Source organism: Argiope bruennichi, chromosome X1, assembly GCF_947563725.1.
Source record: "Argiope bruennichi chromosome X1, qqArgBrue1.1, whole genome shotgun sequence".
NCBI classification, from domain to species: Eukaryota; Metazoa; Arthropoda; class Arachnida; order Araneae; family Araneidae; genus Argiope; species Argiope bruennichi.
Window position 1 is genome coordinate 91,284,387 of NC_079162.1, and position 125,774 is coordinate 91,410,160.

Here is a 125,774-nt window from a genome sequence, read left to right on the forward strand (position 1 = left end):
TAGATATTTATAATTATCAGGCTTTATACAACTTTAGATACAACTGCTTTAGATTAGTTAAGTTGATTAAAAACTCCTACAATCTCTTTTTAAGTATTTGCATTGCAAGAAATTGGAATAATTGTTACTTTAAAAGTGGTTTCAGCATTAATGCAGTGTTTATTTATTATTACTGAAGCAGCTTTCAGCCTTCAAGCACTGTTTATTTATTATTATTGAAGCAGTGTTCAGCATTAAAGCAGTGTTTAAACAATGCAGAATTGAGATGATTCAACACTGAATCAGATTAATGGATTGCATGATACTTAGATAATTTCAAGATTAATAAGTGTTAAATAAAGTGGAATTAGTAAATATACATCCCATCACTTTTACTAGGAATTTAATTGAGGAGAAAAAAAGTATACGATATTTTTCATACTGAAAGCTATTTTTAAAAAATTAACGTTCACTAACGATAATACATTTTCACTTTACAAGCATTGACAAATTATTTATCTAATTAGAAATAAAATTTATTTGAAATAAAATAAAAAATAATGCCTACAAAACCCAAATTCATTTGCAATATTAATAATTGCTTCAACATTCCACATTCATGCTATTCAGTGTGGTCAGCATTTCTGCCGTTCAAATTTCGGTGACATTCCCAGGTTTTTTAAGAAATTTCGCTGACATTCCCAGGTTTTTTAAGAAATTTCCTTGATATTTGTCAAATGTTTCTAATATCTTCAGAATGATGTCGCTTTATTTTTTCTAATTAATTATTGTACAATATGTTCTTAACTGTATTTAATTTTCAGAAAAGAAATCCTGTCATTTTCACTTATTGAATTTCAGATAATCTTCAATTATGTAAAATCCTTTCCTTTTTCGTCAATAAATTAACCAACAATAGAAGATACATTTCATCTAGACAGACTTTTAGCCAACCAGTCACATCTCAGAACCGTTTGTCAAATTTACTCACGAAAAATGCATTACAAAAATATATGTACATTGACGGAGTGCTTTTAAGAATTATATGATTTGTTTCCTTCCAGTGGGATCTCCCCTATTCACACTATTTACCAACATGCCAATCGGAACTGAACTATAATTTTACTAACAGAAAAAAAGTCATTTACAAATTCAAAATGAAATCTCTGCATCAAAATAAGAAAAATTCTTCAATGAAATCAAAATTGCATTGACATTTAAAATACCAACCACAATAAAAAAAAAAAAAATGTTTGCATGCTGGCTAAGTGCTTAAAACTTAGTCCTTATCATTTTTGCTCTTCATTGCATAAAAAGAAAAATGTTTTAGACGTATCAATTTCAAAAAATATAATATGAATGAACTTTTACAAATTTTTGTGGTCAGCAGTTTCATATAACCGTATCAGAAAAATGCCCCCTTCTATTTTTAAAAAAATCATTTGAAAAAATTTCAAGAGGCATGTGAATGTATAATATATCAAACAAATTAATTTCTCGCGTCTAATATTATTTTTAAATTTCAGAGCATTTTGTTGAATGTATGGGGAATTTTGAAATAAAATAAAATAATAGGAAATGTTAAAAGAAAATATTAGCAATAATGTCCATTTCATGCTGTCCTTATCATAGATTCATACAAAGAATTTTATAATCCGTGTTCACACCTAAATGATAGCAATTTATGGATATAATAGCAATAAACTCCATCATTCAACAAAAAGATCTCCAAGAAAAGGGGGGAAATTATTATTGTAAAATATTTATTTAATAAAAATAAACTGATTTGGAATCATAATAAGGGTTCAATATTTTAGGAAAAATTTTGAAAATTAATACCCAAAATTCATATTTTTGCTCTCGTAACACATGGTACGACAGATTTGACGTGCGAAGGAAAAAAAAGGCCTTGAAGGGGGGGGGGTTAGAATAGCTCCATATATTTCTTTTTAAATTAAAAGTGCCCATTAAAACTTAAAATCATAACAGTAAAAGGGGTTAGCCTTTTTTTAGGCTGCTCTCTCCCATAACATGCAAAACCATTTTCGCTAATTAAGGCGATAACTAGCAGTTGAGAAAAAAAAATCATCGGCGAAATATATATTTATACATATATGCAATAAATTACACATGGTGATTAATCTTTCTTTTATATAGTCTATTTTTGACTAGTATTTTTTTATTTTCATTAGTTGCCAAAGATGCTTCATTCTACTTATGACAAAAGTACAAGCAAATTATCATGTTCGAAAAAAATTACTGATTTACAAAAGAAAAAATTTCAGTTTCATAATAAATATCTCTGACTTTTCACTGATTTTTCCCATACTCCCGGAATTCCTTGACGATTCCCGATCGGCATGTTAACCTATCATTATGAAATTCGGTTTTAATTTCAAAAAATTAAATTCCTCCCATTCAGCATTTCATATCATGAAACAGTCGTAATAACTTAAACTATTATAGATACGTACATGAAAGTAGCAGAAAAATATTTTAATTCTGATAGAGACTAATATATTAATAATAGAGCTCAACATGCCGATTTTTTTTATGTACTTCAGGGCCAATCTTTCTAGAAATAAATTCGAGAAAGTATGTGATATTTATAAAAAATTATATATTTATGTTTGACATATAATTGTACTCAAACTGATTAACTCTGAAAATAACAGAAATACGGGAAGAATTGAAGAGTATTATTATAAACTGATGTTTAGGCAATGTAAATCAAAACGGATTCGTTATGCATAATACAAAGTCAAATACATGCATAGGGTGACTTAATATAATTACAGTCTCGTCAGAAACACTAATTAGCAATAAAAATTATAATTTGTCCAAACTTTTTAACTAGCTTTCACCACTATTCAAGGATAATATTATTATTAATAATAATAAAATCTGTTGTAGAAAGCTACGTCTATCACTTTTAGGTGATTTTAATACTTGCAGTAAAACAAAGAGCAATTCTTCTAAACGTAAATGTTTAAAAGTAGAAAAATAATTTAAAAATCATTAAAACATTCAAAATTACAGGATAGGAAGTGAAAACAAAATGGTTAAATATATTGGTTAAAAATCATCTCTTACTGCAACTTTCATCTCACCATTATATTCAAGCAAACATAGTTAAAAGGAACATGTGCAAAAGTGTAGAATGCTACGGATATTATTAATTTAATTCTACAATAGGAAAAAATGTTCCTAATTGTTAGTTTACTCATGTAAGACAATTTAGATAAAAACTCAAACACACACACAAAAGAGCTTTTAATAGTAATTTTAACCAAAAAATACAAAATGTATATGAATGTTTTTGTTTAATTGAAGAATATATATCCATAAACCAATTCAACAATAAATTGCATGCAGACATTCTAGCACTAACCAATTACAATTTCATAAAATTTTAATTCATTGGTTTTTGTAAAAATGTCCAACATATACATATATTATTTCCAAAATTAATTGCAGTAACTCAGAAAATATCTAGTAAAAATTTTTCGTAAAAAAAATAACGAAAATTCAGAAAATTGTACGAATAATTATTTAAGTCTCAAATATATATAAACAGGTCTATATAGGATATTTCTTAACACATAAAAAAGTTTAGTAAAGTGTAAATCAGTTAACAGTGATGGTTTTTGTAAAAATGATTATCATATGGATAAACAAGTTCAGCAATGAATTTTGGAATTACAAACATTAAATAGTAAAAATTACTCATAAATAATAAACCAAAAAGAATAAAATTGTATATGAATACTTCTTTATATCTGAAGAATACAAAAAAATGCGCATTAAAGACAACTTGTAAAATGCATATCAGGTAACATTGATAATTTTCTTAAAAATAACTATCAGATTTACACTAGTTTAACAACAAACTGGAAAACATGGCAGTTTTTAAATATCACATTTCTAAGTATAAAAATACCAGGTCGTACATACAAATGTTTGTTTTTCGTAAAATATTAATAAAAAAACTTAATATTGTATATGAATACTTCAGTATAGTTGAGCAATATAAATAAAAGGTCCATAAGTGATAGTTCGTAAAATGTAATTCAAATTATATCGACAGTTTTCTTAAAAATGACGATAATATCCATAGACTAGTTTAAATAGGAACTGCAATACAAGGCAGATTGTAAATATCACAAGCATCAATTTTTTTAATGTATAAAAATAGCAGATTGCATAAACAGATGCCGTGCATTTTCACGTTTTCAAAGTATATAACTACATTGCCACAAGATCTAATTACTTCCACTGGTTTTTAAATTTAGATTGTTCATAAAATTATGCTTAATAAAAGTGTAAATAAAAATATAATGTAAATTTTAAAATGACTCATTGTGATTCAATGTTTTTAATGAAATTGAAACACCTATAGCATATTATTATAACCTATTTGAGGAATATTAAAATTTCTTGTTTTCGAAACTCTATATTTGTGAAAAGCATTACATTAAAATGCCAGGAAACACATTTAATTATAATGCAAACACATACAGTTTAAAATGAAGAATAAAAATGAATTCAAAATATTGAAATGAAAATTCATAAACATTTTCATCATAACGGAAAGAATTAGAATTAATGTCATATCAGAATTCATGTGCATACAAAAAAAAAATCATTTTTTTACTAAGTAAGGAAGAGTAAAGAATCCCCAAATCACTGGTCATGTGCATACAAAAAAAAATCATTTTTTTACTAAATAAGGAAGAGTAAAGAATCCCCAAATCACTGGTCAGTTATAAAAGCTCAAATTTCTTAATCATAAAGGCTTCAACATTTCCATTTTTTCCTTCTATTTGAAAAACTTTTCAGCCCATGCTTCCAGGCGATCAAGTTTTACACCCAAAACTCTAAAAAGAAATAAAGAAAGTGTCACATATTATATAAAGAGTATTTTTAATCAAATAATATAGATACATTTGAATAAGTATCGCGTAATCGAGGCTGATGTTTCATAATTTGAAACTTAAATATTCTTACTATATGAATCGCAATTAAAGAAATACAGATTAAATTCAAAATTTGATAATTTCATAAAATCTATCATTTTGAATGTTCATCAATAATGAAAGCTATTAAATGTATAAAGCCCACACACATGCATATTGCTAGGGGAGAGAGTTCCTCTTTTGATCAATTATACCTTTAAACACTTCAATCTGGGCAGGCAACTGGAAAGAAAAGTTGAAAGTTGGTGTGCTTAGTTCAAAGATCATTCACGAAGTACCTAATTTAGCTTGTTGTTGTTTAAAGAAATATTTACTGTGGTGAATAAATCTATTTATCTAATTTCAACTCTAAGAACTAAGTAATACAAGCATTACGTTTTGTCTGATAGACTTTTTTTAACACTTGTGTATGCATACTATAAACTGGACTTATAATTTCGCGCAAACTCTGAGTTTTTTATTATTTTGCAAAATTGAGCTACAGAATATTAAATGTGAAACTGTACCAAGTTTTTTCTTTGATATTTAGTTCCTTCGCAGTGCAATATTGCTTATTTAGAGGAAACGAAGATTATTAGGGTTTCAAATTGACACGGCGATTGCCTATGATTTTTTTGACTCGTTCTGGTATTTCATACCTTATATCTATTTAAAAGACACGCTAGTACAAGGAAACAAAGGTTACGACACATCATGAAAAGGTACAACAATCTCTCATGAAGGAAACAACACTTTCAATTAGACTTCAATAAAGAGATTGTACCAGTCGTCTTTTCTAATTAAACTTAATACACTGATAACTGCAGTAAGAACTTCCTGTAATAGCATTCCTTCTGTGTTTTCAATTTGGAGGATGTTTTATCCATATATCAAGAAGTATTCAGTCATTATAGATTCGTCAATTCGGAAACAAAGTCCTGTGAGTCCAAACTAGAGACATCTTCAATTATATCCATTGACATTTCTCGAGATTTAAACAAAAAGAACCCGAAAACTTAAAACAAAAACTATCAGAATCCCCTTAATAAAAATCTTCCAGTTGAGAGATTTATCAAATGATTTGCTTTAAAAGTTGCAGATAGCTTATATTATCTAGTTCCTGAAAAAGGAAAAAACTGCATTCTTATCCATTCTTTAAATACTGGGGTTCAACTGATAAATAACATAAAATTTCCATTTTTTTTTTTTTTTTTTCACATTGGGAAGCACTAAAAAACTATAAAATATTTCTAAATACATACATAAAAAATTCTCTTGTTCAGGAACTGTAGAACTGCCTGTATTCTACAGGCTTCTATCCGATTCACTTGCTTCCGCGTCAAACAACCCAAAGGCTCGGTTATCAAGGCGATCAATTCGTACGTAACAGGTTTGAGTCCGTCCTCGGTGTGTCTCTTTTCCATTTTTTCCAGTTCAATTATTTTTAAATTATTCAAATTTAATTAACAACTTACATATACTTTTAATTATTATGTTTTTCGTTTTTAATTGAAAAATTTATATTTATTCAGTTAATATTTGAACGATAAATTTTTAAATAGAAAAGTAATTACAAATGTAAATGGATTTTTTTTAAAAAATCACAATTATTTCAATTATATTAATAATTTAGAGATTGTTCTTTTAATATGTTACTCATTTTTATGCAAATATAAAAGAAAAACAATAAAATGATTTTTTAAAAAATATAACAAAATTGTTTAATAATATGAATTAATGCAATGTAATGTTAATGAACATGTGCATAAAGTTTTAATTAATATGTCACTCATTTTTTACGCAAAAAAAATATTTATTCATCTAGTGCTTGATGATAATTTTGGAATACTTAAGTATAATTTCATTTTTAAAGAATAATAATAATAAACACAACTTAAATGGTGATAATTATAAAATATAATTGCTCGCCAATTTAAATTATTTTTAACCAATAACTTACATCCATAATTAGTTTTCATTTAACAATTAAATAATAATTCAAGCATAAAGAGAGAAAACACTTACTTTTGCATAAAACTATGAAAAACATATTAATTAAATCTATCTATAAGTTGTTGACTGAATTTGTATAATTCTGAAAAATTAGGAGAGAAATGAAAAAGAGGCATGTACGATCTCTGACCTTTCGCTTACGTAATGGTAGTCTTGCCCAACTATGCCTCTGATTTGGTAAAGGGAGAAATGGGAAGAAATTACTAGTATACAAGCTATGCAAAAAGTTCGAAGGTATTTTCAGGAAATTTTTAGGCTATTGCGCTTTATATTTTAGGGATTGAACATTCTATAGGTATACTAAATCTGACACCGAACTCAATTCTCCAACTCGTGCATTCCCTTTGTAAAGCGACAGTGGCAAATTTTAGTAATTCAGAAAAAAATATAGAGAAAATAAAAAGAAATAAAGAAAATAAAAGCTATAATAAGATGGACGAGTTTAAAAAAGCTATTAATGTCACGAAATGAGCCTCAATTTTCCAATTCAATTTTTAAACGTTTCTCTTAATCTCTTACTCAGCAAAAAAAATTAAATTTTTCAAAACAAATCTGAAAATAATTTTAATTCTTAAAATATATAAAATTATATTACTTTCTGCAAGAAAATAAGATTCCTTGAGTGTTAAGGCGTGAAATACGAAGAAATAAACGAACTGAAAGGGAAGACACCGTCTGACAGCCACTTGGACTTCCTAGGAAAATGCAGTCTAACCAGACACCTTCTCAGATGCTGAAACAGATAGAAGTCACAGAAAGATAAAACAAGACCATAGCTGAGATAGAGAAATACCTGCCAACGGAAATTTTGCGGCAGTAGCCGCATATGTAGTTGTGCTGAAAGGCAAGTGTTGTAGGCAAACACAAATCATCTTTATTGCTGGGCAATGTGTCTATGGATGTCATGCGGCGGATTCCATCTACACCAAAATACATAAAGTAGACTAACGGTATGACAGGTACTGCGCATTTCCGACGGTTCTGATATTGAGACTTAATTGACTGAGAATTGTAACTATTTTGAAAATTTTCTCAAGTAAACTCACCAGAACAATTAATTTCTAGAAGAGCCAAATATAGTCAGTATCAAATCTTGCAAAAAAAGATTTTTTTTAAAAACATTTTTTGAACTTTTGATAATTAAATCACTTACTCATGCCCTTCATAGTCGGGTGGAGGTTCGATTGGAAATTCAATATCACTGGAACCTTTACCTAAGAACCTAAAAATAGAAAAGTTAATTTTAAAACTTTCTATATCAGATTAAGAAACACTCAAGCACAGCAAAATAATTTTTATCTGAATGAAATGTTAGAATATAAATTTCAATCAATAAAAATAGGCATGTCTTGGCTATAGGTCTCATATTTATTTACAATAAATTTTTTTCAAAACATACTCTGCTTTCCCAAAATTAAGTCAAAACATAAAATGCTAATTTCTGTACACATAACTAAATTGTAAATGGAAGAAAAGTGCTCACATAATTATAAGTTTCAGGAAATACGTGTTGCTGTTTAGTTTATGAACATGAAAGCATTTTAAACGATGTAACAGGCTTGTAAATCACACAAGAAGATAAGAAATAAAGAGGAGCCATGTATAAGAATGATAATTTTCAAGTATTATGAAGAAGATTTACGTTTATTTTTTGTAGTAAATAATATGAATCAAAAAATACAAGTAGAATTTAACTCCCACAACAAAGTTTTTTGTTGTTCTCTCTCTCAGTCATCACCAAAAGCTCATCAAACAAATAATAAAGATTCTAAATACTTCAAACATTTACCCTTTTTTTTAATACTAACATAGCAAATAAGTAGAATAACACCTCCTTGAGTAAATACAAATTATTCAAACTTTTTTTCATAATTGAGATAAATATGAGATGTCTTTCTGGAAATCTGATTCTTATAATTTAAACTTTCCAACTCACTGCATAAACAACACAAACAATTCTAGGATGTGAATTGATTAGCATTAATAGAAAGAGACTAAAAACACAGGATCACTTTAAAAATAAGATTCTAGATCCAGGGGCACCGGTTCAAGCCAGGTGCCCGGTATTGATGACGTATTTCTTTTTCCTATTAATTTTTTTTAGAATGGTGCCTGACGATATTGCAGTAATTTGCATTCGCATTACTCAATGCAATGTAAACAAATTATTATACTATTGAAAATAAAGTTTATGCTCTTTTTCAATTGGTAAAATTAACCCTCTCGATGCCAGCCGGGCGGTTTAAGAATTTACCTTATGACATCCAAGTGGGTCGGTTTGGGGCGGCTGCTAGCAGTTTTAGGGGAGATGGGTATTAAAAGCTGCTACTCTACTAAACATTCCAGGTGGTCCCCGTTATCTTCGACAATCGCGGCTTTTTCACAATAGTTTCCCCTGTGCCTTAGGGCGGTAGGGGTTGAGGAGGATTCAATAAATAGGTTGTTTGCGTACATTTTGTTATTTTGAAAGAGTTTTAGTTTCTATTTTCATGCGTTGTTAGCTCAAAATTGGAAAGATTTTTATGGCCATTTTTTTACCACTGAAGTGCTCTGTTAATGATGAATGATATATAAGGATACATACAAGGTGTTTATTTTTCGGATAAGCATCAGAATAAGCATCATTTATTCAGTATCAAGACTATTGTAATGATATAAAGACAAACTATTGCATTGTCACTGCAGCCTATTCACATCGCAGTTTTCTCACAAAATGTGTAGCGACTCTTGTTACTGTAGACGGAAGTCGTTTTACACTCCAAGCGTCTTATTCTGTCATCAAAGGACTATGGAATTTCTGAGGCCAAGTACAAACTTCCGCTTTCAAAATAACAATAAAAGAAAAGAAAAGAATGGGTGTATTCTTTATTGCCCCCTTCATAGAGTGAGATAAGTTATTTAAATACTGAGTTCCTTTTTCAAATGCCACTCTGAAAATTTCTCTTCAATTGTGAATTTCTACTCTTTATTTTAGGTGCTGGGAATCGGGTTTTCGGATTATCAGAGTAATTTTTGTATTGAAACGCTTCTTATTTTTTCATTGTGAGTAAAAGAAATCGTGAACACATTGAAGAAGAAATTAAAGCAATTTTACTTGCTTCTGATGAAAGTGACTGTGATCTATCAGCGAAGATGATGGTTTGCCAAAAAATGATGCTTTAGCTTAGCTCCCGTTTATTCTAAACAAAGAAGCAGGAGATGAAATTAATGAGGATGAAATAAACGAGAGAGATGGAGATGAGGAGTCAAAAAATGATATATAATTTACTTATTATCAAAAATTTGCAAATGATTCCCTCATGCGTAAATTTGTGGAAATTTAATATGAAACTTTCTTTCAAAATTTTATCATGACTTAATAATAAAGAAAATTTCACATAACATTTTAAAAGCAGATTTTCAGCATGACAGTTTATACTAAAACCGTAATATTTATGATGAATGTAATAATAAATGTGCTAAATCTTCTTGTTTAGTTAATGAAGAATGTAATAGTGATGAATGTTTTAGTAAAATGTTCAGGCTGAAAACTGAAGGAATGTATTTTCAAAATATATTCCGCTGAGTAATTTTTTCCCCGAATTTTATTTCATAAATTTTTGTATTTCAGTATTAAATAAAGTTTAAAAAATATGTTATCTCATCTATCGAATTGTTTCGTTAGATGAGATATATAAAGTTTGACGTAATATATTCCTTTGGTTAGACAAAAATTTTAAAAGTTATATTTTAAAAGATTATTAAAAAAGTGTGGCAAAATAAAGATATTTTTGAAATGTATATTTACTCCACATTCTTTTTCGATTATTCAATGTAAAAGCAAGAATGCATAAGGTTTTGGAAACAAAATGCGAAAACTTCTTTAAAAATTTAATTAAAGTTCTAAAACTTTTCTCTTAGTATCACTATCGAAAATGCAAAATAATATTTTACATTTAAAATTTCAGTGAAGATAACCGTTTATACTAAAAAAAAAAAAAAAAAAAAAAAAAAAAGAATGCTAAAGGTAATTAAAAAAACAAAAATCTTAGTTAAGTGTTGAAAGAGCGTATTATTTTCGAAACGTCTTTCAAAAAGTGCAGTAACATTTTCTTTTATCCAACGAATGTTTTTATTTTGGTATTAAATGAAGATTTAAAACATTATCTTGTCTATCAATGAATTGCATTGACATCTATACTATGTAAACAAATGTACTAATTGCATTGATATATGCACAATGTATGTTCTACATTACTATGTAAAGAAAAAAAAAAAACATGCTAATATATGACATATTATTTATTTTGGCAAAAAAAGAAATGTAAAAGCCTAATGAAAATAAGATGAAAAGATGTTTTGAAATTGCTAGTAAAGCCAGTTTTTACTTAAATGGTTTGGAAGCCTAACATAAAACTTGCAAAAACCCCCTATTTTCTCAATTATAAAATAAATTTCATATTTTTTGTAAAAAAAAAAAAAAAAATACCCCACAAACACGAGAGCGAAATGCTCCACACTAAAAAATATAAATAAAACTCTTAAGCTGATGGAAAATGATTCTCGTCGTCGAAAACCGCACGGCAATTATTCAAGGCAGAGCGTCGACAGATTTATTGCCCCGGAGTGCGACGGATAATTGCCCCTCAGCTTGGAAGAGTCCATGTCTTCCAGAGACAAGAAAGTCTGGATGTTAAAGGGAGTGCCGCTTGAAAAGTGCTTGGATGTTAAAGAGTTAATACCTTTCATATTTGGGGAATTAAATTCCGTTATTGCATTTCATCACCTAACAGTTTATATTTTTGCCGTTTTCTGTCCAAAAGTTATCATATTTTTAATGAAAATTTTGTATTCAAATGTTCATTATAAATCCAACACAGCAGACGACAAGTTTTGCCCAAACGGTCCTACGGTATAACTGGTGAGTTCTCAGTTGATCTCCTTCCAATTGATCGATACACTGTTGTGACAGAGTATTATTTTTTTACAACTGTTGAGTAATTATTACAATCCCCCTGAATTAACATTAATTCTGTGTTAAACATACCGCGGGACGTCTTAGAAAAAAATGCGCGAATTAGGAGTAAAAATAATTGTGGAAATGTAGATAAAGCGAAAACGTCTTTTTGATGAATTTTAGCCTTTAAAAGAAAAGGATAGACTGCTAAAGAGAGCAAAGAAGAGATGGATTAAAATATCACTGCATTTCTCGATAGTCTTGATAGCTTTGAAAGGAGGAGTGGTGATATTAAACATTTTCGAACATCTAAGGATGGATTAAACAGTTCAAATGATGTTGAACGGTACGCAAATAAGAAGTAAAATTCTATTTAAATATTTCTATATAAAAAAAAGGCATAATGTTTCAATTTTCGTCAGAAATTCCGGTAGAATTCCAATTTTCCGGCTGATCTTTTAACACGAAAAAATATTTCTATCCCTTCCTTTCCATATTAAATATTTCAAACTTCTAAATTATTGTTATATCATTCATGATACAACTGCTGATGGTTCAGAGATAAAATTATATGTATGCCTATATGTGTGGTAAATTAACTCCACGAGAGAGCACTCCGCATCAACTGTCCATATTCATGTAATATATATTCCTTCTCCATCATTGCATTCTCACTTGTAAAAATCATCATAATCACCTTTGTTAATCAAGAAATAAAACGACTAAACTAATCCAAGTGGACTGATGCATTAAAACCAATCACACTTACAACGATGGGGGTCCGGAGCCAGTGAACAGCAAATTCCAAAAGGTAATACTGGGGTATTTCCGTTTTACATTTATTCTGCCTGTCTTATTTCGGAAAATGAGTATTTTAAACAATTTAAATAAGTGTGATTTAATAATAATTGTGAATAGTGAAAATGTGACAAAAAATTCTAAAATTATGGAACTTAAAAAATTAATAGAAAATTCTGATGTATTCAAAATGGATCAAGAATTTGTCCGTGGCGTAGTCAAATCGATCGTTGAGGATCGGACGACTATAGCAATTAATGAACAATCTAAGTTGGATAGAAAAATAAATGAAATTGGCCCGACTCGAGAAGGAGACTGAGCTAGAAAAATTGGAAATACAATCATTGCCTGGTGAGCGAACAAACACGCTTTTCTGTTTTGAAAATGTAATAAAAATAATTAGAAGACTAACAATTTCGGTTCCTAAGAATGCCGAGGCATTGCATTTGTTTTTACTTTCTTAGAGAGAGCATAAATTATGCTACAAAAGGAATGCCAGTTCCCAAAGGCTTACAAGCCGAGATATTAATTAATTTACTAGAGATTAAAGCTAACAACGTTTTAACGTATGTAACTGAGGAAGAATTGTCGGATTATGAATCAAATGAATCACATGTATATATTGCATTGCAATTAACTACATCAATTGAATATTACTGTCAAGTAACAGAAATGAAAAAAGATTTTAAAAAATTATAAGATCTAATTTTTACGGATAAATTGCATGAAACATTGGATTTCAGAACGAAAGAACACCTAGATATCTGCGAAGAAAATACACGGCTTTCGCCAACTCAGTTAGGTCGCAAATGTGATTTATTTTATTCATCTAGTGGTAAATCATTATATGAAGTAAGTAATTCTAAAGTACATAATAATGAAACGAAAGCATCAGGGTGTGAAAAGAAAGCGATGAAAAGTGAGTCATTTTGTCAAAACAAAAATCCAAATGTTCAAAGAGAAAGGATTCATTATGTATGCAAGAGAAAGGAGGAAAGCTTTGATTTCACTCGTTTATATATATATATATATATATATATATATATATATATACACACACACACACACTATATTAGTGTGGAATGAAAAAAACAATTTTTGATTTTTAACTTGTAATAGCGTGGAAAAGTTGCCTTTTGGTATAGATAAGATAAATAAAAATCATAAAAAAATATTGGAGTACATCTTGAAGTGCAGCAAGGACGTTAAAGTTTCATAAAAACACACTTTTTGAAATTTTTTAAGGATGTTTGCGTGCCTCGATAATGAAATAAAAAGCTTTCATCAGGCATTGTCATATGAATAAAAGTATAAAAACAATTTTATTACTGCACTGGCACGGAATTGAGTCGTCGCCAGAGCAGTTGTTATTGAGTTAAGGCGGAGATTTGTCTGCGTCCGATGACAAGATCAACCGGATTTATCAAATAGACAAGAAGCGACAAAACTGTCAAGTTCCTGTGCGGTTTAATATTAAGTTAAAACTTTATACAGAAGACATCTGAAGCAGAATGAAATAGTATAGGGCACTCGTTTATCGACTTTCCCCGGCTTCCTTGAGACATGCAAGCAGTGGAAAGAGTTGTGAGACTGGTGGCCGAATTGGCTCAAAATGTCTGTTGTTCAATCACAAGAGAAAGACACATAAGAGCAAAAACTGACTCATTTGTGAATTTGCTAAAGTTTAATTAAAAAAAAACTGTTTAATGTAGCAGTGAAGTAGAAACAAACATTTTGCAGCTGCAATATTTGAAGTCATCAAGGATACAGAAGTAAGAAACGCAAAATAGGACATAAATTTTTTTTATTATTTTATTTTGTAATTAATAATTTTCTCCAATTGTAATGATTACATATATATATTTAAAATCATCTTTTGTAACATTATACGAACGAAAAATTCATAAAAATATTTTATCAAAATTTATAACTTTTCAAACTTTTTACAAACTTTAAGCTCTTTTAGGTACCTGTTGTATTGCAATTGTAATATTGTTGTATTGCAATTGTAATATTGTTGTATTGCAACCAAAATTTTTTAAAAAATTCATTTTGAACCTAAAAGCTAATTTTTTACCACTATTGCCAAAACTAAAGTCGAAGAAAAATTTTAAAAGAACCTTTTACATAAATTCCATTTTTTCAATTTTTTTACAAATTTCAAGTTATTTGAGACACGTCAAAATAATACAATATTTCAACCAAATTTTTAAATATTGTTTTTCAACCTAAAAAGCAATTTTTCCGCATTATTACCAAAGTAAAATTAAGAAATATTTTCAAATAACCTTTTTAAAAATTCCCATTTTTTCAATTTTTTTTTTACAAATTTCAAGTTTTTTGCGACTCTTCAAGATAATGAAATATTGCAAAAATAATAATAAAAATTTGTTATTGAAATTCAAGGTAACTTTTCCGCATTATTACCAAACTAAAATCTAAAAAAGAAACCTTTTAAGGTCATTTTCGTTCCACCCTAATATATATGGCCACATAACTGCTAAAGTTTGTTTAACTGTAGATATATATATTAGAGATTTATGCACAGTTTTTTTTTTTTATTTCTGACATTTTAGCATATCAGTTTTATTCTCGTGAAAATGTTACAGCTTACTTTATTGATCGTGCATATTTAAAAATTCATAAAATGTTATTACATTTTTATTATTGACCCAATTAATTCATAACTCCTTTAAACAAGAAATTTTCTTTCAGAGAATGTAGAAATATGTGGGAAATATGAACAGTTACCAAGATATGATCGAAAGTTCATCAAAATTATTTATTTAACATTTTTGCCTATTTTTTAAAATTAATATAATTCTTGAAAATTTCGTTAGACTTCTCTAAAACTATATTTGGAGGTTAGTCTTATAAGCCAGAATAGATTCACCAAAAGAAAATAAATAAATTGAAAAATTTCGATGTAAGTTAATTAACACTCCTAATTGCCTCGGATACGAAGTTTGACGGTTTGAATGAACCTGTTCCCTCGCTTCATTTCAATCAAAATTGCGACGATATGCTGATAAATAAAATGGCGACGAAAGTGTCTTGTTGTTGACGGCCGTACCTGCGTTACTAAATTCATTAAATGGACACCTTTAGGCATGAAACACAAACATAAGAAGAAAAAAAAATTAAATCCACATTATATGTTATAAACAGCTTATATAGGCATGTGTGTATTTGAACAATATGAAATATCTGCATGCAAATTCTATTATACAATGAATTCTTTTTGAGGTCAATGTATGAAATAAGTATGAATTTTGATTGTGAAGAAATAAATCTGGCCAACGAATTTCAATAACATTCCTGATTTCAATCCTCTTTTGTTTTTTTGTTTTTTTTTTTGGAAATTGTGAATGAAGAATATATACAGAAGCAATCGGTTTTGTAAAATTATGCTGCTTTACTCGCAATGCAATTAGATAAGACAAGAAACTGTACAGCAAAGAGAATTAAAATTTCCAAGCGAAAGATATTCATCAGCAAATATTGTTGCCAATGATAATAAATGCTATAGACAAACTGTCAGTATAAAAATTGTTTTCCACTGAGACATTTCACAGTTTAAACTCCGAGCATAGTGGTTCAAAATGTTCTGCACTGCGCTGTAACTTATTTTAAAAGTAGTGCACAAAAAATCAACAAAGTAATCTCATGTGTGAAAACTTTTAAACAGTATAAGATGTATCCATATTCTCTGAAGACTTGTACAAAAGCTATCGTTGGCAGATGTACAAAAAAAAAAAAAAAAAAAAAAAAAAAAAAAAAAAAACTTTGAATTTTGCAGCTTTATCTTAAACAAGCAAGGTAAAAATCCAAAATACGTTTAAAAAAATTACATTAACTTGTTTTGAAAATTCTCATAATATACGACTAAATACATATAAAGTGCTGTTTGTCAATGTTTGGTACAGGATATGATGGAATACATCTATGAACCTTCTTCTTCGATGATAATTTTTCTACTAAAAAAAAGGCATATTTTATCCTGCCCGTCATCTGATTTTCTAAACAAATCTGTGTGATAAGAGATTCACCAAAAGGCATGGTTGCAGCATGAGGGAACACTAACACACAAAAGAAATGGAAATTATACAATTGGAACCAATTCTGTTAGAAAAAATATTTTTTTCTTGGATATCGAGTTCTCTGAGAAAAATCCCCGCAATCGCTTGATTGCAAAAATTGTATATAAAATATATTTAAATTTCTAAAAGATAAAGTTTACGTAAGAGAAACTACAGGTTGAGGTGACATTAAACAAGATTGAATAATCATAGCATGAAAAGCTTTTACACCAATAGCATAGCAGAAAAAGTCAGAAGAATTTATTGCGAAGTTTCATCTCTATTTTTCATCCGAAAAAAAAAATATTTCGAGCAAACACTAAGGTAAAGATATTTTTTTAATGAAATTTTTCAGATGGATAAGTATAACCAGATTTTAAATGAAATTTAATGAATAAACACAATTTTTTTTTCTATTATTTTTTAAAGAACAAACTATTTCATGTTTATAAATACTTTTTAACAAATATAAAAATTGCAATGACGCTCATAACAAATTTGGCACAACTACTTCACTTTTTCCAAAGATGATAGGTACTCCTTTAAATGAATGAATTTAAATACGAATCACATTTATTTTAAGCAAATATTTTATAAGTCAAACTTCAATGAAAACAGCATACATAATAACTCTTTCTCTTACCTAAAAAATCTTGGAACGAGAAGTCTATGCATATGTCTCACGGTTTAGAAATTAGTTATTACCAAAGATAAAAGTTAACACCTTATATATGCATAAATAAAGTCACAAATACAGTTTAAAAACGTTAGTATTAGGCTTACAAAACATGTTTCCATAAATTAAAGTTAACTAAATTGTAATATAATATCACAATTAATCAAATAAACTTAGATGATTATTAAATAAAGATTTCAGCTTTGTGAAATTTAAATAATTATATTAATATCGTTAAAAACTAAAAGCAAGCACACATAAACTTCACTTACTCCCAGCCTTTTTTATCACCCTCTAACCACTTTTTAGTCATATAGTCTTCTTTCTCCTGTCTTCTCTTAGCCTCCATTTGCTCAGCTACCGACAAACTAAAATTATACGGGGAAAAAATAATGTCAACGTTATTAAAGAACATTCAACATACACACAAATATTTTTTTATTGTAACAATGAAAACCAAGCTTTGGTACAGCCAAGTCTAGGAAAGATGAATTCAAAAAAGTCAATAAAACAAAAGATTATGCAGAATACACTCACAACCTTAAAATTCATTTGATAGGGTATGAAGTCAAAGAAGGATGCGTATCTTCTGATAACCATAATATTGAAAGCATAAAAAAATTACAACCTCCGAAATATGTTCAAGGATTTCTTGGTTCTGTAAATATTTATAATAAGTTCATTGATTCGAAAAAATAAGAGCTTTTATATAATCTTTTGAAAAATGATACATCGTGACAGTGGACAGAAGAATGTCAAATAAAAAAAAAGCTTTTGAAATATTAAAAAAATAATTTGATAACTATAAACCTTAGTTACAACTATATAACCCTTTTGTGTGTGTGTGTGTGTGATGCATCTCAGATGGTTATAATAGCTGTTCTAAAACAGGCTGACTTTTCTAGTAAATTAAATCCTGTATCTTATCATTCAAGAACTTTACACCCTCATGAAAAAATTATTGTATAACTGAATTGGAATATTTAGCAACAGTGGATGTTCTTGATACATTTTATTATTATTTACATAGGAAAAAATCCATAATTCCTACTGATCATGCTGCTCTTGTTCGGCTTAAAAATGTTAAAAATTTAACGGGAAGATAATTTCGTTCGTCTTTAAAATTATTCATGTATGTTTATGAAGTTAAATATCTAAAGAGACCATCTAATGTTGAAGCTGATATGTTATCCAGGCATCCTTCTGCTCAATATCTTCAGCATTCTGTGCATTTACTGGAACTGGATGAGATAAAACATTATAAAATTTAGACAGCTTGGATAATACTAAATTTAAAAATGTCAATGATGTACTTCTAATTAAAAAGAAAAATTTGTTTAAAAAAATGTACCTTTTTCTCTTAGGAAAAATTGTTTTACAAAATGTTCATGAACAATTTAGGCATCCAAGCATTCAAAAATTGATAAATCTAATTACTCCTTAAAAATATTGGCCCCATATTACTAAGGAAATTGCAATTTTGTGATGTTTTTTAACTACATAACAAGGAAAAGGAAAAAAGATTTGGCCTTTTACAGGTTGTACCTGCCATAGATCTTCCTTTAGAATGACTTTCTTTCGAAACAGTTGATTGATTTAATTTTTACAAATCAACTAAAAAATTTCTTCTTATAGTGATTGATCATGCAACTAGATAGTTCTAGGCTATTCCTTCCAAAACTGAAAATTCTGAAATATTAATATATTAAACAGTTTTTCCAAATTCAGGTACCTTCCATAATATTTACTTATAGAAATGACGTTTTACCTCATCTAAATTTAAGCATTACCTCAGAAATTACACTGTAAAGTATCTGTTAACCTCTTCACATCATCCACAAACTAATGGGAAATTTAAAAGAGTTAATCAGTTCGTAGGAACTAAATTAAAGTGTAAGGTCAATTCTTCTTCAACTAAAATTCCTTGGACTAAACTTTCAGAACAAGTAATCAATAAATCTAATTTAACATTACCTTCTGTAACAAAATTTCCTACCGGATATTTGTTATTCGGCTCTTTACCTTATTCTCCTCCCTGAACTCAAAATCAATTCTATCCTCCAGTAGAAAAGTCTAGAAAATTAGCCAAAGATAATACTATAAAATATTTTTATAAAAATAAAATAAGATATGATGCTAAATTCATAGATGCTCCATTCAAACCTGGTGACATTGTTATGTTCAAGGAATTTAACTATCCAAATAAAAGAAAATTTTCTCCAGTATTATCAGGTCCATATGAAATAGTAACTAAACTTTCAGATGTAAATTATGAAATAACGAAACCAAATACATTAACAAACAAAGCAAATGATATTGTCCATGTGTCAAAATTAAGAAACTTTTCCCCCTGAAAAATTAAAATTAAGTCATGAATAATAATTGAAATTAATATTTTTTTTAAAAAAATCCGTCTATTTGCACTCCACCCACTTTTTTTTTTCTCTCTTTTTTCTTTTTCACATAAACCCCAACTTACATTTTCCCATTGTCTACTCTCGTAAGAGTTAATTTTTTCTTTTTCTTCATGATGATGATGTTGTAATAATTGCCATCACAATAGGTATTCAAACGTAGCAGTCTTTTTGAGACATAAATATAGGGTCAACCTCCCAATTAATTTCTATCTCTTTCTATTTTTATCCCGGATATATGGTTCTCCTGTGAAAGTAAATATTCCTGAATGGGAGTAGAAATAGAATAAGAATTACATTCCCCTTCTTCATGTCGTTGTTGTGGAGGTTGATGATGGCTCCACATTTGAAATTTGTTAAATGAACTAAATAATGCGTTGTAACTAATTAAAATTAACTAAGAAATTGCGGTGTAGCTATAAGTGATGAAACTTTGCTTCTATAAAATGCGGTTTATTTCTGTGAGAAGAAATATGGAGTCACCCCGCTACCAACGGTAAGCATCGCGTTCCGAGTTCTAAAGAGTTCTGGCGGGTCGTGACCCGCGCAGTTACAAAAAAGGAGCAACCCTAGAATGTTAGCTTACCAACTTGGCCCATTGGTAGCAAAATACAGAACAGTCGTAATTTTTGATAGGATGGAAGAACAGCTAAAAAAAATAAAAGTTAAAAAAATCAAAAGAGCCTTCTCTATACGGCAAGGAAACTGCTCAAAAATATGTGCTTCCATTATATACATACATGCCTGCACGCACTCACACACACATATATATAGTGTCAATAAAAAGTATAATACATACATGCATGCATGCATGAACACCCAACCATATATAGTGTCAATAAAAAGTATATTCTCTGTACAAATGAAGAAAATTAAATTTGTAGATGAGTTAAAAAACATAGAGGAATACCCTGCAAATTATAAAACATGTTAGAAAACAAACATGAAGATAAAGTCAAAAGCTAAAATAAGTTTAACCACTTAGTGTATAATATAAATGGTAGATAGTGTTAGCAGTGCTGAAAAAAAAGATCTAATTATTTGATTATATAAGGATGAAAAAGAAACTGTAAATGGTTTCTTATTAAAAATATGTAAAATAATGATACCAGTTGCCAATTGTAGTAATGAAACTTCCCTTCCTAAAAGAAATTGTATGATTTTGAGAGGAACTTTTCACACCGATTATAATTTTCTTGATATATGAAATCAAGAGTATTGCCACTAAAAAACGATAAAACAACACAATGTTACAACTTTCAATGGCAGATTTAGAGAATACGGTGCCATGATATATTTCTGGTCTCACAATATTTAACAGCCGATTTCCTCATATTGTTTAATAAACTACGGTTAATATCACATAAATTTTGAGAATATGGAAAATCTAGATTAATTTAAAATACTGTTTGTATTAAAAATACATTAATGAAGTAATGATAATTAGGTGCAAGACACTTATTTAAATAAAAAAGTAATGAAAGAATTTTTTCAAAATTTCTTTTATAATTTTTAATAACCACAAACAACATAATTTGACTGTAATTAAAATGATTCCTTACGTTCTAGATGTATGTTTTGTGAAACCGATGAAATCTAAAGACTTAACTTGAAAGGAATAATATTGTTTTTTTGTTTAATAATAACTTAAGAAAAAAACCTGGTAGAAGGTTCAGAAGACTGGCAAGTATCCTTCTTTCTACCGCCTTCAGCAAATTTAGATTTCTGGGAAAAAAAGAAAAAAAAAACATTAATAAGGATATTTCCAGTCCTATGTATTTACTTACACAAGATAGATACTTCACAATTACATTTCAGTTCTATGTAAGTAGGCATGATACTTAAAAAATGTTTAATTAATTACAGAAATATAAAAATTCAGCTTTTTTTATGACTTTATAAGTTATTACAATGACTGCAAATATATTAATTGTTCTTAAAAAATTAAAGGTAAGGTAAATTATAAGCAAAATAAATGCACATTGGAAAGAGGGAGTGAGGTCTCATTTTAAGATAATACAGCTGAAAGGAGTGATTAGTTCCCATAGGTTGTTAATGCATCATTCAAGCAAATTACATAAAAAGAAGTATTAATTAACAAAGATTTAAAAAATGCATTACATTTCTCTTTATATGATGCATAAAGGCACAACTTATTTTCAGATAAAGATAATATTAATTTTAAATTAATTTTCAGATTATTTTTCATGTACAAATATATGCATAAGAAATTCACTCCCAAAATGGAAGATGCTGTTTTTTTTTTTTTTTTTTTTTTTAATATTTTCTTTTGCCAAAATTTGAAACAACAAAAAGAATGAAAACAACTTATTTCATTTTGTTATAGGATACCAACATCATTTAGTTTAAAAAAAAACCAAATATATTCTTCTTAAAAAATATTATTACTTACAATTATAAAAATATTACAGACTTTAAAAGAAATAATTAATAATTCGAGAACATTTTTAAAAAATATAAACACCAATTTCAATAATACTACAATGATCTCATATTTACATTAATATTTATATAGGCAGAAAAAATTTCAAGATTATACCAATTTATGAAGAGAAAAGACTGACTTTTGGAAAAAAAAAACATATCTCAAAATTATCAAGATGTTTGGAATCTAATTTAAATGCAATTGTTCTGTAAGCAATAATCCATGTTACATTAGACAGAAACATAGATTAGAGTTGCAACTCCACACCACCATTCTCATGGTCAAATATAAACATTTTTTGATTCTCATATGAAGCTATAGATGAGTAAAATCTGCTGCAATTAAGTGTTTATTAATGGAATTGTACATAAAATGTTACATTTACATATTCTAACAAACCATTTCACATGATCTGAAATTTCAGCTTTAATGTCAAAATAAACATTTCAGAAAAATTTAAAAGCATTCAGCAAAACCTGATAGATTTTAGTTATTAAATAATTATAAAATTCATCTACCCTCAATTTCCTAATTCGAAATTCTTTGAAACTTTGTTGTCAATACTGGAAAAGCCAATTAAAAAATATAAATATTAAAGTATAAAATTTTTTCATAAGGGAAAAAGGGACTTCAGAGAAGCATTAGCAAATCATACCACACCAATTGAAAAATTTTCTGGAAGGATGTATTACACAATATAGTACAGATACATATTTCTTGCCATTTAACTAAATTATACAATGCACATCCTGATTTTTGTGATAAGATATGATTACAAAATTATTTTATTTAGAGTATTCTGCATTCTTCATTTCTTTCACATAATGAAATGCTGTTTTAATAAAGATATTATTATTTCTGTAAATGCAAAGCTTAAAAAAGAAATCAACATTATTTGTTCAGATTTTAAAAAGTAAAGGGTAAGAATACTGTACACATAATTTTAGGGCCATTATAGTATATTCTAAAATTTCATTTCTTAAAAGGAAAACAATATTACTCAGAAATATGAAATGCAAAATAATTAATTAAACTTTCTGAAGAAAGTTGATTTAGCCTGAAAATAAAATAATTCATATAAAAATAATAGCACATTTTAACCTTTCTGCTGTGAAAGCTTTAAAATATATTTTTGACATCTATTTAAATATTAAATATTTCTCATGTTTTACAAAAGAGAAAAGAGGAAAAAATTATTCATCAAAGGAACAGCCTATGACACCCTAAAAGTAAATGATACCTCATCAAATCAAATAATAATATAAATTCCAACTTCAAAATCAAATAACAGCATATATATCAAACCTTAATAGATAATGTATTTTGAGTATACAATAATACTAAATTTTAGATGTAAACTACTTTTTGTAAATTAATTTAACTTTAAAAAAAAATTGTTCTGAAATAAGCAATAATTTTTTTTCTCACTAAAGATAACATTTTACATTAATTATTTTGATTTCTGTCAGAAAATTCAAAAATTCATCAGAAATAGAATAATATCAGCTGTTTTGATAAAAAATAACTTTGTTGAAAAGATATAAATATATTTTTTAATTACCTTCGAAGACGAAGCAACAACATTTGGTTGTACTTCTGTCAAATCACTCTTTTCGATTTCCTCTGAATCAGTTTGGGGGATCCTTATTGGTGAAGCAGAGAAATTCTCATTTGACAAGTTCATCTGAAATGAATATAAAAATTATATTGTTACACATAGTATATAAAGTGAAAAGTTTCATTTTTGCACTCTAATTCAGACTTAAAGAACATTACTTTCGAAAATGAAGCAGCTATATTTGGTTGTCTCTTCGGCAAATCAGTTTTTTGGATACATTTTGGTATAGCACCCCTTTTCTCATTTTCCCGCCTTACCTGAAATAAGTATTGAAATTATTTTACTATACACAAAATAGTATAAGCATAGTATATTAAGATTAAGATTTTATTAATGGAATTGTACATAAAACGTTACATTTATATATAGTAACAACCATTTCACATGAAAAGAAATTTCAGATATAATTTCAAAACAGCCATTTCAGTAAAAATCTCAAAGCATGCAGAAAAACTCGATAGATTGTAATAATTGAATCATTGCAAAGTTCATTTACTCTCAAGTTCTTAATACCAAAGACTTTGAAACATTGTTGTCAAAATTGGAAAAGCCAATTAAAAAATATCATTAACAAAATCCTACCATGAGAATTGGAAATTTCCAGAAGGATGTGTCACACAATATAAAATAGATGTATATTTCTTGCCTCTTAACTAATTTATACAATGAACACCCTTATTTTTCTGATAAGAGAAAATGCAAAAATTATAATATTTAGACTATTCTACATTTTTCATTTCCTTCATCTATTGAAATGTTTTTTAATAAAAAAATTATTATTTCTGTAAATGTTAACTTTGAAAAAGCATCAGTATTATTTGTTCATAATTTAAAAAATAAAAGTTTAGATTACTGCACACTTAATTTCAATTCACACTTAACTATCATAGTATATTCTAAAATTTCTTTTGCAAAAATTAAGACAGTATCTTAAAGAAATATGAAATGTTAAAATTGACGAAACTTTCTGAAGAAAGTTGAATTAGCCTGAATATAGTATTGCAACGATTTTAATATACATAGCATAGGTGAAATGTATCATTATTATAGATTAACAAAAATTTCAAAATTTAAACTTTCCCATTGAATTAAATTATAATATTAGATTTTTTAATAAGTAAATTATTATTTCTGTGAATGTAAAGCTGTAAAAGACATGAACATTAATTGTTCATAATTTTAAAAGCAAAGGGTTAGACTACTGCACACTCAATTTCAGGCCAATTATAGTATATTAAAATTTCTCTTGGTATAAGTAAGACAGTAAATATGAAATTCAAAAAATTAACCAAACTTTCTGAAGAAAGTAGCAATAGCCTGAAATTAAAATATTTCATAAAAAATATTGGCACATTTTAACCTTTCTACTGTTAATGTAATAAAATAAATTTTTGACATTTAATTTAATATTAAATATTTCTCATGTTTTATAAAAGAGAATAGAGTATAAAATTATTTATCAAAGGAACTGCCTATCACACTCTAAAAGTAAATGATCCTTCATTCAAAAAATAATTTAAATTCCAACTACAAAAACAAATAACTGCATCTGTATAAAACCTTAAAAGATAATGCAATTTAAACATACAATAATATGTAAATTTTAGATGTAAACTACTTTGTATACATTAATTTGACTTTTTTAATAAAAAAATATTGTTCTGAAATGTGCACTAATTTTTTTCTCACTAAAGATAACTTTTTACATGAATTATTTTAATTTCATTCAAATTCAAATTTTAAAATTCAAAGTTTCTTCAGAAATGAAATATTATCAGCCATTTCGATAAAATATAACTTCCTTGAAAATTTAAAAAAATATTTTTTAACTACCTTTGAAGACGAAGCAACCACATTTGGTTGCATTTCGGTCATATCACTCTTTTGGATTGCCTCTGAATCAGATTTGGGGACCCTTATTGGTGAAGCAAGCAAATTCTCATTTGAGATCTGTAATTAATATAAAAATTATATTTTTACAATAATAGATAAGTGAAATTTTAAATTTTTACAGTCTAATTCAGACTTGAAGTGCATTACCTTCGAAAATGAACCGGACATATTTGGTTGCCCCTTCGGCAAATCAGTTTTTTTTATATTCTTTGGTATAGCACCTTTTTGCTCATTTTCCCTGCTTATCTGAAATAAGTATTGAAGTGATTTTACTATATATAGCACAGGTGAAATGCACCATTATTATAGATTAACTCAAATTTAAAAATTTAAATTTTCCCATTGAACTAGTTTATAATATTAGCATTCTTTATTAAGAAAAAGTAGCATTGAAGTAAAAATTATTAAAAATATATTTTAATGATCTTGAAGATGAAATATCAATATCTGATTGTCCTTTGGATATATCAGTTTCTTGGATTTTTTTTTCAGTGTAGCATCCCTTTGTATGGTAACCTTGTTCATATGAAATGAGTATTGAAATGATATGGACACATAATGTTTTAAGTGAAATGTTTTATTTTTACAGAAGAATTCTAATTTCTCCCCTTGAACTCTTCTGTTTAACCAAATTATACAATTTGTTTTTTTGTGTGTGTATAAGAAAAAGAAAAAAAGAAAGAAAGAAAGAATATAGTAAAATTTATTAATATAAATTTCAAATACCTTAAAAGTGCAAAATACCCATTTTGATTGCCTTTGGATAAATCAGTGTTTTGGATCTCTTTCGATATAGCATTGTTTTGCTCATTTCCCATGCTTTTCTCCAATGAATATTAAAAAGATATCATAATTTATAATATTTTGTAAATTTTTTTATTTTCACAAATAAGCTTAAATTTAAAAAAGTGTTTTTTTCTGTTGGACCAATTATAATATTATTTTTCTTTATAAAAGAAGGGAAACATAGTTGCAATAAATACTAAATTTTTTTTAAATTACCTTAGAAAAGGAAACACTTGATTGCCCTTTCGATACTAGTTTCTGGACTGGTTTCGAAACAGATGGTGAAGTCGTTTTTGACAAGGCATCCAATTTTTTGCTTTCCATATTTATCTAAGATGAATACTTAAATTAATGATTACACTTCAATATTGTAATTTAATTGAACATATTATATTCAGGCAAAAATGATCATGATACATTTAATATTCTTATAAAGTGAAAAAACATTCCTTAACAGTATGAAATCTTACAGAAGAAACACAATTTTTCTTTTTCACTTAATTTTCCTGAATTGAAGATTGAGCAAAAACTTTAGCTGTTAATGAACATCTCAATTTTTTAAAAAGATTTTTGTATATTTTTTAAGCATTCTATTTTAAAGTTCATATATTTAAAATTTCGAAATCACTAACTTTTGCTTTTATGATAGCTGCAAAAAAAAAAAAAAAAAAAAAAAAAATCATTGCCAAAATGATAAAGCAGAAGTGAAATTTTCAAAAGCAAAAATGAGCCAGAGTGATATTAATAATGCATCGAAACAGTTTTTTTTTTTCGAGCAATGTGAAAGTACAATTCATTTTTTAGACATAAAATTAAATCTTCTTCACTTATTTATTGCAATTTTTGGCATATCTGTCAACTGTTTTCCAATTAATTTTGATTTAAAGATTAATCAAATTGATTACATTGATGTTGATTATGATATATGTGTAAAATTTTCATAAGCAAAATGCTTATGATAATGCTCATTGCTCATTTACTATAATAATGGGTTTATAAAAAATATAAAATTAGTTGTGAAGTTGCTCTTTTTTTCCATTTTTATAGAGCAATCAAAAGACAAGTGTTTTGAAAATTGGCACAATTTTAAGAAAGAACTGCACAATGGGAAGAATTATAAAAAAATCACCAGGACTCCCAGATGTAAACTAAGAATATAGATCCACTTTATATAGAGCTTTGAAACCTAGAGCTATTAAAATATTTACAATAACTCATTTAACAATGATTGGGGGAATATTTTATGAATGGAATGGTGGAAAATTAACACTCTGTTTGTTGGACTCCATACATTGTTATTAGATGATATTGTAAAGGGTTTGTTATTGAATACAAGCTATATGGGGATGATACAAGTATTTTACAATCTAAAGAACTGGAAATAGAAATGATAAAATGAATCAATGTTCCAATAATTGTGAAATCAGGTAAGCAAATACAACGCAAAACAAAATTATCAAAAAAGATATTAAAAGCTAAAATTAAATAAAAATTCAATAAAACTGATGTCATGGGTATTTCCACATCAAACGTGCAGAATTTAAGGTGTTAATATATATGTATATAATTTTTAATTCACTCTTAAAATTGTTATTTGCATTTTCTGGGAAAACTGTAAATTTCAATTCTCAGGATTATGGAAAATCTCATTTATTAAAAGTTTTCAAAGTTATTGAAATAGAATGTTGCCATACTGTTCTGTATTCCCTAGGTATGTTCTAAACTACAAATATAACTTGCATATTTAAAATTATTTATTTCAGAAAATTTTTAATTGAAAAATGATATACATATATAAATTCATTTATGTTTTGCATAAAACTTTCGATGTATCCAATTAACATTAAAAGTTACTGCAAATATTCTCTTCATAACACAGATAAATCAGTAAAAATATACTATTGAAGAAAAAGTGAGATACATTCATTAAGGTTTTTACATGAAGAATGGGCATAAACATCAATTTTTACTTAATTTTGCTCTAATATGGCTAAAATTTATAGCATTTTAGATCAGATAATTAAACTGTATGCCAAAATCATTCCTTTTGATTTTTAGACAGTTTTTTCAAAATATAAAACAACTATATAGGAGGTAACCAAATGGAATATTATCATTTATGCAGCTAAATAAAAATTAATAACACAGCTTACATTGCTAATTTTTCTCTGTCTTTATTAAATTAAATAACAAATTAATGTAAAAGGGTTTTTATATCTGAATGTTTTTATGGATATTTAAACTCGGAAAAGTTATATAAAAACACTTTAATTGAGATCTGTTTCTGATTCCAAAATGACATCCCAAGTATAGAAATTTAAATGGTTACACTTTAAACTATCAAACAAGAATGCTAAGACTTGTAATTTGGAAATAAATAAATCAATAAATAAAATAGAAAAACACACATGAAGCATTTAAAATTTTACAAGCTTTGAATAGTAACCCTCTTATAATTGAATAAATGCCAACAAAGGTCTCTCCCATATAACTGTAGATATGCATTAAGTAAATTGTACTTTTTTTTTTTTTTTTTTTTTAACCAAATGAAAAATTATATACTAAATTTTGCGATAATTCCTTCCTTTAAAAAAAATCGTGATATAGAGCAAATTGCATCAGTTGTATAATCCAATATCCAATCTGAATGAAATTAGAAATCATTTTATTAAATCTCTGATCAGTTAACAACTTCAGATTATACCTTGCCTTTTGTTTACATTGTATGGGAAAGACATCTCTTAATTACTAATTTTGATCGTCCTGGCAAAGCAATCTTAATATAAAGAAGAAAAAAAATATCCCGAATTACTGAAGAGAAGGAAACAAAAAATTCTTATTAGTCAATTTTTAAATAATATGCATAGGAATATGAACTTTCTTATTAGAAGTGAATACAATGTTGTTCGTTTTGAAAACATAATTCATTACGAAACAAATCATAAACAAGTAATACTTTAACGGTAAATTAGATTAAAAAAGCGGAAATAAAAATAAGGGGCAATCAATAATATTACTAACTGAATACATGAAATAGCAATACCCGCAGTTACCTAATGACTCCTCACATTTCTTACAATTCGACGATTAAAGTCGCTTGTTAAGTTCGTACAATTTTGCCTCTAATTTTTTTGTAAATTAAGAATTCAAATAATAAGTCTGAAAAATAAACGAAAGAAATTTGAAATTATATCTATATATTTCATACCTTTCAAATCGAGAAAAATACTATTCTCTGTTGTCGAAATATAATCGTTTAAAGAAACGAACAAGATTGAGACAGACTACAATTAAGGTATCGTTGCCAAAAATTGAATTTTTTCTTTGGCGATTACTTGCCTATTGTGGTGAGCCTATTAAAATTAGAAGCGAACATTTGGCGAACTTTTCCGAATTCATCCTGGGAATTCGAAATCTTTCAATTTCGGTACAAGGACGAAAGTCCGATCTGACATCCTGATCCGAAACTCGAAAGGAAATTTTGCAAGAGGTTGTTTTTAGCAGAATGGCAACGAAGTTTTTAGCAAAGTATTGCAAATTATATGTGAAATACTCTTTTATAGAATTCAAAATTTGAGTTTCGAAATGAAAAGCGTTAAAATTACCATATTGAAACACGTTTGTCTTAGTGTTTTTATTATTTCATAAATTTTAATAACAAAACAACGATAAAATATTTTTTAAGCAAAATATAAAAATTAGAAAATATATTCAAATATTGATTTTCCTAGCTTTAGCAGCTACAAACACTCGTATCAATTTCTTTATATTTATTTTATCCAAAATTTCGCTCTCTATGGATATAATTGACAAGCCCGATAATCTCTCCACCGCCATGGTAGATCGCATGTTGTTTTTTTTATAATTTCTAATAATTTTAAGTTTTAAAAAACTTTTTTTCCAGTAGCCACCGAAACTGGCAGGGTTCATAAAATCGGTAAAGCTATTGCAATATTTGGGAATGTATCGGTAAGATTGTTTTCTTAAATATAATTTAAAGCATCAATAGGTGACATATTCTCTTTGGTAAAACATCGCAAAGATTTTATTTCTTCAATGAAGTTTAATCCACCAATGCGCTTTTCATTAACATTTTTAGTATCATATTTAATTTTTTTTCTAATTCTTTACAATGTTTTAAAATTTCATTGTCACAATAGTTTTTTTAAATTAGGTATATAGTGTACTAACTTGAAGTAATTGTAATGTTCTTTAAATTGATTGAATCTTTCAGTAATTGAAGAAATAGTAGTGTCTAATATTATATTGTAAAATTCAACCTTAAATTTTTGTCTTGCATTGTTGATTGGCTCGTCGGTTTGTTCATCTTGAAATATTTTTTAAAAACCTGTTTCGACTTTGCGGAAAATCAGTATCCACCTCCAAATCATCAGCAACGATACTTGCAATGGCAATTCCATGTTCATACACTTCATCTGATATACGATTATTTAGTTCTGATATAAGATTTTATAAATTGTCTTCACGATGTTTTAAAATGTCTTTACAATGTTGTAAATCACATTTAGAATTTTGCATTCTTTTAGTTACCACATTTACTAAATTTAAAATATCGTGCCAGATGTTAAAGGAAATGAATTTAAACGAGGAAACCTTCTAAATCAAATTTTTTGCTTGAATTCTTTACTCCATGTCTATTGTTTGATCTTCTTGAATATTTATTAACGCTCTCAAAATTTCCTTCAAATCGTTTTTCAACGGCCTTAAAGCTTGAATTGTATTTCCCCATCTGTTGTTGGAGAGTGGCTGTAAAGTTAGATTTTCAAGATACTGTTGCAAAATAGACCAACGTTTAACGGATGAAGAAAAGTAGTTGTAAAGCTCCTGCACTACTCTGAAGAAATTAACTGTTTCGAAGGAAATTTCAGCTGCATCTTTTAGCCAACTTCTCTCTCTGCAAATGTAGAGAATGGGCAGAGCAGGGGATATAGAGTGCGATTTGAATTATTTTCAATAATTTTTTGTTGCAATGCTTTGTGCTTTCCTCTCATATTATCACCATTATCGTAAGATTAACCTCGTAAATTTGATAAATTTAGTTCTAATGATTTTAAATGTCCATTTATGAATTCAAACAGACCCTGTCCAGTAATGTAGTCAACAGATTGAAATCCTCAAAAATGTTCTTCAATTTGGGCTTTATTGGTTTCCCCGTTCTTATAAATAAATCTAATTACAACAGTCAAGTGTTCGGTAAGAATGACATCAGATGTAGAGACGAGAATTAATGAGTAATATTTTGACTATTTTATCATATGTAATGAATGCTTTTTAATTCCTTCTGAAAAAATGCTTATAGTTTCAATTTGAATTTGATCCCCTAAGCAATGAGCAATGTTCTTCGTTTTGAGATGTTTGAATTTTGAGGAGATGTTCAGCGATTATTGGATCAAATTTTGATATGATATCAATCAACTTCAAAATATTTCCATTATCACTATGATACAACTCTTTCGAAGAACTTCTAAATGCAAGGTATTGCCGGGCTAAATATTGAAAAAGATAAATAAGCCGTTCAATAACTGATTGCCAGTAAACCTTTTCTGCATCATAAAGTGTTTGTTGAGCTGCATCAATGGTACATAAACTACGCAAAGACATTTTGAGTTCACTCCATTTTTGATTATGTTTAAGGTGAGATTCACTGCTTTCATGTGTTTGAATATATTAAATAATTTCTAAATACTTTTTCTCCATTCGGTAATGTTTTATAATAGAATAATTCTGAAAACTTTCTGCCAGAATTATCTCTCGGAAAATGTTTGGTTATGAAGCGGGGAGAGCCATTTTTAATTAAATAATTTCTAATTTTTATAGAAATTGTATTCGGCCAGGTAGCTGGAACGGTTAATTCAAAGTCAAAATCTTAGTCTTGAGATATTACGTTATTACGAGGCGAATTTTCTACGTCAACATTTAAATTTTCTATGGGTACAATCGTGGCTTCTTCTTGATCACATTCGGATGAATTTACATTTTGAAATAAATTTTCATTATGAAATTCCAAACCAGTTGTTGGTGTTGATGGTCCTGTTCAATTGCTTGTCCGGCTAATCCTATTGTGTTTCTGAGATATTTATTTAGAGATCCCGCCAGTTTGTGGTTAGGTTCCTCTCGTTGCAATTTCCTTTTTCTATTTTGTGCTCCAGACTTTTTTTTTTTTTTTTTGAGAATATGTTTCTAAAAATATATTTATTGCACTAAATAAAAAAAATGTAATTTTCATTCAATATACAAAATGCATCATATGAATTTCTCTCAATATACTATTTGAAAGTCGGAAGCCCATTTATGTCATTTGCTACTAAATAAAGATTCAGATAAAAAAAACTGATTTGACTGAAAATTTATAAACATTTTTTTGTCATTTTTTTTGGAGGAAAATTTATTTCTGAGAATTTAGTGTGGATTTTTTTCTTCTTTCTGTTGATTAAAAATATTTAATTAAATTAAACCAATATTAATACAAATTACTAAAAAGCATTTGTTGTAAAAAGCTATGTATTAAAATATTGAAAACATCTCAGGTACATAATAATTATAAACTTTTAATGAATAAGAGCTATAATCATTAGTAAGTCTTATCCATTATTCGGAAATTGTAATTCTATATCAGAAATTGATAAATCAAATTCTGCTCAATTAAGGGTAAGATTTATCTGGGTTTTATAGAAATAAATAAAAAGTTGCTTTTTGAATTATTTTGTTAATTTTAAAGATAAAAGTTTTTTTTAATGAATTTTTTTCTTTTTATGAATCGTTACTGCTATGAAAATAATACCAATTGTTCAATTACCTCTAAATAATAATCCTATTTCTTAGAGTTATTATAAATAAAAAACGATTTCAAAACAATTAATCACAGTACCTTGTTTGTGAAGCAATTCACAGAATGTACGCACTTTATGAGCAGCGTCTACGTATATGATTAAAAATAGGGGTATTACCACAACCCCTGATGTATCGGGGGTTGTGGTATTACCTGTTAATTCAAGGACACAGACGGATGGTGGCGCCGCCACCATCATTCCAAAAGAAAAAAGGCAAACTAAACAACAACGTTGAGCCGCAACAGCTTCACAGCACATAAAAAATAAATATATGCCGATACAAAACATTCCCAATCCCTGTTGTTACATGTTACAAATTATTAGATTTTAAAATTGCAAGCGTATAATTAACAATTTTTATATAAGTAACATTTAATTAAAAAACTATAAGTGCTATACATTTTGGCGCCCCCTTGTCTCAGGCGCCCTTGTGCGGTGAACACTCTTGCCACCCTCACACGGCGGCCCTGCACTTTTACAAGAAAAAAAATAGTTTGATCACAAAACTTTACAGTAAATACTGAGCGAAACAAAAAAGAATTATCAATAATGTTTTTTATTTATATTGTTTTATTTACTTTTCGTAAATTGTAAAATTGTAGTGCTACAAAAAAAAAAAAAAAAAAAAAAAACTTTGAAATATCAACTAGAGGGGAAATAATATGAAAGGACCGTCTGAGAGCCAAGGGTAGTGATCTGCTCCTACCTATTTCATGAAAATATAATACATAGTAGTGCTCGGGTAAACGGATGGCAGAACCTCGGAGATGACGGCATTGTTCGCAAACGGAAGTGACTTTAACATAATGAACTAACATACCGCGTTTTGTACCATCGTATAAGAAATGTGTATGAATTTTGAAAGTTTTCCTTTATACCAATTAATTCCAAATTTTATTAGACATATCTTCGATTGTGTACACAAGACTGCTGTATTTGAAATGTTATTTTTTCATGACACTGATTTTTTTTAAAATTTTGAGATTTACATACAATTGCACATACAAACCCCAATATGTCATAAACTGAACGATTTTGAATTATAATTATTTTTTATATATACGATTCATTAAACTTCATGTACCTAGCACTTTTCATTTTTCAACTACCATGTTCACATAGTCGCAGTTATTTAAATAAATATTAAATAAAAAAATTAATTTACCATTATTATTAATAATACGATTTTCATAATATAATTCTACTACATTTGTGAATCTTATTATTGAAAATATAATATTATTTCAAAATTTCTCAAAAATAATATTTTGTTCTTCCTCTACTTTAAAATAAGGAAATTTTAGATATTACTTTTATATGTTTAAGTTTTTGGAAGAACAAATGTGAAATTTCTGTTTTGTATTTTTGGTTTTTGAGCAGCCCTTCTCTGAATATCTTATTTGCTGAAGTTCTCTAATCTCTATTTTTCTATAAATTTTTAATTTTTATAAATTATAGTGCATAAGAAGCAGAATTTTACTGCATGGAGAGATTAAACTTTAGAACCTTAATTGCGGAACACTTTTATCAACGATGGTCAACGTCCAGGAAGTGAACGAAAACGTATGATGAACACTTTCAATAGCCGTAAGGTTATCGAAAAGCGAGTTCAATGAAGTTCGAGGGTTTCCATGAGAAAGATCACTTGCGAACTGGGGAAAAGGGAACCATCAGTGCAACGACTGGCAAAAGCCGCTGGATTTAAGCCGTCCAAGTTTCAAAAAGTTGAGCTCCTCACTGAAGAAAAAAAACTTTGCGGCTCCAGACATCTAAAACGTTTGAAACGGGCCGCAAGTCAGCGCTGAGAGAGATTCCTTTTCACTAATGAGAAGCTTTTTTTACCGTCCAAAAGCTTGTAATTCTTAGGACTGTAGGATCTACGCTTCAAGCACTTCAGAAATTATTACACATCGCAAAAATCAAAAGTTGATGATTGTCTGGGGCGGAATTTGCGCAAGCAGCAAAACATCTCTGGTGTTGTGGATGAGGGCGTTAAAATAAATCAAAAAGTGTACCAGTGAGAGATTCTAGAAGCTGTTGTATTTCCGTGGGCCAAAACGCACTTCGGCAAATAACGTGGTTGTTTCAACAAGACTGCACCAGCTCTCAAGGCTAAAAAGACAGAAGACTGGTGCAAGGCACATTTTCTGGACGCGATATCATCTGGAGAGTGGGCACAGTACTCGTCGAATCTCAATCCCATGATTATAGTGGAAGGTCCATTTTGAAGTTTAGAACTTGCTCTAAACGAAATGAAAGTTTGGATTCTCTAAAGAAATGGCTTCTGCGTGAATGGGATAAATTAAAGGTGGAAGACTTGGGGCCCATTGCTGAAAATTTCAATAAACGTTTGATCCTTTGTATTACTGAAAACGGCAGTAGACACTTTGAATTATTAAGCTCGCTTTTATTTCATCTCGGGAGGCATAATTTATGTACTAGAGGCACGGTCAAATACCCTCACAGCGCTGCACAAGAGCAAAAGACAGCGAAAAACCACAAGAGAGAGAAAATAATTTTTCCTGGTGATTATATACTATGAGATTCTGATAGGGCTTTCTTTACATGTTTCGGTTAAAGATAAGGGAAATAGTATCTTTTAAAAAAATTCTCATAGCATGACATTAATTTTATCCCTTCACCCAAAGTGTGGAAACTTACAGATTTCAGCAGTTATCAGAGCTCGTGTAGCATTAATTAAATAAAAAAGGGTGGAATTGGATCAGGAAATAAGACACCATTTCTGAATGAATATGGGTTAGATTCAGATTAAAATTTGGAAATTAATTAGAATTTAATTTAGATTTAATAATATCATTGTAATCCCCCCCCCGAATACAGAAGGCCATTTGACACACAACTCTACCTTATACAGTGGTGTTCAAGTAAGACATTAATATTTAAAAGCATATTAAATGTGACACCTAAATTTCATTTACCTTTACATTAATATAAAAATTCATTTAAATAAGGAAATTAGAATAAACATACAACATATTTGTGAAAACTTTATTTAAAAATAAATAATCAACAATACTAAAATAATAATAATAATATAGTGTGTAATGTATAGATATATATTAATTCGGAGGTTGACCCTATACTAACGTCTCAATGAGACAGCTGCGTTTGAATATATGTTGTGATGGCACCTATCACAGCATCATCATAAAGAAGAAAAAGAAAAAACTAAATCTTACGAGAGGAGACAATGGTCCAACCTAAGTTGGGGATTTATGTCAAAAAAAGGAGGAAATAAAAGAATTTAAAAAAAAATTAAATTTAAATTATTGTTTATGAATTAATTTTTCTGTTCGACAATAGGCTCTTAATTTTGACACACAAGCAATATCAGTAGTTTTGATCGTCTATGCTTTTGGTTAATTATTTCATAATTTGCATCTGAGAGTTTAGCTGCTATTTCATATGGACCTGAAAATGCAGGACATAATTTTCTTCTATTTGGATAATTAAATTCCTCGTATATTACAATGGCACCAGATTTGAACAAAGAATCTATGAATCTAGCACCATATCTTATTTTATTTTTATCATGATATTTTATGGTTATATCTTTGGGTAATTTTCTAGCTTCTTCTACTGGAGGTTAGAATTGATTTTGAGTTAAGGGAGGAGAATAAGGAAAAGTACCAAATGACAAATATGCAGGAGGAAATTTTGAAGTAGAATGGGATGTTAAATTATATTCATTGATTACTTTTTCTGCAAGTCTAGTCCAAGGAATTTCAGTTGAAGAAGAATTGATCTTATACTTTAATTTACTTACTATTAACTGATTAACATGTAATAACGAAGGAAGACCTTATAACTCTCGTCAACTCAAGGAAGCAGAGATGTGAAGCTGTAATTAAAAATAAAGTCTGGCCTACAAAGTACTGATAAATCACTGCAGTCAACAGCATTTAATGTATCTCAATAATTATTGCCGTTGAACTTAAGTTTTGCAAATATTTAAATTTTATTTTTCTATTAAAATCAGTATTAAATTCTCTTTAAAGTGATATACAAGAAAGACTTTATATTTTGTGAAACGAAAAAATTTTCGTAAACATACAAAGTTCTTTGAAGAACTATATTTTTCATTGGACCATATTTCTTTAAAAAGTTAACTGATAAAGGAATCTAAGCGTGTTCCGTAACACGATTGTATGTACCATGACGGAAGAGCATATCACGGTGTACCGGCTCCGTGATATGCTGAAGGATTCTGTAATCCTATAACTTCAAGAGAATGGATGCCTGCAGTGCATCATTTTAATGTAGGATGGCGAGCCTTCTGTTATTGATCGCCACATCAAACGATTGCTATGACAGAATTTCGCAGATGCATGGGTGATAAGTCTTCATTTTCCAGCATCATGGTTTCTACGTTCTCCGGATATCAGCCCCTGATAGCTTTGATTGTTGGGTTTCCTGAACGACATTATCTGCATTCAAAGGCCAGCATCTGTGCTAGATCTGATAGACAAAATTCGGTGACTTGTTCTACTCATTCCGGAAGGCATACTTTGATCAGTTGATGCTTATGATTCAGCGATTATTGTTCATTGTTAAGCACGAAGAGAGGATAATTGGACAGTTTCAATGCAAAGTTTTGATATTATTTAACATTTATAAAGCATATTAAATGACTTTCTGTAGAATACTGCAACACCTAAGGCTGACGTTTTGAAAAAAAATTATTATAAATGTCAAGTGTATTATCTGAAATTCAAATTTTATTTCATTCGGACAAATAGAACACATTCTAGAGCTCTCTCAAGTGAGAAACATTTCTTCCTAATCATGTATATCCTGAAAGGAATAAGCATTGAGGTTCTCCCATGTATAAGAAATGTATGGGAAGAGGAATAAAAATAGTTTAAAAATAAACGAAAGACTTCTTAAGTTGAAATGTAATAATGCGGTTTTTCTTTAACTATTAGATATTTATAATTATCAGGCTTTATACAACTTTAGATACAACTGCTTTAGATTAGTTAAGTTGATTGAAAACTCCTACAATCTCTTTTTAAGTATTTGCATTGCAAGAAATTGGAATAAATGTTACTTTAAAAGTGGTTTCAGCATTAATGCAGTGTTTATTTATTATTACTGAAGCAGCGTTCAGCCTTCAATCACTGTTTATTTATTATTATTGAAGCAGTGTTCAGCATTAAAGCAGTGTGCAAACAATGCAGAATTGAGATGATTCAACACTGAATGATATTAATGGATTGCATGATACTTAGATTATTTCAAGATTTATAAGTGTTAAATAAAGTGGAATTAGTAAATATACAGGTCATCACTTTTACTAGGAATTTAATTGAGGAGAAAAATAGTATACGATATTTTTCAAACTGAAAGCTATTTTTAAAAAATGAACGTTCACTAATGATAATACATTTTCACTTTACAAGCATTGAGAAATTATTTATCTAATTAGAAATAAAATTTATTTGAAATAAAATAAAAAAAATGCCTACAAAACCCAAATTAATTTGCAATATTAATAATTGCTTCAACATTCCACATTCATGCCATTCAGTGTGGTCAGCATTTCTGCCGTTCAAATTTCGCTGACATTCCCAGGTTTTTTAAGAAATTTTGCTGACATTCCCAGGTTTTTTAAGAAATTTCCCTGACATTTGTCAAATGTTTCTAATATCTTCAGAATGATGTCGCTTTATTTTTTCTAATTAATTATTGCACAATATGTTCTTAACTGTATTTAATTTTCAGAAAAGAAATCCTGTCATTTTCACTTATTGAATTTCAGATAAGCTTCAATTATGTAAAATCCTTTCCTTTTTCGTCAATAAAATAACCAACAATAGAAGATACATTCCATCTAGACAGACTTTTAGCCAACCAGTCACATCTCAGAACCGTTTGTCAAATTTACTCACGAAAAATCAGTACAAAAATATATGTACATTGACGGAGTGCTTTTAAGAATGATATGATTTGTTTCCTTCCAGTGGGATCTCCCCTATTCATCAACATGAAAATCGGAACTGAACTATAATTTTACTAACAGAAAAAAAGTCATTTACAAATTCAAAATGAAATTTCTGCATCAAAATAAGAAAAATTCTTCAATGAAATCAAAATTGCATTGACATTTAAAATACAAACACAATAAAAAAAAATTGTTTGCACGCTGGCTAAGTGCTTAAAACTTAGTCCTTATCAATTTTGTTCTTCACTACATAAAAAGAAAAATATTTTAGACGTATAAATTTCAAAAAATATAATATGAATGAACTTTTACAAATTTTTGTGGTAAGCCGTTTCATATAACCGTATAAAAAAAACGCTCCCTTCTATTTTTAAAGAATCTTTTGAAAAAATTTCAAGAGGCATGTGAATGTATAATATATCAAACAAATTAATTTCTCGTCGCTAATATTATTTTTAAATTATAGAGCATTTTGTTGAATGTATGGGGAATTTTGGAATAAAATAAAATAATAGGAAATGTTAAAAGAAAATATTAGCAATAACGTCCATTCCATGCTGTCCTTATCATAGATTCATACAAAGAATTTAATAATCCGTGTTCACACCTAAATGATAGCAATTTATGGATATAATAGCAATAAACTCCATAATTCAACAAAAAGATCTCCAAGAAAAGGGGGAAAATTATTATTGCAAAATATTTCTTTAATAAAAATAAACTGATTTGGAATCATAATAAGTGTTCAATATTTTAGGAACAATTTTGAAAATTAATACCCAAAATTCAATTCATATTTTTGCTCTCGTAACACATGGTACGACAGATTTGACGTGCGAAGGGAAAAAAAGGCCTTGAAGGGGGGGGGGGGTTAGAATAGCTCCATATATTTCTTTTTAAATTAAAGGAGCCCATTAAAACATAAAATCATAACAGTAAAGGCTGCTCTCTCCCATAACATGCAAAACCATTTTCGCTAATTAAGGCGATAACTAGCAGTTGAGAAAAAAAAATCATCGGCGAAATATATATTTATACATATATGCAATAAATTACACATGGTGATTAATCTTTCTTTTATATAGTCTATTTTCAACTAGTATTTTTTTATTTTCATTAGTTGCCAACGATGTTTCATTCAATTTATGACAAAAGTACAAGCAAATTATCATGTTCGAAAAAAATTACTGATTTACAAAAGAAAAAATTTCAGTTTCATAATAAATATCCCTGACTTTTCACTGATTTTTCCCATACTCCCGGAATTCCTTGACGATTCCCGATCGGCATGTTAACCTATCATTATGAAATTCGGTTTTAATTTCAAAAAATTAAATTCCCCCCATTTAACATTTCATATCATGAAACAGTCGTAATAACTTAAAGAATTATAGATACATATATGAAAGTAGCAGGAAAATATTTAAATTCTGATAAAGCCTAATATATCAATAATAGAGCTCAACATGCCAATTTTTTTATGTACTTCTGGACCAATCTTTCTGCGAGAAAGTTTGTGATATATGTATAAAATTATATATATATGTCTGACATATGCTTGCATTCAAACTGATTAACTATGAAAATAATAGAAATGCGGGAAAAATTGATTATTATAAACTGATGTTCAGGCAATGTAAATCAAAACGGAATCGTTATGCATAATACAAACTCAAAAACATGCATATGGTGACTTAATATAATTACAGTCTCGTCAGAAACACTAAATTAGCAATAAAAAATATGATTTCTTCAAACTTTTTAACTAGCTTTCACCACAATTCAAGGATAATATTATTATTAATAATAATAAAGGTTGTTGAAGAAAGCTACTTCTATCACTTTTAGGTGATTTTAATCCTTGCAGTAAAACAAAGAGCAATTCTTCTAAACCTAAATGTAAATGTTTAAAAGTAGAAAAATAATTTAAAATCTTTAAAACATTCAAAATTACAGGAAAGGAAGTGAAAACAAAATGGTTAAATATATTGGTTAAAAATCATCTCTTACTGCAACTTTCATCTCACCATTATATTCAAGCAAACATAGTTAAAAGGAACATGTGCAAAAGTGTAGAATGCTACGGATATTATTAATTTAATTCTACAATAGGAAAAAATGTTCCTAATTGTTAGTTTACTCATGTAAGACAATTTAGATAAAAACTCAAACACACACACAAAAGAGCTTTTAATAGTAATTTTAGCCAAAAAATACAAAATGTATATGAATGTTTCTGTTTAATTGAAGAATATATATCCATAAACCAATTCAACAATAAATTGCATGCAGACATTCTAGCACTAACCAATTACAATTTTCATAAAATTTTAATTCATTGGTTTTTGTAAAAATGTCCAACATATACATATATTATTTCCAAAATTAATTGCAGTAACTCAGAAAATATCTAGTAAAAATTTTTCGTAAAAAAAATAACGAAAATTCAGAAAATTGTACGAATAATTATTTAAGTCTCAAATATTTATAAACAAGTCTATATAAGATATTTCTTAACACATAAAAAAGTTTAGTAAAGTGTAAATCAGGTAACATTGATAGTTTTTGTAAAAATGACTATCATATGGATAAACAAGTTCAGCAATGAATTTTGGAATTACAAACCTTAAATAGTAAAAATTACTCATAAAATATAAACCAAAAAGAATAAAATTGTATATGGATACTTCTTTATATCTGAAGAATACAAAAAAATGCACATTAAAGACAACTTGTAAAATGCATATTAGGTAACATTGATAGTTTTCTTAAAAATAACTATCAGATTTACACTAGTTTAACAACAAACCGGAAAACATGGCAGTTTTTAAATATCACATTTCTAAGTATAAAAATACCAGGTCGTACATACAAATGTTTGTTTTTCGTAAAATATTAATAAAAAAACTTAATATTGTATATGAATACTTCAGTAGAGTTGAGCAATATAAATAAAAGGTCCATAAGAGATAGTTCGTAAAATGTAATTCAAATTATATCGACAGTTTTCTTAAAAATGACGATAATATCCATAGACTAGTTTAAATAGGAACTGCAATACAAGGCAGATTGTAAATATCACAAGCATCAATTTTTTTAATGTATAAAAATAGCAGATTGCATAAACAGATGCCGTGCATTTTCACGTTTTCAAAGTATATAACTACATTGCCACAAGATCTAATTACTTCCACTGGTTTTTAAATTTAGATTGTTCATAAAATTATGCTTAATAAAAGTGTAAATAAAAATATAATGTAAATTTTAAAATGACTCATTGTGATTCAATGTTTTTATTGAATTTGAAACACCTATAGCATATTATTATAACCTATTTGAGGAATATTAAAATTTCTCGTTTTAGAAATTTTATATTTGTGAAATGCATTACATTAAAATGACAGGAAACACATTTAATTATAATGCAAACTCATAGAGTTTAAAAATGAAGAATAAAAATGAATTCAAAATATTGAAATGAAAATTCCTAAACATTTTCATCATAACGGAAAGAATTAGAATTAATGTCATATCAGAATTCATGTGGATACAAAAAAAAATCATTTTTTTACTAAATAAGGAAGAGTAAAGAATCCCCAAATCACTGGTCAGTTATCACTGACCATGTACATACAAAAAAAAATCATTTTTTTACTAAATAAGGAAGAGTAAAGAATTCCCAAATCACTGGTCAGTTATAAAAGCTCAGATTTCTTAGTCATAAAGGTTTCTACATTTCCATTTTTTCCTTCTATTTGAAAAACTTTTCAGCCCATGCTTCGAGGCGATCAGGTTTTACACCCAAAACTCTAAAAAGAAATAAAGAAAGTGTCCATATTATATAAAGAGTATTTTTAATCAAATAATATAGATACATTTGAATAAGTATTGCGTAATCGAGGCTGATGTTTCATAATTTGAAACTTAAATATTCTTACTATATGAATAACAATTAAAGAAATACAGATTAAATTCAAAATTTGATAATTTCATAAAATCTATCATTTTGAATGTTCATCAATAATGAAAGCTATTAAATGTATAAAGCCCACACACATGCATATTGCTAGGAGAGAGAGTTCCTCTTTTGATCAATTATACCTTTAAACACTTCAATCTGGGCAGGCAACTGGAAAGAAAAGTTGAAAGTTGGTGTGCTTAGTTCAAAGATCATTCAGGAAGTACCTAATTTAGCTTGTTGTTGTTTAAAGAAATATTTACTGTGGTGAATAAATCTATTTATCTGATTTCAACTCTAAGAACTAAGTAATACAAGCATTACGTTTTCTCTGATAGACTTTTTTTAACACTTGTGTATGCTTACTATAAACTGGACTTATAATTTCGCGCAAACTCTGAGTTTTTTATTATTTTGCAAAATTTAGCTACAGAATTTCAAATGTGAAACTGTACCAAGTTTTTTCTTTGATATTTAATTCCTTCGCAGAGCAATATTGCTTATTTAGAGGAAACGAAGGTTATTAGGGTTTCAATTTGACACGGTGATTGCCTATGATTTTTTTGACTCGTTCTGGTATTTCATACCTTATATCTATTTAAATGACACGCTAGTACAAGAAAACAGATGTTACGACACATCATGAAAAGGTACAACAATCTCTCATGAAGGAAACAACACTTTCAATTAGACTTCAATAAAGAGATTGTACCAGTCGTCATTTCTAATTTAACTTAATACACTGATAACTGCAGTAAGAACTTCCTGTAATAGTATTCCTTCTGTGTTTTCAATTTGGAGGATGTTTTATCCATATATCACGAAGTATTTAGTCATTATAGATTCGTCAATTCGGAAAGTCCTGTGAGTCCAAACTAGAGACATCTTCAATTATATCCATTGACATTTCTCGAGATTTAAACAAAAAGAACCCGAAAACTTAAAACAAAAACTATCAGAATCCCCTTAATAATAAATCTAGCAGGCTTTAAAATCAAATGGTATCCCCCTCCTCTAAATGAAAATAAAAACATAAAAAGGGTATTTTGCTGTATTAACAAAAAACGTTTTGGAAAAGGTCTCTCAGAAATTTTAGTTTTTAATATAACGATCGATTTTTTAAAACAAAATCATTAAATAATAAAGAAGAAAGGAGTAAAGAGAAAAAAGAATAAAGAATACCTTTATAAAGAACGTGCTTACGTTCTGGATGAAGTTTTTGAAAAACGTTCGAAACTACTTATATTTTCGAATATTTGCATACAAAAGATGGAAAAAACATCTATAAAATCAACATATACAAATTAAGAGGCAAATGTTTTTCAAAAAAGGAAAAAACAACTGTTTTTTTTTTGCTAAAAAAAGATACAAAAAAAATCTTCCAGTTGAGAGATTTATCAAATGATTTTCTTTAAAAGTTGCAGATAGCTTATATTATCTAGTTCCTGAAAAAGGAAAAAACCGCATTCTTATCCATTCTTTAAATACTGGGGTTCAACTGATAAATAACATAACATTTCCAATTTTTTTTTCACATTGGGAAACACTAAAAAACTATAAAATATTTCTAAATACATACATAACTAATTCTCTAGTTCAGGAACTGTAGAACTGCCTGTATTCTACAGGCTTACATCCTATTCACTTGCTTCCGCGTCAAACAATCCAAAGGCTCGGTTATCAAGGCGATCAATTCGTATGTGACAGGTTTGAGTCCGTCCTCGGTGTGTCTCTTTTTCATTTTTTTTCAATTCAATTTTTTTTAAAATTATTCAAATATAATTAACAGCTTACATATAGTTTTAATTAATATGTTTTTCGTTTGTAATTAAAAAATTTATATTTATTCTGCTAATATTTGAACTATAAATTTTTAAATAGAAAAGTAATTACAAATATAAATGGATTTTTAAAAAAAAATCATAATTATTTCAATTATATTAATAATTTAGAGATAGTTCTTTTAATATGTTACTCATTTTTATGCAAATATAAAAGAAAAATAATTAAACGCTTTTTTAAAAAATATTACAAAATTATTTTAATAATATGAATTAATGCAATGTAATGTTAATGAACATGTGCATAAAATTTTAATTAATGTCACTCATTTTTTACGCAAAAAAAAATATTCATTCATCTAATGCTTGATGATAATTTCGTAATACTTAAGTATAATTTCATTTTTAAAGAATAATAATAATAAACCTAACTTAAATGGTGATAATTATAAAATATAATTGCTCGCCAATTTAAATTATTTATAACCAATAACTTACATCCATAATTAGTTTTCATTTAACAATTAAATAATAATTCAAGCATAAAGAGAGAAAACACTTACTTTTGTATAAAACTATGAAAAACATATTAATTAAATCTATCTATAAGTTGTTGACTGAATTTCTATAATTCTGAAAAATTAGGAGAGAAATGAAAAAGAGGCATGTACGATCTCTGACCTATTGCTTACGTAATGGCAGCCTTGACAACTATGCCTCTGATTTGGTAAAGGGAGAAATGGGAAGAAATTACTAGTAAACAAGCTATGCAAAATGTTCGAAGGTATTTTCAGGAAATTGGTATGCTATTGCGCTTTATATTTTAGTGATTGAACATTCTATAGGTATAATACCGGTATACTAAATCTCACATCGAACTCAATTCTCCAACTCGTGCATTCCCCTTGTAAAGCGACAGTGGCAAATTTTAGTATTTCAGAACACAATATAGAGAAAATAAAAAGAAATAAAGAAAATAAAAGCTATAATAAAATGGACGAGTTTAAAAATGTTATTAATGTCACGAAATGCGCCTCAGTTTTCCAATTAAATTTTCAAACGTTTCTCTTAATCTCTTACGCAGTAAAAAAAAATTAAATTTTTCAAAACAAATCTGAAAATAATTTTAATTCCTAAAATATATAAAATTATATTACTTTCTGCAAGAAAATAAGATTCCTTGAGATCATAACGAGATAGAAAATATAATTGCTAAGAAACATTAATAAAATCATATAAAGCAACCTTTTAGTTATCATTCTACATAAGATCCAATGGAACTGAAAAACGTGTTAAGGCGTGAGATACGAAGAAATAAGCGAACTGAAAAGGAAGCCACCGTCTGACAGCCACTTGGACTTCCTGGGAAAATGCAGTCTAACCAGACACCTTCTCATATGCTGAAACAGATAGAAGTCACAGAAAGCTAAAACAAGACCATAGCTGAGATAGAGAAATACCTGCCAACGGAAATTTTGCGGCAGTAGCCGCATATGTAGTTGTGCTGGAAGGCAAGTGTTGTAGGCAAACACAATATCAGGATGAATAATCTTTATTGCTAGACGATGTGTCAACGGATGTCATGCGGCGGAATCCATCGACACCGAAATACTTAAAGTAGACTAACGATATGACAGGTACTGCGCATTGCCGATGATTCTGATATTGAGAGGTAATTGACTGAGAATTGTAACTATTTTGAAAATTTTGTCAAGTAAACTCACCAGAACAATTAATTTCTGGAATAGCCAAATATTGTCAGTATCAAATCTTGCTAAAAAAGATTATTTTTTAAAAAATTATTTGAACTTTCGATAATTAAATCACTTACTCAAGCCCTTCATAATCGGGTGGAGGTTCGATTGGAAATTCAATATCACTGGAACCTTTACCTAAGAACCTAAAAATAGCAAAGTTAATTTTAAAACTTTCTATATCAAATTAAGAAAAACCCAAGCACAGCAAAATAATTTTTATCTAAATGAAATGTTAGAATATAAATTTCAATCAATAAAAATAGGCATGTTTTGGCTATAGGTCTCATATTTATTTACAATAATTTTTTTTCAAAACCTACTCTACTTTCCCAAAATTAAGTCAAAAGATGAAATGCTAATTTCTGTACACATAACTAAATTGTAAATGGAAGAAAAGTGCTTACATAATTATAAGCTTTATTAAATACGTGTTGCTGTTTAGTTTATGAACATGAAAGCATTTTGAACGATGTAAGAGGATTGTAAATCACACAAGAAGATAAGAAATAAAGAGGAGTAATGTATAAGAATGATAATTTGTAAGTATTATGAATAAGATTTACGTTTATTTTTTATAGCAAATAATATGAATAAAAAAATACAAGTAGAATTTAACTCCAGCAACAAAGTTTGTTGTTGTTCTCTCTCTCAGTCATCACCAAAAGCTCATCAAACAAATAATAAAGATTCTAAATACTTCAAACATTTACCCTTTTTTTAATACTAACATAGCAAATAAGTAGAATAACACCTCGAAGACAAAATACAAATTATTCAAACTTTTTTCATAATTGAGATAAATATGAGATGTCTTTCTGTAAATTGGCTTCTTATAATTTAAACTTTCCAACTTATTGCATAAACAACACGAACAATTCTAGGATGTGAATTGATTAGCATTAATAGAAATAGAGTAAAAACCCAGGATCACTTTAAAAGTAAGATTCTAGATCCAGGGGCACCGGATCACGCCAGGTGCTCGGTATTGATGACGAATTTCTTTTTCCTATTAATTTGTTTTAGAATGGTGCCTAACGATATTGCAGTGATTCGCATTCAATTACTCAATGCAATGTAAATAAATTATTATACTATTGAAAATAAAGTTTATGCCCTTTTTCAATAGGTAAAATTAATACCTTTCATATTTGGGGAATTAAATTCCGTTATTGCATTTCATCACCTAACAGTTTATATTTTTGCCGTTTTCTGTCCAAAAGTTATCATATTTCTAATGAAAATTTTGTATTCAAATGTTCATTATAAATCCAACACAGCAGACGACAAGTTTTGCCCGAACGGTTCTACTGGTGAGTTCTCAGTTGATCCCCTTCCAAGTGATCGATATACTGTTGTGACAGCGCATTATTTTTTACACGTGTTGAGTAATTATTAGAATCCCCCTGAATTAACATTAATTCTGTGTTAAACATACCGCGTGACGTTTTAGAGAAACCTGCGAATTAGGAGTAAAAATAATTGTGGAAATGTAGATAAAGCAAAAATTTCTTTTTGATAAATTTTAGCCTTTAAAAGAAAAGGATAGACTGCTAAAGAGAGCAAAGAAGAGATGGATCAAAATGTCACTGCGTTTCTTGATTGTCTTGATAGCTTTGAAAGGAGGAGTGGTGATGTTAAACATTTTCCAACATCTAAGGATGGATTAAACAGTTCAAATGATGTTGAATGGTACGCAAATAAGAAGTAAAATTCTATATAAATATTTCTATCTCTTCTCTCTATTCTATATAAAAGAAAAAGGCATAATGTTTCAATTTTCGTCAGAAATGCCGGTAGAATTCCAATTTTCCGGCTGATCTTTTAACACGAAAAAATATTTCGATCCCTTCCTTTCCATATAAAATATTTCAAACTTCTGGATTATTGTTATATCATTCATGATACAACTGCTAATGGTTCAGAGATAAAATTATATGTATGTGTATATGTGTGGTAAATTAACTCCACGAGAGGGCGTTCTGCATTAACTGTCCATATTCATGTAATATATATTCCTTCTCCATCATTACATTCTCACTTGTAAAAATCATCATAATCACCTTTGTTAATCAAGAAATAGAACGACTAAGCTAATCCAAGTGGACTGATGCATTAAAACCAATCACACTCATAGAGATGGGGGTTTGGAGCCAGTAAACAGCAAATTTCAAAAGGTGATATTGGGATACTTCCGTTTTACATTTATTCTGCCTGTCTTATTTCGGAAAATGAGTATTTAAAACGATTTCAATAAGTGTGATTTAATAATAATTGTGAATAGTGAAACTGTGACAAAAAATGCTAAAATTAGGGACTATTAATATAATTATGGAAAATTAATAGAAAATTCTGATGTATTCAAAATGGATAAAGAATTTGTCCGTGGCGTAGTCAAATCGATCTGTGAGGATCGGACGACTAAGGCAATTAATGTACAATCTAAGTTAGATTGAAAAAAAATGAAATTGGCCCGACTCGAGAAGAAGATTGAGCTAGAAAAATTGGAAAAACAATCAGTGCCTGGTGAGCGAACAAACGTGGTTTTCTGTTTTGAAAATATAATAAAAAGAATTAGAAGACTAACAATTTCTGTTCCTGAGAATGCCGAGGCATTGCATTTGTTTTTACTTTCTTAGATAAAGCATAAATTATGCTCCAAAAGGAATTCCAGTTCCCAAAAGGCATACAAGCCGAGATATTAATTAATTTACTAGAGATTAAACCTAACAATGTTTTAACGTATGCAACTGAGGAAGAATTGTCGGATTATGAATCAAATGACTCACATGTATAGATTGCATCGCAATTAACTACATCATTTGAATATTACTGTCAAGTAAGAGAAATGAAAAAAAAAAGATTTTAAAAAATTATAAGATGTAATTGTTACGGATAAATTGCATCAAACATTGGATTTCAGAACGAAAGAACAAATAGATATCCGCGAAGGAAAAATATGGCTTTCGCCAACTCAGTTAGGTCGCAAATGTGATTTATTTTATTTATCTCGTGGTAAATCATTATATGAAGTAAGTAATTCTAAAGTACATAATAATGAAACGAAAGCATCAGGGTGTGAAAAGAAAGCGATGAAAAGTGAGTCATTTTGTCAAAACAAAAATCCAAATGTTCAAAGAGAAAGGATTCATTATGTATGCAAGAGAAAAGGGGAAAGCTTTGATTTCACTCGTATATATATATATACACTATATTAGGGTGGAATGAAAAAATTAATTTTTGATTTTTAACTTGTAATAACGTGGAAAAGTTTCCTTTTGGCATAGATGAGATAAATAATAATTATAAAAAAATTTTGGAGTACATCTTGAAATGCAGCAAAGACGTTAAAGTTTCATAAAAACACACTTTTTGAAACTTTTTAAGGATTTCTGCGTGCCTCGATTATGAAATAAAAAGCTTTCATTAGGCATTGCCATATGAATAAAAGTATAAAAACAATTTTATTACTGCACTGACACGGAATTGAGTCGTCGCCAGAGCAGTTGTTATAGAGTTAAGGCGGAGATTTGTCTGCGTCCGATGACAAGATCAAACAGATTCATCAAATAGACAAGAAGCGACAAAACTGCCAAATTCCTGTGCGGTTTAATATTAAGTTAAAACTTTATACAGAAGACATCTGAAGCTGAATCAAATAGTATAGGGTACTCGGTTATCGACTTTCCCCGGCTTCCTTGAGACATGCAAGCAGTGGAAAGAGTTGTGAGATTGGTGGCCGAATCGGGTCAAAATGTCTGTGGTTCAATCTCAAGAGAAAGACACATAAGAGCAAAAACTGACTCACGTGTGAATTTGCTAAAATTTAATTTAAAAAAAAACTGTTTAATGTAGCAGTGAAGTAGAAACAAGCATTTTGCAGTTGTAATATTTGAAGTCATAAAGGATACAGAAGTAAGAAATCCAAAATTGGACATAATTTTTTTTATTATTATTATATATTGTAATTAATAATTTTCTCCAATTGTAATGATTACATATATATATTTAAAATCATCTTTTGTAACATTATACGAACGAAAAATTCATAAAAATATTTTATCAAAGTTTATAATTTTTCAAACTTTTTACGAACTTTAAGCACTTTTAGGTACCTCGAAATATTGTTGTATTGCAACCAGAATTTTTAAAAAAAATTCTTTTTGAACCTAAAAGCAAATTTTTCACCACTATTGCCAAAACTAAAGTCTAAGAAAAATTTTTAAAGACCCTTTTGAATAAATTCAATTCTTTTACAAATTTCAAGCTTTTTGAGGCACCTCAAAATAATACAATATTTCAACCAAATTTTTAAATATTATTTTTCAACCTAAAAAGCAATTTTTCCGCATTATTACCAAAGTAAAATTAAGAAAAATTTTCAAAGGCCCTTTTTAAAAATTTCTATTTTTTCAATTTTTTTTACAAATTTCAAGCTCTTTGCGGCGCTTCAAGATAATGAAATATTCCAATAATAATAATAATTTGTTACTGAAATTAAAGGCAACTTTTCCGCATTATTACCAAACTAAAACCTAAAAAAGAAAAATTTTAATTCCATTTTCGTTCCACCCTAATATACATTTAGCCACATAACTGCTAAAGTTTATTTAACTGTATATATATATTAGAGATTTATAAACCGTTTTTTCTTTATTTCTGTCTAACATATAAGTTACATTCTGTTTCTGTTAACATATAAGTTTTATTCTCGTGAAAATGTTACAGCTTACTTTATTTCTCATGTATATTTAAAAATTCATAAAATATTATTACATTTTTATTATTGAAGCAATTAATTCATGACTCATTTAAACAGGAAATTTTCTTTCAGAGAATGAAGAAATATTTGGGAAATATGAAAAGTTACCAAGATATCATCGAAAGTTCATCAGAATTATTTATTTTACGTTTTTGCCTATTTTTTTTAAATTAATATAATTCTTAAAAATTTCATTAGAGTTCTCTAAAACTATATTTGGAGGTTAGTCTTATAAGACAGAATCGATTCACCAAAAGAAAATAAATCAATTGAAAATTTCGATGTAAGTTAATTAACAGTGCTAATTGCCTCGGATACGAAGTTTGACGATTTGAATGAAACTGTTCCCTCGACTCATTTCTATCAAAATTGCGACGGTATGCTAATAAATAAAATGGCGACGAAAGTGTCTTTGTTGACGACCGTACCTGCATTAATAAATTCATTAAATGGACACATTTAGGCATGAAACACAAACATAAGAAGAAAGAAAAAATTAAATCCACAGTATAAGTTATAAACAGCTTATATATGCTTGTGTGTGTTTGAACAATATCAAATAGCTGCATGCAAATTCTATTATACAATGAATTCTTTTTGAGGTCAATGTATGAAATAAGTATGAATTTTGATTGTGAAGAAATAAATCAGGCCAACGAATTTCAATAACAGTCCTGATTTCAATCCTTTTTCTTTTTCTTTTTTTTTTTTTCTTTTTGGAAATGGACAATATATGCAGAATATATATATTGTGAATGGACAATATATACAGAAGCAATCTGTTTTGTGAAATTATGCTGCTTTACTCGCAATGCAATTAAATTAGACAAGAAACTGTACAACAAAAAGAATTAAAAATTCCAAGCGAAGGATATTCATCAGCAAATATTGTTGCCAATGATAATAAATGCTATAGACAAACTGTCAGTATAAAAATTGTTTTCCACTAAGACATTTCACAGTTTAAACTCTGAGCATAGTGGTTCAAAATGTTCTGTACTGCGCTCTGTCTTATTTTAAAAGTAGTGGACAAGAAATCAACAAAGTAATCTCATGTATGGAAACTTTTAAACAATATGAGACGTATCCATATTCTCTGAATACTTGTACAAAAGCTATTGTTGGCAGATGTAAAAAAAAGAAATAAAAACACTTTGAACTCTGCAGCTTTATCTTAAACAAGCAAGGTAAAAATCCAAAATACGTTTAAAAAAATTACATTAACTTGTTTTGAAAATTCTCATAATATACGACTAAATACATATAAAGTGCTGTTTGTCAATGTTTAGTACAGGATATGGAGGAATACATCTATGGATCTTCTTCTTCGATGATAATTTAATTTCTACTAAAAAAAAAGGCATATTTTATCTTGCCCGTCATCTGATTTTCTAAACAAATCTGTGTGATAAGAGACTCACCAAAAGGCATGCTTGCAGCATAAGGGAACACTAACGCACAAAACCAATGGAAATTATACAATTGGAACCAATTCTGTTAGAAAAACTATTCTTTTCTTGGATATGGAGTTCTATGAGAAAAATCCCCGCAATCGCTTGATTGCAAAAATTTTATATAAAATAAATTTAAATTTCTTAAAGATAAAGTTTACGTAAGAGAAAATTTAGGTTGAGGCGACTTTAAACAGGATTGAATATTCATAGCATGAAAAGCTTTTACACCAATAGCATAGCAGGAAAAGCCGGAAGAAATTATTGCGAAGTTTCATCTCTATTTTTCATCCGAAAAAAAAAAAAAATATTTCAAGCAAACACTACGGTAAAGATATTTTTTTAATTAAATTTTTCAGATGGATAAGTATAACCAGATTTTAAATGAAATTTAATGAATAAACACAATTTTTTTTTTCAATTATTTTTTAAAGAACAAACTATTCCATGTTTATAAATACTTTTTAACAAATATAAAAATTGCAATGACGCTTATTACAAATTTGGCACAACTGCTTCACTTTTTCAAAAGATGATAGGTACTACTTTAAATGAATGAATTTCAATACAAATCATATTTATTTTAAGCAAATATTTTATAAGCCAAACTTCGATAAAAACAGCATACATAATAATTCTTTCTCTTACCTAAAAAATTTTGGAACGAGAAGTCTATGCATATGTCTCACGGCATAGAAATTAGTTATTACCAAAGATAAAAGTTAACGCCTTATATATGCATAAATAAAGTCACAAATACAGTTTAAAAACGTTAGTATTCGGCTTACAAAAGATGTTTCCATAAATTAAAGTTAACTTAATTGTAATATCATTTCACAATTAATCAAATAAACTTAGATGATTATTAAATAAAGATTTCAGCTTTGTGAAATTTAAATAATTATATTAATATCGTTAAAAACTAAAAGCAAGCACGCATAAACTTCACTTACTCCCAGCCTTTTTTATCACCCTCTAACCACTTTTTAGTCATATATTCTTCTTTCTCCTGTCTTTTCTTAGCCTCCATTTGCTCAGCTACCGCCAAACTACAATTATACGGGAAAAAAATAATGTCAACCAGTTATTAAGGAACATGCAACATACACACAAATATTTTTTTATTGTAACAATGAAAACCAAGTTTTATTACAGCCAAGTCTAGGAAAGATAAATTCAAATAAGTCAATAAAACAAAAGATTATGCAAAATACACTCACAAACTTAAAATTCATTTGTTAGGGTATGAAGTCAAAGAAGGATGCGTATCTACTGATAGTCATAATATTAAAAGCATAAAAAAATTACAACCTCCGAAAAATGTTCAAGGATTCCTTGGTTCTGTAAATATTTATAATAAGTTCATTGATTCGAAAAAATAAGAGAACTTTTATATAATCTTCTGAAAAATGATACACCGTGACAGTGGACAGAAGAATGTGAAAAAAAAGCTTTTGAAATATTAAAAAATAAATTGATAAATATCATGCTTAGTTACAGCTATATAACCATAATTTACCTCGTCATGTTTTTTTTTTTTTTTGTGATGCATCTCAGATAGCCATTATAGCTGTTCTAAAACAGGCTGACTTTTCTAGTAAATTAAATCCTGTATCTTATCATTCAAGAACTTTACACCCTTATGAAAAAATTATTGTATAACTGAATTGGAATATTTAGCAACAGTGGATGCTCTTGATACATTTTATTATTATTTACATAGGAGAAAATCCATAATTCCTACTGATCATGCTGCTCTTGTTTGGCTTAAAAATGTAAAAACTTTAATGGGAAGATTATTTCGTTGGTCTTTAAAACTAAGCATATGTGATTATGAAGTTAAATATTTAAAGGGAACAGATAATGTTGAAGCTGATATGTTATCCAGGCATCCTTCTGCTCAATATCTCCAGCATTCTGTGCATTTACTGGAACTGGATGAGATAAAACATTATAAAATTTAGACAACTTGGATAATACTAAATTTAAAAATGTCAATGATGTACTTCTAATTAAAAAGAAAAATTTGTTTAAAATAAATGTACCTTTTTCTCTAAGGAGAAATGTTTTACAAAATGTTCATGAAAAATTTAGGCATCCAAGCATTCAAAAATTGATAAAACTAATTACTTCTTAATAATATTGGCCTCATATTACTCAGGAAATTGCAATTTTGTGATGTTTTTTAACTAAATAACAAGGAAAAGGAAAAAATATTTGGGTTTTTATAGGTTGTACCCGCCACAGATCGTCAGTAAGAATGTCTTTCTTTCGAAACAGTTGATTGATTTAATTTTTACAAATCAACTAAAAAATTTCTTCATATAGTGATTGATCATGCAACTAGATATTTTTAGGCTATTCCTTCCAAAACTGAAAATTCTGAAACTTATATTAATATATTAAACAGGTTTCCCAAATTCAGGTACCTTCAAAATTATTAACTTATAGAAATGACGTTTTACCTCATCTAAATTCAAGCATTTCCTCAGAAATTACACTGTCACGTATCTGTTAACGTATTCACATCATCCACAAACTAATGGGAAATTTAAAAGAGTTAATCAGTTCGTAGGACCTAAATTAACGTGTAAGGTCAATTCTTCTTCAACTAAAATTCCTTGGACTGGACTTTCAGAACAAGTAATCAATGAATATAATTTAACATTCCCTTCTGTAACAAAATTTCCTACTGGATATTTGTTATTCGGCACTTTACCTTATTCTCCTCCCTGAACTCAAAATCACTTCTATCCTCCAGTAGAAAAGTCTAGAAAATTAGTCAAAATAATACCATAAAATATTATTATAAAAATAAAATAAGATATGATGCTAGATTCATAGATGCTCCATTCAAACCTGGTGACATTGTAATGTTCAAGGAATTTAACTATCTAAATAAAAGAAAATTTTCTCCAGTATTTTCAGGTCCATATGAAATAGTAACTAAACTTTCAGATGTAAATTAAGAAATAACTAAACCAAATGCAGTAACGAACAAAGCAACTAATATTGTCCATGAGTCAAAATTAAGAAACTATTACCCCCAGAAAAATTAAAATTAAGTCATGAATAATAATTGAAATTAATATTTTTTTTAAAAAAATCCGTCTATTTCCACTCCACCCACTTTTTTTTTTTTTTTTTTTTTTCCTTCCTTTTTCACATAAACCCCAACTTACATTGGCCCATTTTCTACTCTCGTAAGAGTTAGTTTTTTCTTTTTCTTCATGATGATGATGTTGTAATAATTGCCATCACAATAGGTATTCAAACGTAGCAGTCTTTTTGAGACAAGAATACAGGGTCATTAATTTCTATCTCTTTCTATTTTTATCCCGGATATATGGTTCTCCTGTGAAAGTAAATATTCCTGAATGGGAGTAGAAAGAGAATAAGAATTACATTCCCCTTCTTCATGTCGTTGTTGTGGAGGTCGATGATGGCTCCACAATTAAAACTGGGAAATGAACTAAATAATGCGGAGTAACTAATTAAAATTAACTAAGAAATTGCGGTGTAGCTATAAGTGATGAAACGTTCTTCTATAAAATGCGGTTTATTTCTGTGAGAAGAAATATGGAGTCACCCCGCTACCAACGGTAAGCATCGCGTTCCGAGTTCTAAAGAGTTCTGGCGGGTCATGACCCGCGCAGTTACAAAAAAGGAGCAACCCTAGAATGGGCTCTGGCTAACTTGGTGCGTTGGTAGCAAAGTATTGAACAGTCGTAATTTTTTAATGGATTGAAGAACAGCGAAGTTTAAAAAATCAAAAGAGCCTTCTCTATACGGCCACGAAACTGCTCAAAAATATGTGTTTCCATTATATACATACATGCATGCACGCACGCACGAACACACACACATATATAGTGTCAATAAAAAGTATATTCTGTGTACAAATCAAGAAAATTAAAGCTGTAGATGAGTTAAAAAACATAGAGGAATACCCTGCAAATTATAAAACATGTTAGAAAACAAAAATGAATATCAAGTCAAAAGCTAAAATAAGTTTAAACACTTAGTGTATCATACAAATGGTAGATATTGCTAGCAGTGCTGAAAATAAACTTCTAATTATGTGAATAAATAAATATGAAAAAGAAACTGTAAATGGTTTCTTATTAAAAATATATAAAATAATGATACCAGTTGCCAATTGTAGTAATGAAACTTCGCTTCCTAAAAGAAATTATATGATTTTGAGAGGAACTTTTCACACCGATTATATTTTCTTGGTAAATATGAAATCAACAGTACTGACGCTATAAAACGATGAAACAACACATTGTTACAACTTTCAATGGAAGATTTTGAAAATAAGGTGCCATAGGCGATGGTATATTTCTGGCCTCAAAATATTTAACAGCCGATTTCCTCATATTGTTTAATAAACTACGGTTAATATCACATAAATTTTGAGAAGATGGAAAATCTAGATTAATTTAAAATACTGTTTGTATTAAAAATACATTAATGAAGTAATGATAATTGAGGTACAAGACACTTATTTAAATAAATAAGTAATGAAAGAATTTTTTCAAAATTTCTTTTATAATTTTAAATAATCTCAAAGAACATAATTTGACTGTAATTAAAATAATTCCTTTCGTTTTAGATGTTTGTTTTGTGCAACCGATGAAATCTAAAGACTTAACTTGAAAGGAATAATATTTTTTTTTGTTTAATAATAACTTAAGAAAAAAACCTGGTAGAAGGTTCAGAAGACTGGCAAGTATCCTTCTTTCTACCGCCTTCAGCAAATTTAGATTTCTGGGAAAAAAAAGAAGAAAAAAAAACACTAATAAGGATATTTCCAGTCCTATGTATTTACTTACACAAGATAGATACTTCACAATTACATTTCAGTTCTATGTAAGTAGGCATGATACTTAAAAAATGTTTAATTAATTACAGAAATATAAAAATTCAGCTTTTTTTATGACTTTATAAGTTATAACAATGACTGCAAATATATTAATTGTTCTTAAAAAATTAAAGGTAAGGTATATGATAAGAAAATAAATGCACACCGGAATGAGGGAGTGAGGTCTCATTTTAAGATAACACAGCTGAAAGGAGTGATTAGTTTCCATAGGTTATTAATGCATCATTCAAGATAATTACATAAAAAGAAGTATTAATAAACAAAGACTTAAAAAAAGCATTACATTTCTCTTTATATGATGCATAAATGCACAACTTATTTTCATATACAGATAATAGTAATTTTAAATTAATTTTCAGATTTTTTTCATGTACAAATATATTTATATGCATAAGAAATTCACTCCCAGAAAGGAAAATGCTGTTTTGTTAAATTTTCCCTTTTGCCAAAATTTGAAACAACAAAAAGAAAGAAAACAACTTATTTCATTTTTTATAGGACACTAACATCAATTAGTTCAAAAGAACCAGACATTTTCTTCTTATAAAATATTATTACTTACAATTATAAAAATATTACAGACTTTGAAAGAAATAATTATTGATCTGAGAACATTTTTTAAAAATATAAAAACAAATTTAAATAATACTCCAATGATATCAATGTACATTAATATTTATATAGGCAGAAAAAAATTTCAAAATTACACCAATTTATGAAGAGAAAAGACTGAATTTAAAAAAAAAAACATATTTCAAAATTATCAAGATGTGTGAAATCTAATGTAAATGCAATTGTTCTGTTAGCAATGATCCATGTTACATTAGACAGAAACATAGTTTAGAGTTGCAACTCCACACCACCATTCTCACGGTCAAATATAAACATTTTTTGTTTCTCATATGAAGCTACAGGTGAGTAAAAAGTTACTGTAATTAAATTTTTATTCATGGAATTGCACATAAAATGTTACATTTATATATACTAACAAACCATTTCACATGATCTGAAATTGCAGCGTTAATGTCAAAATAACCATTTCAGTCAAAATCTCAAAGCATGCAACAAAACCTGATAGATATTAGTTATTAAAAAAATTATAGAATTCATCTACCCTCAATTAACTAATACGAAATTCTTTGAAATCTTGTTGTCAATACTGGAAAAAGCAATTAAAAAATATAGATATTAAAATATAAAATTCTTTCATAAAGGAAAAAGGGACTTCAGAGAAGCATTTCCAAATCATACTGCACCAATTGAAAAATTTTCTGGAAGGATGTATTACACATTATAGAACAGATACATATTTCTTGCCGTTTACTAAATTATACAATGCACATCCTGTTTTTTGTGATAAGAAAAGATGTAAAAATTATTTTATTTAGAGTATTCTGCATTCTTCATTTCCTTCATCTGAAATGCTGTTTTAATAAATATATTATTATTTCTGTAAATGTAAAGTTTAAAAAAAGAAGTCAACATTATTTGTTCAGAATTTAAAAAGTAAAGGGTTAGAATACTGCACACACAATTTTAAGACCATTATTAGTATATTCTAAAATTTCATTTAATAAAAGTGACACAATATCACTCAGAAATATGAAATGTAAAAAATTAATCAAACATTCCGATGAAAGTTTAATTAGCCAGAAATTAAAATAATTCCTATAAAAATATCAGCATATTTAACCTTTCTGCTCTTAATGCTTTAAAATTCTTAATTTATTTAAATATTAAATATTTCTCATGTTTTACAAAAGAGGAAAAAATTATTCATCAAAAGAAATGCCTATGACACCCTAAAAGTAAATGATACTTCATCAAATAATAATATAAATTCCAACTACGAAAACAAATAACGACATACACATCAAACCTTAATAGGTAATGCATTTTGAATATACAAAAATATTAAATTTTAGATGTAAACTGCTTTTTATAAATTAATTTGACTTTTTTTTAAAATATTGTTCTGAAATAAGCAATAATTTTTTTCTTACTAAAGATAACATTTTACATTAGGTATTTTGATTTCAGTCAGAAAATTCAAATTTTTAAAATTCAAAATTTCGTCAGAAATGAAATAATATCAGCTATTTTGATAAAAAATAACTTTGCAGAAAAATTTTAAAAATATTTTTTTAATTACCTTCGAAGACGAAGTAATCACATTTGGTTGTACTTCGGTCAAATCACTCTTTTCGATTGCCTCTGAATCAGTTTTGGGGATTCTTATTGGTAAAGCAGGCAAATTCTCATTTGACAAGTTCATCTCAATGAATATAAAAATTATATTGTTACACATAATATATAAAGTGAAAAGTTTCATTTTTACAGTCTAATTCAGACTTAAAGTACATTACCTTGGAAAATGAAGCAGCTATATTTGGTTGTCTCTTCGGCAAATCAGTTTTTTGGATACATTTTGGTATAGCACCCCTTTTCTCATTTTCCCAGCTTACCTGAAATAAGTGATTTTACAATACACAAGATAGTATAAGCATAGTATATTAAGATTAAGATTTTATTAAATTAAGATTCTATTAATGGAATTGTACATAAAACACTACAGTTATATATACTAACAACCATTTCACATGAAAAGAAATTTCAGATATAATGTCAAACTAACCATTTCAGTAAAAATCTCAAAGCATGCAACAAAACACGATAGATTTTAGTAATTGAATAATTGCATTTACCTTTAAGTTCCTAATACCAAAGACTTTGAAACTTTGTTGTCAAAATTGGAAAAGACAATTAAAAAATAGGATATAGCAAAATCATAGCATGTGAATTGAAACTTTCCCAGAAGGATGTGTCACACAATATAAAATAGATATATAATTCTTGACTTTTAATAATTTCATAATTTAAAAAAATAAATGGTTAGATTACTGCACATTTAATTTCAATTCACAATTAACTATTATAGTATATTCTAAAATTTCTTTTGCAAAAATTAAGACAGTATCTTAAAGAAATATGAAATGCAAAAAATTGACCAAAACTTCAGAAGAAAGTTGAATTAGCCTGAATGTAGTATTGAAATGATTTTATTATACATAGCATAGGTGACATGTATCATTATTATAGATTAACAAAAATTTCAAAATTTAAACTTTCCCATTGAACTAAATTATAACATTAACTTTTATAATAAGTAAATTATTATTTCTGTGAATGTAAAACTGCAAAAGACATGAATATTATTTGTTCATAATTTAAAAAGCAAAGGGTTAGACTACTGCACACTCAATTTCAGGACAATTATAGTATATTAAAATTTCGCTTGGTATAAGTAAGACATTAAATATGAAATTCAAAAAATATACAAACTTTCAGAAGTAAGTAGAATTAGGATGAAATTAAAATATTTCATAAAAAATATTGGCACATTTTATCCTTTCTGCTGTAAATGTTATAAAATGAATTTTTGACATTTACTTAAATATTAAATATTTCTCATGTTTTACAAAAAAGAATAGAGGATAAAATTATTCATCAAAGAAACTGCCTGTGACACTCTAAAAGTAAATGGTCCTTCATTCAAAAATTAATTTAAATTGCAACTACAAAAACAAATAACTGCATATATATAAAACCTTAAAAGATAATGCATTTTAAACATACAATAATATGTAAATTTTAGATGTAAACTACTTTATATGAATTAATTTGAATTTTTTTTCTAAAAATATTGTTCTAAAAACGTGAACTAATTTTTTTCTCACTGAAGATAAAATTTTACACGAATTGTTTTAATTATACTCAAATTCAAATTTTAAAATTCAAAGTTTTTTTAGAAATGAAATATTATCAGCCATTTTGATAAAAAAATAACTTTGCCCAAAATTAAAAAAAAATTTTTTAACTACTTTTGAAGACGTAGCAACCACATTTGGTTGTATTTTGGTTAAATCACTCTTTTGGATTGCCTTTGAATCAGTTTTGGGTACCCTTATTGGTGAAGCAAGCAAATTTTCATTTGACAAGTTCATCTGAAATTAATATAAAAATTATATTGTTACACATAACAGATAAAGTGAAATTTTCAATTTTTACAGACTAATTCACACTTGAAGCACATTACCTTAGAAAACGAAGCAGCTCTATTTGGTTGTTCCTTCAGCAAATCAGTTTTTCGGATACTTTTTGGTATAGCACCCATTTTCTCCTTTTTACGGCTTATCTGAAATAAGTATTGAAATAATTTTACTATATATAGCATAAGTGAAATGTATCATTATTACAGATTAACTCAAATTTCAAAATTTAAACTTTCCTAATGAACTAAATTATAATGTTAACTTTTTTATTTGTTCATAATTTAAAAAGAAAAGGGTTAGACAACTGCTCACTCACTTTCAAGACAATTAAAGTATATTAAAATTTCTTTTGCTATAAGTAAGACAGTATTACTCAGAAGTATGAAATGCAAAAAATTAAACAAACTTTCTAAAGAAAGTAGAATGAGCCTCAAATTAAAATATTTCATAAAAAAATATTGGCACATTTTAACATTTCTGCTATTAATGTTATAAAATAAATTTTAGACATTTACTTAAATATTAAATATTTCTCATGTTTTATAAAACAGAATAGAGGATAAAATTATTCATCAAAGGAACTGGCTATGTCACTCTAAAAGTAAATGATCCTTCATTCAAAAAAAATTTAAATTCCAACTACAAAAACAAATAACTGCATATATATAAAACCTTAAAAGAAAATGCATTTTAAACACTAATAATATGTAAATTTTAGATATAACTACTTTATACAAATTAATTTCAATTTTTTTTGAAAAAAAATATTATTTTATTATTATTTTAAAATTTAAAGTTTCTTCAGAAATGAAATATTATCAGCTATTTTAATAAAAAATAACTTCTTTGAAAATTTTTAAAAATATTTTTTAATATTGAAGACGAAGCAACCACATTTAGTTGAATTTCGGCTAAATCACTCTTTCGAATTGCCTCTGAATCAGTTTTGGGGACCTTTATTGGTGAAGCAGGCAAATTCTCATTTCACAAGTTCATCTTGACATGAATATAAAATATATATTTTTACACATAATAGAAAAAGTGAAATGTTCAATTTTTACAATCTAATTCAGACTTGAAGCATATTACCTTTGAAAATGAAGCAGACATATTTGGTTGCCCCTTCGGCAAATCAGTTTTTTGAATATTCTTTGGTATAGCACCTATTTGCTCATTTTCCCTGTTTATCTGAAAAAAAGTATTGAAGTGATTTTACTATACTTAGCAGAGGTGAAAAATATCATTATTATAGATTAACTCAAATTTAAAAATTTAAATATTCCCATTGAACTAAATTATAATATTAGCATTCTTTATAAAGAAAAAGTAGCATTGAAGTAAAAATTATTAAAATATATTTTAATAATCTTAGAGGATGAAATATCCATATCTGATTGTCCTTTGGATAAATTGGCTTTTTGGATTTTTTTCAGTGTAGAATCCCTTTGAGCGGGTTCCTTGCTCATATGAAATGAGTATTGAAATTATGTGGCAACACTTAATGTTTGAAGTGAAATGTTTCCTCTTTACAGAAGAATTCAAATTTCTCACCTTGAACTATCCTGTTTAACCAAATTATACTATTTGTTTTTTTGTGTATGTATAAAAAAAAAGAAATAATGTATTAAAATATATTAAGATAAATTTCAAATACCTTAAAATTGGAAAATATACATTTTAATTGCCTTTGGATAAATCAATGTTTTGGATCTCTTTCGATATAACATTCTTTTGCTCATTTTGCATGCTTTTCTCAAACGAGTATTGAAATGATTTCATAATTTATAATATTTTGTGAAATGCTTTATTTCCACAAATAACCTTAAATTAAAAAAATTATTCTTTCCTGTTGAACCAATTATAATATTAGTTTTCTTTATAAAAGAAGGGAAACATAGTTGCAATAAATACTAAATTTTTTTTAATTACCTTAGAAAAGGAAACACTTGATTGCCCTTTCGATACTAGTTTCTGGACTGGTTTCGAAACAGCTTGTGAAGACGTTTTTGACAAGGCATCCAATTTTTTGCTTTCCATATTTATCTAAGATGAATACTTAAATTAATGATTTCACTTCAATATTGTAATTTCATTGAACATATTATATTAAGTCAAAAATGATCATAATAAATTTAATATTCTTATAAAGTGAAAAAACATTCCTTAACAGTATGAAATCTTACAGAAGAAACACAATTTTTCTTTTTCACCTAATTTTCCTGAACTGAAGATAGAGCAAAAAACTTTTGCTGTTAATGTCCACCTCAATTTTTTAAAAGATTTCTGTATATTTTTAGCATTCTATTATAAAGTCCATATATTTAAAATTTCAAAATAACTGACTTTTATTTTTATGCAAAAAAAAAAAAAAAAAAAAATCATTGCCAAAATTATAAAGCAGAAGTGAAATTTTCAAAAGCAAAAATGACCAAGACTTGATATTAATAATGCATCTAAACACGTATTTTTTTTCGAGCAATGTGAAAGCACAATTCATATTTTAGGCATAAAATTAAATCTTCTTCATTGATTTATTGCAATTTTTGGCATATCTGTTAACTGTTTTCCAATTACTTTTGATTTACAGATTAATCAATTTGATTACATTCATGTTGCTTATGATATATGTGTAAAATTTTCATAAGCAACATGCTTATGATAATGCTCATTTGCTATAACGATGGGAATATTAAAAATAAAAAAATAGTTGTGAAGTTTCTTTTTTTTTTTCATTTTTATAGAGCAATCAAAAGACAAGTGTTTTGAAAATTTGCACGATTTTAAGAAAGAACTGCACAATGGAAAGAATAAAAAAAAAAAATCAACAGGACTCCCAGATGTAAACTAAGAATATAGATTCACTTTATATAGAGCTTTGAAACCTAGACCTAATAAAAGAATTACAATAGCTCATTTAAGAATGTTTGGGGGAATATTTACTGAATGGAATGGTGGAAAATTAATACTGAGTTTGTTGGACTCCATACATTGTTATTAGATGATAATGTAGTGGGTTTGTTATTGAATACAAGCTATATGGGGATGATTCTAGTATTTTACAATTGAAAGAACTGGAAATAGAAATGATAAAATGAATTAATGTTACAAGACTTGAGAAATCAGGTAAGCAAATACAACCCAAAACAAAATTATCAAAAAAGATATTAAAAGCTGAGATTAAATAAAAATTAAATAAAACTGAAGTCATGGGAATTTCCACATCAAATGTGCAGAATTTAAGGTGTTAATATATATATGTATATAATTTTTAATTCAACCTTAAAATTGTTATTGACACTTTGTGCTGAAACTGTAAATTTAATTTCTCAGGATTATGGAAAATCTCATTTCTTAAAGGGTTTCAAAGATATTCAAATACAGTGCTACTACTCTGTTCTGTATTCCCTAGGTATGTTCTAAACTACAAATATGACTTGCATATTTAAAATTATTTATTTCAGAAAAGTTTTTATTGAAAAATGATATACATATACAAATCAATTAATGTTTTGCATAAAACTTTCGATATATCCCATTAACATTAAAAGTTACTGCAAATATTCTCTTCATAACACAGATAAATCAGTAAAAATATACTGTTGAAGAAAAAGTGAGATACATTCATTAAGGTTTTTGCATGAAGTTTGGGCATAAACATCAATTTTTACTTAATTTTGCTCAAATATGGGCAAAAATTATAGCATTTTAGATCAGATAATTAAACTATATGCCAAAATCATTCCTTGCAATTATTCAGACATTTTTTTGTATATAAAACAACTATATAGGAGGTAACCAAAAGAGAATATTATCATTTATGCAGCTAAATAAAAATAAATAACACAGCTTACATTGCTTATTTTTTTTTCTCTCTTTATTAAATTAAATAACAAATTAATGTAAAAGGTTTTTTTTATATATCAATGTTTTTATGGATATTTAAACTCTGAAATTTTATATAAAAACACTTTAATTGAGATCCGTTTCTGATTCCAAAATGACTTCCCGAGTATAGAAATTTAAACGGCTACACTTTAACAAGAATGCTAAAGCTTGTAAAACAAAAATTACATGCTTGAAATTTGGAAATAAATAAATAAAATAGAAATACACACATGAAGCACGTAAAATTTTACAACCTCTCATAATTGAATAAATGTCAACAAAAGCCTGTCCCATATAAATGTAGATTTGAATATAGTAAATTGTACTTTTTTTGTACCGAATGAAAAAAATTTTTGATAATTCCTTACTTTTAAAAAAATTGCATTAGTTGAATAATCCGATGTCTAATCTCAATGAAGTTAGAAATTATTTTATTAAGTCTCTGATCAGTTAACTACTTCAGATTATACCTTGCCTTTTGTTTACATTGTATGGGAAAGACATCTCTTGATTACTAATTTTGATCGTCCTGGTAAAGCAATCTTAAAATAAAGAAAAAATAAATCTCCCAAACTGCTGACAAAAAATTCTTATAAGTCAATTTTCAAATAATATGCATAGGAATATGAACTTTCTTATTAGAAGTGAATACAATGTTGTTCGTTTTGAAAACATAATTCATTACGAAACAAATCATAAACAAGTAATACTTTAACGGTAAATTAGATTAGAAAAGTGGAAATAAAAATAAGATGCAATCAATAATATTTCTAACTGAATACATGAAATAGAAATGCCCAGTTACCCAATGACTGCTCTCATTTCTTACAATTCGACGATTTAAAACGCTTGTTAAGTTCGTACAATTTTACCGGTAATTTCTTTGTAAATAAAGAATTCAAATAATAAGTCTGAAAAATAAACGAAAGAAGTTTGAAATTATATCTTTATATTTCATACCTTTCAAAACAAGAAAAATAGTATTCTCTGTTGTCGAATTATAATCGTTTAATGAAACGAACAAGATTGAGACAGACTACAATGTTAAAGTATCGTTGCCAGAAATTGAATTTTTTTCTTTGGCGATTACTTGCCAACTGTGGTGAGCCTATTAAAATTCGAAGCGAACATTTGGCAAACTTTTTAATTTTTCATGCAGGTTTAGCCGCATTTGTGAAAATTAGATAACGTACAGTTAAGTTTTCCCGCGATATGTGTTTTTATAAATCTGGAACCTGCAAGAAGTGAAATGAAATTACAGAAATGATAGTGGCTTAAAAAAAAATAATTGAAACAACAAAAATCTTAATTTATTGAAAAATAGCATCGAAAAGACTGTTGTATTAATTTTGAATAGGTTTTTTTTCCCCCTTTTAAACACTGTAATTGATATTAGCACTTCAGATTTAGAGTCGTACTCTAAGTAAAAAATTCTTGAGACTGTGATTTTTTACTTATTAATTCAATATGGAATGCTACTATGTGAATATATTTTAATTTCTGATTATTGAGTATTAATATTTTAGATTTTCATGAATATTTCTTTAAAAAAAATTTATTTCCCCTATAAATTACAGTTAAAACAATTTTTTAACTTATGTTATTTGAAGCATTAATTTTATCGAATGAACTCTGTCCTTTTCTTCACAAAATTAATTTTACTTGCCTCAAGCTACTTCGATACAACCGGCTTCGGTTTAAAAGGCACTTATAACTTTCTTTCAAGACTGGAAAATACGGAACTTCAAATGATGGACTCGTATCGACTTTGTTATCTAACTTTTGTTGAATTTATCCTAGGAATTCGAATACTTTTAAATGGCTCTAGGACGAGGTCCGATCCGACATCCCGATCCGAAACTCAAAAGGAATTTTTGCTGAAGGTTATTCTTAGCAGAATGGTGTTTTCTCCTATCAAATTTTCTTCAAACGTATAAAACAATTTTTTTAAAATTAAACACTTTTACAGGGCTGCTGCGTGGGTATTAGGCACCCTTGTTCAAATTGAAATTTGGCGCCCCTTAATTCTGTTCTGTTGCACTCTTATAGAGTGCTGCAAATTATATGTGAAATACTCTTTTATAGTATTCAAAATTTTACTTCCGAACTGAAAAGCTTTAAAATTATAATATTAAAACAGGTTTGTCTTATTGTTTTTATTATTTCATAAATTTTAAAAATAAAACAATGAAAAAATATTTTTTAAGTAAAATATAAAAATTAGAAAATATATTTAAATATTGATTCTCCTAGCTTTAGCAGCTACAAACACTCGTTTCAATTCCTTTATATTTAATTTGTCCAAGTTTCGCTCTCTATGGATATAATTGACAAGTCCGATTATCTCTCTTGCGCCATGGTAGATCGCATATATATATAATTTCTAATAATTTTAAGTTTTGAAAAACTTCTTTTTCCAGTAGCCACCGAAACTGGCAGGGTTAAAGAAATCCGTATACCTATTGAAGTATTTGGAAATGTATCGGTTAGATTGTTTTCTTAAATATAATTTAAAACATCAATATGTGACATATTCTCTTTGGTAAAACATAGCAAAGATTTTATTTCTTCGAGCAAATTTATTCCATCAATGTGCTTTTCATTAACAATCTTAGTATCATATTTAATTTTTGTTCTAATTCTTTACAATGTTTTAAAATTTCATTGTCACTCCAGTTTTTTAAATTAGGTATTCATGATCAGATACTCATGAAGCATTTCATTTTCCTATTTTTTTTTTTTTTTCAGATTGGTTTTTGGCAATATTTTAGTTAATTGTCATTCAATTACTCATCAAATGCAAATAAATCATAATACTGTTGAAAATAAAGTTTAAGTCTTTTTCAATAAGAAAATTGATTTCATTTCAGTTTGGATAATTTAAATCCAAAATAGCATTTTATCAACTAACAGTTTATATTTGTTGCCATACTCCTTCCAAAACTAATCTTATTTTTAACGAAAATTTCGTTTTTATATGAAGTTTATAAATCCAAAACAGCAGTCGAAAAGTTTTGCTCGGACGTTTAGGGGCATAACTGGAAAGGAATTAAACGTAATAGCATTGTTGAAAAAACGTACGCATGTACATATCCATTACACAGAAATCTGTTTTTCAAGAAGAATCATGATCCACAGGAATGTGCCCCATTAATTTAGACTTTGTAATGATTGTGATCAAAATTATTTTTTATAAATATCACAATTTCTGTGAATTATCCGGTATTCTTTTTTAAGCATACCGTCGTGCGTCTTTAAGAAATCTGCTAATTTAGATTTTTAAAAATTGTGCAATTAGAAAAAGCAAAAAGTTTCTGGTTTCTTGTTATCCTTTTTTTTTTTTTTTTTTTTTTTTTTTTCAAAAAAGAAAAGATTGCTAAATCGGTCAAAGCAGAGACCGATCAAAATATCCCTATGCCCGCTGTTTGTGTTAATAGTTTTAAAAACACAAGAGGTTATAAGGAGCATCCTTCATATTCTATATATAGAAAAAAAGACATAATGTTTTCAATTTTCAACCGAAATTCCTGTAGAATTCCAATTTTCTGACTGAACTTTTAACACGAAAAAATATTTTTATTCCTTTCTTTTCGTATTAAAGGTTTTTCACTTATGCATTATAATTATACACTTAATGATGCAACTGCTAACGGCTTAGGAAAATTATTGTGCCTTTGTTTTTTCTATTTCCGCTAAAGATATAATTTTTTTTAATGTTTGGAAACCTGATGAAATCTATATTTCTTCCAATATTTGGAAATCGAATATTAAGAATTCTATACAATTGGCCCGTTTATTCAAAAAAATTAGACGGAGCATTTTGAAAATACTGTGATTTATTTTTACGGATAGGAGCTGGAAAACAAGAACTTCTCCTTGGGAAATTTACAAATTTAAAATACAGTAATTAAGAACACGCCTTGTAAGACTTCAATGAACATCAACTTACAGACTATCACGAAAAAAGTAGATGCTAAAAACTTTCTTTCAGTGAAATCTGAGAACAAAACTAATGTAAGTACTACTTATAACAAGAGCGTAGCAGACAAGGTTGCATAAAGGCAGCCTCCTAAAACTAATGATCAAAGCTATTATTTTCCGCCGCAAGTAAGACTAGCCATTGAAGGGTACCTAGGTAGTGGTATCAAGAATCCAAACGAATATACACAAGAATATTTCATTAAATGCCGAAAAAGTTCTTCATGAACTGGTCAAAATGTCAAGGAGAATTAATAACATACTACGCATACACACACATACACACACACACACACACAAAAAAAAAAAAAAAAAAAACATAGGAATTATGTTATTTGGTAATAATTGAAATAAAAGCTGGGTTTGAAATTAGATATAAAAATAAGCCTAAAAATTCATATGATTTATTTTTATTCATCCAGTAATCCTACTAATCAGGTGAGGGGGGGGGAGCCATCGAAATTATTTTTTTCTGAAAACTTAGAACCAATTTTGATTAAATATAAAATTATTTAACATGGGAATTATAAGCAATTAAAAATATTGAGTTACATAGTATGATGATACCATAATTAATCATTAATTCAACTTTTAGCGTAGTCTTGTAGTTAGAATAAATATATTTTTTAAGAACCGCTGGAAGACCTTAAGAGTATGCTTTACTTTCATCTGATTGCAGAAGAGTGCGTTAGCATAAGGCCACGAAAACAACTAAAAATTTATTTTAAATGCTTATTAACGAAGTTATATAGAGTCCTTTACTAAATTCGCTGGAGATTCTGGTAAATAAATATTTTAAATTAAAAAAATTCAAAATATAAATGTTTTATTTCATTGGATGTATCAAAAGGGATTGCTGTGGGAAAGTCGCAGGAATAACTTAGCACGGAGGTGCCAAAGTTTTCAGGAACGGCCCTAGAAATTAGTTATTCAGTGTCAATAAATCTTGCACTATAAGTTTTTTGAACGATAAATTTTTAATTGTGCTAATATCTTAAATTTTAGGAAAGAAAAAGAAAAGGATTCGTGCATTATAGATATTGACGAAAAATCTGATATTATACACGTAAAGGATCAACATACTTCAAATGCCTAACAATGTTCATAATTTCTAATACAACAGAGTATGATTTCGTCACTTACTAAACATTGTGTTTTCCTTTTTCTTACATTAGTAAAACAAATTTTCTACATTTCTTTTAACAACTTTGAAGATTATAATACCAATGAATATAAAATATCAATTAACATTTATAACACCAATATATATATTATGATTACTCATAAATGACAGAATAATAAAAATTGATTAATGATATTTTGAAATTAGAATGCTTACCTTTTTTTTCTCTTTTTAGAAGGCTATCATAATTTTCTAAAGCAAAATTTCTTTCTTTTTTCTGAACCCTCAATATCGAATATCCCTCAGTAACATTGTGTTATAATTGCTGAAACATTCTCTTTAAACGGCACCTAATTTATGAACATGAGTTCAAATCAACCATGCGCCTCTCATTTCAAATGGTTGATATGTCACTGCATGGAATAGATGAAAATGTCAAGTTCAGTAACAATAAAATTCTTGAAACAAATACAACTTTTTTCATTTTATAGCGGGTTTTTTTTCTTCATAATTTTATGTTGTCAAGTCAAAGACCGAATTTTAAGAGATCAACTTAAATCTAGCACCCAATTTTATAAGCAATTAATAGAGAGTAATGACGGAGGAGTTACGTAATTTTTCTTCACTTTCTTTTATGCGCATTTCAAAAAGTAACTCATCTCGAATGACGCTGTACAATATATGCCGCATTTCATAAAACTAGACGATTATTCCTGACATTGAAACACGAAAAATAATATTTTTAATTCCTTTTCTTATCTAAAATATCGAGTAAGAATGGTAAACAATTGTAAGTTTCATGCTTTTAGCTGAAATATAAAATGAATAATATCCGCTATATTGACTGGTATAGTCGTCAGCAACAACAACAAAAAAATGGACATATGTTTCTTTTTGTTATTTATAATAGCGTTTTCAAAAAATTGAGGGAAATAACTCCATGGGTAGATGTATTCCAACCAACGAATTTATTAACTAGTTAATGAACATTGTCAACTAACTAATATATTCGAAACTTTTCCATTAGATTTTCCAGTGACTAGACGCAGAATTTTTCAGAAGCGAAAACTTTTAATAATTTACGCAGAAACGGAGAATTTTCAATAATTTCGAAATTCGCAGTAGTTCTTGAGATATAATTAATTTTTATTACTATAAACTCCTCCCGTAAAGAGTCACCACATCATTCGGGAACGTATATTCAGTACATCTAAGCTTGTATCTATCTTCTGTATTAAATGGCCTTTATATTTAAGCGAATCTTCACATTTCAGACCATCCCCAAACCGAAAGGTAATTGGAATTTTACTGGTTCTTCATCGAGCACATTAATTTAAAAACGCGATAAATTAGGAAGATGAAATTTTTTATGTGGTCTTCATATGAAAATTATAATTTTGAAAGAAATTTTGGACGAAATTTGTCGAAATGAAGTCTGTCTGTCTCTCAGATTAAATCAAGAAGAACATGCTAAATAAATATTTTTAAAAAAACTAGTTATATGAAATTGTGCATTGTCTTAATCATCAGACCTGCACATTTATGTCATATTTTGAAATTCCAGTTCATCAACGGATAGTGCTTGGGCATTCACACGCTATTACTCAGAAACGGTACAAGTTGGATGTTCGAAATTCGATTTGTAATTTCGATACCAAAACTGCTCTGTATCAGATTTTAAATTCGATCAGTTGAAGAGATGAGATTAACAAAACATAGTGGATTGTCTTCTCTAAACGAAGTTTAACAGAAGCAAGCATATTTGAGCAGCATATGGAGAAATTATGGAAGTTAGAATCGTGAACATCCTGAAATTTCTCGATGCTCTGTATTATACCTTTAAGAAATCTATCAACATATTAATATTTATAGAATAGCATGCTGTTTAAGCATGAGAAAACGACTTTTTGAAATAAAAGGGGGGAAAAGTGGTACACTAAATATTTGCTACGAGAATGCCAGACTGATGAATATTTTTTTCTGTAATATATTTTTAAATATACATATATATTTGCAAATATTTTTGAAATTATTAGAGACTAGCCACCTTTGGCGACCAGCCGGTTCGCCAATCTTAATGCTTCGTCAAAATTTTAATAATTAAATATTTTATGTAATTTCTACTCTAATAGCTTCTTCATCAAAATATTTTAAAACTTCAAATTTTGATAGTCATATAATTCACTCATAATATTATAAAAGCCTTCAGCCATAACGTAATATGTATCTCTCTAATTTTCTGTTAGCTCGAGTAGAATTTATGCTTTAAATTAAAGTGGAAATGATTAATCTGCAATTAATATAATAATATTTTTTACTGAAACAAAGCATTTTTTTTTTTGTAATATGATTACTGAAAACAGAGTCACTGAGCATTTAAAACTCATGGGCACTAAAGAACATTTTTCTTAATTTATGTAATATCTCAAGAATTTGTCAACAAAATTTTCTCAGATCCATCATGAGCAGATCGATTCATTAACAAAGTTTAATTTTAAATGCATCAAACACTCAGAAAATAAACATAATCGTTTATTAAAATAATTGGTCGAAAACAGGTTAAAAAAACTACTAAAAAACCGATGTGCTTAAAACTATAAGCATATACAAAAAAATATATAACTAACATAAATACAATTTAATTACAAAAGCACACAACTAACCTAAAAATAATTTAAATCAAGTCATAACCGTTGAAAATTTTTGTCAACAATCAGAACACAATGCGCATGCGTGAATTTTCAACGCCAGTTACGGTAACGCAAATGCGTGAAATTTTCTACGTCAGTTGAGGTAACGCTATGCAGATTAGAAATTTTTAATTTCCTTTATTCTGTTTTATTTTAATTCAAAAGTACTTCAGAATTAATCTGAAAGATCGATTAATAAACAATGTTTAAATTTAAATGCATCAAACGTTAAGAAAATAAACAGAGTCGTTTGAAATAATCGGCCGAAAAATCTTAAGCCTAGCCTCATTAGTGTTGGAAAAAAAAAACTGAAGCCTTACTCATTTGGCGGTGGGGAAAATGAAAAGATTTTTTGGCGGGAAAGTTTGTCTTTAATTAATAGTTAAAATTCTAATTAAAAATTAAAAAGAAGGAACCCCAGGTGCACATTCCCGACCTACAAGGTATTCATGCACCAAATTTGGTAGCTGTAGTTCAAACGGTCTCGCCTGTAGAGCGCCAACACACACACACACACATTGAGCTTTATATAAGTATAGATGTACGCAGAATTTTATTGAATTCTGACATTGTAGAATGTTAGCTTTGCTCTCGTTTAAAAATGTAATTTTTTACAGTTAACTTTATTTCTAAATGCATATTTAAAAATTCATAAAAAATTTTATATTTTTAATATTTATTCAATAAATTCGATTTTTATTCAAACAAGAAATTTTCTTTCAGAGAATGAAAAAATACTTGAGAACTATGTAATAGTTTCCATCATCGAAATTTCATCAGCTTATTTATTTAACATACTATGCGTCATTTTTTTAAATCTCTATAATTCCCGAACTTTTCATTATAGTTCTCTAAAACTATATTTGGAAGTTAGTCTCATAATAATGAATCGAATCAGTAAAGAAAAAAAATAGTGATATAAGTTAATTAACAGTCTTAATTGAATCGGTTAAACAGTTTGGTTTAAATGAACCTGTTCCCTCGACTCTTCTCAATCAAAATTCTGACGATGCGTTAATAAATTTAAAAAAAAGCTGTTCCGCCTTTTTGTTGATGCTGTTTACGTCTATACATACATTATTAGATTCACTTTGGGGACACTTTTATGCATGAAAATCAAGCATAAGCAAAAGAATATTTTTTTTTTTTTAAATCCATCAAATATGTTCAAAACAGTTTTAAAGTACATTTTTTTATGTTGTCAAATATCTTCACGAAATTCTTCATTCTATAAGAAAATTAATTCTTTTTGCGGGAAATTTATGTAAATAAATACGCATTTTAATTGTGGTGAAATGCACCAATCCAGAGATTTTGAAAAATACTTCATTAGTCTCGATTTTATTTCCTTTTTGGAAATTGGGAATGAACAAAGGCAGTAAATTCACAAATAATCTGTTTTAAAGTAGTACGATTGGATTTATCAAGAATTTGCGCAGTAATGGGCATTATAATTTAATAGTGAAAGGTATCTACCAGCAAATATGATTGAAAACGGTGTTAAACGCTATACAGAAACTGCCAATGCAAAAATTGTTTTCCACTGAGACATTTCACTGTATAAACTCTGAGCATAGATGTAGAAATTGTTCTGTGTTGCGCTCGTTCTTATTTTGAAAGTAGTGCACAAGAAATTAACAAAGCAGTCTAATGCATGGAAACATTTAAAGAAACAGAACATATCCGTATCTCTCAATATTGCTACAACAGTTACTGTCGGAAGGCAAAGAAAAACATTATGAGCTTCGCAACTTCATTTTTGGCACGTTATATAATTGTTTGAAGAAATCAATTTGACTACGGGATTTATCAAGAATGTGGTTTCAGTACGATGGAACGCACAAATGACTTCAGTCTCATAGTTTTCCTATCAAGTCATTTAGACGTTATATTTTACTTTTTATATAGAGGTCTTCGAGAAAGGCCACTGTGGTAGCTAAATTCCAAAAAATTTTATACAAAATAAATTCGAATTTCAAAAAGAAAGTTTAAGTAAGAGAATCTACAGGTAAAGGTGATTTTAAAAAATTGAATTTTCATGACATGAAATGATGCGACTCCCATTACGTTGCAGGAAATTCCTGAAGAATTTGTTACGCAGTTTCATTTCTGTTTTTCGGCAGAAATCAAACATTTGAAGCAAACACTACTGGTAAAGGATTACGAAATTAAAATTTTCAGATTGCTAAGTATAACCACATTTTCAATAAAATTTACACTGCATTTCTCTTTTTATCATGTTCTTTTACGCACAAGCGCTATTTTCTTTCTATTACTTTTTAAGTACAAAATCTATTACAAGTTTATAAATAGACTTTTTGTTTAACAAATGTAAAAATTTTGCAATGACACTATCAATTTGAAGCAAATATTTCACTCTTTCATAAGATGATAATTACTCTTTTAAATGAATTTGAATACGAATCGTATTTATTTTAAGCAAATATTTTATAACTCAATTTTCGATACAAACAGCTTGCATAATAATTCTTTGTCTCATCTCAAACATTTTGGAACTAGAAATGTATGCATATGTCTAACGGTTTAGAAATTAGTTATTACCAAATATAAAAGTTAACACCTTATATATGCACAAATAAAGTCACAAATACAGTTTAAAAACGTTAGTATTAGGCTTACAAAAGATGTTTCCATAAATTAAAGTTAACTTAATTGTAATATCATTTCACAATTACTCAAATAAACTTAGATGATTATTAAATAAAGATTTCAGCTTTGTGAAATTTAAATAAATATATTAATATCGTTAAAAACAAAAAGCAAGCATACATAATCTTCACTTACTCCCAGCATTTTTTATCACTCTCTAACCACTTTTTAGTCATATATTCTTCTTTCGTCTTTTCTTAGCCTCCATTTGCTCAGCCACCAAAGAACTACAATTATTTAAGAAAAAAATAATGTCAAAAGTTATTAAGGAACATACAGCATTCACACATTTTTTTTTTTTTTTTTTTAACAGTGAAAACAAAAGTTTGGTACAGCCAAGTCTAGGAAAGATAAATTCAACTTCAGTATGAATACGTGCAAAAATTTCAAATCATATAGAAATTTTTACTTAAATCACATGAAATTTATTCATTTGTTTCGGACAGTAATGAATTAAAATATTTCGTACAGGAATTTACTCTTTATAATAAAAGGGTGAATAAAAGTGATTTCAAATTATATAACACATCAAATATGTTCAATTAAATTTTTGCCATAAATACTCTAATGTATTTTAGAATATATTACGCTTTTACATTATCAAACAGTTAATACATCAAATATTCAATCTTCAAAATTTGCCTTAAAACCTTTATAGATACTGACCTATATTCCCCTCCAATCCAGATTATCATTTATTTGTAAAAAATTTAATTAATAATTAGCAATAATTATTGAATAATTACAAATAATTAGATGACGTTTGGTCGGACTGGTATTCTATTAAGAATATCTTAGATATAATTATCCCAGATTAAATAACAAAAGTTGTAGAAAATATCATACATATTGCTTTGTCATTGAGTGATTAACGAATGTTGTTGAAGAAATTGTTATGCATATAGGCAGAATGCTAAGAAATAATAATTAAAAACCACAATAATTTTTATTTTTAGTACACTTTATATTATATACGAACACTTATATTATACACTTTATAATATACATTAACTTGAAAAGTTTTGTTTCTTTTCTATAGGGTTATGTATATATTACTGCTCACGTACCCTCAAACTAAAATAAATATTAAAATCATTTCGAAACAATTAACGATCCACTGAAGGAAAGAAATCCGACATGACACAGGCTTAGGGGGAAAAAAGCCGAATTTCATAAAATAATGAATTCTGCGATCCGTAAACACTGAGAAGTTAAATAAGTAGTATATAAACAAGAATAAGAATGGAAAAGAAAACGAATAAATTAGACAAAATAAAAAAAGCGCTCGAGGCATTAAAAACTTTGTAAAATTATTGCGTAAAAGAAAATTAATCGATTTTATATATGATAAAAGCCATTCTGGAAATGCAATGCCCAAATAAAAAATAGATGGGCTGTTATGATGTTTATAATATTTTGGATATGAATGTCACAGACTAACTAATGAAAGCAGCTGTAGATAATCTCATGCACATAAGCAAAGTGCTGAAAAAATAAAATATATATGTGCACATTATTTGTAGAACATTTTAGATGTAAATATATAGTTACATTAAATGTTTTGTTTCCAAGCAGAGACGTTCAGTGACAGTCAAATCAAAACTAGCCTTACCATCAGTTTCAAACAATCTGAGAAAAACTAACAAAAAAAAAAAGAATTCTAAAGACAAAATAAAAATAATACAGGGAAAAAATATTAGCATTAACCTCAAATTGAAGCTATTCATTCAGCTGATTGAAACCGTTATTAGGACATTTCGATTGTTTACAATAAATCAACAGTAAGATAGCTTTTTAATTATCATATTCGTTAATTCCCAACCACAAGCACTCCGAAACGGTAAAGATTTGCCAACAAATTTTTCAATTTCTCTTCGTCGGGGAGTGTGAGGAGAGGTGCAAGCGATTACCTACAGGAGGGCAACTGACCCCCAACTGCCCTCTTCTGGACGTTTTGGGTTGATGACATGATTTTGATTAAAATTTGGGTCGATGTGGGTAGTTCCTACAGTATGCTTTATTAGCGATAAATTGCTATTCAATGTACTTAGACAAATGTATACGAAACAAGACACAGAAGAATGATATTTCTTCTATAAATAATATACCTACACCGAAACAAATAAGATTTTTTTTCTGTTCATTTCGGTTAGCTTGCATTTGAACAATAAATTAATTACTTCACAAAAACATAACGAATGACATTCATTTATCGATTGATATTAGATTATAATAATTTTTGTCATATTTCCTTTTTAAATCATTTATTTGATAAAAAAAAGAGTCTAAATACAAATAAGTATGATAATTTATAATGGTAATTGAAAAAACTAATAGAGTTGTTTTATGAACTTAAAGAAATGTGGTGAAATGGTGAAGAAACTTAATACTGTTAAAAGTGACTTCTAAGGATGGGTTAATAACTAATGGAACAGTCTTGAAATGCAATGAAGAATAAGAGGCAGCCAATGTACGGGTGTTATGCTTTCATGAGATGGTGGGGTGTATCGACTTTAAAGCATCTGTTTATTAAATAGCTTTACGCTACCAAAACCTATAACTTAGTTCTTCATTTTATAGATACATTTTCAATTCTTTTTTGTAATATATAGTTTTGTACTAAGACTGGCCTAAACGATTAACTTGTATCATCAGAATGAGATATTTTATTATTGACATGATGAGAAAAAATTAAATACACTTAAAATTCTAGAATAATTTCAAACTGAAATGTTGATCGAACTTAATAAACTTTATACTTATGAAAAGAGGATCTTATGTGACAAATGCAACCATTCCCCAAATTCAACATATATATTTTGTAACTTATATATAAAGGACAAAAAGAACATCTACAAATGGAAGTGGATTCTTTCTCTCTTTATTTTTTTCTTTTCTCTTTTTAAAATATGGATACAGCAAAGATAATACAAAATGAAGTACAAAAATGAAATGTAAACCCCAGTATATGGCACAAATATTATAAGTAGTAAAAACAGAATTGACGTCTGTTTAATATTTCAAATGTTTCATTGTAAAGTATATTCTCTAATAGCAGCTGTTTCATAAGAGGAATTTATACTTTGACCTTAGCAAAATATATAATTTATTTCAATAAACAATGCGATTAAATTCAAATGAGCAATTTTTATATGTTTAAATGTTTTGCTGTTGCAATAAAGGAATTGAAATAATTTCTAATTTACAGCGGCTTAGCAATTGAAAAATTTTAAAATGCTAGTTGCAGATCTTATTTTAAAAGTAGAGTTAAAGAATAATCATTTTGCAGATATTTAATGCGTTTTAATAAATTTGTATTTAATGTTGATTGTTAAAGAAACATATCTTACTAGAAATATTTAATTGGATAATACACACATAAAAAATCATTTAAATTTGCAGGAAAAAGTAGATTATTTCATTTAAGATATGAAGGAAAAATTTACTAACAGTAAAAATATATTGAGCTTCTTAATTTTCTTATTCATATATGTACCATTAATGAAAAGAAATATGCTAAATGATGCAGCTACTATAATAGCCATACGAAACATCAGTTACTTTAAAAATAAACCTCAGGCATATTTTTTAGTCAAAGTTTTTATGATTTTAATTAAAGTTAAAGTTTATTAAAGTTAAAGTTTTTCCCCCTTGTATTTGTTACTAACTATAAGCATATGGTAGTTTACATTTTGAGATCATATGTGGCATATGATGTAATTACTACAATAAGTTGCATATTTTATTGATATTAACAGGAACTAACAAGTGACGGAAAAACTATCGATCTATTGCAATTTTAAGACGTCTGTAGAAACTGTTTGAAATTTTAATATACAAAAAAAAAAAAAAAAATCTTCTCCACCAAATCAAAAACTCAATTTTACCAACTCAGCAGGGATTCATTTCAAAGTGTTCAAAGTCTACATTATTTATATTGATTATTCCAAAGCCTGAGTATTAAATATATTTTTAAAAAATTCAATAAAGTGAACTAACTTTATATCCATATTACTTTAACTAATTGGGTTATTCTTATATAAACAATTGAATGCTATACATTCATTTTAATCATGCTGAATAGTTTACAAATACTTCTGGAGTCTCGCAAGATTCCAATCTCGGATTCCTGTTTATTTTATTTTATTCGTTAATGACCTTTGTTATATTTTAAATCTTCTGAATAACCATAATATGTAGAAGATTTGAAATTAATTATGCAAATATGATCTTTCATAGAAGCTGCAATTTCGAAAATGGTCCGGAAAAAAAAAATTTTCTTGATGCATAGAAAATAAGTTACTTCTAAACACTGAGAATTGCAGCATCATTAGTTACACTCAGAAGTCTCAGCCTTTAAATTCCTCTTAACAAATCAATAAACTTTATTTTTCTCAGATTCAGTTGTCGATCTTGGAATGGTTTTTCACATTGAACTTAATTTTTCCAAACATATTCATGGTATAGATTCAAAATCTTATCAAAGGAAAAAAAACTCAGATTTCACAAAAAAAAAAAAAAAAAAAAAAAAAAAAAAAAAAAAAAAACACTACAATTTTATATTTTATTATTGCCTGATCTCAAATACTCATCCTTATTTGGGATCTTACTAAAAAAAAAAAAAAAAAAAAAAAACCTGAAATTCAAGAGCAAGTGAAAACTACATTTATGCACAACTAATCTAAACAAAAATGATCTATTCATATGGTATATCGTCAATTTACATACGTTGTGTTTGCATTCCTAGTTGAAAATCCTGCTGCACTTTTACTTGGATTCTGTTCTTTTATAAAATTCTCAGTAATATTAACCACTGCCGAGACATACTAAATAGTATAAGCAATAAACAAGACTGTTTAGTGCCAAAAGTTTGTTATATTTAATTCTGAGAAAAATTCTCATTATATAAATTTTATAAAATATTCGACATGTTTTCTGATGAAACTGATATTTTAAATTTCCTTGGGAATTTTAAAACCAAATGTTTAGAACTTTTAAATTTCTAACATGCTGTCGAATGGTTTGAAGACAGACTACACTAAACTAGTATTACACTTGATTATATCTAACTATTAAACTCCTAACATAATTTTAATGCTTTTTTAAGATTTAAAGCTCACAACTTCTAAATTCTTTATATGCTTTTAGATTAAATGTATTTTTAAATTACTGCTTAACATATTAAATTTATAATACGTCTTTTTGTTATACTTCAGGATTAACTAATCCACGCTTTAGCAAAGTTCGCAATGAAATTTTATGTCGAGGAAGCATAATGATAAAAGCAGATTCTTAAAAATAAGTTTATTAAAAATAATAAAAAATCAATTAGCTCATCACTGAGCAATCAAAATTATACTTTCATATAAAAAAAGAATTACCAAACCTTAGACAAACGATTCGAACCGTTCCATCACATCCCGACACGTCTCATTCTTTCTCATATACCTTCTCAAAAAAAAAAAAAAAAAAAAAAAACGCTAACCGAGTTTTTTTTTAAAGCAGTTAGATTTGCATAACAGTTATTGCCAATCACTAATCACTAAACTTAGAAAAAGGTCGGGTTCGAATCAGTCAGTTGTATACATAAATTGAGATCATGGTGAGGAATTGGAAAAAATAACACAAAGACGTCATAATAATTCGGATCCGAAAATTCATTTTTGTAAACAGATCCTTTCTAAATATCCAACACTTTTAGTGTTTTTTTTTTTTCATTCACTAATTGCAAGTATTGTTTTTTACATTTGATGCTAATTTTGTAATTCACTTTTAAACTGAGAATTTTTCTGTAATATGCGTTTCTTTTAAATATTTAGATAAAACAATATTTCATAAAAAGTAAAAATAATGAAGGAATCTTTTATAGATTAAAAGTGCATGAACAATTTAATTTGCAGGTAAAATACCAGTGAATATAAAATACAAATCACAGAGAGGTCAGGATAGAGGATTTTCCATTTTAAGATAGTAGTTCACCTCATATACTATTAAAGGCGTGCTAAATGTAAGTGGCGCTAATAGTAAAAAGTAAAAATAATGAATGAATCTTTTATAGATTAAAAGTGCATGTACAATTTAATTTGCAGGTAAAATACCAGTGACTATAAAATACAAATTACCGAGAGGTCAGGATAGAGGATTTTCCATTTTAAGTTAGTAGTTCACCTCATACACTATTAAAGGAGTGCTAAATGTAATGTAAGTGGCGTTAATGGTATACTTATTTGTCCATACAAAATATTTGAAAAAGGAAAGAACGGCGCCGCCTATCAGTTTCGTTATAAACTCACAACATACTTACCGGCGATAAACAAAGGAATATCAAATTTGATAAGGAAATAAGAGAATATTTTAGAATTAAGTTAATATGGTCTAAAATAAGATAAAAATTAGGAAATTAATTAGGATTTAATTTATATTTAGAGATATCATTTATATATATATGTGTGTAACTAAAACGTGATTTTATAAACAACATTTGATTAGAAGCAAGAGTCGTGGGTTTTTGTTGGCGTTTATTAGTTTTTTATAATTTCTAGGAAATAATCTAAATTTTATACACTATCAGGATCCTTTGTCCAGGGTCTGGTGAGTACACTGTACGGAAAGAAAAAAATACTCAGAAGGTAAGAAAGAAAGACTGAGAAAATATTTTGAACTTATTTATGAGTGCAGTGGTTTGAGAATCAACGTATTCCGGGAGAAAAATACGATCCCGCGCAATTCAGAAGTTAAATATACAGAATGTATTTTTTAGAGAATAGGTTGATTATAAATTTTAACACACACATATTTATATATTCGTTGTGGATTGATCGGATTTCTTTATCTTGAATATACAGTGGGTAAAAAAAGTTTCCGTACGCAGCTATGAGTGTAAATAAAAGTTTAATTTTTGGCACAAAATAATTTGCTATGAAAATGAAAATTTTAAAATTGGTTTAACACAATTTTATTTATTATTTATGAATATTATAAAGGAAAAAATATGAAGAAAATTAAATACTTAAATAGAAAGAATAAAAAAATGCGACTAATAAGGAACAAAAAAGTTTCCGTACATTAGTTACATAGTACATGAAAAACCTTTTTTATGCTGAACAACTTGCATTTAATGATCGGTAGACCTTCCTTTGTTCTTTTTCTCTTCTCTCAAATGTTGTGGCATAACCCCATCAGTATTTTTGTTGTTTCTAGAGAAATACTACTTCAAATGTCTTGAATGACCCTTTTGGGTTCAACCTTGTTCTTTATGTCATATTTTTTTAATTCAAGACCGATTTCTTCCAATAAATGTTCTATAAAGATTAAATCGGGAGACTGGGAAGGGCTATGAAGCTGTTTTTTAACATGATAGAGACATTACTCTTGACAAATCTTGGAGGTGTGCCTAGGATCGTTGTCCTGTTGAAAAGTAAAGTCCATTCCAAGGGACAGTTTTTCTGCATTGGTTCAAACATTTTGTTTCAGAATGTTAAGATGCATGTACCTATCCATATTTCCATCTATAAAACATAAATTTCCGACACCAGAAGCACTTATATACCCTCATACCATGTTCCAATCATCACCGTGCTTCGCAGTTCCACATAAGTTCTTAAGTAACATATTCTGTTTTGATTCCCTCCAGACCATAACTCGACCATCTGACCCACAGATATTAAATTTTGATTCATCACTAAAAAGGACCGATTCTCAAAAAGATAGAGGCTTGCTTATATGCTTCTTTGTAAAGTCGAGACTCTTTTTTCTGTAGCAGAGACTTATAACAGGCTTCTTAAGGGCCCCACATCCATTATAACTTTTTTTAAAATGATATTTCTCACAATTTAAGATGCGAATTTAATGTTGTAATTAACCATTAAATCAGTTGCAAGTTGAAATGCACTAATCCGAGGGATTATCTTGCACCTTACACATGATATTTCTTTTATGCAAGCTATTTAACTTCGGAGTTCTTCCGGATCGATCTCTATCCTCAAATTTTTACACATCACTGTATCTTTCAATAATATACTGCACTGTAGACTTTGGTTTGTAAGTCATTTCATTGATTTTTTTCATAAATAATCCATTTTTTCGCAACCGAATCACTAACTCTCGAATGGATTTCTGAATTTCCATTTTAAGACGACCAGTGAAACATTGGAATTAAACAACTGTTTTTATGTCGTTCTCTTCACTCTGACAAACCATCAAACTTTGAATATTTACTGTGGATTAGTTGTAGAGCACGCCAGGAGGAATTTGCATATTGCGTACGGAAACTTTTTTTGCATGATACTTCGTCATTTATCTTAAAAGTTGCAAACGGACTTGCTGAGTTTTATAAAAAAGAGAAATTTATTATGAAACTGCCTTTTAAAGACTCATATTAACAATATATAAATAGTTTATAAAGATAAAAAGCGAAGATTAGAAATTATGCTAGTTTATTTTTATTTTAGTCTTCCGTACGGAAACTTTTTTTACCCACTGTATATGTATATGATTAAATAGGTAAGAAAAAGGGCAGTACTTTGTTGCCTTTAATTTTAATTTTTTACACTAAACTCTTTTATTAAATAATATAAAAGAATGAATTGACAGTGATTTATTTCAAACTTTTAAATCAGCAGGATCAGTATTCAAACATTCGAATTTTATACTAAATGGGAACAAAATTAAAAAAATATATATACTCAATAAATATATCACTTTCTTTTCTTGAATTAAGTGTTAAAAAAGAACTAAAAATCGGAAATTAAAAAATATTCAACTAGCGGAAATGGTCTTCCCGTAAATGTCAAGTGTACTTTCTAATAAATGTATCACCTCCCCCGGCCTTAAAATCGTGGACATTGGGCAATACCGTCAACGCCACAAGTACGCAGATTTTTATTTTCACACACCCGCATATGAGTTTTGTGTTTCATAGTACGGTGAAGAAACCAAAATATGCATTGTAAATGCCTTTTTTTCAACCGACTGAAATCAAAATTTAGCACAGAATGCAGTTTCAATATCATGATCACGTATCAGACTTCATTGATATAAGTCATCATGTTTTTAAACTATCGCTTTTACATGTATCCAAAAGTGCAGACTAACAAACGGTCAACTCTTTGCCGGATTTAATTTAAAACTTTAGATGCTAAATTTGCAGATCGATTTTATTCTTATAGTAATTTACTGTCTATCATGCTCACTTGTACTCGAACAACCAGACAAACTTTCCGTCAATGGATATTATTCAAAATTTCACAGAAACTGACAAATTTGTTGTAAAAACCCCACGACCAAATTTCAATTTGTCTAGGTCAAGATGTTTTTGAGCTATTTTGACAAACGTATATTTCAAAACTGTACTTCATGGGCTCGGTTAAGTCTGGAATGTTGAGATTTGTTAAAACCTCAAGTTGAATTTTTTGACGATTATGATTACAATACTTTCTGTTTGTATACTTCATTTTACTAGTAAGTAAAAATAGGCTTGAGTTCATAACTCAACTAAATTCTTTATCTATTAGTATAAATTCTATTATAAACAGAGGACTATTATGGGAAAATTTTATATTCTTTCTGAACTTCTAACTGAAACAAACATTGTCAGCTTTCTATAACACGAACAGCATATTCGATAATCTACCATATTTTCTGATAAAGAAATATTAATTCCAAATACCAAGCAAAATTAAATTAAATTTTAGTGGGAGTTACAAAAGTGCATATTGAGTAGCATTAAATTTATACTTTTGATATGGAAATAAAAGAAATGAAAGAAAAAAAACTGAAAATAAAATTTTACAAATATAGAAATAGATATTGAAAGACATCAAAATATTTAAATGTCACTTTCCTTGCTTTTAATTGGAAAAACTTATCTGTAATTCTTTGATACCATTGTTTTAAATAAATAAACGAGGCAAATGACTCATACTATTCCGCAAATAGTTCTTGACTATTTTAGAATTGAAAAAAACTGTCCCTCTCAATTTCCATTACAGATTCGCCATGGTTCTCTGTTCGATTTCAATTTGGAGAAAATTAAACAAAAAATAATAAAAAAATTTTAACTTAAATATTTAATCACCATTTATAACTTACTGAATTTAGAATAGTTTTCATTAATTTAGAAAAAAAAATGTTGCAATATTATATTCATTAATTTAAGCTAACTGATATTATTGAAAATGGAAGTGCTCGCCGTCAGTGACGATGATACCTTTGAAGGTGAAAAAATGAAATCCCCTCGTTACTGGCAACTCTGATTCAAGTAGAAAAGAAAAATTACACTATAGCATCAGAATTCGACGTTTGATATAAAGGATTACTATTCAGAGTTAATCGTTAAACAAAAGAATAATAGAAATTAGAGCAGAATGCAGTTTCAATATCACGATCACGTTTCAGACTTCATTGATATAGGTCATTGTGTTTTTAAATTATCGCTTTTATATGTTTACAAAAGTGCAGACTAACAAACGGTCACCTTTTTGCCGGATTTAATTTAAAATTTGATAAGTATCTAACTTTAGATGCTAAATTTGGAGATCGACTTTATTCTTATAGTAATTTAATGTCGATCATGCTCACTTGTATTCGAAAAACCAAACAGACAAACTTCATGTCAATGGATTTCATTCAAAATTTCACAGAAGCCTACAAATTTGTTGTAAAAACCATGTAACAAAATTTCAATTTGTCTAGCTCAAGACGTTTTTGAGCTGTTGTGTTTACAGACTTATAGACAGTCATAATTCCCAAAATGTACTTTATGGACTCATTTAAATCTGAAATGTTGAGAAATTTTAAAATCTCGAGCTGCATTTTTTGACGATGACAGTATTTTCTCTTTGTATACTTCGTTATAAGAATAAGAGTTCATAAATCGCTAAATGCTTTATGTATTGTTATAAATTTTATTATAAACAGAGGACTGATATGGTAAAATTTTATATTCTTTATGAGCTTCGAACTGAAATAAACATTGCCCAACTTTCTATATTCTAGCTTATTTTCTGATAAAGAAATATTAATTCCAAATTAGAAGAAAGTTAAATTAAATTTTAAAAGGAAGTACCACATTGCATATTGAGTAGCATTAAATTTGTACTTTTGATATGGCAATGAAAGAAATGAAAAAAAAAAACTGAAAGCAAAATTTTACAAACATAGTAACAGATACTGAAAGGCATTAAAATATCAAAATTTCACTTTTCTTGCTTTTAATTGGGAAAAACTTGTTCCATAATTCTTTGATAATATCATATTTAATAAATAGGCGAGACAATTGACTCATACTATTCCGCAAACAGTTCTTGACTATTTCAGTAGAGAAAAAACTATCTCTTTCAACTTTCATTATACATTCAGCATAGCTGTCCGTTGGATTTAAATTTGGAGAAAATAATTAAAAAGCAATCAAAGAATTTTTACTTAAATATTGAATCAACTTTTTAACTTACTGAATTTAGAATGCTTCCATTAATTTAGAAAAAAAAACCCGTTGCAATATTATTCTCATTAATTGAAGTGATCTGACATTTTTTTGAAATGGAATCTCTAACACGATTTGCCGCTAAAGATTTCCAACTAATGGCAGAGCTCTTTATCCAATGCAGCATTATGTGAGAGTCACTAAAACAATAAATATTGCACTCCTTGATTTTGAAAAGCATTTTCAAATAGTCAGTAAATCTTGCAGCAATGTTAGCTGTCATCAATTCAAAACCAGGAAGAATTAATTTCTTTAGGGGAGCAACTCTGCTTATAGATAATGCGAACGATGTCATTAAAGTATTGGAATTTTGAAAATATGCCTACAAACATATCCTTCGATACTAGCGTCAGCGAACACTATTAGAATAATATCTTCTGTCTTAATATCCAAAGGACAAGCGTGACATTTTGAATATTTAAAATTGTGTGTTTTTATTATATTCGAATCAAATAAATTTTAAATAATTTTTTCAATCTTCCTCAAGTAAAATAGAATGAAAGGCAAGCCCCAAAGACTATTTCATGCAACCTGAATCTTAAAATGATATCTAATAAGTTGCTATAGAAGTTAGATCCCAAAATTAAACATTCTGTCTTTAGATGAACAGTCATAAGCGGATGTTTTTCTTGTCAGGACGAATTACAGTATTATGAGGAGCAAAATAGCTATCTCTTTCATATTCCCTGTCTTATTATCCCTGTTTACAGCATTTTTCGATTATTCCTGTTTCTAATTGTTCATTAGTTATTTATTTTTTGTATTCCGTCAATAACCATTCATTATTCTTCAAGTTATTTTTTAACTTGAAACATCTCTTTTTAGCGATATATTTTCCATTTTCAAACCGCAAGTTTTTACTAAACAATTCATCTAAATCTTCTCGAGATAATGAATTACCATCTGTCATGAAGAATTCTTCTAAATGCCAAAAAGATTACGCATCAAACAAGATAGCTGACTCATCTACTTTGCTAACGAAAGTGTAGCATGAATTAATAATCGAAATGTTTTGATTTGAAAAGATTCTTTCACAGAGCTTTTTTCTCCAAACAATGCTTGAATTAAAAATAGTTCCTTGGATATTTTTGTTATACCACCGGACTGCACGTTTCAGAAGTGATTCATCCCGATTAGTATGCTTGTTTTGCTTTCACTATTAGGACCATCTGCGAGTAGAAGTTATTATTTTTTTTATTTTTTTCATAAACACCGTAACACAAGGAGACATATGACCTTCAATGAAACCAGAATCATGTGATGTTTTATTCGTTATGTAAACCTCGATAATTATGTTTTTTAACGGATCTGTTCTACTTTTGAAATAAATGGAGCTAACTGGAAATTCTCTTTCTTCGTAGGTATTTCCGAATGAATAGACTTTTAATTATTCTATTCCTTTTATACGCAAATTTAAGGCTCTAGCTAATTCTTTTGAACAATAGCTCAATTCAGAACCTGAATCTATCAAGACGCGAGAAACTTTTGATTTATTTTTATTCTGCGCGATAACGGAATATGTTTGCCATAATGCGCATTTTTTATTCAGTCGCGTAGTAGATACAATATTTTCGTTTTCGTTAGAGCTCGAACTCATCTCAATTATACGATTTGTTACTTCGGGTTTTCTTTTAGAGTAAGAAAAATTTTATTATGTGATGAATTTTTACAAATTTCACGAGCTTCGATTCTTGTTCGACGGCATAATGCTTCTATGTTTTTTAAAGCAATGATAACATAAATTAAATGATTTTAAGTGTTTTCTTTTCTATTCATTAGTATATATCATACACTCAAGGGAATAATGATCATTATAAATGTTACAAAAAACACAATATTTCTTAAAGGAAGTATTAAATGCGGTAGCTGATTTACTTTTAAACTGACAAATTATTTTTGAGTTTTTCATTGAGTTCCCTTGTTTTGGATTAGTCTTCCATTATTTGTAACTCTTAGAGCTATTAATCAACGTAATGACCTCTCTAGATTTTGTTTCTGTTTTGATGACTTCTATTAATTCAGTCACTTCACTATTTTGTTTAGATGATCTTCTATGAAATACAGGAGATGAATCTTCGGGTAGCAACTTAAGAATGATTGGGTTTGATAACGGGTTATATGAACCACTAGTGACATCCAAACTACTTAAATTTCTAATACATATTTGCAACTGATCATAGTAAAATTCTTCATTTTTAAACCAAAAATATTAGAAACCCTTTTCACTGGTTCCAACTGCAAGAGCATCTGTAAAAATTTCGAAATTAACACGTCTTATGACCAAACCTCTACTTTAAACTTTTTTACATATAACATAATTATCTACCAATAAGCTATAATTAGATACACAGTTATAAGCATTACTACCAATAAACTTTTCAAGTAAGTAAATTTGTCGATTTAGATAAGCTGGGATTAGAGTTAAGTGCATTGTCATATAAATTAAAAAAATTCAAGCCATGTCCTCGGACCACCGGCAAAGTTTTCCAAATTTAATTTAGGTAATTTTATTGAAGCACGTCTCGAAACAAAAGTAATGACGTTTTGAAAACTACTAATATCATTACTGGTTACAGGTACAATTGTTATTTCAACAGTTTTATCACTATTAATTTTCTTTATTTTATTGACAATTTTAGATTTATAAATCATGATTTTTTTCATCACATTCTTCACATGCAAGAAACTCAGTATCATATTCAGTTCGTCTGATAGTAGAGTATCGATCTCAAAACCAAGTTCCTTTAATTTATCTCTCGAGCTTAAAATTTCTATATGATCTTCAGTAAATTCTGAAGAAAATAAGGTTTCAAGTTTATTCAAGACTGTAGTGGCTCTTCCACAAACAGAAGCATGTTCCTTTTGGAATCTTCCTAGTTACTCCATCATGCTTTGTTTGTAAGATCGATACTTAAAACAAACTTCAAAATCTTACAGCCCAAATGATGGTTTGGGTTCTCACTGGTGGCTCCAGAACGATGAGGGGCCAAGAATTACCTGAATTGCATCAGAAGGTGGTGTCATGGCGGTCTTGTTATTTTCTCAGGAACTTTTCAAGTTTTTAAAATGATTACAACTTATTTTACGAAATAAATGCAACGTTTAATGGAAGGCAAAAGCAAACACAAAGAGAATCTGACGCGCCAAGACTAGAATCCTTTATTAAAGTGCTCTGCATGAGAATTATTACTTCTGAACACATCTGTGGCCCAAATGCGCTATTTACCAGTTCCGTTATAACTCACAACAATTGGAATCAACTTGTATTTTGCATAAAGGAAAAAAAAGTGAATTTACAGTAGTGCATAAGACAATGTACAATTAGATGCTTAATGACTTGGATAAAGATACGTGTTTCATGCAACTGTAACGTCATTGCTTTGATTCCTTCAAAGAAGCTCATATACTCAAAGAACAGAGAAGATGTAAGAGTATTACAATAATACTTTCGAACGCTCATCACGATTTGAAAGTCACATCACCACAGTTGAGGGAACCATGAATATGAAGTTATGCATACGAAGTTTAGTTTAAATCAAACAGAGCTCCAAAATTCCTAGCGAACAAGCACGCTATCAAAATTTTCTAATAAAAAGTCAATCTCCAATATTGCTTTAATTTTTTCGAGAAATTTATCCAAAATTACATGCAGCGAAAAACAGTTAAACCTTATTGCTTCAAATGTCCTTGTAGGTTCTGTACATCATGCCTTATGCATATGTTCATTATCTTTTATTTGATCTATAGATATTTTAACTTCAATTAAACGCATTGTTTTATGAGATAGGTCTATTACATCACTCATATAAGATTTGAATTGTAAGGAAAAATCATAAAGGAGTAAAATTGAATAATACAACAGCATGTAAACCAGATTCATTGATGTGGAGAAAAGAGATAGTTCAACGATTAAAATAATAAGTATAAATATGATGAAAGCATAAATATTCAGGGTACCAAATATATACATATTTAATTTTCTTGAAATTTTATAAGGCTCTATTTATAGATCTCCCCCCACCAAAAATAATAATAAAGGGGAATCAGAGAGTCAAAATTCATTACAATATCAAAGAATATCAAAAATATAAATCGTACCTTCTTTCCTTAGTTTTTAGCAATGGAAGAAAAAAATGCTTTTAAATATTTTCAAAAAAAAATTTGTCTAAGTTTCATAACGATAATGAGAAATATTGTGCAAACTACACATAAAAACAATTTACAAAAAAAAAAAAAAAAAAAAAAAAAAACTTCTGCATGAAAAAATTATTGAAATTAAGAGTTAAAAATAGCACAACTAAATTGCTGATCGAAAAGATAATTTTTTGACTTAAAATATGGTGTGAACATCATTTTAAAGATTTGATGTTTTCAAAAAATACTGAGAAAAAAAAAGCCAAAATATTGCCTAATTGATTAACAGCTAAAAAAAACTCCCTCTGAAATGCACATTTCCACCTTCCAAAGTACCTTGGAGTTAAATTATTCGTTAAAATAATTTCAAGAAGCAGCATTCCAATACTCACAAGTTTATTGAAAGCATTGACTATCTTCGATTCACTATTAACAGCTTAAATCGATTACATGGTCTTTACACCACATTTGCAGTTTTTTAAATTTAATTTTAAGTCTGTCTGATATACTTCCCAGTACAAGTGAACCCGATGAATATTAAAAGAAAAGAACTGGGTGAAAAAAAATTTCTCGCACAGATTTAGCATATAAAGTCTAGATCTGTATTAAATTTCTGGAAAACCGTGAAAGGATTCAGCGTCGTCACATCTATACTTTCAAATGTATATAAATGTGGTAACTCGAAGAGACAACGACTTAGATAAATAATATTTTATACACAATTTTATCATACTAAGATAGTTACCAAATTTTGAAACAAATCCATTAAAGGATTAACTGTCTGCTGGTCTCCAATTTCGTATGCATAAACTCGATAACTCAGAAAACGAAGAGATTTAAAGAAATGAAATTTGATATGCAATCTTATTATTAAATGTGTATTAAATTTTAAAATTAATCTGTCGAAAGAAGGGCTTCCAAATGTATTTTCGGCATTCTTTATTATTCTACGAAACACAAACCTCTCAAGCGGACTCTAAGAATAAAAATCTGAAGAATCTAGGCTTTCGCGGCCCAAGGTCCACAGTTATATGCGGGAACAAAAGGGATAACATCTCTTTTAGAGAGTATGCGGGAAAGTTTCAAAAGTACCACTCCCGGTAGACTTTCAAAAGTCGAACACAGAATACTCCTTTTTTAAAAAAAGTTGTATGCACGACGTCAAAGAGAGTTTATAATTTAAGTAGCAAAGATAAATTGAATTTTAAATATTCTGTGTTTAAAATAAAAACCTTACATGATTTATGCACATAAGAAAACGTACGAAGTATAGAATTCATTTTCTTTGCCTTTCTTTTCTAAAATCTGTAATGTTGTTTATTGTATACTCCCAATTTGAGGTGAGGAAGTTATGTTTTTCAAAGATATTATTTTTATTGTTCTTAAGCTTTTTAATTTAAACCCCTCGCTTATGGCGAGCAGTTAGTTCGTCAGAAGTAGTTGATCAGTCAGTGCATGACAATTCCATAAATGACGAAGCAGGAGTTGAACTTTCATAAGTTTATTTTCAAACATATGTGGACACGGACATTTCTAAGCTACCACACAAACACATCACAACACAAAAGACGGGAGAGAGAGTATGTACATGTCGCCGCGTCGGCGTCTCGAATACATCTGGTTAGGGGAACAGAATTTCCCCTTTTCTCCACCGGAGGGAGTCAAAACTCTAACATCCACCCCCCGGATGAAGACCTTCATAAAACTGCATACAATAGTTACAATAAAACAATAAATTCACAAAAATACAAATTATACAATCAGTATAAATAAAAATACAATTCTGATAATTAAATTCCATTATATATACATTATAAACTAAAACAAATAACAATTACATTAATACACTTCATTTCAAGAGGGTAAAATAGCTACATCACGAACATTTCATTTTATTATATTGCCATTTGGTAATTTAATATTGACTACTCTAATTTGGTTGTCATTACCTGGGAAAACTTCAGTAATTCTTCCAGAGTTAGTTTCTGATTTCCTAGTACGCGTTTTAAATGGAATTTAAAGGATTTTACTCCTGCTTCCCAAATACCACCAAAATTCGGTGATTTAGGTGGAATGAACTTCCATTCAATAGATTCTGAAATTAAAAATTCACTTAAACATTGATCAGGAGAGTTGACAAGATTATACAGCCTTTTAAGTTCTTTGTTTGCACCGACAAATGTTTTGGAATTGTCGATAAGAATTTTTGCACATTTACCTCTCCTTCCAAAGAAACGCTTTAAACTTGCAATAAAACAGTCAGATGTTTGATCAGTAACGAAATCAAGATGCAAAGCTTTAGTACATAAACACACATAAATTACAACATAAACTTTGTTCAATATACCTTTTCTCTGATTTTTGAACTTTAAGAAGAATGGGTCAGCAAAGTCAATGCCAGTAATGTTGAATACATGATTAATTGTTACGCGATCAGCTGGTAAATCACCCATTAATTGGGATGTTAAAACAGGTTTGTTTTTCACACAAGTAATGCAATTAAATATCACCTTTTTACAATTATGTTTACCATTGATTGGCCAAAATTTCTGACGTACTTGATACAACAAAGCCTGTGCTCCCAAATGTAAATATTTCTTATGATAATGCACTAAAATATTGTAAGTTAAAATATGATTCGATGGTAACACAATAGGATATTTTGAATAAACATTTAATTTGGAATTTTTTAGCCTGCCTCCCACTCTTAGAAAATCATTTTCGTCCAAAAATACATTTTAAGTTGGCAGTTTACTTTTCTTTGAAACATTCTTACCTCTTTTCAAATCCCCAATTTCCTCCTTAAACTTACCACGTTGAACCATTCGGATTAATTGATTTTTTGCCTGAATCCTTTCACCAGCCGTAATGGGCCCTGCAGTCCTTGACTGAGGGTACCTGCAATTAGCTGAAAATCTAAAAATATATGAAATAATACAAATAAGTTTTACATAGTCATTTGTGATTTTGAGAACTTTGTCGAGAAAATCATCACAATTTGTTCCAGTTACAGTCATTACTAGGTTGCTCGCTGGAACATAGTCTTTCTTTAGTTCGTTTGCTACTTCAACTTCATTGAATTCGCTGTTCACTGTGTTGTCAAGGCATAGATCTGGGTTAAACAACCAGTTTGGACCATGCCACCAAACATCATCTTGCGCTAACACTCGGATAGACAGTCCTCGGGTTAACTTGTCTGCGGGGTTCGTCTTTCCTCTGCAGTAATTCCACTGGTCTCGATTGGTTTTCTCCTGGATCTCCCGTACGCGATTTCTCACAAACTCCTTCCATCGTAGAGGGTCTCCTTTTATCCAATGAAGGCTGATTTGCGAATCCGACCAGAAGAAGATGTGGTCAGATGTAATCCAGGGAAATGCTCGTTTTAAGCATTCTGCTAATCTGGCAGAAACAAGGACTCCCATGAGTTCGAGTCTGGGCAGACTCAATTTTTTCAACGGAGCTAGGCGGCATTTCGCCACTATGAAACTAGAGTTCACCTTCCCGTTGGTCACTTTCCTGAAGTAGGCCACACAACCATAAGCCTTTGGGCTTGCATCGGAGAAAATGTGAATCTCAGCCATTGGAGTCTCTGCATCAAGTAAGTAAGGACGAGGCAAAGAAATCTGAGGGATAGTTTTTACCTCATCCAGCCATGACAGAAATGTCTATTGAATGTCCGGTGGTAGTGGTTCATCCCATTTCAGCTCCCGTTCCCAGGTGTTCTGTAATAACAACTTCATTCTGACAGTAAAAGGGGTTATCATCCCCAATGGATCAAACAGCATCCCACAGATGCTCAGGATCAAACGCTTCGAAAGATTACTGTCCTTCATCTTAGAGATTTGATGAATGTCTATTGTAAATTTATCGTTGATATTGTCCCAAATGAGTCCAAGAATTTTTAATGGCACACCTAATTCTTCGGATGTTTCACGACAGTCAACATTAGCTTGTTTCCAAGCTTCATTTAGAATTGGGGAGTTCGTAGCCCATCTTCGAAGAGTCATGCTTGCCTGACTTAGAATGTAAATCATTTCTTTGCTAATTCGGTGATTTAGGTGGAATGAACTTCCATTCAATAGATTCTGAAATTAAAAATTCACTTAAACATTGATCAGGAGAGTTGACAAGATTATACAGCCTTTTAAGTTCTTTGTTTGCACCGACAAATGTTTTGGAATTGTCGATAAGAATTTTTGCACATTTACCTCTCCTTCCAAAGAAACGCTTTAAACTTGCAATAAAACAGTCAGATGTTTGATCAGTAACGAAATCAAGATGCAAAGCTTTAGTACATAAACACACATAAATTACAACATAAACTTTGTTCAATATACCTTTTCTCTGATTTTTGAACTTTAAGAAGAATGGGTCAGCAAAGTCAATGCCAGTAATGTTGAATACATGATTAATTGTTACGCGATCAGCTGGTAAATCACCCATTAATTGGGATGTTAAAACAGGTTTGTTTTTCACACAAGTAATGCAATTAAATATCACCTTTTTACAATTATGTTTACCATTGATTGGCCAAAATTTCTGACGTACTTGATACAACAAAGCCTGTGCTCCCAAACGTAAATATTTCTTATGATAATGCACTAAAATATTGTAAGTTAAAATATGATTCGATGGTAACACAATAGGATATTTTGAATAAACATTTAATTTGGAATTTTTTAGCCTGCCTCCCACTCTTAGAAAATCATTTTCGTCCAAAAATACATTTTAAGTTGGCAGTTTACTTTTCTTTGAAACATTCTTACCTCTTTTCAAATCCCCAATTTCCTCCTTAAACTTACCACGTTGAACCATTCGGATTAATTGATTTTTTGCCTGAATCCTTTCACCAGCCGTAATGGGCCCTGCAGTCCTTGACTGAGGGTACCTGCAATTAGCTGAAAATCTAAAAATATATGAAATAATACAAATAAGTTTTACATAGTCATTTGTGATTTTGAGAACTTTGTCGAGAAAATCATCACAATTTGTTCCAGTTACAGTCATTACTAGGTTGCTCGCTGGAACATAGTCTTTCTTTAGTTCGTTTGCTACTTCAACTTCATTGAATTCGCTGTTCACTGTGTTGTCAAGGCATAGATCTGGGTTAAACAACCAGTCTGGACCATGCCACCAAACATCATCTTGCGCTAACACTCGGATAGACAGTCCTCGGGTTAACTTGTCTGCGGGGTTCGTCTTTCCTCTGCAGTAATTCCACTGGTCTCGATTGGTTTTCTCCTGGATCTCCCGTACGCGATTTCTCACAAACTCCTTCCATCGTAGAGGGTCTCCTTTTATCCAATGAAGGCTGATTTGCGAATCCGACCAGAAGAAGATGTGGTCAGATGTAATCCAGGGAAATGCTCGTTTTAAGCATTCTGCTAATCTGGCAGAAACAAGGACTCCCATGAGTTCGAGTCTGGGTAGACTCAATTTTTTCAACGGAGCTAGGCGGCATTTCGCCACTATGAAACTAGAGTTCACCTTCCCGTTGGTCACTTTCCTGAAGTAGGCCACACAACCATAAGCCTTTGGGCTTGCATCGGAGAAAATGTGAATCTCAGCCATTGGAGTCTCTGCATCAAGTAAGTAAGGACGAGGCAAAGAAATCTGAGGGATAGTTTTTACCTCATCCAGCCATGACAGAAATGTCTATTGAATGTCCGGTGGTAGTGGTTCATCCCATTTCAGCTCCCGTTCCCAGGTGTTCTGTAATAACAACTTCATTCTGACAGTAAAAGGGGTTATCATCCCCAATGGATCAAACAGCATCCCACAGATGCTCAGGATCAAACGCTTCGAAAGATTACTGTCCTTCATCTTAGAGATTTGATGAATGTCTATTGTAAATTTATCGTTGATATTGTCCCAAATGAGTCCAAGAATTTTTAATGGCACACCTAATTCTTCGGATGTTTCACGACAGTCAACATTAGCTTGTTTCCAAGCTTCATTTAGAATTGGGGAGTTCGTAGCCCATCTTCGAAGAGTCATGCTTGCCTGACTTAGAATGTAAATCATTTCTTTGCTAATTCGGTGATTTAGGTGGAATGAACTTCCATTCAATAGATTCTGAAATTAAAAATTCACTTAAACATTGATCAGGAGAGTTGACAAGATTATACAGCCTTTTAAGTTCTTTGTTTGCACCGACAAATGTTTTGGAATTGTCGATAAGAATTTTTGCACATTTACCTCTCCTTCCAAAGAAACGCTTTAAACTTGCAATAAAACAGTCAGATGTTTGATCAGTAACGAAATCAAGATGCAAAGCTTTAGTACATAAACACACATAAATTACAACATAAACTTTGTTCAATATACCTTTTCTCTGATTTTTGAACTTTAAGAAGAATGGGTCAGCAAAGTCAATGCCAGTAATGTTGAATACATGATTAATTGTTACGCGATCAGCTGGTAAATCACCCATTAATTGGGATGTTAAAACAGGTTTGTTTTTCACACAAGTAATGCAATTAAATATCACCTTTTTACAATTATGTTTACCATTGATTGGCCAAAATTTCTGACGTACTTGATACAACAAAGCCTGTGCTCCCAAATGTAAATATTTCTTATGATAATGCACTAAAATATTGTAAGTTAAAATATGATTCGATGGTAACACAATAGGATATTTTGAATAAACATTTAATTTGGAATTTTTTAGCCTGCCTCCCACTCTCAGAAAATCATTTTCGTCCAAAAATACATTTTAAGTTGGCAGTTTACTTTTCTTTGAAACATTCTTACCTCTTTTCAAATCCCCAATTTCCTCCTTAAACTTACCACGTTGAACCATTCGGATTAATTGATTTTTTGCCTGAATCCTTTCACCAGCCGTAATGGGCCCTGCAGTCCTTGACTGAGGGTACCTGCAATTAGCTGAAAATCTAAAAATATATGAAATAATACAAATAAGTTTTACATAGTCATTTGTGATTTTGAGAACTTTGTCGAGAAAATCATCACAATTTGTTCCAGTTACAGTCATTACTAGGTTGCTCGCTGGAACATAGTCTTTCTTTAGTTCGTTTGCTACTTCAACTTCATTGAATTCGCTGTTCACTGTGTTGTCAAGGCATAGATCTGGGTTAAACAACCAGTCTGGACCATGCCACCAAACATCATCTTGCGCTAACACTCGGATAGACAGTCCTCGGGTTAACTTGTCTGCGGGGTTCGTCTTTCCTCTGCAGTAATTCCACTGGTCTCGATTGGTTTTCTCCTGGATCTCCCGTACGCGATTTCTCACAAACTCCTTCCATCGTAGAGGGTCTCCTTTTATCCAATGAAGGCTGATTTGCGAATCCGACCAGAAGAAGATGTGGTCAGATGTAATCCAGGGAAATGCTCGTTTTAAGCATTCTGCTAATCTGGCAGAAACAAGGACTCCCATGAGTTCGAGTCTGGGCAGACTCAATTTTTTCAACGGAGCTAGGCGGCATTTCGCCACTATGAAACTAGAGTTCACCTTCCCGTTGGTCACTTTCCTGAAGTAGGCCACACAACCATAAGCCTTTGGGCTTGCATCGGAGAAAATGTGAATCTCAGCCATTGGAGTCTCTGCATCAAGTAAGTAAGGACGAGGCAAAGAAATCTGAGGGATAGTTTTTACCTCATCCAGCCATGACAGAAATGTCTATTGAATGTCCGGTGGTAGTGGTTCATCCCATTTCAGCTCCCGTTCCCAGGTGTTCTGTAATAACAACTTCATTCTGACAGTAAAAGGGGTTATCATCCCCAATGGATCAAACAGCATCCCACAGATGCTCAGGATCAAACGCTTCGAAAGATTACTGTCCTTCATCTTAGAGATTTGATGAATGTCTATTGTAAATTTATCGTTGATATTGTCCCAAATGAGTCCAAGAATTTTTAATGGCACACCTAATTTTTCGGATGTTTCACGACAGTCAACATTAGCTTGTTTCCAAGCTTCATTTAGAATTGGGGAGTTCGTAGCCCATCTTCGAAGAGTCATGCTTGCCTGACTTAGAATGTAAATCATTTCTTTGCTAATTCGGTGATTTAGGTGGAATGAACTTCCATTCAATAGATTCTGAAATTAAAAATTCACTTAAACATTGATCAGGAGAGTTGACAAGATTATACAGCCTTTTAAGTTCTTTGTTTGCACCGACAAATGTTTTGGAATTGTCGATAAGAATTTTTGCACATTTACCTCTCCTTCCAAAGAAACGCTTTAAACTTGCAATAAAACAGTCAGATGTTTGATCAGTAACGAAATCAAGATGCAAAGCTTTAGTACATAAACACACATAAATTACAACATAAACTTTGTTCAATATACCTTTTCTCTGATTTTTGAACTTTAAGAAGAATGGGTCAGCAAAGTCAATGCCAGTAATGTTGAATACATGATTAATTGTTACGCGATCAGCTGGTAAATCACCCATTAATTGGGATGTTAAAACAGGTTTGTTTTTCACACAAGTAATGCAATTAAATATCACCTTTTTACAATTATGTTTACCATTGATTGGCCAAAATTTCTGACGTACTTGATACAACAAAGCCTGTGCTCCCAAATGTAAATATTTCTTATGATAATGCACTAAAATATTGTAAGTTAAAATATGATTCGATGGTAACACAATAGGATATTTTGAATAAACATTTAATTTGGAATTTTTTAGCCTGCCTCCCACTCTTAGAAAATCATTTTCGTCCAAAAATACATTTTAAGTTGGCAGTTTACTTTTCTTTGAAACATTCTTACCTCTTTTCAAATCCCCAATTTCCTCCTTAAACTTACCACGTTGAACCATTCGGATTAATTGATTTTTTGCCTGAATCCTTTCACCAGCCGTAATGGGCCCTGCAGTCCTTGACTGAGGGTACCTGCAATTAGCTGAAAATCTAAAAATATATGAAATAATACAAATAAGTTTTACATAGTCATTTGTGATTTTGAGAACTTTGTCGAGAAAATCATCACAATTTGTTCCAGTTACAGTCATTACTAGGTTGCTCGCTGGAACATAGTCTTTCTTTAGTTCGTTTGCCACTTCAACTTCATTGAATTCGCTGTTCACTGTGTTGTCAAGGCATAGATCTGGGTTAAACAACCAGTCTGGACCATGCCACCAAACATCATCTTGCGCTAACACTCGGATAGACAGTCCTCGGGTTAACTTGTCTGCGGGGTTCGTCTTTCCTCTGCAGTAATTCCACTGGTCTCGATTGGTTTTCTCCTGGATCTCCCGTACGCGATTTCTCACAAACTCCTTCCATCGTAGAGGGTCTCCTTTTATCCAATGAAGGCTGATTTGCGAATCCGACCAGAAGAAGATGTGGTCAGATGTAATCCAGGGAAATGCTCGTTTTAAGCATTCTGCTAATCTGGCAGAAACAAGGACTCCCATGAGTTCGAGTCTGGGCAGACTCAATTTTTTCAACGGAGCTAGGCGGCATTTCGCCACTATGAAACTAGAGTTCACCTTCCCGTTGGTCACTTTCCTGAAGTAGGCCACACAACCATAAGCCTTTGGGCTTGCATCGGAGAAAATGTGAATCTCAGCCATTGGAGTCTCTGCATCAAGTAAGTAAGGACGAGGCAAAGAAATCTGAGGGATAGTTTTTACCTCATCCAGCCATGACAGAAATGTCTATTGAATGTCCGGTGGTAGTGGTTCATCCCATTTCAGCTCCCGTTCCCAGGTGTTCTGTAATAACAACTTCATTCTGACAGTAAAAGGGGTTATCATCCCCAATGGATCAAACAGCATCCCACAGATGCTCAGGATCAAACGCTTCGAAAGATTACTGTCCTTCATCTTAGAGATTTGATGAATGTCTATTGTAAATTTATCGTTGATATTGTCCCAAATGAGTCCAAGAATTTTTAATGGCACACCTAATTCTTCGGATGTTTCACGACAGTCAACATTAGCTTGTTTCCAAGCTTCATTTAGAATTGGGGAGTTCGTAGCCCATCTTCGAAGAGTCATGCTTGCCTGACTTAGAATGTAAATCATTTCTTTGCTCAATTTTATAGCTTCGGAAACGCTTGACGTGCCAGCTGCTAGGTCATCCACGTACAAATAGCTCAACATTTTACATGCTTCTTCATATTCACTTTCGAATTTTTCTAAATGCAGTTTAATAACTGCGGCAAGTAAGAATGGGCTGCATTTCACTCCAAAGGTGACTCTTTTATATTGAAATGTTTCAATATTGTGAGGGCTGAAACCGTAATTAGGACAATCCCCCTTTATCCATAAGAATTTTAGAAATTGCCTATCTTCCTTGGCGATCCCTACTTCTAAAAAAGCGCGCTGAATATCTGCACTAAATGCAATTTTGTTTAACCTAAACCGTAACAAGACTTCAAGTAAATCAGGATTTAAGTTCGGTCCGCACAGCTGAAAATGTTTGTAATAAAACCGATCCAGGGACCCTATTTTTTCTTTTATTTTGTTCGGTGCTGAAAGATATCATGGTAGAAGCGGTATTATTTTCTTTGGGGATAGAAGTCCCTTCTTCGACTGGAGGGAAAATATTCTTAGTTACGATATCGGGTTGCGGTCCTTCGCAAATTAAGGAATTATGCGAAAAAGAACCACAGAGCTTACATTGATAGTTACTATTGCAGAATTTTCTTATGTGATTCTGAAAACATACAAAGCATTTTCCCTTAGCCATTAACGATTTTTTCTTTTCATTAATATTAACTGAGCAATCATGGCTCTTATGTTTTTCAGTGCAAAAGATACATTTTTGATTACTCATTTACGATTCGATTCAGATTTATGGTGAAATGAATTAGCGTGTGTCGTTAAGGCATTCGTATGCGAAGAATATCTATTTTTGTAACTTTGATCAGGTTTGCTTCTAAATGAATACTCCTTTAAATTAGGAATTTTAGGGTTTGCTAATAATAAAGAAGCTTCCCTGCACTCTACTTCTATTTTTAAGAATTCTACTAAATTAGTGATATCAAATAATTCACCTGCCCTACGGTGACGATTATAGTTTAAATTTAATTCTTCGGGTAGCTTTTGTAATACACTGCGTAAAAAAAGTAGAAGGACATTGTCTTTTTGCCAATTAATATCTCTTAATTTCTCCAAACTACCAGATATTTATGCAGATTTAGTTTAATGACTCTTGTTTTCATTTTAGGCAAAAATTAAACATCTACCACTAATATTATTAAGAAAATTAGTATATATAAAAAAAGTAAAAAAAGTAAAAGGACACTTGTTAACATATTTAATTTAGGGAGTTGTTCTTTATTTAAATAGTGATTTTGTACTTTGTTTATCCTTTTCAGTCAAAAAAATCTAATTTGTTTAAAGTTACGTTGTTTCTCCGTTCTCAGAAATGCCTAAAAGAATACCTTTGAACCATTTGCAAAAAGGGCAAATTTCCGCATATCAAAATGATGGTAAAGGTGTCAGAGAGATTGCTCGATTGTTGCAGGTGAGCCCCAATACAGTTTCAAACTTTATCAGAAATCCTTATAAAAATGGAAATAAAAGGAAGACTGGTAGACCGAAGAAGTTAACACTACGTGATGAAAGAAAACTTGCTCGTGTGCTGAAGAAGAACAAAGGAATTGTTTCAAAGGCAAGAAATCAAGCAGGACTTAATCATGTGACGAAACAAACAGTTTACAACTATATTAAAGGATCTAAAAAATGCATTTTCAAAAAACGGAAACATCATCCTAAGTGGAAACAAACTCACATTGATAACCGTTTAGCCTGGGCTAAGGAGCGCATGTCCTGGACTACAGAATGGACTTCTGTGATATTTTCCGATGAAAAGAAATTTAACTTAGACGGTCCAGACGGATATCAGCACTACTGGCATTGTGTGGGGACTGAAGGCGAATACTATTCAACACGACAGATGGGAGGAGGGAGTTTAATGGTTTGGTTGGCTGTTGGATACGGAGGAAGGACAAGTCTGATTTTCTTAAATGGTAAGCAAAAACATACAGACTACATTCAAGTGCTAAATTCCGAGCTTCTTCCTTATGCCTCTGACATGGGGGGTGAAAAGTGGAAGTTTCAGCAAGACGGAGTTTCCATTCACACCGCGACTGGAGTCAAAAATTGGTTCCTAACAAATAATGTGGATGTTTTACTATGGCCAGCCAAAAGTCCTGACCTTAATATAGTGGAAAACATCTGGGCAATGCTAGTTCATCGAGTTTATGCTGATGGAAGGCAATTTGATTCGCAAACTCAGCATCGAGAAGCATTGAATGACTCGTGGGACAATTTTTGTCAAACTGAAATTCAAACTCTATACAATTCACTTCCAAACAGAATATTAGAAGTTATAAAGGCCAATGGAAAGACCATTCCTTATTAAAGTCACTTTTTTTTCATTCATTATAATGCTGTCCTTCTACTTTTTTTACAAAGTTTCAAAAAAGAGAAACTATTTTTGTTGCCATTAATATTTTATGTTTGAACATCAGAATTCTGATGTTAAAATTGTATTTTTGAAACATTTGTTAAATGTTTCTAAAAAAATTTTTTAGTAAAAATAAAAAAAATTTCGGTTATTGTTACAAAATCAAGCGTCCTTCTACTTTTTTTACGCAGTGTATTACAGGGCACAATAGGTTACTATAGGTACCTGTAGCTACATTTAATGATTGCAACGATCTAATTTGAGTTTCTATTGCATCATACATTTTTCTTAAGCCTGTTACATTTGAGAAAGTTTTTACTGGATCAATAAATAAAAGTTTATGCATGTGAGAAGATATGATTATATCTGTTCGGCCAAATCTTTCTTTTAATAACTGTATCGACGCATCATAATTTTGCTCAGATAATGAAAATCCCGATACAGCATTTAAGGCAATTCCACGAAGATACGTTTTTAGATAAGTAAATTTCTCAATTTTTGTTAATGAATCATTTTTATGAATTGCGACTTCAAAGGAATTCCAAAAATCTATAAATTGACTGCAATCGCCCTCAAATGTTTGTATATTTAATTTCGGTAAATTAACACTTTGATTTCTTAAGGGGATAACATTTTCCGCATTATTTGTAACTGGACTGTTTGTCCTTACTTGTGGAATATCCCTCAAATTTTCAATTTGTCTTTCTAGTTGAGATGTTAGTTCGATTGCTTTGTCTTTGTAATCTTCGCATAACTCAATTTCTCCTTCCATTTCTCTTAAATCTATAATTAATTGAATACTCTCATCCAAGCTAATTAAATCCTTCAATTTTTCTTGAGCTGAACTTTTAAACTCACAAGCTCATTAATTTTTGTTTCTTTCGTATATTCATTACAAATTTCTTTGCTTAAGGAATTTTTTATTTTAGTTAAATGTTTCGTGAAAATAGTACGTAATCCTTTCCTTTTTTCCTTTAATCTATTAATATCCATTTTAAACTAAATAATTCAAAAAAGCTTAGAACAAATAATAAATGTGCCCACCTCTGGTTTCAGCTCCTCACTGTGCTTCCTCCAAATTGTCACGCTTTCCAAAAAAATTTCAATTTCCAAATTTCAACGTATCACGTCCAGGGTACACCACGATGATCAGTCAGTGCATGACAATTCCATAAATGACGAAGCAGGAGTTGAACTTTCATAAGTTTATTTTCACACATATATGGACACGGACATTTCTAAGCTACCACACAAACACATCACAACACAAAAGACGGGAGAGAGAGTATGTACATGTCGCCGCGTCGGCGTCTCGAATACATCTGGTTAGGGGAACAGAATTTCCCCTTTTCTCCACCGGAGGGAATCAAAACTCTAACAGTAGTGGTTGTTTTATTCTTAATTCAAAATTCTATAAATTACTTGACAATTATAGCTCCCTCAACAAAGTGCTTAAAACTTCAATTTAACTTAAAGCCGTCTTATCTTCGTAGCATTACATCAGTTCTGTTCAATATATGAACACGCTTAATAGCTTTCGAACTGCTTTGAAGATTAAGTTAAAAAGTATTTTTTTTAAAAAAAATTTAGGATTATTCAGCACACTGCATGAAATATAAGAAAGATAAAATAAAATTGGAAAGTAAAAATTTATTGTGACATGAAAGTAGAATTTCAATAAGAATATCAAAAAGATAAGTATAAACTTAATTCCTCAGCTTTCAAAAATTGAAAGAAAAAACAAACAAACACAGAAGGGAATAAATATTTGTAGACACAGGTTAAACGGTATATAATTTATTGCAACAATGATATACATTCGAACAGCAAAATATATATAAAGAGAGTATATGTATATGTTAAGGACAAAGCCCGAAATCGGCCAATTCGCGTTTTGGCCAACGTTGCTGTAAACTTATCGGCCAATGTCCGATCTTTTCTTGATGTCGGGTTTTGGCCGGCCAATTCGCGAAGTGGCTTGGGACGATCGGCCAAAGTAGGAAGAAAGAAAGCAAGAGCGGATTGTTTAACACAATGTTTAAAATGAAGTATTTAAAAATGAGTACTTCTGTGTACTGTTTTTTTTTTTAAATACAATTGTTTCAGAAACGAGTTCAATTATCAGTGACGCCTCTGTGTTAAAAATAAACTTGTAATATATAGAAATAGGATCTCGTTTTATTCTGTTCTCATATTAAAGCCATAATAGAATTTATTCAGTGAACGTATATGCTGTAACAACGTGATGGCGTGAAGAAGATTAGTTTTGCGCCCTTTCAAATGTCGAATTATATCTTGAGCAAATGCGTTGCGTATCGTGTATGAATACAAAGACAAACTGAGTACTCAATTTGTCAACTACCTTTAAGGGTGATCCTTACAAGGGGAGGGCACGAGGTTGAAACTTCAGTTCAGGATCAGATTTAGTATAATGGTAGCATACATTTAAAATGTTCAATCACGAATATATTAAAGCGCAATGGCCAGTCAATTTCGAGAAAATGGCCTCAAACTTTCTGCATAGCTAATATACTAATAATGAGCTACCACTGTCGAGGCGCGAGTAGTGCAGTGGTTAAGACACTGGCACAGAAAACTGGGGACTCGAGTTCGATACTTAGCTGGAATTTCTGGCTTCTAAAATTTTATTTCAAATTAATTTCACAATTTACAAACAGTTTGAATTAATATGTTTTCATTTTTTATATAAAAATAAACGTTTATTCTACTAATTTTTGGATTATAATTTAATTTTTCGAAGAAAAAAAATTATATGCATGAATACTTTTTTTTAAATATTCAAAATTACTTAAATTAAATTATCATTTTAAAGATAATTTTTATTATTTTGATAATTGTTTTTATATCGGAAAATAAATGTATTTTTTCTTAATACCTGAATTATAATTTTTTAAAAATAAAATTAATACATGAATGCGTTTTTCTTTTAAAAAAATTATTTTAATAAAATTACAGACACTTTTAATTAATATGTAACTCTTTAATCAAATGAAAATCAAATCAAACTCTTTAATCAAATGAATGTTTTAAAAATAAATCTTCCACAAAAATAAACATTTATTCACATAATACTTAAATTATAATCTTATTTTTAAGCAGGAAAAATAATTTCATATATAACTTAAATGATGATTGTTATACTTCAGGATTAACTAATCCACGCTTTAGCAAAGTTCGTAATGAAATTTTATGCCGAGGAAGCATAATGATAAAAGCAGTTTCTTAAAAATAAGTTTATTAAAGATAATTAAAAAAAATCAATTAGCTCATCACTAGTGCAATCAAAATTATACTTTCACATAAAAAAAGAATTACCAAACCTTAGGTAAACGATTCGAACCGTTCCATCACATACCGACACGTCTCATTCCTTCTCATATACCTTCTCAAATAAAAAAAAAAAAAAAAAAAAAAAACCGCGAACCGAGTTCTTTTTAAAGCAGTTAGATTTGCATAACAGTTATTGCCAATCACTAAACTTATAAAAAGGTCGGATTCGAATCAGTCAGTTGTTTACATAAATTGAGATCATGGTGAGGAATTGGAAAAAACAACACAAAGACGTCATAATAATTCGGATCCGAAAATTCATTTTTGTAAACAGATCCTTTCTAAATATCCAACAATGATAAATTTTAATTAAACTACTGACATAATAAAAAATATTTCATTAATTTTTTAATACACACAAGAGACAGAATGGCAATTATAAAAACATTTCAAGCAAGATAGATATATTTTAATATCTTGCAAAATTCATAAATAATGATTATCCACAAGGGAAATACTAAAAGAATGGATTAAAAAACAAATTTCCAGAAAATCGGGCAGCACACAAAGCATATCATACGTTATTAAAAATTTTGAACTATCTGTCCATGCATTCCATAACTTAACACCTGCTTTCTACCTTTTCTTTTCGATTATAAACATTTTGAATGTTTGAGGATATAATTTTATTTATTTCAGCTGCTCTCTTGAATTCCCGATATAAATACAGCTTCGTTGAGTTATTAAAAATAATTTATCTTTAATAAAATTCAAAAATTTAAAACTTTTAATGATTTTACATTGAAGAAAATACATATACTTTTTCCATATAAAAATGAGTATCAAATTAATTGAAACCATTTTTAAATTGTTAATATAATTTAAGTAATTCTGGCCGGCGTCCTGGCATAGGGGTAGCGCATCTTCCCCGTGATCCGGATGTCCTGGGTTCGAGTTCCGGTTTGGGCATGGTTGTTCTTCCGTTGTTCTATCTGTGAGATGTGTGAATGTGCCCTCCTGTAAAAAGGGGTTGTGCAAGCGAATGAGTGATGCGTGAGTAGCAAAGTCGTACTCTTGGCCCTAGTTGGCGCCACTATAAAAAAACAAGAGGCGCTCCCCCACCGGCTTAAAATCGCTGATACAGCGGGCTTGTCCATGGCAAGTGCCATAAGAAAACAAACAATTAATTCTGACTATTTAAAAAATGCATTCATGCATATAATTATTTTTCTTCTAAAAATTAAATTATAATCCAAGAATTAGGGGAATAAATATTTATATTTTTATAAAAAAATGAAAACAGATTAATTAAAACTCTTTGTAAAATGTTAAATTAATTTGAAATCAATTAGAAAAAAGCAAAAAATGCTAGCTCAGCATCGAGTTCGCTTCTCCAGTTTACTACGCTGTTGCAACTGTTGTCAGTGGTGGTGCTTAATGAAGAAATTCCAATTCCCGGTGCCTTTAGATATTTTTTTTATTAACAATAACAACAGAGTTTCAAGCTCAGGGTAAATTCTATTACCGCTGGGGTCCGTGCCTGCCACGCAAGTCCCCGTTCATGGAGGTGGATGTTTACAAACAGGAAGTAAATAACAGTTGGGAGCGCCATCTATGTACAATCCGTAACACTCCCCACCTGAACTTACATAAGTTCATTTTCTATATTACAAATATAATCATAAACAAAGAGAAAAATAGAAATGCATGAATCATAACATTACAATAATATAAAATATTCTTCCGATTAATGAAAAATTAAATGAGTTAAATTTCAATACCATATACAAACAATTCAATTATTAACTAAACATATATATTTAAGGATTTATCTCTAAATTGCAAACAAGTCGAACTGAGCGTTTTATGTTTCCCTTGGGAGTTTTGATGAGAAGAGAACGAACTTGTCCCTCTCGTCCTGGACACAACTCCAAAATTCTTCCTATCATCCACATATTCCTTGGAGAACGCTCATCATTAATCAAAACGGTATCATTTACCTTAAATGAACAAATCTTACCTGGCTGTGGAGAGATATAAGCTGATCTCAAATTAAGCAAATATTCCTTTCTCCACCTATTCCAAAAATGATTCAAAATAATTGGTTGATATTTAATCCCTTTTGTTAAAGGATCCCTATTTACATGTAATTCCTCAATTTTAGATTGTATTACAGGTGCTAATCTTTTCCCAATTAGAAAATGAGAAGGAGTGAGTGGTGAAGGTTCGGAAGGTTCATTGTACAGATACGTGATAGGCTTCAATTTCTAAAAGATGCTAATCTTTTCCCAATTAGAAAATGAGAAGGAGTGAGTGGTGAAGGTTCGGAAGTTTCATTGTACAGATACGTGATAGGCTTCAATTTCTAAAAAAATGGTTTCTAATTCCTTAAAAGAAAGACTTGATTTGCCAATAATTTTCTTTAAACAAGTTTTAATCGTACGTATCTGCCTTTCCCAAAAACCTCCCCACCATGGACTCCTCTCAACAATAAATTTCCAAGCAATACCTGTGGTAAATTAACTACACGAGAGGGCACTCTGAGTTCATCCGGTGATAGCCAGCAGTCGGAGGGTAGAGTTCAGAGTTCACTAGACGAGGGGAGAGAACGGACGTCCGCCGAGAAGGGTGCGACCGGAAACCGAGAAGCCGTGATACTCTGAGAAAGGGCCGAAACTGGAATTCTTGCGTTGAAGGATTCCTCTGCAAATGCCAGTGAACCACGCGTAGGTGGGAAAGATCCTTTAAACAACATCAACTGTCCATCTTCATGTAATATAAATTCCTCCATCATTGAATTCTCATTTGTAAAATTCATCAGAATCATCATTTGTTAATCAAGAATAAAAAGATTAAGCTAATCCAAATGGACTGATGCATTAAGACCCATCACACCCACAACCATGGGGGCTCGAAGCCGGTGAACAGCAAATTTTAAAAGGTACTGTGCTGCTTCTGTTTTATATTTAGTCTTTCATATTTCTTCAAAATGAGTATCTTGAATAATTTAAAGAAATGTGATTTAAAAATAGTTGCCGAAGAACTTGGTGAAACTGTGTCAGAAAATGCTAAAATTTTGGAACTTAAGAAATTAATTGAGAATTCTGACGTTTTTAAAACGGATCAAGAATTTGTCCGTGGCGTAATCAAATCGATCGTTGAGGATCGTACGGCTAAGGCAGTTACTGAACAATCCAAGTTAGAGATGGAAAGAATGAAATTGGCCCGACTCGAGAAGGAGATTGAGCTAGAAAAATTGAAAAAACAATCATTGCTTAGTGAGCGATCAAACGTGCCTTTTAGTGTTGAAAATTTAATAAGAAGTATTAAAACACTAACAATTTCTGTTCCTGATAAACCCGAGGCATTGCATTTGTTTTTTACTTCCTTAGAAAAGGCATTTATTACTAAAGAAGTTCCTAAAGACTTCCAAGCTGAGATATTAATTAATTTGCTAGGGGTTAAAGCTAATAATGTTTTAACGTATGCAACTGAGCAGGATTTGTCGGATTATGAAAAATTAAAAGAGTTATTTTTAGCTGAATTTCAGCCGACACCTCGAGAATGTCTTAGTAATTTTAAAATTGCTCAACGTTTACCAAGCGAATCGCACGTACAATTCTCATCGCGATTAACTGCAACATTTGATTACTATTGTCAGGTAAGAGAAGTAAAAAGAGATTTTAAAAAATTATGTGATTTAATTGTTGCAGATAAGTTGTACGAAACTTTGGATTTCCGAACTAAAGAATACGTAGGTATTCGCGAAGGAAAAACATGGTTTCCGCCAACTCAGTTAGGTCGCGAATGTGATTTATTTTTTTCATCTCGGGGTAAATCGTTATCTTAAGTCAGTAATTCTAATGTACATAGTAGTGAAACGAAAGCATCAAGGTTTCAAAAACAGGCAATGGAAAGTGAATCGTTTCGTCGAAACAAATATCAAAATGTTAAACCGGAAAGGATTTGTTCTGTATGCGGGGAAAAGGGGGAAAGCTTTCATTTCGCTCGTAACTGTCCAAAACGATTTGAAAAATCTACAAATGAAAGTGAGACAGAAAACAAATTTGTTATATCGGGAATTGGAACTAAGCCAAAAAATATGCTAGAATATATTGATATTTTTGTGGATGGAAAAAAAGTAAAATTTCTAAAAGATTCTGGAAGTGAACTTATAATTGTGAACAAATCATTTTTTCCTATCAAAAAAACAACGGGAAATATACAAATTATAAAACTTGTTTTGGAAATGAAGTTTCTGCTCAAACTGCAACCTTTTCATTTGCTTTTAATGAGGAATGTAAACCCGTTGAGATTGAGGCAGTTATAAGTGATCAATTAGTAATGGAGGGAATTTTCCCGCCAAAATGTCTGAGTCTTATTCAGAATAATGAATTGGTAAGCACCGAAAATAAACAGGCAGATGCATTGAGCAGGAATGCAGTGTGCATGGTCACCCGTTCCCAAAGCAAAATTACATCTAAGATCGCAACTGCACAAGAAGCTGACGAACGTATGCAATTGCTGAAAACTCTGGTCGAGAAAGAACTCAAAGATGATTACCATATAAAAGAAGATGTCTTGTACGTACAGGTGGATGGACGTGAACTCATCGTTGTACCGGACGCGATGGAACTAGAGATCATTCGCGGGACAGGTGTGAAAATGCGAAACAAAACGGACCTAAGAATCAAAGAAATCCTAGATCAAGAATTCTTGCAGATGATTCAAGAAAAAGAAACAATTCGTGAGGAGGCCAAAGCAAATATCTTCAAATTGCAAGAAGAGAAACAACGGCAATACAATAAATATCGTAGAATTGCCCCACTCTATAAAATAAACGACTTGGTAGCAATTAAAAGAACCCAGTTAGGAGAAGGTCTGAAGCTAAGACCTAACTTTCTTGGACCTTACAAAGTAGTCAAGATAAAGCCACATGATCGTTACGACGTAGCAAAAGTAGGATTTCATGAAGGGCTTGAGGCAACTTCCATTTCAGCTGATCACATGAAGCCCTGGACTGATGCAATTGCAAATTGAGATCAATACATTTCTTTTTTTCATCATCACACTTTTTTTTTTTATTTCTATCCTTTGTCTTCAATGTCCTCTCTGTTTTTTTTCTCCCCATTTGTATGTTTCAGAGTTCGGAGGACCTCACATGTCGATGGCCGAGCGATGTGGTAAATTAACTCCACGAGAGGGCACTCTGAGTTCATCCGGTGATAGCCAGCAGTCGGAGGGCAGAGTTCAGAGTTCACTAGACGAGGGGAGAGAACGGACGTCCGCCGAGAAGGGTGCGACCGGAAACCGAGAAGCCGTGATACTCTGAGAAAGGGCCGAAACTGGAATTCTTGCGTTGAAGGATTCCTCTGCAAATGCCAGTGAACCACGCGTAGGTGGGAAAGATCCTTTAAACAACATCAACTGTCCATCTTCATGTAATATAAATTCCTCCATCATTGAATTCTCATTTGTAAAATTCATCAGAATCATCATTTGTTAACCAAGAATAAAAAGATTAAGCTAATCCAAGTGGACTGATGCATTAAGACCCATCACACCCACATACCTTTGGAGGCAAATACATTTTTAACTTCAGGATTATTAATATATTTCCACCATTTACTTAATTCAGAATTTGCCTTTTTAAATGTTTTAGCATTATCAGAATAAATTACAGAACACAAACCTCTACGAGAAATAAATCTCCTAAAAGCTAATAAAAATGAACCAGTACTCATATTATTAACTAATTCTAAATGAACAGCTCTTACTACAGCACAAGTAAATATTATCAAATAACACTTATCATTAAAGTCATTCACAAAAAATGGTCCTGCAAAGTCTACGCCAGATACATCAAATGGTGAATGTTCTAGAATTCTGTCAGGAGGTAGTGGAGCTACCACCTGTTCTCCAGTCTTTACCTTAAAACGTCTACATATGAGACAGTCATTCAGTACCTTTTTTACAAATTGTCTACCTTTGATAATCCAGAATTGTTCATGCAAATGAGTTAAGGTACCATCAACACCTAAATGGCCCATTTTGAAATGAGCATCCAATATTAGTAATTTTACAAATTTATCGTTGGATCGGAGAAACCAAGGATGCTTCACTCTCATGTCACCACTAGAAAACTGTAGACGACCCTTCAATTGCAGCAGATTATTTTCATCGAGTTCAGGGCTCAGATTATATATGCGCGAGTCCTTGGAGATGACACTCTTAGAAAGAAGCTGGTGAAAGAAGCTGGCCGAGCCAGCCACTCAGGTCCCGTCCACCATAGAGAACTTGAGAGAAATGCGTTCGCCGATTCCCCTCTCGTAGTTAAATCAGCGGGGTTTTCCAATCCACTACAGTGGTTCCAACAATGCGGTGAAGTAAGTAACTGCACCTGAGTTACTCTATTACACACAAAGGGTTTCTATACTTTTGCCCATTCCTTCACCCAATGGATAACAATTTTCGAGTCACTCCATAAATAAACTCTTTTATTTAAAGATGGAAAGGTGTCCTGCAAGTATTTCGCTAAGCTAGCACCGATGAGTGCTGCCATCAGTTCCAATCTCGCAAGGGTTTTCAAAGGAGCAACCTTACTTTTAGACATAATAAAGCTCACCTTAGTACTTCCTTCTTCGGTGATGTATCGGAAATACGCCACAGCCCCATAGGCTTTAGGACTAGCGTCACAGAAGATGTGGAGTGAAATGTCATTCGTTCTTAATTTCGTAAACAGTTTACATTCAATCCGCAAGTTATCTATAGCAGAGAGTTCAGAGCACCAAGTGTTCCATTTTTCTTCCAAATCCTGTGGTAGCTGTTCATCCCATTCGAGGCTCCTTTTCCATAATTCTTGAATGAGAATTTTAACTGTGATTACAAAAGGGCTGATCAGTCCACAAGGATCGAAAATTTGAGATATTTCTCACAGCACATGTCTTTTAGAAGTTCCATTGGTGATTCCAAATTCCAAGGAATTCCTAACATCCTTTAAATTCAACTTAATCTCGTCCTCATTTGGATCCCAATTCAATCCTAAGAAACCCGATCCTTGCCCATGATCAGTATTTTCTTTATACCCATTCTCAAACCAAAGTTTATTTAGCTCGCCACAATTAGTTCTTAATTTCCTTAAATTAAACCCGGCGGTGCGTAATATATCTATAGCAGAAGAAGTTAACTGATAAGCATCCTGCGCGGTATCTGCTCCATAATATAAGTCATCGACATATAGAGAATTTAACATTTCACAACATTTAGGATATTTATCTCTAAATTTCCTTATATGAAATTTTAAAACGCAAGCCAAAGCAAAGGGAGATGTAGTTAAGCCAAAGGGAAGACGATTAAAATTAAATACTTGCTTTGAGCCGCCCGTATCTTCCGGAAACCATAAAAATTTTAGATATTTTCTATCTTCTTCTGCAATCTCTATCATAAGAAATGCCTTTTCTAAATCTCCGCAAAACGCAATTTGATTCTCACGAAATTTAAGAATAACATCCAATAAATTGGCATTAAGATTAATTCCCGTCTCAAGCGAATCATTCAAATATTTTTTATTTTCCCCTCCCTTACTACTACAATCAAAAACTATTCGTACTTGAGTCGTAGCTTTATCGTCTCGGATAACCGCTCTGTGAGGCATATAATATCCCGTCCGAGTGTCTTCATAAACACATTTCCTGACAATATCGCATTCTAATTGATCCTTAACAATTTTTTTGTACTGGTTCGCAATTTCGGAATTTTTATTTAATTTCCTTTCCAATGAATTAAAGCGCCTTTCCGCAACTTCAAAATTAGAATCCAATTCAACCGGAGGTCCCATATCTTTCCACATTAATTTGCAAACATACCGTTCTCCATTAAATTTCAAATTATTTTCGAAGGTTTTAATCAATTGATCATCCCTCTCAGAAAGGCCTCTTATTTCGCTAGGAAATTCCTCTATCTCCCAAAATTTAGTCAGCTCAAACAAAATAGAAGAAGAATCCATTATCAAACAAGCATTCTCGCAACTTTCAGTCGAATCGTTCCTTTTACCGACACCCCCTATCAACCACCCGTAGACTGAATTTATGACCCAGGTGTTTAGACAGACCCTTTTCCTTTGGTCATAAACAACTTCCCAAAAGGAGTCACTGCCCATTAGAATTTCCACCGGGACCTCCTTGTCAAATGAGTCTGCAAGTTGTATGTTTTTTGTCTTCAACTCGCTCAAAATAGAGTCGTCTGGAATGTTTAAAGACAAGTTAAAAATTATTTCTATTACAAGAGCTTCGAGCATATAAAATTTTGTTCGATCATGCCTATTCTCAAGCTTCAAGCATACAACCGGATATCGTTTTTTATGAGCCGTAGTTTGGCCAAAAGAATATATAGCAAGCTCTTCGTATCTTATTGGTTTAAGATTTAACGCTTTAGCTAATTTAGCCGAGAAAAAACTCTTATGAGAAGCGCTATCCAAAATGGCACTTGTTAATACCGACCTTTTATCCGAACTGGCAAAGACTGAACAAGTTTGTAAAAAGGCTTTATTTTTCGCATTAACATTACTATGCGATACTGAAATATTCTCAACATTTTTATTTAACATCGAAGCTGAATTATGAGAATTACTTCCGATTTCAGTTTGCTTTCCAGCTACGTTTCTCACACAGCTAAGAGGGTTATCATTTTTTCTACACACTGATTCATGGTGAAATTTAGAAGAACATTTTTTGCAAACGATACCTGATTTACAGAATCTGCTCATATGGTTCTTCTTAAAACAGTTCCAACATCTACCCTCAATCTTAAGTTTATTTATTTTTTCTTCGATTTTCAAAAGTTTACAATTTGTTGAATCATGACCGTTTACGCAATCTCAAAATATACAAACACCTTTTACCTGGGTATGCAATGCCGCGGCGGACGAAACATTTTTTGGCCTAAAATAATTTTTTTGATGCCTGTTATAATTTGGAGAAAAGGTGCGTTGAGTTTCAGAACTTTTTGGGTTACTGATAATAGACTCACAAATTTCCCTCGATTTAACTTCATTTCTTAAGAAATCCATAATTTCCGAAACCTCACAATTATTATCCTTACTGCGCTTCCGATGAAAATCTAAAACCAAATTTTAGGGCAATAATTTTAATAACAAAGGATTCAATAAATGACCATAAGATCCTTCCATAACATCTAGAGATTTTAAATTTCTTATATTTATTTCAATGTCGTCATACAATCTACGCAAGCCTTTAACGTTGGATGAATTTCTAACGGGCTCTAAATTTAGTAATCTAGACATATAGGAATTTATGATGAAATCCTTACGCCCATAGCGTTGATTTAAAAGTTCAATACAAGAATCATAATTTTTTTCATTTAACTCGAATCCAGCAACTACGTTATATGCGGGGGGAGAAAGCAACGATTTTAAGTATTGAAATTTTTCTATTTTAGTTAAGGAGTCATTATATCCGATTGCACTATTATAGCAATTAAGGAATTCCATGAAATTTTTATCGCCAGAAAAACTTGGAATTTCTAATTTAGGTAGTTTCAGAGCCGAAACTGCATTTATTGATTTGCTTAGGCTCGAATTTGATTCCTGGGCAGAAGTATTTACGGTGACCTGCTTTAGATGACACCTTAATTTAATTTTGACTGTTAATATTTTATCCTCATATTCTTCAGATCCTTTTAATTCCGATTTGAATTTTTCTGGATCAGTAATAAGGTCTTCTACTTCTTGATTATATTGTTTTAATATTTCCTCTTTAGTTCCTAAAAGTTCAAGGATTTCTTCCAAAGTATTTAAGTCATTTTTTTCTTTTTCTTCCTCCAGAGCTACATGTGCTCTTTTTAGTAGCTTAGTGACGCTGCTGCGAACACTGCTTCTCTTTTCTATTATCTTTGTTAATTTATCGATGCTTGAATAAAATATCAAAGGTCTTACCCGTATCCAATCTTGATTAATTTCCCGGACGATGCACCATGTTGCAACTGTGGTCAGTGGTGGTCTTAATGAAGAAATTCCAACTCCCGGTGCCTTTAGATATTTTTTTTATTAACAATAACAACAGAGTTTCAAGCTCAGGGTAAATTCCATTACCGCTGGGGTCCGTGCCTGCCACGCAAGTCCCCGTTCACGGGGGTGGACGTTTACAAACAGGAAGTAAATACCAGGTGGGAGCGCCATCTATGTACAATCCGTAACATACGCCAATGTCTTAACCACTATAGTATTCGCGCCTCGGCAGCAGTAATTCATTATTAGTATATAAGCTATACAGAAAGTTTGAGGGCCATTTTCTCGAAATTGACTAGCCATTGCGCTTTGATATTTTCACGAATGAACATTCTAAATGTATGCTACCATTATACTAAATGTCATCCAGAAATGAATTTTCAATCTCCTACCTTTCCCTTGTCAGTCTTTTTCTGCTCCATAGACCTAATGTTAAAGATCCCACATCACACTGTCTCCTGAAATATCGCTTCAAAAAACATGAAATTTGCCGCCTATCGGTCAACCTACCATTATCACATCGGGTTTTGGCCAAGGATTCCCAGCCACTTCACGAAATGGCCAGCCAAAGTAGAATATGCAATATGAATTGTAAGTACTTCGGACTTTGGTCAAACTTCTTGGCCAAAACGCGAATTGACTAGCCAATTCGTGAACTGGCTGAACTTCGGGCTTTGGCCGTAACATATACTATATATAGAAAGAGAGTTTATATATATCATTATATATTTTTATTATTTTATTTCTTGTCATTGATACTTTATTTAAGCGTATTGTATTGTTATTCCTTATATTTAACTCATCTCGGAAACTTTTACTTTCCAATGTCCATTTATTTAATGTCATTATACACAAATTATTCAATGTATGTCAAATCACTGGGGTCAGTGATCCCAGGATGGCCGAACCTGTAGGAAGTGATATTGGCTTTAAACTTATTTCAGGGACGATAATTAATTGAAGTATTTAATTGGTTTCGACTGTAAGAGATGGCGACGCCAATCATATCAAGTCGAACCTGGCTGGATTTAGGCATCCAATGGTAGAGCCTCCCCCGTGTGTGACGTCAGAGCACCTGAGAGGCTCCTAAAGGAGTAACACTCGATTCTTCCGGTGGCAACGGACGTGTGAGGTCTGACGCTGTTTATTAATTAAACCTTTGCCTTTATTAACCTTTGTTAATTAAGCCTTAACTATATTTGGCGTCTCCATCTCACACGTGAACCATGCTCCTAATTAAAATGTCTTATCCCATTTCTGTAAATATTCTAATATTGTAAATATTGAAATGTTTAATACTATGTAACCTTAATAAATTAATTGTTTTTTAATTCGGGTATTATTATTTCTTTTTTCAAAGAATTCCCTTTACCCCTAAACACCTTTAATTTTCAAATTCAAAAGATTTTTTTAACGATTGCTAAATTGGTATTATTAAAAAGATTATTTTTTTCAATTTCAAGACGGCGGGAAAGTCATTTTTGAATAATAATGTTTTCTGAAAGTTATTTGAGAAGAATTATTAAGATTGCTTCTATTTTAATTAAATTAAAAGCTTAAATTTTTATCATAATTTAATTGATAAAAATTTCAAAATCTTTTCTTTGAGAGGCACACACCGAGTATATTTGCGCCAAAATTAGTAATCCATCATCCAGCGCTCTTGCCTACAGAGCATCAGCAGGCAAACATGCTCATTCGCTAAAAACTAATAAATATAAATTTCTTATTTAACACTTTATAAATATAGTTTGTGTGTTGCTTGCACATTTTTTTTTATCTATTTTATCTATCTAAATCATAGTTAATGTCAATCTAAATCTCTTCTTTCTCAAACAATCAATTGCAACGTTTTCAGATCTCTCAGAATATGATAAATTGCTTGGATTTTGATATGAAATTAAAATTTTTAAGCATTTCTTTTTGTGACAAATTTTAAATTTACGATTTAAGTTATTCGTTTTAAATTTATTCGATTCGTTATTCGATTTTAAATTTACGATTTAAGTTTTACGCTTGAAATTTCATATCGTATATTTTAAATGAATAAAATAATGAAAGTTAGCATAAAATAAAGATTATAACGGTCTTTAATTTATACTAGTATTAGCCGTCTTTAGTGACCAGCTAATAATGGTTGGGACAGGGAATATTGGTTGTGTTTCATTTCCATTACATCAGTTATGCGTAATAGTGGTGCTCATGATTCCCTTTACAAAAGAATTTTTAAGCATCAAATTACGAATAGTTTATGAGTTGTGTTATTTCAATAGCCTGATACTTGTTTTATCATTAAATGAACTTTCTTTATCGAGACCCGCCCCATGACATTATAATACAATCAAAAATATCACCGGTTGGGTAAAATATTCGTTAAATGTTTAGTGGTACTGTAATTACAATTTCTCATATTTTACTCAAAATATGCAGAAAATAATTAGAATATTTCTCTTTCTTTAAGCAATAAACGAAAATCACAAGATGAAAGATTGAAAACAGTTTGTATTTCATTTCAATAATGAAATATTGTTGAAAATTTTACAATAAATTAATATACATCTTTTTCAATATATATAGTAGTAGTAGTAGTAAGTACAGATCACATTTTAACACAAATTCGAGTTGTTTTGCTTCCTTTCCGATTATTTCAATTTTCGAAATAGTGTAAAAAATTAATAAAAAAACTTTATTACGTGAGCAAATATGGTACAAAGAATGAAATCCTTTGGGGCATTTTTCTTTGATGAATTCTAAAGCCAAGCTGATCAACGCATGCAAACGTTTCTCTTAATTTTCTTATCCACTCTACTAAAAATAGTCTGTTAATAAATGCAGTGGACGACAAAATTGTGGACACTTTTGAAAATCTTTATGCTTTCTTTGTATGCTTTTCGAAAATGTTACATTTCACAAAATGCAAACTCATACATATCATTTTAAAGAGAATTTAATGCCGATTTCAATACAAAAAGCAAAATTTAAATATGCATAATACAAAAAACATTACTTTAATTTGAAAAACAAATACATTGATGAAGTGTATTGTAATTTCTAACTTTCCTAACCAATCACCGTTCTTGCTGTGGGAGCCACTCAAATGTTAATAACTGCCTGTAGATGCTGACATAATGTTTAAAGTTGAAACAAGACATTATTGTGCTTTGTTCTTCAGATGGAAGACTGATATTTATGTAATCAAATTTCAAGTAAGTAATTTTGTTAAACATTTTTAATATTTAGTAAGAATTTTTGTAAATATTTCTAATATTTAGTCAAGAAGCAATGGCATCAAATAAAAGAATAGATTGTACACCTAGAAAGTGAACTAATATTATTACATTACAAGTATGTGGTCTTTCCTATGCTGAAATTGCAAGACAAGTGGGTGGTTCAGTGACTACATCTAGAGTCAGAAAGTTTTGTTTACGATATCAGGAGATAAATTCAATAAAAAAACAAAGCTGGAAAAGACCGAAACACCACATCTGTAGATGTCAGAAGAATAAAAATATTATGTCTCCAAGAGAGAAGAATGTCATCAGTGGCCAAGAGAAGTCAACTGAAGGATGTTGGCGTTTCTGTTAGTTCAAGAACTATCAGGAGAAATTTATAAGAAGTTGGACTAAGAGGTATAATTCCTCGGAAAAATCTTTATCTCAATATGCAGCAGCACGTAAAAAGATTACAGTGGACAAAGGAACGCATTAATTGGAAAGATAATCAGTGGTCACAAGTTACACGGAGAGATGAAACAAAGATTTTGTTATTCGGTAGTGATGGGTGAAAATATGTAAGACGTAGAATAGGCGTAGACCTACATCCTGACTGCATTCAGAGAAATGTGAAGAACTCAGTTAGTGTTATGATTTGGTCATATATGTCAGCAGATAGTATCGGTCGCCTTCATGTTATCAAAGGGACACTAAATACAAGAAAATACATTGACACTATTTTAAAACCAAAACTTATACCTTCCATATGTGATCTCTTTCCCAACAACGCCTCATTTATTTTTCAGCAGAACTCCGCTTCTTGCCACACAGCAAAAATATCGAAAGAGTGGTTTAGTACAAAGAGCAAAGAATTGTTATCATGGCCAAGAAACAGTCCTTACTTTAATCCTATTGAGAACTTTTGGAAACGTTTAGAAATTCTTGTACGAATGAGGCGTCCATCAAATAAAAAAGAACTAATTGAGGCTATAATTGTTTCCTGGCATCATGTAATAACGAAGGAAAAGCTTAAAACTCTCTTCAACTCAATGAAACATCGATATGAAGCTGTAATAAAAAATAAAGACTACCCTACTAAGTACTGATAACTCACTGGAGTCATCAGCACCTAATGTGTCTCAATAATTACTGCCGCTGAACATTTTTGTATTGCAAATATTTAAAATAAATTTTTGAAATGAAATCAGTATTAAATTCTCTTTAAAATGATATACAAGACTTTGCATTTTATGATACGTAACATATTCTATAAGCATACAAAGTTAGAAAACATAAAAATTTTCAAAAGTGTCCTCAATTTTCGCCATAACTGTATATATTAAATACATTAAGATTGAATATTAATTATAAATGTTTTATAGATGTCGCTTTAAATATCAGAACCATACAACGACGTTGAATCTTTCTTGTGCTTCACCATCCATTAATATGTTTTTTCTTTTCCTTTATTTAACAATAGCAATGCTTTACTTGTAGGAATATAAAATTCATTTGTTAACAGAAAAAAAAACATTATTATATTAAATGACAAGAAAAGAAATACATTTGCTTTAATTTTTGTTCCCTTTATACATTATGTTCTTATGTAAGTTAAATGCGTTGACTTTCTTCCAGGAAGCATCTTTGTATGCTGAAAAAGTGACATGGTGTGGTTTTGTGGCTACATTTTTCATTGGACCGTATTTCTTTAAACAGATAACTGATAATGGAATCCAAACCTGTTCCGTCACAGGACTATATGTACCGTGAAGGAAGAGCATATCACGGTGTACAGGTACCGTGGTATGCTGAGGGATTCTGTAATCCTATAACTTGAAGAAAATGGAATCAATGGAGAATATCAAGCAATTGCTATAACAGAATTTCGCAGATGCATGGTTGATAAGCCTTCATTTTTCAGTATCATGGGCTTCCACATTCGCCGAATATCAGCCCCTGCTAGCTTTCATTGTTGGGTTTCCTGAAGGACATTATCTGCATTCAAGGACCAGCATCTGTGCTAGATCTGATAGACAGAATTCGGTGACTTGTTCTAGGCATTCCGGCAGGCATACTCCGATCAGCTGGTGCTTATGGTACAGCGATTAGAGTTCATTGTTAAGCCCGAAGAGAGGCATATTGGACAGTTTTAATGCTAATTTTTGACATTATTTAACATTCATAAAGCATATTAAATGATTTTCTGTGCAGTACTGCAACACCTAAAGCCGACGTTTTCTTTTTTCTCTTTTTTAATTATTGAATAAATGTCAAGCGCATCATTTGTATTATATGAAATTCAAATTTTATCTCCTTTGGACCAACAGAACGCATTCTAGAGCTCTCTCAATTGAGAAACATTTCTTCCTAATCATGTATATCATGAAAGGAAAAAGCATTGAGATTCTCCCTTGTATGGGAAATGTATGAGAAGAGGAACAAAAATAGTTTAAAAACAAACGAAAGTCTTCTTAAGTTAAAATGTAATAATGCGATTTTTCTTTAACTGTTAGATATTTATAATTACCAAGCTTTATATAATAGAATGCTGCTTGACAATATGTAAAGCGAGGCATTTTTTTAAAGAATCGCATGGAAACAAAATGTCCATATGTATTAATAATGTGTCATCTTTATTTTATAATTTCTAGCTCTTCATATTCTTAACGAAAATTAAGAACTTGCAGGTTTTGTAATAAATATAATAGTTTTTTTTATTTAATAATTTTGATGCTCATACCTTTACATTGTTTTAGAGCACTATAATAAATTACTTAATATCTATTATACTTGCCTGCCAGTCTTCAAGCACAAAATCATTACTCTGTGTCAGATAGCATCATTTTTATATTTAAACTGGGTGGAAACAACTGCGATTAGATTAGTTAAGTTGATTAAAAACTCCTATAGTCTCTTTTTTAGTGTTCCCATTGCAAGAAATTTGAATAAAGGATAATTTAAAAGACATGGGGTGAGAATAGCTCCATATATATCTTTTTAAATTAAAGGAACCCATCAAAACTTAAAATCATAACAGTAAAAGGGGATAGCCTTTATTTAGGCTGCCCTCCCACAGCATGCAAAAACCTTTTCGATAATGAAGGCGATAACTTGTCGTTGAGGGGGGAAAAATCTGCGAAAAAATATATATTTATACATATATGCAATAAAGTACACATGGTGATTAATCTTTCTCTTCTATAGTCTATTTTTTGAATATTAGTTTTTTATTTTCACTAGTTGCCAACGATGTTTCATTCTACTTATGAAAAGGTACCAGCTAATAATCAGGTTCGATAAAAATTACAGATTGATAAAAAAAATTCCAGTTTTATAATAAATACCCTGACTTTTCACTGATTTTGCCCATACTCCTGGAATTCCTTAACGATTCCCAGTGGGCAGGCCACCTTATCATTATGAAATGCAGCTCTAATTTGAAAAAACTAAATCCCTCCATTCAACATTTCATATCATGAAACAGTCGTGATAAGTTAAACAATTACAGATACATATATGAATGTAGCAAAAAAAAATATTCCAATTCAGATAAAGCCTCATATATAACAATATTACAACTCAACAGGCCGATTTTTTTATGTATTCCTTGGGCAATCTTTCTAGAAATAACTACGAGAAAGTTTGTGATATATGTATAAAATTATAAGTTGGTGTTTGAGATATGCTTGCATTCAAACAGATTAACTCTAAAAATAATAGAAATGAGGGCAGCATTGAAGAGTATTATTATCAATTGATGTTCAGGCAATGTAAATCAAAACGGAATCTTTATGCATAATATAAATTCAAAAATATGTACGGGGTGACTTATTAATATAATTAGAATCTCAACAGAAACTCCAAATTAGCAATACAAAATATGATCTCTGCAAACTTTTTAACTAGCTTTATCTACTGATTCAAGGATAATATTATTAGTAATAGATAATTATTATCTATTATAAATAATCAGAATTAAGGATTAGCAAAAAAGAGCACTCCTTCAAAACCTAATTGTAAATGTTTAAAAATAGAAAAAAAAATTTAAAAATCATTAAAACATTCAAAATTACAGCAAAGGAAGTGAAAACAAAATGGTTAAATATATTGGTTAATAGTCATCTCTTTCTGCAACTTTCATCTCACCATTATATTCAAGCAAATAGAGTTAAAAGGAACATATGCAAAAGTGTACAATGCTATGGATATTATTTATTTACTTCTACAATAGGAAAAAAAATGTTACTAATTGTTAGTATACTCATGTAATACAATTTTGATAAAAACTCAAATACACAGACAAAAGAGCTTTTAATAGTAATTTTGACCAAAAAATACAAAATTTATATGAATGTTTCAGTTTAATTGAAGAATATATATCCATGAACTAATTCAACAATAAATTGCAGATATTCTAGCACTAACCAGTTACAATATTCATAAAATTTTAAACACAAAATATAAGACTGAAAATGAAAAATTCTGTAAAGTTGAAGAAAATAATGAAGTATACATAAAATAGTTTGTAAAGCGTATATTATATAGTATTATTAGTTTTAGTAAAAATGGTTTTCATATACATATATTATATCCGAAATGAATTGCAACAATTCAGAAAATATCTAGTAAAAATTTTAATGAAAATTCTGAAAATTGTACGAATAATTCTCTAAGTCTCAAATATTTGCAAAAAAGTCTATATAAAATATTTCTAAAGGCATAAAAAGATTTGTGCAAATCAGGTAAAATTGATGGTTTTTGTAAAAATAACTATCATATGGATAAACAAGTTCAGCAATGAATTTCGGCATTTCAAACATTAAATAGAAAAAAT

General features: G+C 29.6%; 2 protein-coding genes across 3 annotated transcripts; both read right to left on the reverse strand.

Annotated features, from left to right (window-relative positions):
• Positions 1–4,673: 4,673 nt before the first annotated feature.
• LOC129959534 (uncharacterized) lies at positions 4,674–29,866 on the reverse strand. The gene is made up of 10 exons (XM_056072413.1): positions 29,802–29,866; positions 26,810–26,923; positions 25,955–26,053; positions 25,748–25,864; positions 24,073–24,171; positions 23,858–23,980; positions 21,511–21,575; positions 17,709–17,804; positions 8,101–8,169; positions 4,674–4,856 (listed from the first exon to the last, which is right to left on the reverse strand). The coding sequence occupies exons 2-10, from the start codon at positions 26,915–26,917 to the stop codon at positions 4,799–4,801; spliced, it is 834 nt and encodes a 277-aa protein (XP_055928388.1). The 5' UTR covers positions 26,918–26,923; positions 29,802–29,866; the 3' UTR covers positions 4,674–4,798.
• A 13,144-nt stretch (positions 29,867–43,010) lies between these two features.
• LOC129959530 (uncharacterized) lies at positions 43,011–76,547 on the reverse strand. Of its 2 annotated transcripts, none has more exons than XM_056072404.1 (11): positions 76,537–76,547; positions 63,985–64,098; positions 63,145–63,243; positions 62,100–62,198; positions 61,885–62,007; positions 60,370–60,468; positions 60,156–60,278; positions 57,824–57,888; positions 54,069–54,164; positions 46,980–47,048; positions 43,011–43,218 (listed from the first exon to the last, which is right to left on the reverse strand). In XM_056072404.1, exons 1-11 carry the CDS (start codon positions 76,543–76,545, stop codon positions 43,161–43,163), a joined length of 954 nt encoding a protein of 317 aa, XP_055928379.1. In that variant the 5' UTR covers positions 76,546–76,547; the 3' UTR covers positions 43,011–43,160. The 2 variants fall into 2 exon arrangements, with proteins under 2 accessions (XP_055928379.1, XP_055928380.1); XM_056072405.1 differs by lacking the exon at positions 76,537–76,547 and adding an exon at positions 66,901–66,990.
• Positions 76,548–125,774: the final 49,227 nt, after the last annotated feature.

Excerpts from the sequence above, each read along its gene's own strand:
- LOC129959530 (XM_056072404.1), bottom strand. Across the intron at positions 57,889-60,155 it reads TGATTACTTCGTCTTCGAAG|AAATCTAAATTTGCTGAAGG; the intron begins GTAATTAAAAAA and ends TTTTTTTCCCAG. Across the intron at positions 54,165-57,823 it reads TCTTCTGAACCTTCTACCAG|TTTGGCGGTAGCTGAGCAAA; the intron begins GTTTTTTTCTTA and ends GTATAATTGTAG.
- LOC129959534 (XM_056072413.1), bottom strand. The coding sequence starts at position 26,917 with ATGGAAAGCAAAAAATTGGATGCCTTGTCAAAAACGACTTCACCATCT. Across the intron at positions 26,054-26,809 it reads CAAGTGTTTCCTTTTCTAAG|ATAAGCAGGGAAAATGAGCA; the intron begins GTAATTTAAAAA and ends TACTTATTTCAG. Across the intron at positions 21,576-23,857 it reads TTGTTGCTTCGTCTTCGAAG|AAATCTAAATTTGCTGAAGG; the intron begins GTAATTAAAAAA and ends TTTTTTTCCCAG.